At 45.7% G+C, this 144179-nt stretch overlaps 1 protein-coding gene and 1 long non-coding RNA gene across 33 annotated transcripts; one reads left to right on the top strand and one right to left on the bottom strand.

Annotated features, from left to right (window-relative positions):
- Positions 1 to 10436: 10436 nt before the first annotated feature.
- Positions 10437 to 80904, bottom strand: LOC140626990 (uncharacterized). Of its 31 annotated transcripts, none has more exons than XR_012025954.1 (18): positions 74175 to 74269; positions 69412 to 69531; positions 68576 to 69154; positions 67822 to 68217; positions 62737 to 62782; positions 57537 to 57684; positions 51712 to 51821; positions 51392 to 51541; positions 41770 to 42364; positions 41220 to 41437; positions 37713 to 37847; positions 31337 to 31546; positions 26468 to 26550; positions 25978 to 26073; positions 14350 to 19036; positions 13419 to 13910; positions 12603 to 12679; positions 10438 to 12476 (listed from the first exon to the last, which is right to left on the bottom strand). It is a non-coding gene; the product is annotated as an uncharacterized lncRNA (long non-coding RNA). The 31 variants fall into 31 exon arrangements; XR_012025946.1 differs by having other exon boundaries at positions 12603 to 12686; XR_012025952.1 differs by having other exon boundaries at positions 10438 to 12268; positions 12402 to 12476; positions 12603 to 13910.
- Positions 74301 to 95143, top strand: LRRC52 (leucine rich repeat containing 52). 2 transcript variants are annotated; one of them, XM_072814941.1, is made up of 3 exons: positions 74301 to 74601; positions 74829 to 75242; positions 94671 to 95143. In XM_072814941.1, the coding sequence occupies exons 2-3, from the start codon at positions 74831 to 74833 to the stop codon at positions 94994 to 94996; spliced, it is 738 nt and encodes a 245-aa protein (XP_072671042.1). In that variant the 5' UTR covers positions 74301 to 74601; positions 74829 to 74830; the 3' UTR covers positions 94997 to 95143. The 2 variants fall into 2 exon arrangements, with proteins under 2 accessions (XP_072671042.1, XP_072671040.1); XM_072814939.1 differs by having other exon boundaries at positions 74304 to 75242.
- Positions 95144 to 144179: the final 49036 nt, after the last annotated feature.

The following is a 144179-nucleotide window of genomic DNA, read 5'->3' on the forward strand; positions in this document are numbered from 1 at the left end:
AAAGGTCAGACATTTGACGTCTACTGCAACCTTTTCATAATGATCATTTGAAAGCATACTTCAGCCAAACAAACAGAAATCTGAGAGAGAAGAGAGCATGGGGCTCAGAAAGAGTAAAAGTAACCCAGAAGTGAAATGAATTGAAATCCTATTGTGACAGTTCTCTAGGGGACCTAGAAAATAAGCAAGTACATTAGGAAAGGAGGACAGAGCCCCTTGAGAAAAATATCTTCCAGAGTCGAGGGCCCTCCCTTAAAATTTATGGACCTGAAGGCAGATGCTATCAATACTTAAAAGAATAAATGCTCACAGGATCATTGGCACATATTGATTGTGGAAAGGGAGCTAAGAAATTCTTTCAGAGAAACAGCGGAACACAGCTAGGAGAGTGTGGATTTTGGAGTCAGGCCACCTGGCTTCAAGCCTTGCCTCTGCGACTCACCACCTTGAGAAATTGCTTAGTCTTACTAAATCTCAGCCCCTTGTGTCTGGAATTGCAATGATTACTGGCCCTAGCACATGGGGTTATTTTGGAGATGGACCAAGATAAGGTATATACAGCACTTAGAATGCTATGCTTAGCACTTCATATATGCTCAATAAAATGATAGCCATCATTGTCTTATGGAAGCCGATCCTGAGATGCAGAGAAACTAGGTGGTATGTGCAAACCAGATCCAGTTCCTTCTCCAGCAGGCCACGTGAGATTTCACGATTCTATGATTTGGGAAACCTGGAACAACTTTGGCTGGCTTCCTGGATGTCCTCACCTGTGCTAAGGGTGTTCTTAACTTTTGTGTTCAGTGATGTTTCAACTCAGGTCCAGTGCTGGAAAAAAAAATTTTTTTAAGTCAAGGACATTTCATATAACAAGAAATTAGAATGAGAAGCTGGATGATCTAAAAAAAAATAGTATTGTTTGTGAATGAGGAGAGGTAGTTAGGAATACCAGGAAAAATAAAATTAGCAGAGTTTTATTTTTAAAAAGTTGTAGTCTCAATATACAAAAATAAAAATGTATCACCATTCTGAGCATGGACAGAATGTATGAAAACTGAATCCACCTGACATTGATTCAGGGAGCATTTCACAACTTTGAATGGAAAAGTCTAGTGTTAAAAAGATAAAATGAGACACATTAATTTGAAGGGAGTAGAGAGATCATTCATGAACACAGGGTGGGGGTGGAGAGGGGGAGAGGGAGAGAATCCCAATCAGACTCTACACCCAGTGTGAAGCCCAACATGGGGCTCTATCTCATGACCCTAAGATCATGACCTGAGCCAAAATCAAGAGTCGGATGCCCAACCAACTGAGCCAGCCAGGTGCCCCATTACATTTTTGAAGAGTTTATTTGAGCAAATATCAGTTAGAATCTACTAGTGCCAAGCCAAAAGTGGTTAGGGGCACCTGGTGGGCAGGAAGTGGAGGAGAGACTTTTATAGAGCAAAAATATGAGCAAAGTGAGGAAGTTATTTCATTGACTAAAGTGAAGCAGTTGTCTTATTTAGAAAAGCCCAGTTGGCTGTTGTGATTGGTTGCTCTTAAATTTTGCTTTCTAAAAAAATAAAATTAAATAAAAAAATAAATAAGTAAATAAATAAATAAATAAATTTATTTTGCTTTCTTGGATACAAGTGCACTGATAGGAATTGACTCTGGCTTAGATTTTGGTTTGCTTAGGTAGGCTACCAAAACATTAGAGCCTCAGTTGAAAGGCCCCCATGTTTAATGCCTTCAATAAGAGAATTGCATCATTCTATGGGTCTAATGACAGTGCTCGGTTCTGGGGAGAATAATAATTAAATAATCATAAGATAAATACTCATTGATTTTTAATCTATAAAATCAGTGTATACACCAAACACAGAGGACCTAAGGATAGTGACGGAACAGAGCATAAGTATTTCAAGCAAGCAATGGAAAAGTAAGAGAACAACTGATACAGACGTCCAAACACAGACGGAGGCGAACTCCTTATTTTGCAGTACAAAACCAGAAAGTACCATCTGAGGTTGAAATATCAAGAAATATAATCTTTTGAAAGCATAAACTTAAATATATTATTTTAAATGGTACAGGTGAAGAGCAACAAAACAGCAAAATTAGAAGCAGGGTTACAGTTACTGAAAATGTGTTATATCCTTTCTCTCTCCTGGTGACAAACCTATAAACGCTATTTAAAATTGAAAAACCAAGAGGAAGGCATCAAAGCATTTAGATAGTTCAAGTCTACAAATAACCATCAGAAGAACTAGAGACTAGGCCCAGGTGTGGCAAGGGGAAGGGACATCTCTACTTTTCATTTTCTGTTGTCCTTTATCGCTCAAGTAGTTCTTATCTATGCTTAGGTTCCTTTAATTCATTAGTGATTGAAGAACATGCAAGGCTAATACACAGAACTTCTGGGTAAATGGAGTCACCACAGAGCTGTGAGGTGGAGGCATGTTAGAACCAAGCAGTCTTACGAGTAGCCAGTGACCTCTGGAGCCATCCTAGAGCTCTCCCCACCTGAACACTGCCCAGGTGTCTGAAATACAGGTGTCCTGCCAACCCGAGCTGATGGCTGGCATTACAGGAGAATAAGGCCACAGCTAAAGAGACACCTGCTGCTTAAAGTGGCTGTAAGCTAGAGATCCGAAAGCAGTGGTGAGCTGGGTGTAGACCATGATGTAGTGGTCAACACTGTAGGCTTTGGAAGAAACGGCCTTCTCTGGACTGTCACTTACTCGCTATGTGACTTCAGACAAGTGATGAAAATAATTAGACCATTCCCTAGGGTTTTGCGGGGCTTAAGTGAGCTCATTTGTGTTAAGATGTGCATTAGCTGTTATTATTATAAAAACATGCAGATTCCAGCCTCAGGGAGAACCTAATGTCAATGATGAATGTTTTGGAGATTTTGCCAGGTGATGATCTCCTATAGTTTTTCTCTCCCCTAGAGAGACAACCTGATTTTAGCCTGGGGAAAGAGAATACCAATTTGGGGAATGAGAAACTATCAAGACTAATGCTACTAATAAAAGTTAACATCTGGGGTGCTCAGTTCAGTTAAATGTCCAACTCTTGGTCTCAGCTCAGATCTTGATCTTAGGGTTGTGAATTCAAGTGCCACGTGGGACTCTGTGCTAGGAACCTACTTCAAAAAAAAAAAAAAAGTTAGCATTTATCGAGCTGAGTGTTTGCCCTGCACCAGGAACTGTGCAGTTACACATACCATCTGAGTCCATCTTCACCGTGACGGGAGGCAGACTTTATTATCTCTAGTTTTTTCATAGTGGTAAAACACAACAAAACTAGCACCCTAACCATTTTTAAGTGCGGAGTCCAGTAGTGTTGAGTACTGTTAAAAACAAGATGGCAGGCTCAAAATGGAGTTGCTAATGCTAAACCCCATGTCCCCAAACCCAGTTAACTAGTTACAGTTTCTGCTCCACCAGAGGTGGAATTATAAACCAGCCAATCAGGGATCTCCTGACCAGCATTGGGTAGGTGATCTGCCTTATAAAACCCCTGCCATCCCCTAAAGAGAAAGTAACCTTCTAGTCACCCAATATAACCTTGTTCCTGCTCCCTTCCAACTATAGAAGTCTTTCATTTGGTACAGCTCCTCCGAGCCCCCCCTTCCCAACAGGGTGCCGCCTGATTCGTCAGTCCCTAAAATACCAAGAATATCTTTAAAATCTACTCAGTTAAAATTTCACATTGTACGTTCACATTGTTGAGCAACCAGTCTCCAGAACTCTTATCATCTTGCGAAACTGAAACCCTACACCCATTAAACAACCCTTTATGACCTCCATTTTGCAGAAAAGGAAGCTCAGAGGAGTTACCATGTCAAACCATGTGAAAAGGCTGTTATCCAATTATTTTTAACCTATGAACAAATGGCAATTTGGAATAGTTCCATCAAACAGCCCGAGCCAGTTAGAAGAGCCACGTGTCAAGGCTGACCGCCAAGTCCCGATGGAGCCCACGGAGATGAGACCACTCCTGCAGGAATGCCTGAGGTTGGCACCCAGGACCAAGGAGTGAAGTCCTGTGGGAGAAGAGAACCTATGGAAGACACATGGAAAGTGACCTGGACTTTCTCAGGTCCTAAGAAAGAGGCACTAAAATCATTCTAAATTATTCTAAGGCAGAGCTATAGGGTGAATCCAGGTTTGTATTCCTTGACACTGATTCAATTCGGGTGATCATTTTTTAAAAATACATAAAATGTACAACCAGAGTATTTTCCATTTCTTCTCTTCTTTTCTTTAGATTCATCTGTCCATATGACTTTATAGATCCTTAGTCTCCGGGAATGCCATCCTCAGAAACTGCAAGGCAGTAGCAGGTCTTGCAGGTGGATCTTCATGAGCATTAAATGCATTGGGAGGCAGGAGAGTAGGAGGGGGGGGTAGTGAGCTCCACACCTGTCACAGCGATCGGGGGCATTCGTGCATTACCCTGAGGCAGAGACGGGGGCAAAGTCATTGTACCCCAAGACCGCTGTCCCTTAGTGGCTCAGGCAATGGTCTCAGTGGGAATTCTATAGTTTCCACATGCACCTCTCTCTTAGGGTGCACACCCTCTGGAAGATCCCTTCACCCATCAGTGGGTTTGATCAGTGGTTTTTCCCCTAACTCCTTCTTACCTCCCTGGCCTCACGTTCTCTATGCCCCCCCACCTCTCTCATTGCCTCCTGGTACATCTCTGCCTCCTGAACACTTCAGCACAGACTCAGGCTTCCTCTTCTTATTACTTTCAGAAAATTCTGTAGGTGGAAAGAAATTTAATCGGTAATAATAAGGCTTTCTATTTTTAGAGCTCCTGCCTTCTGAGCAACCCGAAGAATGCCACAGTTATAACAGACTCAGTGAAAGGGTTGAAAGGGTCTTCCAAAGGTCTTCACGGAAAGTCCCCTGCCAAGAGGCAAACCTTCCAAAACTCACGTTGGACAGGCGCTAGCCTCCTTTACTCTGACACAGGATGTCAAACTCAGTTCTGCGCCTCGGAGTCTCAACCTCAGAACCCATCCCCACCCCTAGCCAAGAACCCTTCTTTCCAGAATAGTCGAAATAGACTCCAAATGTCCTCCCTAGCCCCTGCTGTCTTGTCCAGCCAACGTCTACACCACCTGATACAGTGATCTTTCTAAAATACAGCTCTGATTGTCTTTGGAGTGCGAGATCAGATGTGCAGTGTTATAGGAAGACAGGATTAGGTGAAGTGTCACAAGCTGGGCCTCAGAAGATTGTAGGAGGTCACCAAAAAGAGTGAGGGGAAAGAGAAGAGTCAGGCAAAGGACAACGCCAACGCAGAGGCTGAGAATCAGCAGGTGCATGGACATTTGAGGCACAGTGGGTGATGCAGAGTGGCCTGAGTGGGGAAGGAAGCAGAGACGAGCTACCAGATTGAGAGCCAGGACTTTTTCTAGACGGCAGTAGGTTACCGGGTGGTGGGCATTACGGCAAAGGCCTTGGGCAGAGTTGAGTTGAAAGGCCCTGATCCCAAGAAGAGAGGAGGAGACAAGTATCAGGGAAGATGGAGTTAAAGGAAAGCACATCCCAGCACCATCTCACCCCTCACCAGGGCTCCAAATTCCTTAAACCATCCATCCCAGCCCCCACCACACACACATGTATCAGCACACATCTTCCCTTCTGGAGTGCAAATAATCCTAGTGACCTGTTGTACAGAGGGTCTCAGATTTGGAGTCAAAGCCTGGTTTCACGTCTATCACCCAGTGTTGGCCCTCACCACACAGACTCACCTTTTGCACTAAAATGCAACAGACACACCTTCTCCCAGGAGTGGATGGGAAATAATGTATGTGGAATACTTAGGACACATGGACAATGCTCAGGCAATGCAGTTTTACTATACATTTTGCTGTTTTCTCTGTGATCCTCTCTATGTTCCCCCAAGAGCATCCGGGAGTTCTGTGTCCCCAGACATTAGGCAGGTGTGTGTAAGCTCTAGCTAATGGCACGTCTACCTGTCGGTGAGGGCTTTCCTGGATTCTCTGGCCGGAGTTAGACAAGGCCGACACTCTCAGAGCGGATGAATGGGGACCGTCGTGTGTGTGTGTGTGTGTGTGTGTGTGTGTGTGTGTGTGTGGACCTGGACTTCTGTGTGTGTCAGTTGTGCAGAGGGTAAAGGGGGGAGAGAGGAATCAAAAAACAAAACAAAAAAAAGACGAATGAATGCAAGAGGTAGAGCTAGGCCCAGCAAGAACGGGGTTAAAGCAGATGAGCAGATGAGCAGCAGAGGTCCAATGGGACCAAGGGGTCCAAGGGTCCCCTTGCTCAGTCCTCGCTGACAGTAGCGGTGGGTGCCTGGGTGGAGGGTGGGCACCGCAGACTGCTGTACCTCCTTGGCGCACGATCCCACTCAGGCCACTCAGGCCAGGGGGCAGTTCTCCCACTGACTGATGCGCTACCTCTGAGCTGGAGAGAGTCTCTGGGGTTGGGCTGGGGGTCAGAGGGCAGGGAATGGGTAACTCCACCAACAGTCTCCAGCGCTTCTTCTGAGGACAGGCTCTGTGACCGCATGTTTTTCCGTGACATCACTGTCCGTGACCTTTGGGGGCCAGCAGGGTGGAGTCCGAGGGGATGGGGACAGGCCATGATTCTTCGGTGGTCACAAAGGTTGGGATTGTGAGCCGCCTGGAGCTAGAGAGCGGCCTCAATGGGCACAATGTTTCTCACTGGACTGGGACTGGCTTCCCTGCCCTGGGATATTGCAAGACTATAGTGGACCTGTTGTCTTTGCTCCTTCTCTATATTAAAAAGCACATTGTTGAGCACAGAGGCTGTGTGTGTGTGTGCGTGTGTGCGCGCGGGCACACACGCACACACACACAGAAGTGTAAAGAGTCGCAGAAAATTGCATTTTGCTTTTAGAACAAATGATGATGATGTGAAGTGGAAAACTTGCAGCCCAGCCAGCAGAGAGAATTGTGTTTTTGCTTCTCGGAAGCCTCGGGAAGAAGAGGAGGAAGGAGGAGGATGGGCAGGGGAGGGCGGGGGAGACTTTGCTGATGTTTCCAGAACACCAAATAGCAGGGGAGAGATCAATCTGCCCAATGAGTCCAAAACTGATTACACCCAACACAGCTAACCGCCCTGTGTTCACTTAAAGTAATAGCCTTGAACACTCGACAGAGATAACTCAGCGACCCTATTGATTTGGGATTGCAGTCACCTCCCCCCAACATACTACACACATGAACACTATTACAGACCCGTACGTAGTATTTTTGGTTTGCTTTGCTGCTTTTCAAACACTAATGTAATTGGCATGACCTGCACCACCAGCTTGGAAAATAAAGCCATACCTGTATTTTACATGTGCATTAATCACTCAGCGACAACCCCCTCCCCCCCCTGCCCCGCACTCACCACCCAGATTGAAGGATGACCAGCGGCCTCTCTTCTGGGACCTCCTCTCCGCAAAACTCAAGCCTCAGGTGCTGGCTCAGCCCAATGTGTTAGTGTAAAGAAATAATTGAGTGATCCTATCAGCTCACCAACACCCCCCTCCCCACCCCCAGCGCCCTGCTGTTGTCACTTGTACCCACGCCACATGGTGCTGCTGTGCTGAAGTCACGTCTCCTCTTGCAGACTGATGTCACCGAGAGGTGCCTGGCTCACCCAGACCCTACTCGGGCAGCAGAGCCTCCTGAGGGCGGACAAATCTGTAGACACCCACTGTCCCAAAGCCACGTCCTCCAAAGCAGGATTGGAAAGAGGCTTCCAGGGAAGCCAGAAGCATGGCTGTGTGAAGATGTCCCCCTGGAGACCCCTGATCCTGTCTCCTGAGAACAGCCAGGGTCCTTAGACCCATCACAAGCAACCTCAACCGTTGACTCGCAACAGCTCAACAGGGGTTGGAAGCACCTCGGACATCATCCAACCCCCTTTGTTGAGGAATATGAGGCCTGGCAAGCTTAGGTGGCTTCGCAGCATCACTTGGCTGCCCAGGGAATGTATTTTTGTGGAGTTGCGCTTAGTTTCACTCCCTGGAAGGCCTCAGAAGGCATCTAACCCTGTCCCCTCAGTCACCTGTCCTCCCTCTCCACCAATGTCACACCTGTGCCAATGCCTGGCCGGCTGGGTCGGGCCAGGGGGCCCCACTGGGTGTCCGTGCAGAAGTCCCTTGTGTGCCTCTTCCCACCTCCTGGGAAGCCCCTCAGTCCTGAGCAAGCCGGGGAAGTGGGCCCCCCGGACTCTGCCCCATGATGGGCCCTTCCTTGCCCTGCATCCCTGCCTTCTCAAACTGTCCCTATCAATGGCCCCTTCCCACCCATTCAAACCTTTCTGAGATTAAGGGGAAAAAAGAAGTGCTTTGTTCCAACATTTCTCTCTCCACCCTCCTCACGCTCCCCCTCCGCTCCCCCTCTGCTTTTCCCTCTCTCTGTCCTTCATTTCTCTTCTCTCATCTCAAAAAAAAAAAAAAAAAAAAGTTTGAGTGAACACTCCCTCTCCCCAAGCACACATTCATGTCGATCTTCCTGGTGCACGTGTGAGGTGACAAAGTCACAGCCTCCACAGCGTCCTCGGCAGGCCCTGGCCGTGCACCAGCCACCTGGGAAATGCCTGGCAGTCCCCGGGAGGGAGGGGCAGGCACCGGGAGGATGGCAAAGCCAGGCTGCTATCCCCAGAAACACTGAGGCTCAGCAGCTCTCTGGGTGGTCGGGAGGGGAGCAGGCTAGACCTGTCTGTGGCCTGGAGGATTCTGGGCAGCAACTGCCCAGGCAGAGGACACTCCCAAAGCAGCTCAGCAGGTCACCATTCCCATTCAGTTTCATGGGGGAAAAATCGGAGAGGAAGACAAACCATGAGAGACTCTTACCTCTGGGAACAAACTGGAGGTCATTGGAGGGGACGGGGATGGGGATGGAGTCACTGGGGGATGGACAATAAGGAGGGCATGTGATGTGATGAGCACTGGGTGCTATACCATATGTTGGCAAATTGAAATTAAATTTAAAATGAAATAAAGTAAGATAAGATAAAATAAAAAAAATTAAAAGGCCACCAGTACTTGTCCTTCCCTGCCCCCCACTGGTCCATCTCCTCCTGAAGGAAAGGCTTTTGTGGTGACTGGGAGCCTCTTTGACGTGTGCAGGAGCTTCCCAACACTGAGAACACATGCCCTTTACTGGGGAAGAAAAAGAAAAAGGGAACTGAGACATCCCGACGCCCTCCTAAGGGCCAGGCGTTGTTCTAGGAGTTGGCCATACGACAGTGAGTAAGACTAACGTGTTCCCTGCCCTCGTGGGGCTCACATTCTCGACGGGAATCAACACCCATGTACACCAATATAATAATTCCAGATTGTAGGATGGGCCGGAAAGGATGGACAAGGTGCTACAGTCATGACAACGCCAGGGACTCCCTTAGGGTTGGGGGAATGTGTCTCTTGGAAGGTGACATCTAGGCCGAGACCTGAACCCGGGGCTGGCAGACAGGCCTGGAGATGGAGTTCGAAGCCATGCTCACTACGGCGCTGCACTGGCTGTGCTGCTGTCATCCACAGTTTCCACGCGGGGACGCTGAGGCCCCGAGAGATGGAGTAACATGCCCAGTGGCAGGGTGCAAACCGCTGTGACTGACTGACCCCAGAGCCACACTTTCCCTGTTTCGTCCCTTCCCTGAGGGGTACTTGTGCCTCCATTCCGAATCATAAAAAGCACCTGGGAAGCCTTGGAATCCGAGGCAGATTCTCCGTGATCCTTCGAGATCAAGGTCCTGTCCTGGTGACGTGTAAGGGCTGAGCACCTGTTACCTGCCCAAGGGAGGTCGGGACTGCTCTCTGCTCTCGAGGTTCTTGGAAGACAAGCCAGGGCTCAGCTCAGGGCCCAGGATGGAGAGGCCCGGCCAGGCACACAGGAGGGGGCTCGGGCACAAAGTCGCCTCTTCCGGAGGAGACCTAGCGGCTGCAGGAGGCTGCCTGGCAAAGTGCCAGGATCTCCATGACCTGCCACGACAGGAGAAAGCAGAAGCACGGATCCAAGACTCTGCCTCGGTCCCTAAGTTGACATTTCCTGAGTGTTTAACTCATGGGTCCTGAGTACCGGATGAGGCACTGTGAGGACATTCACGGAGCACAAACCCATGACCACAACCCCGCAGGACCCGAAAACCTCCCTGCAGGGAAGCACTCAAGTCCATGAAACACCTGGAGAGCACTTGCACCCAGCCACCGGGCAGCACATGGAAAGGCACGTGGCGCAGGCAGGTAAGGCTGCGAGGGGGGGCTCCCGGGAGGAGGCCGACCAGATGGATGTCAGATTTGTCTTGGTTTATTTTACATGAACAAACATTTATTTAGTAGAATGAACAATAGATGAAAATTATAAGATATTTTAGGACACATGAGCTAAATTTACTTGAAAGATCAAAGGTAATTTTTAATGGGAAAAGTTGCATTTAAGTTGGAACTAGAGAGATAAGGAAAAGGATGGCAAAACAAAGTGAACTTTCCCCTGACATGGATAGCATATGAATAGACACAACAATGAAAAGAAAATACAAGTAAAGTCTTCCTTTTGAGGATTACATAAATAATTGATGAATTACTTATGGTTTCACTAACAAATACTTTTAACCGTCCATCTGTTGTGATCTTATGATTCTGTAGATTCTCTAAAATAAATAAAGTCCCATTCCTTGTATTTCCCCGCTTTTTTGAAATGTATGCTTTTTCTGAAATCTAGTGTATTATATATTTTTACTTTTTAATATTCATGTTTATTATTATTATTTATAGCCACATATTCCTGACCTTAAAAATAAATGATACGTTTAAAAAGAAAAACATTTTTTCATTGATCCCAATTGACTAGAATCAGCAGTTCTATTTGCTAATTTTGTTATCAACAAGGTCATTACTGGCATTTTGGTTTGAAAGGGTGGGGCAGGAGGGGAGAGAGCCGTGCTGGCAGGGAGATGGTCATGGATGTGCCACTTGCCCAGAGGAAGGCCGAGTGGAGGACAGAGAGTGAGAGCGCAGGCCCGGAACCCGGGAGGCCGGGAGCCCTCAGGCCAGGGAAGAGTGACTCATGGAAGGTTCTTGAGCAAAGCCCTCATAGGACAGCAGCAATGCATCCGAAATTGTAATAGTCATTCGTCTCTTGCGTGCGACATTTTGCAATATTCAGATGGTTCCGTGTACATTATTTCATTCGATGCTCCCAACCACCCAGCGAGGGACAAAGTGATCACTGCCTTCTGCGGCTGAGGAAATGCACGAGAGACGTTTAAACGACTTGCCACTGGTCACACATCTAAGGGAAAGAGCTGAAACTGGAGCCCGTCCCCTGACCCGGGGAAGGCGGGGATGGGGGGCACAGTACCAAGGGAAGGGCTTGGCTTGTGAAACCAGACAGACCTGAATTCGATGCCAGTTCCGCCAATTACCAGTAAGCTGTGCAGCCTGGGACAGATGATCAACCTCCCTGAGCCTCAGTTTTCTCATTTTTTACAATAAGAATCATCACAGTGTAGACACAGATGTGCTGTGAGGTGGACAATAACCATGGCCCCTGGCACAGCACGGATGTCCCCACCCAGGTCCTGAACAAACAAAGTTAGTAACCCAACTGCCCTCTACCCTTCGGGGGGAACAGTGAAGCTCTGCAGGCAGGTGGGTCCACCCTCATGACCAAGCCACATGGGCCCCACTTTCCACAAGGCTGAGGCCCCAGATGAGCAGTACATGTGCATCTTGGTGGTGGGTGGAGGGGGTGGCTGGACCACAGATTTGAGAAGCCATATAGCACACTTCCCCTCTTTCTTGACTAGGGCAGGCCTGGATTTTTTTTTTTTAAAACAAACAGGATTTGAGATAACAGCCCACACAAATGACTTCTTAGAAATCTCACCCTTGACTTATCATTTGGAATAAAAGCAATTTTTCATTCTGGCAAAGCTCTTTATTCTTTTTGGAACATTTTCATATACATTATTTCACTTGATCCTCACAACACTGAAAGGGAGACAGGCAGGCTTTACTGTTCCCTCTGAACAGAGGAAAAATCCACCGCTTAGGGGTGGGGGCGGGGGGCCCAGAGCTCTCCACTCCCTGCCCGCCCTCCCCTCCCTTTGTGCGTGCACTCAAGAGTCCACATCCACCCATTGAGGAGCTCCGCTCTGACGCCTGAAATCCTCCCCCTCCCATTCAGCTCCTGAATCATCAGAGATGCTCACGTGAGGCTCTTACAACCGGGGGGCATGATGGAGCAGTTTTGAAAAGAGACAGCTGCCTTGGACACATCCTGCAAGGGCGCTAAACTGTACCCTGCAATGGGGAGTGGGGGTGGGGGGTGTCCCAAACCCACCACCCTGCCCAGGGGCCCTTCCTTACAGCTCCACCCAGAAAAGCAGAAGACTCATTTGGAGTCAGCTCACCTGAGGCTTGAGCCTTCAACTTCAGCTCGAGAATTTCCGTAGGCCAGTCTACTCCTGAAGCCTGACCTGGCAATCCTAAAGAGAAGCTAGGACTGCCACCCCAGGCTGCAGATTGGCTCCTGGGTACAGGAGACCTTCCCCCCACCCCACCCCCAGCAGCAGAGAGCGGCTAAGGATGAGAGCAACAGCACAAATACTTACCACCAACCACGGTGTGTTCTAGGCACATAGGATACCTCCAGAAACACAACCGACAAAGCCCCCTGCCTTCCTTTGACCTATATTCTAGTGAGGGGAGACGGAGAAGCAAAAATGAGCAAAATCAATCAATAAATGAAGAAGCAGGGGAGGTGCTATGTGGTAGGTGAGGGAAGAGTGTCACAGGGTAAAGCGGATGGAGCACGCTGGGGGAAAGACAGGGAGGCACGCAGGTTACTATTTTAAATAAGATTGTCATAAGCTTTGTTGAGAAGATGACATTCGAGCAAAGAGTCGAAGGAATATGGCTATCTGGAGAAAAGGCTTTCCAAGCAGAGGGGACGGCCAGAGCAAAGGCCCTTGGGAACAGGGAGGAGGCCAGCGTAGCTGGAGCAGAGGACATGAGGGGGAGAAGAGGAAGAGATGAAGTCAGAGAGGGAAGGGGGCCAGGTCCTATGGTCACAGAGGGTTTGACAGGACATTGTAAGGAATCTAACTTTTACTCTGAGTAAAATGGGGGCACTGGGAGGCTTTGAAGCAGAGGCCTGAAATGACCTAACTCTTAGCAGTATCACTCCAGCTGCTCTATTGGGGACGGAAGGTATGGGAGGGCGCAAGAGGGACAGCTGGAACACCACCTAGGAGGCCGCTGCAGAAATCCAGGTGAGAGATAATGGAGTTTCAAAACCAGGGGCAGCAGTGCAGATGGTAAGAAGTGGTCAGCACCTGCCATATGGGAAAGGTAGAGCCAACATGACTCGCCAAGAGGTTGGGTGGAGGGATAGAGCAGTGAGAAGAAGAGGAGGTGAGGCAACTCACGGGGTCTGGGCCTGAGCGGTGCCATCAACCAAGAGGGGCAGGACTGCAGAGGAGCAGGTGGGTGTGGGAGGCGAGGGGTTCTGGGTTGGATGCCCACTGGATGTCCAATGGAGATGTCAAGGTAGCATGAGATTCGAGGCAGCTGCTGTGTCCTTGCTGATGACTGCTTGGACCCAGGAGCAGCATAGACATCCACAGCCCAGCCCCCCGAGGAGGGCTTATCCACCAGGCCCACGCTGTCATCACTGGGTACCCAGCTTTCCAGGCCTTGCCCCGTGGACCACTCTCTATCCACGAGGCAGCTCTGAAGGCTCGAAGGCCCACGGCACAAAAAAGCATCTTCAGACCAAAGCTAATGGTGTCCGGGAAGTCAGCATGCTGTCCTTCTGTCCAGAACAGCTCTGTCAAATAGAACTTTCTGCAGGGATGGACACGTTCTGTAGCTTCCCGGTCCAGCGTGGTAACCACTTGCCAGGTGTGGCTTTTGAGCACCTGAAACGTGACCAGAACAACTGAGAAACTAAGTTTGTCATTTTGTTCAGTTTTAAGTAATTTTTTTAAAGATTTTATTTATTTATTCATGAGAGACACAGAGAGAAGCAGAGACACAGGCAGAGGGAGAAGCAGGCTCCATGCAGGGAGCCCAACCTGGGACTCCATCCTGGATCTCCAGGATCAGGCCCTGGGCTGAGGGCGGCACTAAACCGCTGAGCCACCTCGGCTGCCCCAATTTTAAGTAATTTAAATCCAAACAGCTCCTGTGGCTAATGGCTACTATATGGGACACCACAGCGCTAGGTGGCCCTTACCACTCCAATCCATCAAGCAGAACTGTGCTCATCCTTCAAGGCCTCATTCCAAGGTCTCTAACCTTCTTTCCGTTCATGCAAAGAGGGAGACCCCTCTTCCATCCTCCCACAGTGTTTCGTACCTATTTCTCGTATCTCAGCATACAGGAATGACTTGGTTGCATTCCTGCTCCCCCGGCAGGCCGTGAGCTTCTTGCAGGCAGGCATTGTGATGTTCTCGTCTCTGTAGCACCTGGTCCTGGCAAAACGTCTGGCTCAGTAGGTGCTGAACAAGTCACTGTTGAATGCGTAGATGGGTGAACAAGGACAAGGGCACGTCTCACGCTTGTGCCCAACCCTTGTTTCTTATTTCTACTAAATGGAGAGGAATGTAGGGAAGGTCAGGGATGGGAGATCAAAAGCTGTTCAGCTTTCTCAGTGCCCTCTGCTTCCTCCCATGGGGCAGTGAGGGGCAGAAATGAGATTAGGACCAGGTTCAGAGCCCACCGCCCCCATCTTATTAGAATAAGTACCTAGGACAGAATTTTTTTTAAGGTTTTATTTATCTATTCATGAGAGACAGAGAGAGAGGCGCAGAGACACAGGCAGAGGGAGAAGCAGGCCCCATGCAGAGAGCATGATGTGGGACTCGATCCTGGGTCCCCAGGATCACACCCTGGGCTGAAGGCGACGCTAAACCTCTGAGCCACCGGGGCTGCCCTAGGACAGAATTTCTAACTCGGAAGCCAAAAGAGGGGAAAATATTTCTTTAAATGGATGATCATGACAAAATTGCATTTTACCCAGACATTTATGTCTATGTAAACAAAATGATTTTCTGCTTTATAGATAGATAGATATATCTTATATATATTAATATATATTAATATATAATAAAGATTATATATATATATAAAAGATTTTCTTTATTTATTTGAGAGCCAGAGAGAGAGCACAAGCAGGGGGAGCAGCAGAGGGAGAGGGAGAAGCAGGCTCCCCGTGAAGTAGGGAACCCAACGTGGGGCTCGATCCCAGGACCCCGGGATCATGACCTGAGCTGAAGGCAGATGCTCAACCGATTGAGCCTCCCAGGGGGCCCTGTTTTATATTTTATTGTCAGGAGTCATATTTGTGGCTTGTTCTTTAAATAAGTGCCGTAGCTCTATCTATGGCTAAGCTCAGTGCATCACCGAGAGTAAGGAAGCCCCACGCCGGTAGCACACTGCAACCCCAGGTCTGGGTCACCGAGGGTGTTCCCTTAGAGCTAACTGCAGGCCTGAGCTTCTCAGAGGGTAGCCTTATTCTTGAAAGCGGCACTGCTTTCTTCAGTGTTTGGGTATTTTGTATGTGGGAGGCATTGCACTGAGGGCCCATCCTGTTCACGAGAAGCTAGTACTCTAGGTGAGCATTGCAAGAGAAGGGATCGTGCTTATAGAAGAAACATAGGGCTTGGCTATAATTGTTAGGTTGGTAAATACTTATGTTTTCATGGATCAGACCTTGACTGGCAAAGACCCAATGTCTCTAGGAAACCAAATTAAGCCTTGAGAGAGATAAGAATGGGAAGGGGGGACACAGAGGCACTTGGAAAATGAGCAATAAAATGGAGGTAGATTGGGGGGGGCTGGAGGGAGGGGGAGGGAGGGGGAGAGAAAAGGAAGGGGGAAGAGAAAGGGAGGGGGACCGAGAGGAGACAGAGGTGGAAGGGGATGGGGGAGGGAGGAAGGATTGTGAGTTTGGGCCCAAGATGCCTCTGGCTGTGGTTATTTCTTACGTTCCAAACAGCTGGCCGAGTGTCCGGCGTTTTGGATGAGGCACCATGTAGGAGGGGTGCTGAGGGAAGCAAAGGGGGAGGCACAGAAGATGGGAACCCCCTTCAGTCCCCTTGGGGTGTGGCTCTGGCATCCAGTCTCCTGGCTTCACACAGGCCAGCCAAGAGCACAGCCTTCAATGCTCAGAAGCCATTGTATGAGGTGGTTCTAAGAGGCCCCCCTGATTCCCAGGGGTTCACCCCAGAACCCAAGGACTTCAGAGTCCTTGCTTATAAACCTGAAGAACCACACATCGAGAATCTCCTCTTAAAAAGGAGTGGTGGGGATCCCTGGGTGGCGCAGCGGTTTGGCGCCTGCCTTTGACCCAGGGCGCAATCCTGGAGACTCGGGATTGAATCCCACGTCGGGCTCCTGGTGCATGGAGCCTGCTTCTCCCTCTGCCTATGTCTCTGCCTCTGTGTGTGTGTGTGTGTGTGTGTGTGTGTGTGTGTGTGTGTGTGTGTGACTATCATAAATAAATAAAAATTAAAAAAAATAAAAAGGAGTGGTGATCACTTGTCAAAATGGAAGTGTTAGCTGGAGTCTTCCTCCCAGAAGAGAAAGGAAGAGCGAGGGAGCAGGGAGGATGGGCCTTGAGCATAGACTCTCATGGGGGAGCAGGATTGCAAAGCCCTCCACGGCCCTGAGATCTCAGCTCCACAGACAGGCTCTGTGAGTGCTTGGCCTTGTGGCCTGAGCTCTGCCTCCCTGCAAATACCCATGTTGAAATCCTAACCCTAGTACCTCAGGATGGGACTGTGGAAATTCAACCTCTAAAGAGATGATGATGAGGCACCTGGGTGGCTCAGTGGGTGAAGCGTCTGCCTTTGGCTCAGGTCATGATCTTAGGGTCCTGGGATCGAGTCCCAAGTCATCAAGTTCCCTGCTTAGCAAGGTCTGCTTCTGCCTCTGCCCCACCATGCCTCACTTGTGCTTTCTCTCTAATAAATAAGTCAAAACATTAGAACAAAATAAAAATAAAAATAAAGAGATGATGATGTTGACATGACAATGTTAGAGTGGCCATGATCAAATCTGACCCTCAACCTTATTAAGAAGAGGAGAGCAGTACATGCAGAGAGACCCCTGAGTGCATGTGCACAGAGGGATGACCACAGGAGAGGGGTAGCCACAGGAGAGGGGTGGCCACAGGAGAGAGTTGGCCAGGTGAAGAGGCAGCAAGAGGTCAGCCATCTGCAAGCCCAGCAGAGAGTCCTCGAGGAAACCAACCCTGTCAGCACCTCACTCTCAGACTCCAGACTCCAGAGCTGAGAGAAAATAGATTCCTGCTGTTGGAGCCACCCAGGATATGTCATGGCAGCCCTAGCAAATCCATACAGTGGGGATAGGCGCTCATCACCCGGCCTGAGGGAGGTCCCAGGAGCATCTCAGCTGCAGCACACGTCCCTGAGCCACTGTGCTGTGGTCCCTCCAGCAGCCCTGACCCCAGACTGACCAGTCACTGCAAGAAATTAAAGTTTGAGTCTTTCCCACACGCTAGATATTTTGCTAGGTTGCCTTCTCATCTATCACCTCACATCATCATTAATATACACCCAAGGCTTTAAGGAGTGAATGGGTTTCCGTGAGGTCACCCAACTGGAACATGCTAGACCCAAGGTGGAAGCCCGGGCCCTCTGATTCTGGAGTCATCGTTCCTTCCACCATCCTTCCAAGGGGCCCCCTGAAGTTTATAAAGACCAGGGATGTTAGGGACTGCGTGCCACACTCTCTTTCCAAAGTCCCAGAACACAGTCACCCCTAACCCTTCACTGAAGAAAGGTCAAAGTTCTGTGACATAGGGAAAGGAAGTATTTATTGAGTCCTAATTCTATTTATACTGGACTTTCTAAGCCAAACCCTTCTCTGACCACCCTGCCCGACTTAGTAGCTAATTAAGAGTCATCTACAACCCCAAAGATATTACTGAGGAACAGTTCAAGAAAATATTACAGTTGACCCTTGTGCAGTATAGGGGTTAGGGGAGCTGACTCCCCACCCTCGATCTGCCCACACAGTTGAAAATCTACATATAAGTTCTGATTCCCCAGAAACATAACCACTAAGAGCCTACTATTGACTGGAAGCCTTACCAATCATATCAACAGTCAATTAATATGTATTTTGGATGTTACATGTATTCAACACTGTATTCTGACAATAAAGCCAGAAAAGAGAAAATGTAATTAAGAAAACCATAAGGGAAAATACAGTACTGGGCTATATTTCCCAAAACAAATCCCCATATTTAGTGGATGTACACAGTTCAAACCCATGTTGTTCAACAGTCAGCTGTATGACTTTCTGGACACTAGGCTACTTTTTTCTCCTCGGCCGAGCCTGCCAAGCCCAACTCTGTCTGGAGCTGCTCGTCAATATCTATTTTTAATGGGATATATTTATAATTGGATGTATTTATAACCTCTTCCTCACGGGCACTTGTTTTCCTTCTGGAATCACAGAGGCATTTTCACAGATTGGCTTTGACAGCAAAGAAGGGACTAGAAACAGGTCCCGAGTGCTCCAAGACACCTGCTGCACTTAGTGAAGAAAGGTGCTTCACCACTGGTGCCGGCACCTACTTCTACAAGAGACAGATGGCTCCTGGGAGGGACGGAGGGCTTCGGCTGAAAGGCTCAGTCAGTGCCGATAGAAACCGTCGGTGGCCATCCCTGGGGCTGAATCCTGCTTGCCAAATCCTCCTCGGGTCTCTGTTGCATGCTAAGCACAGATGCCCTGTTCAGATCCAGTGTTCTTAGCAAAATCACACAATTATCCAAATTGGGAGACATCTCAGAGGTGGTGCGATGGATTCCCTCACCTCAGGGAGGAGGGACGTGATGATGCCCGGACAGGGAAAGCGACTTGTCCAAGGTCAAGCAATGGGTCCTCGGCAGACAGAGGACCGGGCGGTTCCCGAGTCTGAGGCCAATGGCCCCGATGTCCTGGGTAGCCATCAGAACCTCAGAGAGTATCCTGTCCAAGCTGATGCACCACACTGGGAAAACCACACGCACATCTGGAAAGGATCCATAAAAAAAAAAAAAAAGTTAAATAAATAACCCAAATTGACGAGGGATGGAAAATCGATGTTTAAATTAAGTAGCAAAGATTCCAGCTGGACATAAGGAAGCACTTTTTAGCTGCCAGGGTGATAAAATATCAAAATGAGCAAATCAAAGGAAAACATGCTGAGAACTTCTCGAAAAGACAGGAGAGAAGCATCTGTCTTTGATCGCTGAAGGGTCACCTGCCCCCAGACGGGGAGCTGCAGCAAAGAATCTCTCCATCCCAGCCAGCTCTGTTAGAATCCACTTAGGTTTCCAAGTGCCTTCTGGAAGCCTCTGGCCAAGCAAGCTGCTGTTGCTGAGTTCTGCATCACTGATCCCATCATTTGTTTGAAATTTCCTCTGAAGACCACTTCTTCACCCTCTTGGGTTTTTTTTTTTTTTTTAATTTCAAAAAGCCTTCATATTAAACGTCTTTGTGAGGGGCCAGAGCAGAATCTGGAATGCCTGAATCTCAAGCTTTGGGATTTTTTTTTTTCCAGAAGTGACATGCTGAGGGATTAGAGTCTTGGCAATAACTACAGGTCCAGGCAAGCAAAAGGTCAAGTGCAGGGCGAAGTTGGTTGACAGACACCATAGATCTCGACAGGCAGGGTCCTGGAGATCAAAGCGACATTATCAAGCACAGCTGAACTCTGACCTTAGCGCAAAAAGGCCATTTGCTTTCTATCCTTTTTTTACATAATCTAAATATAGGTCACCTGAAGTTCAGGAGACACGTCAGAAGCAAATGAGGTCAGAGGCTTGACAACAGCAGGGTGGGAGATGCTAGGATGACCTCGCGAAGGGGCAGCCACCATTCCTGGCTCCTTGGGAGTCCCACTCCTGTGGGACCGCATCAACACCCCAAAGGACCCTGGGTACATGCAGAAAGAAAATTTGTGGCATTCAAGGGGCATCCACCCACAATGATGAGATACCCTTGTGTCTTCAGGAACTGAGAAGACCCCAAACTTCCAGGTTATAAAGGGGGTCCTTCCTTTTGTCTTTCCTCTCTCTTCAAAAGGTACCTCTGTGATGTCCCTAAATAGATCTCATCAACACATCCATCCTCTCCCATGCTCCTCCTTCTGGGACCCAGTTCAGTCTCGGGTTCTCACTGAGATCCCCCCACTGGTACACCTGTCTCCCTTGGTGCTGCTCCCCATTGGCAAACACTAGCACTGGCCAACCAGCCTGCAACTTGAAATGATAACCGTTGGTCTATTCTGGATGAATCTCCATAGCCATCAACCTTACGAGCGATAGACCCTCACATCTCAGCAAACGGTCACTTGCTCAAAGTTGGGACGGAAGGCACGTACATTATGACAAGGGACCCGGGAAGCACAATAACCTCACGGGCTTCCACGTGTTCTCAGACACGTGCCTCGTTCTGGGCTTTGGCTTTGCTTTTGGTGTTCAAAGATTTCGGCCAAAGTCCCACACACACCACCACCACCGCCAAAGATGTTGAGGGGCTCACAGGAAACAAGTCCCTGTTCTGAGGAATCATGAAGTGAAGCCATTTGACTGGACTCTAGGACTTGTCCTGAAATCCCAACATCCTGCCGATGTCACCTTGTTTTGAGTCCAAAGAGAGCAGATCGTGTAGATCTGATTTTTCTTACCGTTGCAGCCTGTGCTGAGTTGGGATCCTGCTTACGTTTGCACCAGAAAGACTTTAAGAAAAAAAACTACTGGTGCTCCCTCCTTCCCCCCCCCACCTCATCCCAGTAGAGAAGTCTTTCTAGATGAGGGTCGTGTGTACAGGCGAGCACATGTGTGCACACAGCACGCAAGTCACAAATATGCAGGCTAGTGTGGGGCAAGTGGTCAAATCCTTCTTTTGAAGATGACTGAGCCATTTTCAAGAGATTTCTCAGACAACCCCACAAAACTCCAGATAAACAATGTCGTGCTCACTTGAATCGCCATGAAGCCACGGGCTCCTTGAGGGCAAAGGTTCTATCGTGATCCGGGGGTCCCTGCCACCTAGCCCTGTAGTCCTCCAACAAATGTGTTTGTGAATGAATTCAAATCACTCCCTTCTTCTGGAAACCATCTCTAGCCACAAGGAAGGGCCTCCTTTCCTGAATTTCTCTAGCAGCATCTCTCACCCGTCCACCCCACCGCCAGTGCCCAAGTCACATCCTGACACCTAGGAAAACGACAGCAGAAATTTCCAGAGCTACAGTGGAGTGCTACATGGCCAGTCGTGTCAAAGCCGACTTCCTCTTCAGCACTGCCACTCCACACCAAGTTGCTTTCCCTTGTTGTGGTGTTACCATGAATTAAAAGCATAAAGCAAACTCTAAGTTTACAAAGCATCTTTAAGAAATGGATTTTATTTTAGAGGAAGTGGTGATCTAATCACCACCACATCCATGACCCTCTGACGGGTGTGAAGGTCTACTGTTTGGGGCCACCTGAGTCAAACATGGGCTCCTTTGGGGCTTCTCCATTGCTGCTCTAGCTCCTGTCGCAAGAAGCCACGCTCCGATATCCTAGAACAGGGCCTAGCAGTTGGTAGCCATTAACTATTTCTCCATTTCCAAGGAATGAGTAAATGTGTAGATGAATGAACGATGTGCTGACATTTTCTGTGCTGCTGCTAGAAGCTCCAGCCCTGGTGAGCTGGGGAGTCAGTGTCCCATGAGACGAGCCAGTGGTTCTGGAACTACTGGAATACCAGCTTTCCACGCCGGACGTAGGGCCTACCCGCCACCTCCTTTTTGTGTACCCAGTTTCGAGATGTAGACCCTGTCACTGTACCTCCTCAACCCCAGGCTCAGGTGTGAATGACTTAGTACTCTTGGCTGCATGAGACAGGAACTCAACTGGAATTTTCTTACACAGGAAGGGTCCCCGTGTGAAGCCATGTCCTTCTCAAGTTGCTCACGGCTTCTGTCACATGCCCTCCCGACACCGCTAGCCGGCCTGGCCCCTCCAGCCTGGGGATGCCCATGGCTCCCCCTGTTACTAGCCAGTCCTACGAGCTGGACCTTTCCTTGTCAGGTTCCCTAAATCCTACCTGTATCATGATAAATAGTCCCTGGTTTTTTTTTTTAAGATTTAATTTATTTATTCATGAGAGACACAGAGAGAGAGAGGCAGAGACACAGGCAGAGGGAGAAGCAGGCTCCATGCAGGGAGCCCGATGCAGGACTCAATCCCAGGACTCCAGGATCATGCCCTGGGCTGAAGGTAGGTACTAAACCGCTGAGCCACCCAGGTATCCCAACAGTCCCCAGTTATTAAATCCTACTCAGATATCCAGTGCGGGGTGCCATCTCTTTCCTGATGGGACCCAGACCCATATATCCACCCTGGTCTCCTTTCTGACCCAGAATAATCAAACAGAAAGTTCCCAGGAGGTCTTTCCTTGCATATAGTAGTTGTTCAATAAATATAAGATTAAAACATAAAATCATGTCAATAATATAACTAACCTCCATCTTTTCCAGTTACAAGTACCTAGATGATTTCCCCTAACCTCAAACGTTAGGGTTACACTATGCAAGATTTTAATAAATAAGACTCTCATTGCAAGTTGCTAAGTTATCTATTTCTTACTAGAACCATCGTTCTGCACCTTGGCTACATAACAGAAAAGCCTCATGCTTGAACACTTTTATACTAAGCCCTGGGCCCATCCCCCCAGTCCTGATTTAATTAGTCTGGAGTGGATCCCAGACACTGGCAATTTTTTAAAGCTTCCCAAGTGGTTCTAAAGGGCATCTAGGGTTGCAAATCACCTTTCTTGGCAGGACCCACCTTCTCCTTCCCACGGGTGATAAATCTCTGCTCTAGCCATAATGAGGTTGCAAAGGTGAAGAAAAAAACTACAGACAATTGGAGGAAAAGATACTAAGGGAAGTATTTCAAAAATATTTTTCCTCTTAAACATAAATTTATTGAATAAATAAAATGAATGAAATGGCTATAGCACTGAGGTCACAGTGAAAAACCCAGAGCTCAAAGCCTTGTTTTAGGATCAACCCAGGCTTCACACTTGAGTCAGTGAGGAGATTCAGAAGTGTTTGCACTCTTGTCCCACCCCAGACCAACTGTATCAGAATCTCTTAGGTGGGGTCCAGGTGAGAGGTTTTTTTTTTTAATCTCCCAGAAGAGTCTAATATGGCCCAACCTAAAGACCATTAGTCTAGATGAGGTGATTTCTTTAAATACCTTAAAAATTACATCATAGATTTTTCCTTTTTTAAAAAAGATTTTATTTCTTTAGAGAGAGAGAAGGTGCAAGCAGGGGGAAGGGCAGAGGAGGAGGGAGAGAGTGAATCTCGAGCAGACTCCACACTGAGCGTGGAGTCCAACATGGGGTTCCATCTCACAACACTAAGATCATGACCGGAGCCTAAATCAAGAGTCAGACACTCAACAGACTGAGCCACAGAGATGCCCTGATTTGTCCATTCTTTTAACACAAGAAGAAATACCAATTTTTTTCATAGAACATCTTGAAATCTTGTTTATAAGTGCTTAAGTGGTAAGTCTAGCTAAGAGTTTTAGTTGCACTGGGGCCAATACAGTGGGCTGAACATAAAACAGTAAGTTTACATGGCTGGCTGTCATTCAGTTGGTAACCAGATGTCTGTAGGTTAATGCTGGCACAGGTGTGTGGATGTGCCCTCAGCCAAAACACCATAGCTCTCCTGGACACATGGTCCCCAGATGAAGCAAGTTCTGTGAAACATTTCTCTGGGAGATATATGTATCACCAGCTAGAGGTTCACAGAGAGTGTTTCCCCAAAACAAGGTGAATCAAAGGAGTGTGCAAGGTTCCTGGAGGAGAAACAGACGGCCAGCCTGTCAGGCCAGCAATAGAGAAGCCACAAAGGAGCCCACGTTCAGCTCAGCTGACCCCAGACAATAAACTCACACCAGTCAGAGGCTCCTGAAGAAAAGCATTGGTGCAGTGGTGATTAAATCACTGGTTGCCTTAAAAGGAAATCCATTTCTTAAAGGTACTTGGTAAACCTACATTTTGAAGTGTGCTTTTAATTTATGGCAAAAGTACAAAAAAAAAAAAAAAAAGAAGCGATCTAATGTGGCACAAGGGGGCTAAATGAGAGTCTGGTCTGGACACCTAATTTCTTCATGTCAGATTCGACTAGTTTGGTGCTTCTCAACCCTGACTGCACAGCAGAATGCCTAGAAAGGGTGTTAAAACATGTGGATGGGTGGTGAGGGGGGCAGGCATTCTGATTTAATTTGCCTGGAATGCTGCCCAGGCATCCGTATTTCTATAATATCCCCAAGGGAGTCCAGTGTTAGGACCAAGTTGAGAAGCCCAGCAGCCGCTGTCCCTGGCATCCCCTTGGGCTTGAGAGGCCTACCTCCTGGGAGTGCAGGAGCAATTAGAGGAGGAAAGTAATCGATGATTGATACATCCCAGGATCCCACTCAAAGCTAACTACTTTGCCTCATAAGAAGGTTATTCTTTCTTTTCTTTTCTTTTCTTTCTTTCTTTCTTTCTTTCTTTCTTTCTTTCTTTCTTTCTTTCTTTCTCTTTTAAGGAATGTATCTATCAATCAAGCAAAAAAATCTAAAACAGGGGATCCCTGGGTGGCGCAGCGGTTTGGCGTCTGCCTTTGGCCCAGGGCGCGATCCTGGAGACCCGGGATCGAATCCCACATCGGGCTCCCGGTGCATGGAGCCTGCTTCTCCCTCTGCCTGTGTCTCTGCCTCTCTGTCTCTCTCTGTGACTATCATAAATAAATAAAAATTAAAAATCGAATCCCACATCGGGCTCCCGGTGCATGGAGCCTGCTTCTCCCTCTGCCTGTGTCTCTGCCTCTCTGTCTCTCTCTGTGACTATCATAAATAAAAAAAAAAAAAAAAAAAAAATCTAAAACATCTTCAAAATAGGTTCCTCATGCTGTGCCTCCGCCATTTTTTACTGATCTGAGACAATGTTCAGCGGCCCTTCCCATAACCCAACCTCAGTGCACATAAAGAACTGCCAGGTTGGATAAGTGGTGTTTTCAATGTGTCACTAAAAGTGTTCTTGATCCCACTTCAACCCTTCCCACTGTCCTTCAGACATTTGGGCTGCGTGCCCATGTACATTTTCACAGTTGGCCTTAGAGGACTCATTCTCACTTCAGTTTGGATTTGTTGCCTGGAGGCCCCACCCAAATCCCATTTCCCATGTGCTGGCTGAACCACTAGCATGGAAAAATATAAAATACCAGAGCTGGAGTCTCTCCAGCCCATGTTATGTCAAAAGAACGGAGTCCATGTGAGCCTCACGGGGCCCCTGTCCTCCCACAGCCAGGGAGCCATCCTGGAAGCCCACAGTGGATGGCTTCAGCACTTCACTTCACACTATCTAGTGTCTGATTCCAGCTGTGGAGAACCAAAAAAATAAAATAAAATAAAATACAAGGAAGCACTCATTCAAGGCCAGATTCCAAAAGCAGAAGTTCTGAATCAAACCAAACTTCTGGACACTGGTAAACCACAAAATTGAAACCGGGATAAACGCAGTGATGTCTAGACACCGGTCAGTAAATCTCCAGGTGTGTAGACCAAATTGTTCAGTTAGTTGCTTTAACCAACTCCCTCCTCGTGGCAACAGAGACTTAGCTTCTGTGTATTAAAACTTATAAACAATTGCTTCCCCACCTGGAAGCTGAAATGACCATTGGAAAACCACATCTTGGCAAAACGTTTGATCTTTGGCTCAAGAGATCAGATTGGTTTTCGTGGTGTAGACTCTATAGCCTGGAGAACTATTTTCAAGTCGTTCCAGCTCTGCAGAATTACAGTTTCCATCAAAATTTTCTCCGTGTGGGAAAGAATGAGGACGGCCACCCAGGTCTTTATTTGGGAGCTGCCTGGAGTTTCCACTTGCCCACGGACTCCCTATTTTCGAGATAAAAAATCCTACCTCATGGGGACATTTCTTGAGTTTTCGTCATTATTCATCATTAAATTTGTCCAGAACCTTCACACCAGAAGCAGAGACAAGATGGAGACAGAATGCCTGGGAAAAGGTCAGGGACAGATTTAAACACATCTCACTAAGCAAGTCAGCCCGAGTCCCTGCTATCAAGCTACTACGCCAGCTGTCACCCACTATATCCTTACCCTGGCCCCACCTGCCCTCTGCCTGGGGAAATGTCCAGAGGAACCTCCAACCCTACAGAACAATGAGCAAGCATTGCTTCCAGCATAGGCTGCCCAGGTAACTGGCGATGCAGAATGCCAGCTGGAGATTCTGAGGCCAGCAATGGGCACGAGGTCACACTCAGGGAACACAGGCTGGTGATGTCACACACTAGATTGGGATGTTGGGTGCCTGCAGACACTATGCTATCAGCACCATCCAACTCTGTAACACACAGGTGAAGACGGTAGGGGTTTGATGTAAGACTAACCTTGGTCCAGTTCCCAAGGCCTCTGTTCTGTCCAGGGAGACCTTGGGCAAGTCCTGCGACTTTCTGATACAAGACTTCTTCCTCTGTAAAATGAAGAAAGTCCACTTACTTTATAGGACGATCATGGGGATTAAGGCAGTGTGGATGTTGAAACACAAAAGGTGGTCAAGAAATTACAGTCATTTTTATTATCCTGTATAGGTGGCCAGAACAATCAAGCAGTAACCAAGCCTGTCCCCCTAACTGAAATGTTCTCGGAGCCTTAGCTTGTGTATTGACTTAATTTTTTTTCACTGAGTGATTTTTGCTCTTCAAATTATACACCAAAACGGGTGTGTGGCACAGACCAGGGGCACCAGCTCAAGCTAACATGGAAATTGCCTGGAAAACAAATGAGAGGCACAGCCTCAAATGGCACATAAGCCTGATTCATACCAGCAAGGGCAAGGTCAATGTGGCTCTACGAAGCATCCTCTCTAAGGATAGTTTAAAAGAAAACCAGTCTTATAACTTCCAGATACAAATTAAAAATGACATCAGGTTAAGGAAATGGCATATAACTGTTTTTCAGAGGTTGCCTTAGGAGTTACACTGAAATCTGGTTAGCACATCCATTCTTTTTTTAAATTATTTTTAAAGATTTTATTATTCATTTGAGAGAGAGAGAGAGCAGAAACAAGGAGGGGGCAAAGGGAGAGGGAGAAGCAGACTCCCGCTGAGCAGAGAGCCCATTGCCAGGTTGGCTCCCAGGACCCTGAGATCGTGACCTGAGCCAAAGGCAAACACTTAACAGACTGAGCCACTCAGGCAACCCCCCTCTTTTCTTTTTTTTTAAAGATTTTATTTATTATTTGAGAGAGAGAGAGAGAGAGAACATCAATTCTTAATACATGAAGGGTGGGGCACCTGGGTGGCTCGGTCGGTTAAGGACTGACTTTGGCTCAGGTCATGATCACAGGGGGCCTGGGATAGGGCTCTGCTTGGGCTCCCCACTCAGTGGGGAGCCTGATTCTCCCTCTCTTTCTCTCCCTCTCCCTTTGCTCCTTCCCTGTCATTCTTACTCTTTCTCTCAAATAAAATCTTAAAAAATAAAATCTAAAAAAAAGAGAAAAAATGGGGATAGTACCTCCGCCTTCCTTCAAGGACTGAAATGGGGCCTATAATGCACACAGGAAGTGCTCCCAGTCAAGGTTAACTGTTGCTGTCCAGGCTGCAGCTTTGTTGCCCCTTTCATCCTGTCATTCAATGCCTGAACCATACCTGTGCCAGACAGGGCCTTGAGAAGAATACTGCACAAGCCCAGTCCCTCAAAATACTCAAAGACTCCAGGGAAAGATGGACATGTAAATGTGCTCTCATACAAAGTGGCAACTTCTCTAACGGAGAGCTGGACGAAATGCTACAAGGAGCCCAGAGGAGAGCCAAGCAAGGCTTCACAGAGGACATAAGCTTTTATATGGGTTTTAAGAAATGAATAGGGATTGGTCTGGCAAAGGGAAAGGGTATGCAAGACAGAGCAAATGGCATGCATGGAAGCCTGAGTTAATCAACAGGTGTTATGCACTGAATTGTGTTCCCCCCACCAAATTCATATGTTGAAGTCCTATCTTCTGGGCACCTGGGTGGCTCCATTGTCTGTCTTCAGCTTAGGTCATGATCCTGGGGTCCTGGGATCGAGTCCCATGTAGGCTATTCCCTCTCCCTCTGCATCCCCCACCTTGTGTGTGCACACATTCTCTCCCTCTCTCTCTCTCTCTCTCTCTCCCAAATAAATATTTTTTTAAAAAGTGAAGCCCTATCTTCCATTTGATAGTATTTGGAGGCAGAACCTCCAGGAGACAATTAGGGTCAGATGAGGTCTGGATGCAGGTGGAGCCCTCATGATGGGCTTAGTGCCCTGTTAAGAAAGGAAGAGACACCAGGGTTCATCTCTCTACCACGTGAAGATGCAGCTAGAGAAGGCAGCTGTCATGGGCCAGAAAGAGAACCCTCGCCAGAAACCAAGCAGGCTGGCACCTTGATTTCAGACTTCCGGCCTCCAGAAGTATGAGAAATAAGTGTTGCTTAAACCACCCAGTCTATGGTATTTTGCTCCAGCAGCCTGAGCAGACTAATCCAAAAGGTCTGGTGGTCTTTGAGGAATGGTGGTGACCTCTGGATTATGAAAGCAGAAGTCACCCAAGGAGTATCAGAAGAAGGGTCTGGAGAGGGGTTTGACACTGGTGCTGTAGGAGGGCCAGGAAATGATGTGAATTGATTTCTATGAAAATACATCTGGTGCCAATAGGGGAAGATAGAGACCACAACTTAGAAACACGGGAGGAGAGGCCCCGGGAGTGGACCAGGGAAAGGCTGCTTGTTATTTGATGGGGAGGAGTACCCCCACCCACTTCACTACAAATAGTCTTCTATGCAATGGCTATGCGCAGAGCTTGTCAGGTGCCACCAGGACCCTGTGGCCACCTGCATCCATCTGGAGAGAAGTCCTGGGGGATGAGGAAGAGGACCTCAGTTTGCTCTTCAGTGCAGAGACTCAGCTGAAGAGAGCTATAGTGCGTAAGCACAAATCCAGGAAACAGAAGCCATTCTTCTCCCTAGTAAGAAACAGGCCTTCATCTGTGCCAGAAATTCCCAGAACATGGGCATTTTGAGGGATAAGAACAGAAGATGGCATGTGAGGCCTCACAGATCATGCTCCCAATGTGCTATGAAAGCCTATCACCTTGACTTATGCCTTCTGTTTCAGCCTCTGAAACATGCCTGGGGAATTATGTGTAGAAGCCAAGCTTTAGAAGAAGAGCTCAAGATACTCAAGATAAAGGACAGGATGACTAACTGCCCTGATTTGCCCAGGACTATCTTAGTTCTAGCAGAAAAAGTCCCCCATGTTGGAAAGCCCCTCAGCCCCAGGCAAGCCAGGACAGCTGGTCACCCTAAAGAACTATTATAAAATGCTACAAAAAGACTGTGATGCAATATTTATCAAGTTCATAGCAGAGATGATACTTGGTGAAAATGAGGTGATGATTTTTCCTCAATGTAATTTTAGAGTGCCATTCAAAAGAACTCATAATGCACATTTCCTCAAACAAAGCCCAACATGTTGACTAAGAAACCGAGGAAACAGGAAACTCATAACAGTGAGGGTGAACATACTGGGCACTCATCATATGCTAGGCTCTGTTTGGAAAGCTTTACATAAATTAAATCATTTAATCCTCAACAGCTGTATTATAATCATCTGCATTTTGTAGATGAAAAAAATGGAGACAGAGACATCACGTACACAAGAAATGTATACGATGGAACTAGAGTGTAAACAAGGCAGCCTGGGCCCAAAGTCCCTGCTTCCAAACAGCTCCTATGTATAATATTTAACAACTCATGTTTACTGAGCTCCTACTATAAGCCAATCGTTGTTCTAAATATGCTCTCCATAAAACATCTCCTACAACCCTCACAATAGTCTGTTTGGGTCTAGAGAGGTTGTCCACTCTTACAACTAATATCTGCTGAGCTGATGCTTGTTCAAGAATTGTAATATTATATTTTTACAGGTGAAGGACCAAAATAATAGCAGTGAACAGGGACACTGGAAATGAGAGGCAAAAAAAAAAAAAAAAAAAAAAGGAAATGAGAGGCAAGACTCAAGAAACATTTCTGAAGTGAAAACATCAGAACATGGGATTATTTGAACATGGGGAATGTGGAGAGAAAAGTCAAGGATGGCTCTGAGATTTTTTTACTCGAGGGACTAGGTGGATGGTAACCCATCCACCAAAAGCAAGACCAGAACAAGTTCTGCTTGAGGAGGAAGACAATGAGTTTAGATTGGAATGTGTTAAGTTTCAGCTACTAGAGGGCATGGCAAGTAGATGTGGCCAGAAAGTCCTGGAACCATGTCTGGAGCTTAGTCTCGACGGTTGGGAGCTACTGGCCTAGACCTGGTAATCAACATCACAGGTGTAAATAAGATTACCCGGAGAAGAGAACATGACAAATGACAGAGCCCTAAGAAATGTCTACATTTCAGGGGTGGGGAGGAATAGAGGAAAGCCTGCCAAGGAGGTCGTGAAGACTCAAGAGAGGTCAGGGAGAGAACCAGTTCACAAATGGTTGCCTGGAAACCAAGGGAAGGACCAGTGGACCCCATGGGGAAGGTGATGGCTAGAAGGGCCAGTGTTATAGAGGACACACAGGAGGAAGGCTAGAACAGATCATTAAGACCAGGGCCCAGCTTGGGACTGAAGACTGGGCCAGAATGTGATCAGAGAGCAGCAAGGGAAACTGATTCCAGCTCAGCCCGCTCCTAACCTTGGTCTCCTTAACATGCCTCAACCAGTAATAAAATCAAACTCAAAGCTCAGGGTTAAGCTCTAGGTGTGTCCCTGGGGAGTTGGGGGGCAAGGGGTAAGTTCCAGCTGCTGAGTCTGAAATCTAAAGGGGTGGAGGGGAAACTAGGCCAATAGGCTATTGCAGTTGACATATTTATTTATTCTCAGGTGCTTTTGCAGAAGATTAGCCCTAAAGAGCCACAAAAACAAGACCCAACACAAAAGCAAATAGTTTTTTTTTTTTTCTAAAATCCTTTCCTTCTGTAGCAAAAGAAGAGAAAAAGAGAAAATAGTTCTTCTCCTTTTTTTTTTATTTTTTTATTTTTTACTTCTTCAGTCTTTTTATTAGGTCAGTGAGAAAGTAATTCAGCCCAACACAACATTCCCTGGGCCAGGTTTATGGCCGCCTGACCCCTGACCCCTGACCCCCGGCTGAGAATGCCGGAGCCTTATTAATATCAGCAAAGTATGCGTGAAGACACAAGCTTTCCAAGGGTCTCGTTTCGTTGCCAAACCCAAGGCGCTCACCACTGACCTTGAGGCTATGCAAGATATTTCTCCCTTCAGGATGACAGAGAAAAGACAAGGCAAGCCAGGACAGGGTTCCGGATGGAAACCATCGCCTTCCCGCGAAGGAGCTCTGTTTTTAATCCACCCTGGGGATAAAAATCTGGAAGTGAAGAGCTGAGCTGAGGGGAGATGTGGATGCAAATCTGACACTCATTCAACTCTAGGCAATTCAGCTCTGGAAGAAAAAACATGTATGTGGAATCAGATGTTTGACCTTTTTATGGGAGTTGCCCATTATTTATGTCCGCACCCTCTAACTGGTGTTGCCTGGGTATTCCTTATGCTCTGGAGCCAGGCGCAGTACCTAAGCCTGTGTGATCATCCAAGCTTTACGAGGTCTCCCCACCAGCCCACCGCACTTCATTTTTCACGTAGCAAAGGGATCAAGCAAAGCATTCCAGCGGGGAGAGGCGCGGCCCAGGCCTACCCACGCTGTCTCCCCCCGGGCTGATAAACTCCCATCATAAATTCTGCTGCGACTCGAGGCTTCGACCTGTTGCTATCAGTACGCTTTTCTCTTGGCAAGACACCAGCCCTGTCCCATGAGAGAAATCCATTCTTTTCAGGGGCCTAGAGGCTTCCCGGGGGCAGGTGAGGGAGTAAGAGAAGCCTCTCCCCAGCGCAGGGTAAATCATCCCACGTTGCTGTTTGCAATCCTCAAGCTAACATCTCATTCTGGCTCTTTCCTGGGTCTCATCAGCGTTTCTGCCAGAGTGACGTGGTGCTTTCCAGACTTCCACTCCACCATCCCCCACCGCCCTTCCCAGCTGTTGTCAAAGCAACAGCCTAATTCACTGGGAAGTTCGAAGAGGAGGGATGAGCTAGGAGAAAAATGGACTGAGATAAGAAAAGCGCTCGGCCCTCGTAGCACACATCACCAGAATACTGAGCTATTCCTTCACTCTGGCTCTTGGACCTAGAAGTTTAGAATTCACTCCCTTTGGCTTCAACAGGCCGTCGGGTCTGGACCATGAGAGAAATGCTAGGATCTCGAGGACACTCGTTTGCACGTCATGGACCACCTGTGTGCTTTCGTCCAAAGACCTTGACCCAGCTTGACCTGTGGGGTCCTATTTAGTGACCCCACCGACATTAGACAAAGAGGCCACCAGAGCCCTTAGGCTGCTCTGGCAGAGCACGAAACCTCTGAGCTCCTGTGTTTAATCTCAGCTCTTTCCAATCCCAACCATTTTTCCCAAACAAATCACTTTTTCTGGTCATGTCAGCAACTACTTTTGCATGATTGAGTGGATCCGCCATATAGATGAGCCAGCTTGGCGGTGGGGGCTGCCAAAAGAAAAACCCCAATTGATCTGGTGTTTTTCATCTTATTGACAAGAACTTAATTCAGTCAAGCTGCACTTCATCTTGGCAAAGTTTCAAACCTCAGGAGAAGGGGAATCACGATGCCACCTATCGCAACGGGAAAAGTGGGTCTCGAGGCCACGTTGATGAGTGTGTCTGTAGCAACTTTCGAAAATAACCCACTTAAATGTGGCAACAGTGATCCTCAGTCTTTGGAGAGAGTTTATAACATCAAATAGCCATTTGGCTCTTTCTGGATGCCCTCCTCTCCACCACCACCCAGTGCATGGTTTTAGAAAATCTGGCGAAGCTAGAATTTCTTTTAAAATATTTAAAGTTAATTTTAGGTGATTTTACTTTCTGATTTTTTGGGTGAATTTTGCAATACATGTGTGTTCCCTCAGATACTTAGGGTTTCTCCCAAAAAAACAATCAAGGAATCCATTCTCTGTCCCACAGGTCAAAAACTGATCTTACCAATGCTGAAAGGGAAAGGGTTTTGTTGTTTTTTGTTTTTTGTTTTTTTTTTCATAATTCGGGGCTATCTCTAGGGCAACGTACATAAGCTGTGAAGACAGGGCTTTGAACCTGTCCTGTGTTCTGCTCTATCCCAGGAACTCCAGCCTCCAACTACTCCTCAGAGAAAGCTGCATGAGAGGACTTCACAGGTTCTCACGGAAAGAGGGGTTAGAGAGAGAAATTCTCCCATTCTTCTAGGACAGAATGTCTTCAGATAATACTGGCTAACATTATTGAGCAGCTATTATGTGCCAGGCACTACTCTAAGTATATTCACAAATTTAATCCTTAAAACAACTTTCTGAAGGTGGTACTATAATTCTCTCCAGATACTTACAGTTAGAAAAGCACAAAGAGATCAAGCAATTTTCCCAGTCACACAGCTAATAAGTGGTTGTACCAGGATTCCAGCAAAGGAAATAAAGAGTCCAGAGTTCATGCTCTTAACTTCTATCTCCCAACATCCCAACAGCTCTCAAACCTAAGAATCAACTGGAAGGCTTACTAAAATACAGATTTCTAGGCCACACACCCAGAGTTTCTGATTCAGTGGCTCTGGGTGAGGCCTGAAATCTTCATTTCCAGCACATTCCCCAGGAACGGTCATGATGCTGGACCACACATTGAGAATCACTGGTTATGCTTTTAACCCCTAGAGAAAACTCTTGGTAGAACTGTTTTCTTCCCCACGTACTGCTCCAATCCAGAAAACAACAACAAAAAAAAGTTGAAAAGTTCAATGAAAGCATTAGTTATACTGAGTAATTTCATGAGATCAATTGACCAGCCAGTGTTTTGGGTGGCCTTGATGATTTCTCAGACTGTATCATGCTAAGTCATACCTGGGGGGCTTCCAGAAGCAAAGCCACAGCCTTCTCTGTGGAGCTTCTCTGGGCCACTGACTGGACGTGCAGAAGATGACCAGAGAGCCTGAACCCGCTTCTCTCTTCTATCTCTACACACTCCTTTGTTGATAACACATTATTCCTAAGCCATGAGTATTACCAAACTGAAATGAATCTCACCTGTTTGTTAAAACTTCCTCCTGTAGAAACCCAGTAGGTTCTGAGTCTTATGGTTTTTGAGAAGGTCGCTCCATCATTAGGAAGGAATACAGCATCATGTGGCCCACCATGCACACCATGTTCTCCACAACAGCCCCACCCAAAATAGAACAATGTTTCACAGAGAATATATTAGAAATACCCTCAAAGGATATTTCAGGTTATAATAGTCCACAAACTATGGACCTCACACTCTCCCATGTTGAGGTAAATGCCTCATCCCCAGTAGGTTTGCAATAAATACTTGAAAATTAAGAACACTTTTAGCAGTTTGGCTCTTCACTTTCTATACTGAAGTATATACATGAAGAACTAAACTGCACTTCTTTCCAAATACCCAATAATTCTGATACTTTTGCCACTGCCCTTCTAACTTTTAGTTTTATATGTTTTAAGTAGGTTCCACACCCAACATAGGACTTGAACTCATGACCCTCAGGTTAAGAGTCTTATGCTGTACCGACTGAGCCAGCCAGGCACCCCTTGCCACTGCCCTTCTCTCCAACTTAATTAAGTCACATTTAATTTTCTAATGCTTGAAGACAATTTTCACATCATAATGGTGAAAGTCGTTGCACATTTTCTTTAAAAAAATGAAGTCCAGTTTTTCTTAAAATATCATTCTTAAAAGATTCATTAATCACTCCCATCAAATAATCCACTGATCTTAATCTATGACACTTTCTATTCTGACATTTTTCAGTACCATTTATAACATTATGAAAATCACTTAGACCAAATGTCAGAAGGCTGAAATTCTAATCCTGTCCCCGTAACTTAGTAGCTGTGTGGCTCACCTCCTCTCAACTTTGGTTTTCTCATGTGTTAAATGGGAGAAAAGAAAATTCACCATGTAAATACTCTCATGTATTAAGGAAGGAATAAAAAAGCCTTAAGGAACACTTGTTGGAATTTGAAGTGAATTACAATAAATTCATTTGATTGATTATAATTATGATCATGATCCTAACTAATAGTCATTGACTCATACTCCCTCAGAAGTACTGATGCATTTCTGTGGAATAACAGGTGTGTGCTCCCCACTTGTGGCCACTGGAGCCATATGGAAACAGGGACAGACTCATACCAAGGGCTAGTGAGAAGGGAAGAGTGCTTCAGCACAGCTCAGCCAAGGTTGCTCAGATCCAGAGAGTGAATTCAACGAACATGTCTACACCAGTCATTGCCCACCCCACCCCCCGAGACCTGGTGGATACCAGAGCCAGGGTACAAAGAAAACAGGGTTGGAGAATTAGAGGCATAAAGACAAAACCATTGAGTTGACGTGGGAAGACAGGAGATAGTCTGAAGACGCTCAGGCAGTGGCAAGTGCATGTCCACAACTCTGCTTTTAATACTGAGGGCAGCCAAGTCCGTTTAAATGGACAGGAGCCAGTCACACAAATACTCTTACTCAGCTTACCTTACAATCAGTGATGTATGCTTGCAAGCCTACCAAGAAATATGGAAGTACTAACAGGCCGGCCCACATTTCAGATTTGAACTCACCAAGCCAGTGTCCTTACCCAGGCCCTCAAATCTCAGGGTGAAGAAGAGATTGAAAGAGATTTGTTACTACGAATAGTTAATGCACTAATGTTTGAAAATGCCTTACTTATTTATACACATGCTTCTCTTATTTGTATAAATTAGAACAGGGTGGAGAGTTTACCCCTAGGATAACCCCTCTCTCTCATTCACTGGTATACTAATGTGTTTCTTGAATTAAAAAGAAAAAATGGGGTAACACTTAGTGTTCTGAGAAATGCATGTAATCTGAGGGTTGCCCATGAGAGTGTGCCATGTGACATTAGAGCACGTTCAATATAGGGAGAAATGGTTGAACCACCACTAGAACCAAGCCAGCTGAGTAGCCTTGTGGAGGTGACACCAAGAGCTGGCATGGAATCACTGTTGAAGACCTGTTATATATTTCAGAGACTCTGGGTAGAGTACCAGTACCCAAAGGCTCTATGCTTAGAATGGCAAAGAGCAGAATCTGGCTTATTATACATGATCTTCCATAACCCCGATCCATCTTGATGATCATAAAACTCTCATCCTGAAAGAGCTCAAATTCATAATTTGGGTTCACTCATTTGGAGTTTTTTTTTATAACAGTAGTAGTCAGATGCTGATTGCCAGAATATAAAAGCATTTAATCCAATTCTCTTTTTGAATGACTCATTTCCAATTTACGTGCTAATAACTTGTGATGGTCAGTCTCCAAGATGGCACCGAGTGATCCCCATCTCCTGCTATGCACACCCTTGTGCAGTCTTTCCACACTGCATCAGAGTTTCTTGGTGTGGTCAATAAAATATGGCATAAGTGATGATGTAGGACTATGCCAGGTCATGAAAGACATTGCTGTTTCTGCCTCGCTCTCTGGGAGAAGCTAGTTGTCATGTGGTGAGGATACTCAGTCTCATAGTAAGTTTCACTAGAAAGGGGACCAAGGCACCAGTTTTCCAGCCATGTGGGTGCGCGATCTTGGAAGCAGGTCGCCAGCCCCAGGCAAGCCCTCAGAGGACTGTAGACTCAGCTGACAGCTTGACTGCAGTCTTGTGACAGTCCCTGAGCCAGAACCACTTGGCTAATCCATTTCCAGAAACTACATAAAATAATAAATTTTTATTGTTATTACTTTAAGCCATTAAGTTTTGGGATAATTTGCTATGTAGCAATAGAAAACAAATACATAACTGATGTGCTAATAACAAATTACTTTTTATCATTCATTCAAATCAGATACTCAAGGATTTTTATTTTCCAAAACTTTCTTATAAAATTTAATAAAGATGTTGCTAATTCTCTATACATATGTAATGCAAATGATTTTCAGGTTTTATTGTACATATGTGAATCTGTTTCTTACTTTGACCAGTTGGTAATATTTATTTGGGATTAGGGTCTATTCTCTATTGGTGACCCCTCAGAAGTCATCTAAAATCTGGCCCGTTGTAGGTTTGTGTATATTTTATAACAATGTCCAGTGTGCTAGTTGGGACATGACTTAATAAGTTATTTGTGCTTGTTTAAAAAGCCACAAAGTCTTATCAAAAGAATTTTGTCGTGGCACCTGGGTGGCTCAGTGGTTGAGCATCTGCCTTCGGCTCAGGGAATGGTCCCAGGATCTGGGATAGAGTCCCACATCGGGCTTCCTGCATGGAGCCTGCTTCTCCCTCTGCCTGTGTCTCTGCCTCTCTCTCTGTGTCTCTCATGAGTAAATAAAATCTTTTTAAACATTTAAAAAAAGAATTTTGTCATATCAAAATAATTTCTTTGTCGCCCCTGAATTTGGCAATAAGGTTTTATGATACCAAGAAAGAATGGGAGCATGGGTGACCTCTGAGGATTTTTCCCACTCTAATATAGAGCAAAAGATTTCACAATTCTTCTTCTCTAGCAAAAATCAAGAGACAGAAAACCTAAAACCCAATTAATTCTCACCACAGGAAAGGTGTGAACCACAAGCATTGTCAAGAGAAAATTTTTCTGCTTAGTCCAATGCATCATCCTAAAGGACCTCAGACTCCATTTCCTAGGGCGTCATGTGTGTTCTGAGAACATCTGACACAGCAACATCTGGGAATCAACGAAAAAACATATTCCAAAGTCAATATAAGGCCTGTTTACATTGTTGCCATCCTGAATTATATGTTCCCCTTTAATTAGTGCAAATAATCAAAAGCTAGCAATATTTACAAAAGTCTTAGTTATGATTTATTTTCCTCAAGAATTATACCCACCCATTGCAGATTGGGAAATGAAAGAAATCAGACTCTAATCAAGATTGTAGCCTCAAGGCCAAAAACAAAACAAAAAAAAAGAAGGCCATCCAGAGGATATTTCCCAAACCTCCCAGCATGGGTTTTTCCCCCTCAAATACTTCTAGTGCGCCTTATTTTCTGATAAGAATTTCTTTACTTTTCATTCTTCTACCTCCAGAAAGCCATCCTGATACCTAGACTGTGAAGTTCCCCTCCTCTAAGCGCTCCCTCCATACAACAAACATTTTTAAAGGCTCTGTTCCTGTTTAACTAGTTTTAAGCCCCTAGTGCTTAGCAGAGCCTGACACATAGTAGGAGCAAATAATATGTATTGACTAAAGTGCATATTGAACCCATGATTTTTTTTAATATTTTATTTATTTTAAAAGGAGAGCACAAGTGTGTGTGCATGTGAGTGGGGGGAGGAGCAGAGGGAGAGGATCTTCAAGCAGACTCTGTGCTGAGCATAGACCTCCCTGAGGGGCTTCACCCCACAACCCATGAGATCATGACCCAAGCTGAGCCAAGAGTTGGATGCTCAACCAACTGAGCCACCCAGACACCCCATGGACCCATGATTTTCATATAACATTTTGCTCTTCCTCATATTGTTTATTAGACAATTTCTTTTTAGTCATTTTTTCTCTGCCAACCTTCCTTTATAGCTCTCATTCTGAAAGCCTACATTTTGCTAGGTTTCTATCAATTGAAGGCAAAAAATGAGACAAAAATCTCCACATGTTCACCTGGACTGTAAGACTATTATAATTAAAAAAAAAAAACTACCATGCAACTTTACATCCCCTATGATGGCTATAAGCAAAAACAGAAAATAGCAAAGGTTAGTAAAGATGCAGAGAAATTAGAACCCGGTGCACATATAAAATGGCTCAGCCAGTGTGGGAAATCAATTTGGTGATTCCTCAAAAAATTAAACACAAAAGTACATGACCCAACAAATCCACTCCTACTTACATACCCAAAAGCACCAAAAACATGTTGTTCAAACAAAACCTTGTACACAAGTGTTCATAGTAGCACTGTTCACAATAGCCAAAAGGTGGGAATAACCCAAATGTCCATTAACTAATGAATGAATTGATAACATGTGGTATCTCGATGCAATAGAATGTTATTTGGCCATAAAAAGGAATGAAGTTGTGATATATTCCATAGTGTGGAGAAGCCTTGAAAATGGTTTGCTAAGAGACAGAAGCCAGTAACAAAAGATCACATATCACATAATTTGATTTATATGAAATGTCTAGAACAGGCAAATCTATAGCAAAAGAAAGTAGATTAGTGGAGGGGTGCCTGGGTGGCTCAGTCAATTAAGCATCTGATTCATGATGTTGGTTAGGTCATGATTTTGGGGTCTTGAAATTGAGCCCTGCGTAGGGTTCCATGTTCAACACAGAGTCAACTTGTCCCTCTCCCTCTGCTCCTCACCCCCTCCCAAAATAAATAAATAAAATATTTGAAAAAGCAAATAAAGTAGACTAGTGGTTACTTAGGACTGGGCAAAGATAAAACGATAGATGGATGGCTAAAGGGTAAGGGGTTTCTCTTTGTGTCGATGAAAATGTTCTAAAATTGTCGGTAGTTGCACATTTTCTGTGAATATAGTAAAAACCATTAAATTGCACAATAAATAAGTGGATTGTATGGCATGTGATTATAATTCAATAAAGTTACTCATAAAAAAACCCTACCAGGTGGCATAAGGAAATTCACTGAGGTGTTGGAATTGTTCTATGTTCTGTTTGTGGTGGTAGCAAGACTGTGCATGTATTAAAGTCCATAGAGGGATCCCTGGGTGGCGCAACGGTTTAGCGCCTGCCTTTGGCCCAGGGCGCGATCCTGGAGACCCGGGATCGAATCCCATATCGGGCTCCCGGTGCATGGAGCCTGCTTCTCCCTCTGCCTATGTCTCCGCCTCTCTCTCTCTTTCTCTGTGACTATCATAAATAAATAAAAATTAAAAAAAAATAAATAAATAAAGTCCATAGAACTTTATACTCCAAAACGGTGAATTGAAACGCACTATAAATTTAAAGCCACCATAGGCTTAGTTGGAATTATGAGCTGGGATCCACGGTCAGCTTGAGTTGAGGCTGGTTTATCTAATTAAAAAGTCCTGTATGTATGCAGAGAACACTCAAAGAGCCAAGCCTGAACCTAGTTCGTGAGGCTACACTCTGCAGCTGAAATCCAGACCATACGAAATCACTTCAGAGAGATCATCACCCATGTAGTCTTGTCTACACTTCATGCTTCAGGTAGAGTTGTTGATTCAGTGGTCCAAGTTTTCCTGTCAGGTCCCAGAAGCCCCTAGTGATTCTTTGAATTCTCCATTTCACATGTACCAGGTAAAGAATTTGGTCCCAAAGTGGAGGAGGACAGGTGGTGAAGGAATGAAACCAGGTCACCGTTAAAATCCTATGACCCTCTCATGGGTACTAGAGAAGCCTGGTACCCTAACCATCGAAATACCTGCTAAGCCCTTGCAGTCAGTCCCCTTGCAGCTAGCTCCAGTCCTCAGAGATTGTGACTGAAGAGCGACACACTCTATGGTAGGGAACACGTGCATGCACCCGAATGTACCATGCTGCACAGCATCCACAGGCATGAAGCCCCTTGAGAAGGGACCACCTGTATCAGTTGGGATTAGATGCAACTGTATATAATGGAAAACCCCCAAATAGCTGAGGTTTAAACACCAAAAAAGTTACTCTGCCATATACAAGAGGTCTTTGGGGGAGGCAATCTATGATTGAAATGAAATCAAACAGGGAATGAAGGGTGAGTAGACGACCTGCGGGGTCAGCCAAGCCAGCCCTGTGTCTTCTGGGCTACCCTGCACTGGCCCTGGAAGGAGCCCATTAGATGTTGTTGATTTGATCTGATCAGCAGCAGCCAGGCAGTCTGATCTAGAAGCAACTTTGCTGTCTGCCTGCATAAGCAGGCAATTCTTTAGTCTGGCCCACGGCACAGGGGCTAAGCAAATAGGGCATGGTTTTTCCAGTCTTTGTGAATTAGGAATTGGTCAAAAACATTGATATTTTCTCTTGGAAACCACAGCTCTATGTGAAAATGAAAGGAAGTTATTCCAATTTTCTAAACCACCCAGGCTTCTCAGTTAGGTTAGAGATGAAAACTCACTGTGTTATTCTGTCCTCAAACTCACCCCGTGATTCTCCCACACACAGATCGATGGAAAGTAGTCACATCTGAAGGAGTATGGGGTCGAGGGCAGGTACCTGATGTCCTCTAGCGATGCCACTGAGAATGTGCCCATTCTCTTAATGCGGAGGCCCTGCATACACATCCATCCCCTCTAGAAAAGACAGACTCATAGACCAGCTCTTGTCCAATCCTTGGGCAAGATTTGTAAAAACCCCTTGCCTATTGGGAAGGGAAATGAGATGCAAAGTGAGTGCCTTGCCTAATCCTGAAGGCAGAGCTTTTTTTTTTTTTTTAATTTTTTATTGGTGTTCAATTTACTAACATACAGAATAACCCCCAGTGCCCGTCACCCATTCACTCCCACCCCCCGCCCTCCTCCCCTTCTACCACCCCTAGTTCGTTTCCCAGAGTTAGCAGTCTTTACGTTCTGTCTCCCTTTCTGATATTTCCCACACATTTCTTCTCCCTTTCCTTATATTCCCTTTCACTATTATTTATATTCCCCAAATGAATGAGAACATATAATGTTTGTCCTTCTCCGACTGACTTACTTCACTCAGCATAATACCCTCCAGTTCCATCCACGTTGAAGCAAATGGTGGGTATTTGTCATTTCTAATAGCTGAGTAATATTCCATTGTATACATAAACCACATCTTCTTTATCCATTCATCTTTCGTTGGACACCGAGGCTCCTTCCACAGTTTGGCTATCGTGGCCATTGCTGCTAGAAACATCGGGGTGCAGGTGTCCCGGCGTTTCACTGCATCTGTATCTTTGGGGTAAATCCCCAATAGTGCAATTGCTGGGTCGTAGGGCAGGTCTATTTTTAACTCTTTGAGGAACCTCCACACAGTTTTCCAGAGTGGCTGCACCAGTTCACATTCCCACCAACAGTGTAAGAGGGTTCCCTTTTCTCCGCATCCCCTCCAACATTTGTTGTTTCCTGCCTTGTTAATTTGCCCCATTCTCACCGGTGTGAGGTGGTATCTCATTGTGGTTTTGATTTGTATTTCCCTGATGGCAAGTGATGCAGAGCATTTTCTCATATGCATGTTGGCCATGTCTATGTCTTCCTCTGTGAGATTTCTCTTCATGTCTTTTGTGAAGGCAGAGCTTTTAATCTGGGTCCCAACGCTCAGTCCACTGCTCAAAACAACACAACCCAAACTATTATTGAAAAAGGGAAAAAAACAAACAACAAAAAACAACCTCTACTACTGAGAACCAAAGGTTTGAGATTCAGAAACGTTTTTACATTGATTTGGTTATCCAGATCAGAGTTTGATTCTTGATTTTTATCTTGCTTTGGTCTCTATGAAGTCATCAGTTTAATCCAATCATTATTCATTGAAAGCTTACCCAGGGATCAGCAATGTTATGAGGGGGGTACAGAAGGACCACAAGATATGACCTTATGTTACTGTACTGATAGGATATAGGACCATGAATTAATGAGATTAATTTTTTTTAAGATTTTATTTATTTTTTTGACAGAGAGTACGCACAAGCAGGGGGAGCAGCAGGCAGCAGGAGAGGGAGAAGCAGGCTCCCCACTGAACAAGGAGCCCAATGTGGGACTCAGTCTCAGGACCCTGGGATCATGACCTGAGCAGAAGGCAGATGCCCAACTAACTGAGCCACCCAGGCGCCCAAATGAGGTTAATTTTTAAACAAATGCACCAAAGACTATATACGTTCATGTGAGCAGTACCTCACATTAGGAAGGACACAGCCCAACAATGGTGTCAGTTGCTCAAAATATTTTTAGAATCCCTATTTAGGAATTCTTTTCAATAGATGAACCAAATTATACTTGGTCTTTTTGCTTTGAAAATGGAATTTATCTTTCAAGGCAAACCAAAGTCATTCAGAACCAGGTCTGGTAAAACAGGTGGGTGATCAGTTTAAGGTTCGTGGTGACATTCTATCAGCCCAGGGTGGTCCTCCCCCAGACCTCTTTTTCCATAATAGAATAATCTTTGTGTGTTTAGACCAGTGGTTCTCAAACTTCAACATACATCAGAATCACATGGAGATGGCTGGGTCCAATTTCTGATTCTTCAGGTATGAGTGATGCCAAAGAATCTGTATTTCTAATAAGCTCTCAAGCAATGCTTGAGATGGTGCTGGTCCAGGAACCACACTTTGAGAACCACTGCTTTAAGACAGGTATTTTATCTTTCTTTAAACATAGCTGCACTTAATTTTACTGGCTATAAATTATCATTGCTTTCAGAGAATTGCTTTACTACCTCTCATACTTAGCTCTGGACACTTCATGGCCTTGCACATTCCAGGTATGCAACTGGACACGTGCCCATGGTCCCTACAAAAAATGTATCACTTTTCACCCAGAGACACAGAGGACAGAGCTAACATCTATGATGGAAAGGGCTCATGGACATGTCAGTGATTAGAATTTGAGCCTTGCCTAGCACCCAGGCAAGTCACAGAGGGTTAGGGATGGAACGTCCCTGGAAGGGACATTGATCATCATCTAGTCTAACTATCCCCACTCTTATTTGACAGCTGAGGAAACCAGCTTACCCAGTAAGTTCACCCAACTGAACCCAAGTGCAAGGTCACCCAGTAAGTTACAGGACAGTTGCACAGGATCCGTGAGGAAGTCTCAGTGTCACCTTCTGTCTACAGAGAACGGGATCATGAGCTCACAAAATCAGTACCAAATGCAACATGGGGTAGGTCTAATATTGTATGTACATTCCCCGAAGAACAGACAGTGCAAATCAGACTGCATATTTCTTTTTTTTTTTTTTTCGGACTGCATATTTCTATCCCTTCCATCCTATAATAACTGTGATGGTGGGATCCCTGGGTGGCGCAGCGGTTTGGCGCCTGCCTTTGGCCCAGGGCGCAATCCTGGAGACCCGGGATCGAATCCCACATCGGGCTCCCGGTGCATGAAGCCTGCTTCTCCCTCTGCCTGTGTCTCTGCCTCTCTCTCTCTCTCTCTCTCTCTCTCTATCATAAATAAATAAAAATTAAAAAAATAATAATAACTGTGATGGGAAACATCACTATTTGCCCCCCCTCCCCATGTGGTGAAATATTCCTCATACTCAAGACATAACTGTTGGCTCCATCTCCAACAATAAGCCCTCATTTCTAGGAGATGACAGGGGGAGGTGAAGCGAAGGTCAGCTAGAAGGCACATCCTCCTAGAATGCACTTCTTTGGTGTAAACATTTGCTATTCATAGCGAATGTCCACATGCCAGCAGAGAAACGGTCAAGAAACCACAAAGAGTTGACTTGGCTGACCCCCAATGATGTTCTAAGCTTCAGCACAGTGTCAACATCTGGTCTCAACCTCTTTTCAATCTGGTACCAATTGATGGGATGGCACTGATGCTTTAGAAGCCACATGCGAGGAATAGGCCACTGGGGAGGGGGAGTGTGAGGAGGGGGGAGTCTTCACAGTGGGGAGAAAGGCTGGAAAGTTCAGGGAAGACAGAACCTGGGGAAGCCTGATTTCTGCTTTATTGTCTGCCCACTCTGGAACTGGCTGCTTATGATGATGGATCAGGCCCTCAAACCACAGCCATATGGCACCCAAAACCCCCATTGCATTTGCTCAGGCTCACAGTACCCACCCCGTCTGTGCCCCTGAAACAATACACAGCCCCTATGGAAGAACTACTAACATCCCCTCCCTTTTTCCGCCAAGAGTTTTGTCCCTTTCTGCCTCCCCGACCCTCACCTAAAACCTGCTGGAGCTTCACCTTCTCTAGAAAACCATCTCTGACTCACTTACCTACCTGCCTCCAGGAAACTTTTAGGTGTAATTCCTTACAGCAGATTGAGTGCATTCTCTAACGTGAGCATTTTATCTTGTTTTTAGTGATCAAAAGCAGGTGCTTTATTTCCTTGGCCAGCTTTTGCTCATGTTGTTCTCATCACTTCCCCAGTTCTTCTAACTCCTCCTCTTCCCTGTGGGGCACTAACTGTTTAAGGTACCAAGAAGACAGGTCAGTGCTCCTGAACTGGCCCCCACATGTTAGGGCTGAGCCACTCCCAGAGTGCTGCTAACAGTTTGGGAAAGCTTGAAAAGATAGGTCTGGGAAAGGTCTGGAGGTGCGTCTTCAAGAACCCACAAGGGCAGGTGTGCATGGTTGCTATGGTTACCAGGCCTTGACCCTCTAGCCACCTCCTCCCAACAAGACAACCCTCTGTGAAGCACAAAGACACTCAGGTGCTCAAATCCAATTCACCCCAAGAGCTGGAAGAGTGGTGACAGTCATATCAGCCAGCTTGTCACACCGTCCTGGCATAGTTAAAGGTCACCAGGGCTGTGAGGGGAACACATGTGGAAAGCCACCTGATGAATACCTGTTAAGATTAAAATGAAATTAAACAGCCAAGTCAAAGCCCAATGTTCCCTGCAGTCTCTGAGTTTCGTTCTGTTTTGCTTTGTCTCTGTTTTCTCTTGAACCAGAACTAGCATCACATCTGTCCGTGTGGCTCTTCTGTGCCTGGGCAGCCAAGGCCCTGGATGCAAAGAGGGTTGGGGGCAGCAGGGAAATGAGTGAGCTCAGACTCCCATCAAGACAGTCTCCTCTTTCTACCTGAGCCTCAAACTATGGTTTTCCAGGCTCCAGATGGTGATGATGATTGTTACAAAGCAAGCATTATCCCTGTTAATGAGGATAATAAAACGGAACAATTCATGACCACCAACATATGGAGCACCCAACAAAACACAGATTTACCCCGCATTACCAGGAAATGAAGTTTTCCACATCAGTGAATTTTCTGGAAAATTAGGGCTTACCTCTTTAGCTTCCATATTTTTTCTGAAGATGTTAACCATTTGGGATGGAAATATGTGTCAAATATGAAGTACCCTTTCCTCTCTTGCTACACATTTTTTTTTACATTTTTACATTTTTACATTTTTTTTCTGGACATCCCATTATGAACATGCAGTGATGCCTGGGGGGAGAGAGGTGTCTCCATGTGTAATGTATTCGGGTCTTTACTGGGACAGACCACTTGGCCTTGGCTTAAAATCAGCTGTATGCAGGACTTGCTGCCCTTGACAGAAGGCACCCTAAATGAGAACCAGGGCTTTCTATCCTTACCCGGGTGTCCCCTACAGCCCTGCCATACAAAAGGGGGGTTCCCAAAATAGCAAATCAGCACCCGGGTGGTTCTCAGAAATGCAGACTCTCTGGCCCCATCCCCGACCTGCTGAATTAGATTCTGAATTTTAATAAGATCTTCAGATGATTCACATGCACATTAAAAGTAGAGAATTATTATCCTCCAGCTGTGCTTGCCAGCTTGTCCTCGGCCAGTTACATCACCATCACCTGAGGATGCCTCTCAGCATCACAGGACTTGAGGCCCTGGTTAGACCCCAGAGCCAGAATTTCCCAGGGGTGAAACCCAGAAATCTATTTTTCTCATACTTAGGGATGATTCCGATGTGCACCAATACGGAGTACCCCTCTCTAGATTCTGCTCTCAGGAGGTGCTCAAATTGTTTTCCATTTTAACGCCAGTTCTTCATTTCAACATTTACTAACAAACCAAACCCACAAACTTTTGCAAAGCATGAGGACTTTCAACCAAACCTCCTGACAAAGGCATTTCTGCAGCTCCTCCACCATTTCTTGAGGCTTGGGGAACTTGAGTTTGCATGGGGGGCCGCTTCTCCAGCCCAGAGCTGTGCACCACTGCCCAGCTTCCCAGGGTGATAGACTTGGGGCTTCTGCAGACATGTCCGCGGGGACAAAATTCAAATGCCCGTAGCCTCCTCAGTGCCCCTGGGCTTCTCCTGCTGCTCCTGGTATCTGAAGCCTGCAGGAAATGCAGCCACCCACTGCCAGAACAGGCAGTGGACACCCCACCCTGCACTCCAGACCACAACCCAGATACCCTGCTCCCTGGGTGCTGAAACCACTCCCCCTGGCACACATGTGGTCTTTATTAGTCTTCATTAAATTGAATGGGATCTTTGTCTGTTTCCTGGGATCCTGTCTCTTCCTGCACCAGCAAGCTGCCAGGTGTTGGTCCTTTTTGTCTAAGCAGATACAATCCCATTTCTAATTTTCTGACACAGTGGTTAAGGTTTCTGACTTTACTGAGTGAAAGAAGCCAGGCACAAGAGGATCCCTGGGTGGCTCAGTGGTTTAGCGCCCGCCTTTGGGCCAGGGCGTGATCCTGGAGTCCCAGGATCAAGTCCTTCGTCCGGCTCCTGGCATGGAGCCTGCTTCTCCCTCTGTCTGTGCCTCTCATGAATATATAAATTAAAAAAAAAAAAAGAGAGACCAGACACAAAAGGCCACATAGTGTATGATTGCATTTGCATGAAATGCCCTGAAAAGACAAATCCATAGAGACAGTAAATTTGTGGTGGCCAGGAGCTGGAGGAATGGGGAATGAGGAGCCACTGCTAGCAGGTACCAAATTTCTCTTTGGGGGGTGATGAAAATAAAATATGGAATTAGATAGTGGTGATGATTTTATAATCTTTGTGATTATAATAAAAACCACTGTACCGTTTAAAACATGGAGATGTGAATTGTATCTCAATTTTTAGAAAGATCTTGGGCTTTAGAATTAGACTATTTGAGTTCAAATCTGGCCCCTGCCACAACCCAGCTGTGTTACCTTGGAAAAGCTAATTAACCTCTTTGGGCCCCAGCTGCATAGTCTATAAAGAGGATGACAAAAGTACTTCTATCATAGGTTTGCCATGAGATCTAAATAAGATAATCTTTGTGATATGCCTGGTATGTTATAACTGCCAATAAATCTTCATGGCTAACTTTGAATTCAACAATTCTCAAATTTCAAAATGCATGAGAATTACCTGAGGATCTTAGTAAGATGAATGCCCCTTAGATTTTCAGATTTATAAGCCTGGAGCTGGCTTCAGAATCAGCATTTTTAATAAGCTTTTCATTCTGATACAGATGGTCTGGAAATGATACTATAATAAATACTGTCCTACACTCTCGTAAAATGGAAAAATTGAAAAGCAAACGTTTTAAGAATTATGTGTTAGCTTCCCACTTAGGATGTAGATAACTGGAAGGAACATCACTCCTACCCTTACACCCAAAAAAGTTTGGACAATCTGCAAATTCACAACTTTTCTTGAAAAATTGTCCATCTTGAAGGACAACCAGCTACCCCCTAATCCAAGGAAACTATAGGCACCTTCAGAGGGAGATAAATACAAGCACTTAATTATCTGGGGCCAATGCCAGTGGACCCAGAGAAGAATAATTCACCTAAAAATTTTAACAAATTGCTAAAGGCTGAGCTTAGGCCAGCAAAAGACTATAGAACTCTTGGGGACATAGACAAAGGCAAATTCACACCCTCTTGTGGGGTTTCCTCCACAGATATCATTAAGTATACACCAAAAAGATTGGGAATAGGACACAAGTCTTCATGTAGCGTCCTATGGACTGGGAAAAAGAAGTAGCAGCCGCTCTGGGACATGCATCCAGGCGGGAAATTCCACCTGGATCTTATCCCCTATTAAATTTAGCCTTGAAATATTGGTGAAATGGCAACACCCTGTCACTCTTAGGACACTGGTGAAAAAGCTATTGTAGCTGGGGGAAAGGAGGTGGGAGTGGAGGGGCAAACTATAGCCTTGGGAAGGAGCAGGAATATGTTCTGGATCCAGAGCTACAGCTAGAGGTAAAGGACATTCCCAAGATCTAGAGATGCTAGAAAACTGAGGCTTAATCAGAACACCCGAGAATGCCTCCCAACCACCAGGCTAGCAAGCATCTAGCAACTAGTGATAGCACTCTACTGCTGAAAGAGGTGCAAAAGCATGGTGAGAGACCACCACAGAAGCACAGTGCAAAGAGAAGATGTACATCCAAGGATAGAGCAGACATTGGAGGAAAAATACATTCTAGCAAACCAGCCTAAACACCAGAGGAATTTAAAAACTGTGTTCTACTAAAAGTAACCATAGCAACAACAAGGCCTAAACTGGTCCACTCCTAAGTAGGTAGGCTCGATCCCCCACACTAAATGCTAAGAATTGGAAAGACATGCCCACTGCCAGGTGTAACAACCATTTAACTCAGTCTCTGAGAGCCTAAACAGATGTCTGATTTTCATCAAAAAATTACAAGGTATACAAGGAAACAAGAACAACAAAAACATTGTCAAGAGGCAAAGCAATCAACAGAACTAGACTCAGATATGATATAGATGTCAGAACTATCAAATAGGGAACTTTAAATAAATATGATAACTATGTTAAAAGGCTCTCATGGACAAGATGGGAAACATGCATGATGAGAGATAGGTAACTTCCATCAAGAGAGGAAAGTGTAAAAAAGAATCAAATGGAAATTCTAGAAATAAAAACCATGGTCACAGACATAAAGAATGCTTCCAGTACGCACATCGGTAGACTTGAAATAGTCAGGGAAAGAATAAATAAATTTAAAGATAGGTCTATAGAAATTACCCAAACTGAAATCCAAAGAAGAAAAGAGTTTAAAAAAATAAGAATAGGGTACACAAGAACTGTGGGACAATATTGAGCAGGCTAATACGCATGTATTTGGAATCCCAGGAGAAAACAAGGCAGAAAAATATTTTAAGAAATAACATATTTAAACTTATCCTCATTTGTTCCATTTTCAGTGCTTTTTATTTCTTTGTGTAGATCCAGGAGTCTGTCTGGTATCATTTTTATTTGCCTGAAGAACTTTAGCATTTCTTGTATTCCTTGGTCTGCTGGAAGTAAGTTCTTTCAGTTTTTGTTTGTATGATAAGATTTTTATTTCTCAGGGATCCCTGGGTGGCTCAGCAGTTTAGCACCTGCCTTCGGCCCAGGGCATGATCCTGGAGACCTGGGATTGAGTCCCACGTCGGGCCCCCTGCATGGAGCCTGCTTCTCCCTCTGCCTGTGTCTCTGCTTTTGTGTGTGCGTGTGTGTGTGTCTCATGAATGAATAAAATTTTAAAAATATATTTTTTTTATTTCTCTCTCATTTTCAAAAGATGTTTCTCCTGGGTATGTAATTCTGGGCTGACCTTTTTTTTTCTTTCAGCAATTTAAGAATGCTACTCCACTGGCTTCTTGCTTGTAGACTTTCTAACAAAAGGCTGTTGGAGCTGTTATCTAAATGCAGTGTGTCTTTTTTTTCTTAGCTGTAGTTTGAATGCTATGTTTGTGTTTTGGTATTTATCCTGTTTGATGTTCTCTGAGTTTCTTGGATCTGTGAAGACCAATATCTTAATCTTGGACCTATCTCTCATTAGGAGGGTGTGATTTTTAAGCTGAGGACTGACAAAGGAGTAAGTCTTAGCCAGAAAAAGAAAGATTGAGAAGTGAGTTTCAGAAAAGAAAATTCTGAACAGATGGGAGAAAAGGCATGATTAATGGTCTACAGATGAGAGATCCTCACATTTAAGGCAAGTAAAAACGACCATGGTAGTTAAGAAAATAAGGGCAGATGGGAACATGCAGTAGATAAGGTTGGACAGTTAGAGGATACATTTTGAGAGACTGTGTAACACACATTAACCCTTATTCTTAACATAGACATTGAAGGCTTTTAAGCAGAGGAGTGACATAATCAAATTTAAATTCTTAAATTCCTAATTCATAAGGGTCATCTTACTGACTGGAGAGTATAATTGTGCATAATGTCTTAGATTCAAGGGTCCACACATTTCCTTGGATAAAGTCTGAAGCTATGGTTCGTTTCTCTTTTCCATCTTTCTCTGCTATACCTCCCATCACCTACTACATACCTCTGAGCCTTCCTGCAAAACAAAGACTCCATTCCTTTGAATCTTGCTAAGTGTTTACAAATATCCTCTTTTCTCCAGACAGTTAAATTATATTGACTAGCCTTCTTTATTATTAGATGTGGCCACGTGCCCGAGTTCTGACCATTATGAGCAAGAAATAAACTTTTTTACCACATCACTAAGACTTAGGGGTACTTAGTTCCAACATTTCGCCTACTCTGACAAATATACAAAGCAACCAACTAGTTACAAATAAACTACTTCTTAGATAACTAGTAAATTCCTTGGATATATTATTTTATTAAAATATCATTTTATATAGAATGATAAGAATAGATAAGTAAAAGTTTGTGTATTCTCCAACTCATACAACATTGAGGGCCACACACTTTACTTGACCAACCTACCTCTAGGAAGTCTCTGACAAAACTCCTGGAATTCATGTTCTTCATTAAGCATAGTGTGGAACAATAAAAAGTGCCTTGATTTTATAACAGGAGAACCAATATTCCAGTTCCTCTGGTCCATGTTGAACTCTTTGGTGCCCATGTCTTAAGCTGTAAGAGCAGAAATAATACCAGTCTTCAAGGGTAAAGGATTACATTGTAAGGATTAAGTGAGGCAATATCTCTGTGGTAGGTTGCTATAATTTCACCGATATCTACAGCCTTTACCAGGTGACATTGCAACTGCTCGAACCAAAAGGAAGGGGCACATTTCCCCATACCTTGGCCCTGAGCTCATCCCTGTGACTTCCTCCAGCTGGTCTATGAGTATACGAGGACTTGCATGTTTCTGCTTGCTCTCTTGTGCCTCTTCTATCACCTCTTCTGCCACCTGAGGACATGTCTGGGTTAGTTTGTTCAAAGATAGGAGACATGGATCAAGGCTGAGTCACCCAAGTCACCTCAGCTCGAGGCCATCCTAGATCAACTGACAGCCAGCAGATGTCCAGCTATATGAGCAAGCCTAGAAGGCCCACAGAGCCACCGAGCAAACCTCCATACACATGAGCAATAAACACTCATTGTTGTGTGGCACTGAGATTGCATGGTTCTTTGTCACATGGCATCATTGTGGCCACAGATAACTAATAGAGTCTGTGAGATTAAGTCCCCACAAAGTGTAAAATACTACACAAATGTAAAACGTTAAAGCTCAAGAAAACTATACATATTATACAATTATGTTTAGATAATTATTTATGTATATACCTTAAATGTATATTTGTATATTCTATATATTAGTATAATATATAATTATATACATAATTTTCCTGAGCTTTAATAGTTATAATTTATAAATTTTATATATAAACCAAATATATTAATATGCTAATTATATATAATTATATAATTATAATTATATTGGCCTATGAGATATTAGAGTCTATGAAAAAAATCCTCTTTAAGTCCTTTTTCAGAGAGTCATGAAATCAAAGTTTGAGTTGGGCGAAAGATGAATGGATAAAGAAGATGTGGTTTATGTATACAATGGAATATTACTCAGCTATTAGAAATGACAAATACCCACCATTTGCTTCAACGTGGATGGAACTGGAGGGTATTATGCTGAGTGAAGTAAGTCAGTCGGAGAAGGACAAACATTATATGTTCTCATTCATTTGGGGAATATAAATAATAGTGAAAGGGAATATAAGGGAAGGGAGAAGAAATGTGTGGGAAATATCAGAAAGGGAGACAGAACGTAAAGACTGCTAACTCTGGGAAACGAACTAGGGGTGGTAGAAGGGGAGGAGGGCGGGGGGTGGGAGTGAATGGGTGACGGGCACTGGGTGTTATTCTGTATGTTAGTAAATTGAACACCAATAAAAAATAAATTAAAAAAAAAAAAAGTTTGAGTTGGGCAGAACCTTGGAGGAGAGCTAATCTACCCTTCTACCTGTGTGTGGAGCCTCTTTTTTTCTCAGCCACATTGATTCTCTCTCTCTCTCTCTCCTTTTTTTTTTTTTTTTTTTTTTTTTGTGCCAACAGACTTGTTTCCTCTAGCCCTTCTATGCTGAAACATCCTTACACCCTTCCTTCTCTCTAACAATACCTGTGTGGACAACCCAGAGGGTTTAGTTTCATCCTTCTCAGTTGGCCACTCCTCTGCCTTGACATCTGTTACTTATGCTTTGGTGGTGCTGCGATCCACAATTTTTCCAGATGCCTTCAACATGCAGCCACTTTACAAACTAAAAGTTGCTAATGCCGTATCATTTATCACATTTTCCTGCATATTGCATTAATCTTAAAGACCCGGCTTAATGCACACAAGGACACCCTCTCTGAATGTAGAAGGGCTGGTCTACAAAAGCTCATAAAATAAGCATCCTCCTGGATTTCCAAAGGAATGGAAAACCACAAGAATAAATTGGAAGAGAAATCAGGCAAGCTGTTTTTTATTTTCTAAAGGAAGGAAGAAATTATTTAGCCTGATTCAGGGCTCTTTCAGGCACCTCACACATTATTATCACTGAACAAATGCTTATTATTCTTCTTAGCAATGAGGTAACCCGAGATGGACCTTTTCTTCCCTAAAAGGAATCAGGAGTACTTCCAAGTCCCATTTCTGCATCCTAAATGGTATCTTCACCTCAGCAGCTGAAGGATCTTTTTTTCTCTAACCTAGAAGAAGGCAGGAGGCAGAGTGCCTGTCTAGAAAAATGACAAATCAGACATGACATACATACAGACCTATTACTTCTGTCATATTTCTCCTCTTAACTTTTCTCAGCAATTAAGGTTTCCATGAGCCTCCCACTCCTTTTCAAACCCTGCTCGTGAGGCAGTTGTAATTAAATTCCCTTGATTTCCCAATGCTGCTTCTTTGTAAAATAACTTTATCTTAGAAAAGTTCCCTTTCTACATTTCCCCACACACCCTTTCCTGACTTGGACTGTGATGGTGAACAAAATATTTTCCTCCCTCTCTTCCACTCCTAGATTTGGGTTAAGCAATGCATCCTCCAGAAAGTCCTCCCTGAGCACCTACCCCAACCTCATTTTGAAGCCCTCTCTCTAGGCTCCCATAACCCTCCCTATATACTCCTATCATATTTACCACACTGTCTTCCAGTCATCAATGTGTTCATTGTCTCCCACACTTGGCCTGCACACAAAGGGCTGGGTCATGCCTCCTTTGCTTTTCATCCATGAAGCCAGACTTGCCAGTAGAATTCAGAAGGAGGAACACTGCTGTGAGGGCTGCTTATGTACCCTCACAGCAACTATTTTGCTCCCCTTGACAGTAAACTCAGTGTGCTGAAGCTGAATCAAGGATTGCCTTTGTTCCTGCCATGTTAGCATCACAAAGAGAATTTACCTAGAGATGAGCATCATGGAATCTTCTGAAATCATCAAATTATCAAATAACTGTTGGGTACCTGGTCTGGGGCCAGATTGATCAAAGCACTATGGTGGTGGGGAGGTGAGGGAGGTAGTAAGGAAATATATAACTAGGTCTCAGACAATAAGAAACATCTAGTTGGAGATTTTGGAGCAGGGAGGAAAAGGGAGAGAGAGAATCTTAAGCAGGCTCCATGCCCAGTGCAGAGTCTGACATGGGATTCAATTTCACAACCTGAGATCATGACCTGAGCCGAAATCAAGAGTTGAACACTTGAGGCACCTGGGTGGCTCCTTTGGTTAGGTGTCTGACTCTTGATTTCAGCTCTCAGATCATGATCTCAGGGTCCTGGGTTAGATCCCTGTGTCAGGCTCTACACTCAGCAGGGAGTCTGCTTAAGAGTTCTCTCTCTTCCTCTCTTGTCTGCCCCTCCCCCCACCTGCACTCACTTGTGCTTGCTCTCTCTCTTTCTCTCTCTCTCTCTCAAATAAACAAATCTAAAAAAAAAAAAAAGTCAGACGCTTAACCAACTGAGCCACCCAGGCACCTCTATCTAAATGGGCATTTGAATATATTCATATAAAACACTAACTTTACATCAGAGTATATGAGTGTGAATAAATTACAAACACAGTAACAGTGAGAGAAGGAATCCAGACAGGGGGAAAGGGGAGAGTGCAGAGGAAGGAAGAAAGTTGGAAGGGTTTCAAGGCAGCTTTAGAAAAGAAGCTCTATTTGGGTCTTGGAGGAGAGTAGGATCTCAGGAGAGGGGAGAGGAGAGTGTGAAGCCTTTGCAAGGAGCAGCATACACAAAGGTATGGAGGTAGAATCTGAGGAGTCTACTTAGATTTGGGGAATGCATCTAGGAAGAAGGCCCCATGATGAGGAATGATGGGAAGTTAGGTTCCACAGCCAGACCAAATTATCTGGATTTGCCCCCCAATAAAAAGAACCACCTAAGTCACCTACTTCGAAAAGGCCCCATCAAATCCACGTCCTGCACAGGAAATGTGCACTTAGCAAGGAATGTGCAGCATTACCATAACTCAGCCACCACCGATTACTCTTCAAGAGCACCATGTTAACTCTTGGTTAACCAAAGGGTATTTCTCTAGTCTGTGCCCTCCCTAACTCAACCAACCGGTACATTTTGCACCCCCACTGTGCCCTGCCCTCTGTACTGAACTCCCTAAATCAAAAATGAAGGAGACAGAATTCCTAAAGAATGTATTTCATCTTAATTTCCATCTTCCATACTTCTCTCTTCTACCATTTCTTAGGCACAGTATACTTCTACGGGTTCCATCAGGCTCCAGACCTCCTGTAGCCCCCCCTTGTTAAACACATTTTAAACATGCTTGTAGATTTAAAGAGAGGAAAGAAGAAAAACAAGTCAGTAAATAATTGGAGGTGAAATGGTTAAATCTTGAGAGCCTTCCTTGTAATGTTAGATCTTCAGCTATTCTCTCCTCGGTGGTTATGAGTTGGCTCTATCTGCCAGCAAACCGTCTTTGCATCTCCCTCTAAAGAGAAATAAGACATCTCTCTTCTTGACTAAAGGAAGAGTTGAAATCATGGCCATGCCACAACAGCACAGTCCAACTCACCCTTCTGAGCCTGACTTCAACCAGCCCCTGAGCCAGCTCCAAAACAACAGCATGCCTGGTAAACTCTCCCTCTTACCATGCCAGGCCATGTGTCTCTCATCATTCCTCAAATCCCACCCTTTCTGTTGTCCTTTAGGACTCAGAGACAAATAATTAAGTGTTTCCCCTCATCAGATACTGTCTACTCATGAAAGGCTTTGGCCACTTTCCCTGATGGATCACCACCCCCACCCCATTTAGAGATTCTAAATTCTCCTTCACTCCTCACCCATAAACATATGCACCTTTGAACTGTACTTGCTATGAACAGCTTATATTTGAACTCCTCTGTGGCATCCTAAAACCTCTCTGTGTGTCTGATAGCCTTTGGTTTGTGGGGATCTGAGGGGCCAGCCCTGTTGGGGTTGTCCTCATAAGTGGATTGGGACAAGACTACACCAAACAAGGATTCACACCTGATTTTCTCACTTAAGAACAACAGCAAAAACTAACATTTCTAGAGCATTTATAAAATGCTTTCATATTCATCACCTCTTTTTTCTTCAACCTAGCCCTGTGAAGTAGGATTTCCTTCATCCTCTCTGAGTAACGAAATGGACATTAAAGCAGGTGACCAAAGCTTGCCTTTGGTCAAGCAATACGTGGTGCTAGGAAAACTATTTAAGAAGAGATCTATCTAGATCCTTCACCTGGCACTGTAAAACAAAATAAATTTTGGACAGATTAAAGACTTAAAAAATAAAACTATTAATAAAAGGAGAAAATGTAGTTAAAAGATTTGCCTGGTCTCTGGACAATGAAAGATTTTTTTCAGGCATAAAAGCACTGGGAGAAGTCAAAAAAGGAAAAAATTATTCCATCAGTCTACATAAAAACGTAGAACTTTCATATGTCCCAAAGCAAATAAAAAGCTAACAGCCATCTGAGGAGAAACTGCCTGAAAAACAGCCAGGCAGTTGTGGCACAGCCTTGCTTAGGCACCAGCTGGAGCCAGCTCTAGAAAACTAGGACTTTGGCTCAAATGCCGAGGCAAGTTCCAAAGGACCTCACCAGCTCTCTAGTGAAGGGACATTCGAGCAGCCCATGGCCAAACCTGCATAGAAAAAAGACTGAAAGCTCATCCAAAAGTGAATAGTGGTAATGGAATTATGCATTCCTTTTACTTTCTTCTTCATACTTTTCTGTATTTTCTATGTTTTTGCCAAAAGCATCATAATCAGGGAAAAAAAGTTTTCATACTCAGAATAAACAGGGGTTTTATTTTAAAATAAAGACTGAGGTGTCTGGGCGGCTCAGTTGGTTAAGTGTCCAACTCTTGGTTTGGGCTCAGGTCATGATCTCAGGGGTCGTGGGATCAAGCCCTACTCGGCAGGGAGTCTGCTTGAGATTTTCTCCCCTGCCCCTTCTCTCTATCTATCTATCTATCTATCTATCTATCTATCTATCTATCTCTATCTCTATCTCTCTCAAATAAATAAATAAACCTTTCAAAAAATAAGATGATCAAAGGATTTCTGTTTTCCTTAATTGTTCTCAGTCTTATTACCACATATCTTCCCAGAGTGATGGGTCTAATATATTCATGATTTACTTACAGACATTTGAGGTAGGACGTTACTTTCAGAACAGAACTTTAAACTACACACATCCCCACAGAATACTGCTTTTGGTTTGCTTTCTGAGCTCTTTGCTTCCTTCAAGGTTTAGGAGGAACTTTCCAAGTTGCTTCTCATAACAACGGCACTGGAAGGAAGAAGAAGCAGGTTGGGGGTAAGGGAGTTCTCACTTCCTGTCTGCACCACACAGGGTGGGGCAGGGGGCCTACACCACCACATCAGCTGTGATAGGTGATATCGCCACTCGACAAAGACCAATGTTCAGAGTCAAGGACCCTGATACACATCTCGTAAAAGCTGGAAACAGGATTCAGTCCAGGTTGGTTTGGCCCCAAATCTTTGCTAACTCATCTACACCTCACTGCCTTCAATCAAGCTATATTGACATCCTGCATCCCAGCCAATTTGAGGGAATTGAGGGAGTTGATCAATTTGAGGGAGTTGAAATGCCTTCGCATGCAACAGGCAATTCTGCCAAACGTGGACTGAGAGAGTCAAGAGTTTGTGTCCTAACATCAGCCGCGTCAAAGAGCCAGATGTGGGAAATATCAGAAAGGGAGACAGAACGTAAAGACTGCTAACTCTGGGAAACGAACTAGGGGTGGTGGAAGGGGAGGAGGGCGGGGGGTGGGAGTGAATGGGTGACGGGCACTGGGGGTTATTCTGTATGTTAGTAAATTGAACACCAATAAAAAATAAATTAAAAAAAAAAAAAGAGCCAGATGACTTTGAACAAGTTTGGTTTTTCTTCCCATAGAAGCAGTGGCTAGGACTAGTGGTTTCAAAAGGTCTTTCCTACTCTTAAACTCTGACTCCCTAATATTCATTTACATGTGTGAAAATGGTGCTCTCCACAAGCCAGTGCTAGTCATTCTGCCTCAAGGCCAGAGGACTTTAACCAGTTCCCTATGATTGCCTTCCCCAGAACTACTGATGAAGTCCAGCTCATTTACTATGACATTGTTTACTCGCAGAAGACTAAGACCAGCTAAATGCCACTGGAGAAAGAACTAGTTAAATAAGCTAAGACCCAGCCGTACAATGGAATGCAGTACCGACACGAAAAAAAATGGGAGATTTAGCCAAAACTTTCAATGCTTGCTCAGTTTCCAGGATCACACATTCTTATGTTTTTCTCCTTCCTCCCTGGCTGTCCCCCCTCAGTCTCTTTTGCTGATCCTTCCTCCTCTTTCCAACGTCTAAATGTTAGAGGAACCCTGGAATTGGTCCTGGCCTTCTCCCTACATTCTTTGTCTGCATTCAATCTCTGATGCTTCTCAGGGCCCAGGGGTTAAAATATCACCTGATGACACCCAAATTCCTTATCTCCAGTGCTAATATAAGCCATGCCTTCCAGATTCATATATCCTATTGCCTTCTAAATGTTGGCATTGGGGCATAAAATAGGCATCCTGAGCTTAACACATCTGAGCCAGAAAATGGCAATCACCACATTAGCCCCTCCATCTCTATGGCTCCTCATTTGAGTAAATACAAAACATTCACCCATTCAGATCAAGAATCTCAGAATTATTTTGTTTCCTTTCTCTCACACCCCACATTCAGTAGGTTCTATTCCCAGAATATAAATCTGTTAGATCAAGCCACTGTCACCTGCCTCCTGAGTAATACCACATCCACCTGGTCACCCTCAATTCCACTCCTGCCCCTTGACAGTGTTCACCTCACAGCAGCCAGGAGTATCTTTATTTAAAAAATTCATTAGCTATGACCCTCCTGCCCAAACCACCAATAGCTTCATGTGTCACTTAGAATAAAAGCCAAATTCCTTACCACAGTCTTAGGGTCTATGTGCTGTGTCCCCTGCCTGCTTCTGTGACTTCCTCTCCAACTACACCTCATTTTTCCCCAGCCACACCTTCCTGTTCCTCTAACAGGCCAGATACACCTCCCACCCTGTGATCTTTGTCCATGCTCCCACCCTTGTGTGAGGTCACTCTTCTTCTTGTTTAAGGAGGTAAAAGACCTATACTCTGAAAACTATAAAACAATGATGAAAGAAATTGGAGATGACACAAAGAAATGGAAAGATACCCATGCTCATGGATTGGAAGAACAAATATTATTAAAATGTCCCTACTATCTAAAGCAATCTATAGATTAACTGCAATCCCTATCAAAATACCAACAGCATTTTTCACAAAACTAGAACAAATGATCCTAAAATTTGTATAAAACCACAAAAGACCCCCAATAGTTAAAGCAATCTTGAAAAACAAAACTGAAAGCATCACCATCCCAGATTTCAAGTTATACTACAAAGCTGTAGTAATCAAACCAGTATGGTTCTGGTTCAAAACTGACATTGACACATAGATCAATGAAACAAAATAGAGAACCCAGAAATAAATCCATGAGTACATGGTCAATTAATCTTCAACAAAACAGGCAAAAATATGCAAAGGGAAAAGGATGGTCTCTTCAATAAATGCTGTTGGGGAAACTGGTCAGTTACATGCAAAAGAATGAAGCTGAACCACTTTCTTACACCACACACAAAAAGAAATTCAAAATGGATTAAAGACCTAAATCTAAGTCCTGAAACCATGAAAATCCGAGAAGAGAACACAGGTAATAATCTCTCGGACTTCAGCCATAGCAATTTTTTTCTAGATCTGTCTCCTGAGGCAAGGGAAATAAAAACAAACTATTGAGACTATATCAAAATAAAAAGCTTCTGCACAGCAAAGACAACCTATGGAATGGGAGGAGATATTTGCAAATGACATATCTGATAAAGGATTAGTAGCCAGAATATAGGAAGAATTTACACAAATTAAACCAAAAAAACAAATAATCCAATTAAAAAATGGACAGAAGACATGAACAGATATTTTCCCAAAGAAAACAAACAGATGGCCAACAGACCATGACTGAAAAGATGCTCAACATCACTCATCATCAGGAAAATGCAAATCAAAGCTACAAGATGCCACCTTACACCAGTCAGAATGGCTAAAATCAAAAACACAAGAAACAACAAATGTTGGTGAGGATGTGGAGAAAAATGAACACTCATGCAGTGTTGGTGGGAAGGAAAACTGGTGCAGCCATTATGGAAAACTGTATGGATTTTCCTCAAAAAATTAAAAATAGAAATACCCTACAATCCAGTGATGGCACTAGTAGGTATTTACCAAAGAATACAAAAACACTGATTCAAAAGGACACATGCACCCTTATGTTTATAGCAGCACCATCTACAATAGCCAAATTATGGAAGTAGCCCAAGTGCCCATTGATTGATGAATGGATAAGACATGGTGTGTGTGTGTGTGTGTGTGTGTGTGTGTGTAGGAATATTATTTGGTCATTAGAAAAAGAATGAAACCTTACCATTTGCAACACATGAATGAAGCTAGGGAGTATAATGCTAAGTGAAATAAGAGAAAGACTACTCATATACAGAATTTAAGAAACAAAACAAGTGAACAAAGGCGGGGGGGGAAGAGACAAACCAAGAAAATGGAGAAACAGACTCTTAATTATAGAGAATCTGCTAGTTACCAGAAGGAAGGTGGATGAGAGGATGGGAGAAATAGGTGACGGGGATTAAAGATTACTCTTATCATGATGAGCACTGAGTAATGCATGGAAGCGTTGAGTCACTATATTGGAAACCTGAAACTAATATGACACTATATGTTAACTATACTGGAATTAAAATTAAAAACGTAATAAAAAATAAATAAGCATTACATCTAAAACCGTTAAAAAATAAACATACTGGAATTAAAAATATAAATAAAGGTATTAAATAAAGTATTAAATCAAAGCATCCATACTTTTAAAATTTTTCTTCACAACAGTTATCACTACCTAACATTATATTACATAATTTTCATTTACTTGTTTATTTTCTGGTCATGTCCCTAGAATGTTGGGGAGTGAGATCTTGCTTTTCTACTGCTGTACTCTCAGAGCCTGAACAGTAGGAACTGGCCCTTGGTTGGCACTCAAATATTTAAGTTGAAATAATTGATGAATCTACATGCTGTTATAAGACAATCTTCAAGTATATTGTTACATATAAAAGCAACATGCAGATGACATCCAGAATACCTTTGGAAGGACACACAAATTGTAAAAGGTGGGTTGTAAAATGGGGACCAAAGAGTGAGAGTAGGAGAGAAATGTACTCTTTGGTGATCATTTTTTGAACTGTTTGAGTTATTCTCCAGGGGCATGAACTAATTTCAATTAAAAAACAAATCCTTTGTCCTGTCACTTGTGTTGTTCTAATTTGGACCTGTTTTGCTTAGTGATAAAATTCCTCAACTTACCCTCTTGCTCCACCAGGGTCCTCATATTTGTCCAGTTCACTTGATTTCTCTAAATAAAGGTCACCACATCCTCTAAATATTGTTTTGGTTTGGTTTGGTTTTATGGGGTGGGGAGGGATTCCTTATCACCAAGACCAAAGACCAAAGTTTGAGTTCATACAAATATACTATTCCAGCGTGCTCCCAGGCTGGTGGCTCCCTGTGGAAGGGCACCTCTCCACTCCCCTCCCAGGGAAGTTCAGAGCCCTGCTGTCTCCAGGTTAAATCTCACCTTTGCTCCTGGTGACTCCTGGCTGTCCCAGACCGCCAGGCTGCCAGTTCCAGATTGCACCAGTCTCATAATCATGCATCATTGGCTTGCACAAGGTGTTCGTAAAGGACAGCTGAAATGCGCCCTTTGGGAGGAGATGAAGGGGCTGTTTCCTGTCCCACTGCTTGTCCCTGGCCTAGTTTCACAGAACCCAAGATCCAAAGACACAGCTGCCTTGGTTCACAGACGGTAAAACAGAAGCCTAGAGAGTGAAATGCTTGTCCAAGGTTGCACAATGAGTTTAAGAAAGCACCAGGACTAAACTTCAGGCCCAAATCTCTGGTTCCAGACTCTTTCCAGCTAGATCTCCATTCCAGCACCCCTGAGTTAGCCTGTCCCTCAGCTCCACACGTGGTTTTCAGAGGAGTTGAAGCAAAAGGAAGGAGGAAGAGAATGAGTTCACAGCCAGAGAAGTTTCTGGAGGTTCAGAAGGGGCTCTGGTCTCTCGTGGCTTTTACGAGGGCTCAGGGCCAGCCCATGGGCACTCTTGGAAGCTCCAGAAAACACCTTAGCAATCCCAGACCTCAGCCTCTTTCACAGACTCCCACACACATCCTTTCCTTACCACGCTTCACAACCAGGTGTACTTTGACTGCAGGAACCTCTTTCCTCTAAAAAAGAAAAAGAAAGCAAAGCATGGTAAAAGCAGAGCACATTAAATAAGCAACTCTTTGCTTCAGTAATGTATTATCAAAGGGAGGAATGTTCAAGAAAATACCAAGGACACGCGAGTCAATTTTTAATAAATGTATTCATCAGAGGTGACGTGCTCACACTCTTATGGTCAAAATGCATGAGAAGCTTTGGGACGGGTGTGACCGGGACAGAATCAAGAGGCAGCCACCACTGTAGCCTTCATGCAAAGCCTCGAGAAAGTTCATCATCTTCGGGGCTTTCCCAGGCAGGACAGGAGGCGATGGTCTCATGCAATCCGGCATTAGGGGCAGAGAGATTGCCTGCATGGCACACATTTTGTGTGGCCATGCTGGAGGTCTGAATTCACGCAGCTGTGTCCCAGCCTTATCAAACACATCCTTGGACTGTTCAGTCCGGGAACCTCATCCGCTGGTCTTGCTGTCCTTAGGGATCTGAGCAGCTTCCCTCTGAGGACCTTAGTTATGTAGTTCTTTTGGAAATCTTCTGAGACTGGCTCTAACCCCTGACAGTACTCAAACAGCTATTAATAATAAACCATATTCTAACTTGCCAGCAAATCAGTAATTATTACTGCAGTTGCTATTTCTTCGGGGAAACTTTCATGAGTGTACCATTTTGTATTCCTGTTATACATTCTATTAGTAGCTCAGAACCATTACAAAATCGCAGGAAAATAATAGTTGCTACCTTTTGTTAAATACTTTCCTGGATGCTGGGTGCCCGTGTGTGTGGCCTGAATATTTCCTTTATGCTCAAACCCAGTTCAGGAATATAATGTGATTACCTACATTTTACACCTAACAAAAATGAAGACAAAGTCAAGAAGTTGCCAAACAGCTGAGAGTCGTGTACACCTCACTCCATATTTTATCTTTTTTTTTTTTTTAGATTTTATTTATTTATTCATAAGAGACACAGAGAGAGAAAGAGGCAGAGACACAGGCAGAGGGAGAAGCAGGCTCCATGCAGGGACTCCAATGCAGGACTCAATCCCGGGTCTCCAGGATCACGCCCTGGGCCAAAGGCAGGTGCTAAACCTCTGAGCCACCCAAGGACCCGTATTTTATCTTTTTTTATTAAAGATTTTTATGTATTTGACAGAGAGGGAGAGAGAGAGCACAAGCAGGGGGAGCAGTGGGCAGATGGAGAGGGAGAAGAAGGCTTCCTGTCAAGCTGGGAGCCCAACGAGGGGCCCCTGGGATCAAGACCTGAGCCAAAGGCAGATGTTTAACTGAATGAGCCACCCAGGTGCCCCTGGAGCTCACACTTTAACCACCAAATTATAATGCCTCTCATCATTGAGTGTCTAGATGTCCATGGGATACTAATTGGCATCATGAAAGAAGTGATTCTTCTGTGGCCTCTACATCTGCCCTTTCTACTACTTAACCAAAGGGGTGGCAGTAAGCTCTAGATTAGCTTCACGCGACTGCAGCCAGGCATGCAAAGACAACCCCCCTTCAACAAAGCACTGCAGAGCTTTTATATGGAACACCACAGAAAACAGTAGGTCAGATCATTCATTCCCTGAAAAAAACCTTTATGACATCACACTTTATAACACATACTATTAACTGGCAATGTAATGCCATTCACTTAATTTCCCCTAACAAGAGTGATTCAGGCCTACTATGAGCTAGATATCATGTGAATAGGTCTATATTCATATAAGGAATTATACATATTCATATAATGAGTTGGTCCCTGGGTCCCAAGACACTCTCAGTCTAGTGAGAAAAATGTATAATTGTACATTATAAGGAGAATTGTCATAAAAGTACAAAGCCCAAGAAAGCCTAGGATAATTCTGTCTGGAAGAATCTGAAGAGGCCCAGTCTTCACACTGGGTGTGCAATTTAAACTGGGTCCTGAGGAGTGAGCAGGAGCTCACAAAGCCGCGAGAGGATGAGAAAGAGAATCCAAAGGGTAAATAATGTAGAGAGGCCTGGCACACTGCAAGTGCCAGCAGGTGCCAGCGAGCACCTATGTGGCTAGGAGGTAGCAAATGAGCTGGGGAAGGGAGGTTGGGTCAGGTCCTGAGGGTCTGGGACACGATCTGTACACAGGACAACGGTGAGCCATTAAAAGTTTGTGAGCAGGGGAGCAGAGCAATTAGAAGGCTTTCCTGACAAAGAAAGATCACTCTGGAGGCTATGTGGACAGCAGATTAATAGGTATCTGGGTCTGGGTAGATTTTGTGGCCTTGAATATTTAACTAAATGAATTTCCTAAACATGGAAAATATGATACATTTTAATGCCTTTCTGTCTCTCTCTCTCTATGGCAACTAATCTTAATTATCTCAGAATTCTGAGTTCAAGAAGATACCTCACCTGTTTACCTTCAAAGGGAACAAGTCAAGGGTTTACTCTGAGTATTAAATGTGCATTTTTATAGGTCTAAGTCTTAATTAAATAGCGGCCAAACCCAGATGCAGGTTACTGAAAGTGTCAATACCTGGAATGATAAGGGGAAAAATATTTTAGAAGTCTCCGCGTTATTATTAAAAGAACAGAAAATTCCTGTTAAAAGCCAACTTATTGTACCCTGCTGTCTATTCAGGCTGCCGTAACAAAATGCTGCAGCCCGGGTGTCTTATAAACAACAGATATTTACTTCTCACAGTTCTGGGAGCTGGAATCCCCATTTAAGGTGCTGGTATGGTTGGGTGAGGAATTTGAACTGGGTCCTGAAGAGTGAGGGTCTCTTTTTTGGGGTCTCGAACTTCTCGTATCCTCACAGGGCAGAGGGGATGGGGAGCTCTCTGGGGCCTCCGTGATGAGGCATTAATCCCATTCATGAGGCTTCACCCTCATGACCTAATCACCTCCCAATGTCCTCACCTCCTGATACCATCACATTGACCTTTAAGGTTCAACCATAACATGGGTTCCACTTACTACATGTAAATTCATGCCCCTCCTGTTCTCAGAGCACCTTTCCCTGTTACAAGGAAAGTCTGTGGAGGAAATACGATCCAGTCTATCCCCTTGTCCCTCTGCACCTGCCACCTCCCACCACCTCCCCATCCCCCACCACATATATGGGCAGACACCCAACACCCAGCACCGGTGCTGTAACCCAATTCTGCCATTAGGGTTTAGCCGACACCAAAAGTTTAAACAGAGTCATCCCCAAAGCACAAAACCCGGGGTAACCAACCAGGACAGCAGGACAAGTGGAAAAGGAAGCAATCTCAGTAGGATCCAACCAAAGGGGTGGACCCAGCACCATATATAGATTAGCCTTTGCAGCCGGTGGGTCATGTTTTCATTCAGAGATCTGGCCCGGGCTCTGGGAATGTTGAGAAATCAGAGGCTGCGCCTCTCCTCAAGAAACATCTATCTCTTTCGATGCTTCCTGCGATTCTATAACTGCTTGAGTTGTTCCGACGGGGAAACTGAGGTTCAGAGATGCTAATGCGCTTTCAAGACCAATGACACACGTGGGAGGAGATTGGGAATGAGACCATCCGAGCAGGGTAGAGGTGAGCATGGAGCCACCAACCCTGAGCACGAGCTCAGGAGAGCACATGTCATAAAAGATGTCCCCAAGTCTCGGGGCCAAGTTTACACGCAGGGAGCCCAGATGAGGGGGCTGCCCACTGCCTTGGCAGGAAGCAGTGCAAACCATCATGTTCCCCCAAAGACCGTCTTGGCACTGAAAGCGCATATGTGTGACACACACACACACACACACACACACAGATTGACTTCCTAACTACAATCAAGATTTTTAAGAAGCAGTGTACACAGTGGTAAGAAAGTGTGCAACCTCTTGAGACCCCAAGACCTGGGTTCAAATCTCAGCTCTGCTGCTGCTTAACAACTGGGCAAGCCGCTCAGCCTTGCCATGTGTTAATAATCCTCGTCTCAGGGGGCTGCTGTGGGAATTATGTAAGAGAGAATGTATGGAATGTGCCAGCATAGGGCCTGGCACTCCGTGACAATCAGTACAAGTGAGCTGTGACAACTCAAACTCCATAAGCTCCAAAATAAAAACATCATCTGTTGTCACAAGCAGATTCTTCTGCACCTGGATTCTTTATCTGTGCAATTTCCACCCACTTGCCCAAATCAAGTGCCGCTCTTGGCTCCATTTCTCACGGGGCCACCCTTCTGCCTCTCCCAGCCACCTTCACCAGCACAGCTAACGCTGCCGGCCCGATTCCATGTGCGCAGATACGAGGCTAAGCACCTAGAAGACCTTTAATTGGGCAGAGAAACCCTTAGGAGGAAGCTACCATTATTGTCATTATTTTGCATTTGAAGAAATTGAGATTTGGGTGAAGACACCTGCACCAGGGGCACCTCGCGGGGTACAGTGGGTTAAGCCTCCGACTCTGGCTCGGGTCACTATCTCAGGGTCTTGAGATCCAGCCCTGCCTGGCTCCCGGCTCTGCTGGGGAGTGGGTTTCTTCTCCCTCTCCGGCTCCCTCTGCTCCTCCCCCTGCTCATGCACTGTCTCTCTCTCAAATAAATAAATAAATCTTAAAAAAAAAAAAACTTGCCCAAGGTCATACAGCTATTTAGTGAGAGAGCTCAAATTCTATAGACAGTCTCATTCCAAAGCCCAGATGCTGAAACCTTCCGCAGTACTTATTGCCTCTCAGCCAACCAGGCACTACCTAAGTCCTGTGGATTCTCTGCTCTTGTTTCTCTAGAATCTACTCCCTGTCGCTGGCCTGCAAGCACAGGGGCTCTGCTGAAGTGCAGGGAGCACTGTAGGCTTCAGGAAGGTGGTAGGGGGCCACGATGTTGGGGCGGGGGTGGGGGGAGTGCTCTGAATGCCAGGCCGATGGGGCACTTGACCAACACAGTCTCTGGGCCTGAGAAAGGGTGTTGCTCAGCTGGGAGCTGCCCCAGCGGGCAGGGTGGGCAGGAGGCATCGAGGCCAGGGAGGAGCTGAGTCCATCAGTCTAGGTGTGAGATACAGAGGGCCTGAAGCGAGGGGGTGGGGTGGGAATGGAAAGGCTGCATGCGACAGACATTACCTCACCAGGCACAAATACTCCCGAGGCTGGAACTTGGTTTAATAATTCTGTTACTAGGGCAACAGCAAAAGAATCTCTCTCAGAGAGAACCCAGCGTGGCCCGTTTTTGCACAGAAGAGTGGCAGCTGTAGGCTGAGAGAGAAGGGGCGAAGGCGAGTGGCCAGATGACGCAGCAGGACGCACGCACCAGGATTTTCTCAGAGGCATTTTTCTGACCTTTCATCCTCTCTGGCTTGGGGAGTGGAAAGCCGTTTGTCTGAAGCAAGCTCTCCAGGAAGGTAGATAGCACGCTCCGTGAAACAGGGGCTATTTACACCCCATGACAGGTTAGTGATCCTGCCCCTGACCCTCGGATACTCGGGGTCTCTTCGAGCAGGGCTCAGACTGAGAGTCAGCCTGGTGATGGGGGCAAAAGCATTTATCATAAAGTCAACCGGTCCCTCAACTATCTGCTTTCCCCCAACTTGGTATCAATGGGACCATAGACAGGCCGGAGAGGTAACTTCTTCAATCTGTCCAGGAAGTAAGGCTCTAGGAAGACCCTGCCATGGGAGCAGGTTTGTGGGCAAAACCCATAGTAGAGTAAGCTTTCTTCCCGGGAGCTCCCCAGGCCTCCCCCCATTTGTCCTGGGAATATCACCATGACGCACCCATATCACTCCATGTACCTCTGACAGCCGGCCCTTCCAAAACACTAAGAGCCTTTCAAAGACACCAGAAACACTGTGTGAGACTCAGAAACCTTCTCACCCACCTTTCTCAGGATTAATGGTCTCCCTTCTGATCTCCACACCAGATGCCAAGAGGGCCCCTCTCCATGGCATCCAGTGCGGGAACTCTGACGTTGCCCTAGGCACTTGTGCTCCAAGTTTCTACCTCCCACATGACATATTGTCTTGAAAATCTGTCCACTAGGAATGCTGAAGGAGAGAAGGACTCAACTCCCTTCTGTCCTCCCCCTAACTTCCCAGAGCCTCTGTGAGGTACGGATTGCTCTTGAGACACCACAAAAGGCCAACACTGCTTTAGAATTTCAGTGTCCAAGGTTGCTCTGAAGGGCAGGCCGGGGGGCAGGGTCACCATGCTGGATTACAGAGACATTTCCACTAGAGTGGTTCGGCACCATCTGGGGCTTTGGCAAGTATGAAATGCCCATCGGCCTGTTCAATGGATAGAGCATGTTCCAGATTGTCTTGGAAGGAACTCCTCCTTACATAGTGGCTACCCAGGAACCGGAGTCACCTCAGGCATCGACAAGTCAACTGTTGCTTGGCTGTGCCACTCACTCGTTCAGTGAGGTTAGGAAAGTTGTTTTTCCTTTTAGCTTCCTTGCCTGCAAAAGGAAAATTATACAAAACAATCTCAAAGGTTGACGTAAGACATTACAGTTAAAAAGTGGGACGCCTGAGTGGCTCAGTGGTTGAGCGTCTGCCTTTGACTCAGGGCGTGATCCCTGGGTCCTGGGATGGAGTCCCGCATCGGGCTCCCCGCAGGGAGCCTGCTTCTCCCTCTGCCTGTGTCTCTGACTCTCTCTGTGTGTCTCTCATGAATAAATAAGTAAAATCTTTAAAATAAAATAAAGTTACCTACCGTTGTCTTTTAAAAGATGAGGAACCCCCAGTGTAAATAGATCACATATCAGTGGTTTGACCTGGCCTGAAGTTCATGTACCCTTTAGCACCTAGGAGGGGACAATTTACTCCTTGGAGCCTGTAAAAAACAATAAGGAACATTTTGGAGCATTTGCATATATGGTGGTACAGCTCAGTAACTAAGAACGTGCCCTCAGAAGTGAAGCTTTCGCCAAATCCTGCCTTCATCACCCACCCATCAGCTCTGTAACAACCTTGGACAGATGGCACCTCTTAGAGCATCTTTTTCTTCACTTATAAGATGGGGTCATGCCACAGGACTCACTGCGTTGCTGGGAGGATCACATGTCTGGCAGGGTGAATATAAATGGTAGATATTGTGCTGTATTAAATCACATTCAATCTTTATAACAACCCTGAAGAAGCAATTACTTGGCATCCCTATTTTATCAAAAAGGAAACATGCCCCCTAAAGCTTAAGTGCTTGCCCAGAGTCACTCAGTGAGAGTCACTCTGAAGCTCATACGACACCACCGCTGTCCCTCCCGTGCTGAAAGAGAGCCCAGTGTTCTCCTCCCAAATCAATGGGCTTGGGCAGTCACAATGCGAGTTTCGGGCATAATGACCACTGCACGAGCCTAGCCATGGGCAACAGTATATAGAAGTTTGTTAGAAGCTGAGAATGTGATCCAATCCCCCCAAAATGGTATGAAATTTCAAGGCTTCCCTTGGATTCCTTGGGGTAATGAATGCTACCGAAATGTATAATGTGGAAGCAGCCTGAAAACATGGGCATCCCTGGGAAAGAGGGGGACTGGAGCGATTTCCTCCAGCCTGCACTGTGTAAGGGTCCATCTCCTGAGCAGGACTCGGGTGGCCTGAAGGGAAAAGGCAAAAATCGTTCATTCTAGCTGGTACCAAACAGACTCAAGGCTCATGGATAGATGATAGATAGATGATAGATGATAGATAGATAATAGATGATAGATAGATAGATGATAAATAATAGATGATAGATGATAGATAAGATGATAGATAGATGATAGATGGTAAATAGATGATAGATGACAGATGATGATGATGATAGATATATGATAGATAAAGATGATGATAGATAGATAGATAGATAGATAGATAGATAGATAGATGATAGATAGATAGATAGATAGATAGATAGATAGATAGATGATAGATAGATAGATAGATAGATAGATAGAAAGGTGATAGACAGATATATTTGGCCCTTAGGCCCCAGGCTTCCTGACATATTTTAGGACTTCTTTTCCCTTCCAGGCCACCCTTCCTGTTCCTTTATATCTGCTTCCCGTGGGACTTGCCCCAAACCCCATACCCACTGAGACAGCCCTGCTGAAAGCAACACAAACAGTGTCTGGAGTGAACTGGGTGTCATAAGCAGCTCCTACATCAAAGTCCTTGAAATTCTAACATTCCTTAGACCAGCACCCACTAAATTCCTGGCCCGGGAAGCAGATCGAGGTTCTGAGTCACGTGCTCCCAGGTTGCTAACCCCACTTAGGGTCCTGAGCTGAACACATGAGCAGTTTTAACTTAATAAAATGGCACAGGGGTTTCCTTCTAGGTCTCTCCCAAGCAGAACTCTATTCCCCCTGGCCTGTGCGTATGCATCTGGGAGGAATATCTATGCTACGTGTATGGACTGCTCACACTGTTCCAGGCACTGTGTAGTTGCTTGAATCTCTGTCCCTAGGGATTGGGTCTTAAGGCTTAAGCCTCTATCCTCCCCTGCACAGATGGGTCTTGACAGATCTGGGGTGGGCCGTGGGGTGGCCTTCAGGGAACATCCTGCTTTGTTTTCTAGAAAGGATATCCAGGCCCTGGGAGGGACAGAAACCGAGTGCCTCGGTCGCATCCACTTCGCCCCACCTCACCCTGCCCTTTCCTCTTATAACATCGGGGACTTTCGGATCACGAGAGGCCGAGGGGAGGCACGCTGGCACTGACAAGGGATCGTTAAGCAGGGAAGGCAGTGACTCCATCAGATACACCTAAAAATAGAAGCCAGCCCAGGACCGGCCCAGGACCAGCCCCAGCCAGTGGCTTGGTACTGACACCAGGGTCCGCAGCATGCGCGCTTGATCCGCACCTGTGCTATGGGAGGACGGTCACTCCAGCCACCTCGGGGGCAGAGGTGGGCCTATGAAGCAGCTGTAAACACTAAGGTGTTCAGCTGCTGCTGAAGCTGCACCAGTGGCTCACCGGGGAGAGCAATTCTGTTTCTGCAGCCACCTGACCAAGTGGGGCCACACGGTGTAGTCAGATGGAATAGGAAGGCGCTCCTTTCCACCCGCCCCTAGTGGCTCACAGTGGTGTCTGGAACCTTCCCATCTCTGTAGGAGTTTGGAAACCTGGAGGAGAGCTGGAAATTCTCTAGTTCACCTCTCTTAATATATAGATGAGAAAACTAAAACCCAGAGATGTTAAGCAACTCCGCCAAGGGCAAACAGCCTCCTCCAGAACTGCCCAAAGCAGGATCCCTGAAATAAGAGACCTGTAGATGTTCCTTGAAGATAAATTCTTTTAAAGGCTCTGAGATCATGGGCAGCCCGGGTGGCTCAGCGGTTTAGGGCCGCCTTCAGCCCAGGGCCTGATCCTGGAGACCCGGGATCGAGTCCCGCGTCGGGCTCCTGCATGGAGCCTGCTTCTCCCTCTACCTGTGTCTCTGCCTCTCTCTCTCTCTGTGTCTCTCATGAATAAATAAATGAAATCTTTAAAAAAAATAAAAATAAAGGCTCTGAGATCAAGTAGTCAGGAAAGGCTACATTCTCTCTTCTCCTTTGTCTAGTCCAGTCATTTTCTATTCAGCAAATAACATACTCAGGTCTCAAAATGAGGAATGCATTTTAGAGATCTGGTCTACCCTGGCAAAGCTGAAGCCAGCCTGTGGGGTCTACAGGCCTCAGGACCACAAAACACGCAGCTACCTCAGGCCAAAGGACTGTTCCTCGACGTTAACCATTTGCTAAATGGTTTGCTAAAAATGCCAATGCTCCAAGAAAGAGACAGAGCTGACTGGTATCACCAATAACTTTGGTGTTTTTCATGTGTCTGAGGCTTTTCTAAGTGAGAGCACTTGCCATCCTAAGGCCAAGCAGCTAAGCTTGAGCCAGAGGCTGCTGTCTTGGGAAAATTCCTCCCCGCCAGGAAGCTAGAAACTAAATGGGTAAACAGGGAAACATGGGCTCCCCTGGAAGAGTCAGAAAGAGGGAGAGAGAGCTATAAAAGAAAAGGTGAAAAGTCAGGAAAAAATCACCCCATAAGCTTTGGCAAACCAGTGAGCGATCAGATCTCACCAGAAGGAAACAGAGAGCAAGCCCAGCCCACTGGGAATGCAGCGTCCCCACCACATCCCCTGCCCTCTCCCCTCCAGGCCACACCCTCCACTTCTACTTGCTGGGGACCAGATGGGGGGATGGGGGAGGTGGAGAGGAGGGGTCCCGCATCACTCTGGAAATTAATTCTTCCCCATAGCCTTCATGGGCCAAACCCTTCTCCAGGCAATCCTGTAAGATCTAGCAAGGACCTTTTTTTCTTTTTTTTTTTAATTATAAGGAAAGGGTGGCTCCTCTATCAATAAAGTCCTGTTTCAATTAGTACAACTATCCTTTGGGTCATTATTTTAAGTGTTTGAAATTTCTACTTAACTAAGGTCACTTTCAATTTGGTAAACACCCCTAAGTCATCATCTTAATTCACGGCCAGTCACCCTAGGAATGCTGAGTAAGTAAACATAATCAAGCATTAGCTAACCAGCCACAAATCCACTTGAGTTTATTAATTTCTCTCTTGGCAGAGAAGCAAGAAAGGGAACAAACCACCAGAGACATTCACGCATCATTCATTCAATAAATATTTATTACATACCAGGTGCCAGGCACTGTGCTGAGCTAAATATAGGTTGCGTTCTTTTATTAACATTCACAGCTAGGTTATATATGAAATCCTATTTTCCCCCAAGTGTAAATCTTAATTCCTGAAGTGTTTTTCTTCATTTCTGCCCAGGGTCCCTTCCTCCATGGAGTAGATGATACATCCTAACTCCCAAGCTTCCAGGCTCTCTCTCCTTCCCTCCAAAAAACTCCCCGCCTCTCATCATCCCTCAAACAGTTAATGAATATAAACTCCCACTAGAAGCTCTAGAGAGGCACCCACTATTTTAAAAGTCAAGGAGAATAGTAATGGTAAGAAATAGTTCATATCATTGCATTCAGATAGTTAATACATTCAGGTTTTGTGTTAAGGGGAGTACCTTACACCTGCTCTAAAGGTTTTTTTTTTAAATACTAGCACACATATATATTCCAAATTCAGACAGGGCTGTACGCACACTAGGAACGCAATCTGAAGAGCACTACCTTATTAGAGGAATTCCCTTTCCTACTTTCAGAGGAGGTCCCCTCTCCCATCCTCTCCCAACGCCACCAAAAACTGGCACCCACTCGAATTCACTTCCCGAGGAAAAGACCCACTCTGAGAACTGAACTTAGGCAAGGCACTTTGCTTATCAGTAAAGAAGGGGAGTTGTGCTAGAGACTTCCAAGGTTCCCCTATAGCCTGTGGATTAGGGGATCCAAGCTAATCTAATTCTCCACTACACCTCCTCGGGAAGCTGGTATACACACACACACACACACACACACACACACACACACACCGGAACCGGTGCACAGCCCCCCACCACCACACTGTAGGCCTTGATTCCCCCAGGGACACCCCGCTTACCGAGAAACACACACCCCCACACCACACCAACCCAGAAGGAGAGAGAGGCAGGACTCTCCCTCCCTCAGCCAGGCAGTCTCCTGAGGCTGCTGACATCACAAAGGTGTCAACTGGCAACCTCATTGTCATGTGGCTCTCCCCTGGCTCCCCTTCACTCGCAAACGCAGGGAAAGGGTGAGACCTTTCAGAGCAGCCAAGCGGGCAAGCTTCCAGCGGCAGTCTGGGAGTGAGCAGTCGGCAGAGCCACCAAGCCGGGCGGCGGGGCATTGGGCCTCGCGTTTCAACTTCTGTTCAGTTCTCCTGTAATGGAAAATTGCTTTGCACAAAGCTAGGGTGTTACAGTTCTTTCCAGCGCCCCTCCCCCCCACCCCGCCCCTCGGCAGCCTTCTGAACAGAGGGACAGCGCCCGCAGGAAGGTGGAAGGAGGGTAGTTGCGGCTTCTTACTATGTCCCTTGCTTCAGGCCCTGGGCCCGGGTGGTTACTCTTTTCCTTTGGAATGGGACTGGTATCGGGGTCAAAGTGTCCAAATAATTGTCAGTGTCAAGCCCAGGAAGTGATCTGCACAGGGATCCAGTTAGCCGAATACCCCCCTGATGTACCCCTGAACACCCGGAGGCTGTACCTGAATGATAACCGCATCACCTTTTTGCCAGCGATGAATCTAGGACTCCTCAGTGACCTTGTTTACTTGGACTGTCGGAATAACCTGATTCGCGAGGTGATGGATTATACCTTCATCGGGGTCTTCAGACTCATCTACCTCGATCTCAGCTCCAACAACCTAACCTTGATCTCCCCATACAGTTTCTCCATGCTCAGCAACCTGGTGCAGCTGAACATCTCCAACAACCCTCACTTGTTCTCCCTGAACAAGTATACCTTTGCCAACACCAGCTCTCTGAGATACCTGGACCTCAGAAACACCGGCTTGCAGACCTTGGACAATGCTGCCTTCCAAAACCTCCTAACTCTACAAACCCTGTATCTGAGTGAAAACCCGTGGAAGTGCAACTGCTCCTTCCTGGACTTCACCATCTACTTAATAGTGTCCCATCTGAACCATCCAGGTGAGGGTTTGACTGGGTGTGGGGACAAGAATGTGACGGAGGAGGAGGAATTAATTCCAGAAAAGGTAAAGTCAAAAGATGGTCAGGATGGGAGAAAACTCTGAGGTAAGCTGATTGAAAGCATTCTTATTGCTCTGCAGGATCCATCCTTGGGTTGACTCAGGAGGCAATGAGTCTGTAACTGCAAAGTAAGAAATTCAGGGTCACCGTAGTCCATGGGTGGACTATTTCAATCTGTTGGATTCAGTGACTGAATTTTTCCAGGATCCAAAAGTAAATTCAGTCATGAGTAGGCCATAGAGGATCCAACAGTATGATGTACAGAAGAGAAAGTTCCATAGAGGTAGGGGGAGGGCCACAGGAGCTCCCTAGACAGTGAGAGTGCCCCCCAGTAAGGGTGAGCATGCATCCGTCAACAGCTCACCAGCGCCCACTATGTCCAGCAGGAGGTTTCAATCTCACTGGCAGATTCTCAAGTCTTACCTGGTAGATTTCCAAGCCAGTGCTGCCAGGCTCTCCACTGTCCCCACCCCTCTGCCGTGGTCCCTGGGGCACTCCAGTGTCTCAAACCCCTCTTCTTTTCAGTGACTTTACTGTCCCATCCTTTATCCTCCCATTATCCCACTTTATCAGTATCTCCTTCACTCAGGACCTCAAGGAAATGTGAATCATTCCTCATAGAAAGCCCAGAGCCACTGATGTAATCTGGCAAAATTGGACTTTGGGCTCAAAGCCTGTCCAAACCATGTCTTCTCTCCCTTCCCTGAGTGTCTGTTCTTGAAGATATTTTCATGCATCGGCACCTTCTGAAACTTCCACCATGATATCTTGCCCAGGTTGGCAAAGGCCCAGAAAGATTCCTAGCCAAAAATGATAAGCTTTAAGGGGATCTGGGGGAGAGGGCATTGAATGGTGGCAGCAAGTGAAAATGTGCCCTTCTGGCCCTCCTTCCAATGGTCGGGTCTTAACATGTCTTCCAGGCAGGGCCTGGACTATGGTAAGGCAAGCGAGCCTCCTGGGATGCAAGATTCAGGGAGATAGTAAGAGCGGGTGGCTTTCTCACATTTGGCGCCCTGGGCACCTGGCCCTCAAGCTGAGCTAGAATAAATCAAAAGGAAAGAACTTCATCAGACGTATCTTCTTAAGAATACTGATCATGAAAGAACAGAGGAACAGTTATCTTGGCTAGGTTGCCTTACCTCTCCAGAGAGAATGTCTTCTACTTTTCTCAATGACTGGTGCATTCAATGTGATTCTCCTGTCAATGTTCATGTAACTAGCCCATGGAGAGCTTCATCTTCTCCTGTCCCCTGCCCACCATAAGTATATATTTTCCTTGAGCAGAGCCCACCAAGTAGTCAGAAGGACCTCCTACCCTAGCTGAAAAGGGCGACATGGCTTGGCTTCTCCCGTAGTCCCTAAGCCTACCACTTTACCGGCCATCAAATCTCCCTCAATCAAAATTCTGCTTACAGAGTCGTGTCTTCTCAGAATGCTCAGCTCAGGCTGACTGCTTTGGACTCCTTGACTCATTTCATTCCGGGATTGAATAGGATTATAAACCAGATCTGTTTCACTGTGCGTTTTAAAAAACATCAGAAGCGGGTATCTATCTTGTCAAGCCCATGAGTTCCTCATGAATGAAGAGTCTGTCTTTTGAGATAGACAAATCTTTTAGTCGCTGGCCAGTGTGAGCCCCCTCCCTCAACACGCACCCACAACAACTGGTCTGCTCATCTCTCTCTGTTGTTTGGTGGCCTAGCGGAACCCGCCCAGGCCACTTCATGCAGAACTATGGTCTCATTGCCCTGGCTAACAATTGTTATCTCTTAAAAACACTAATGAGCCCAAGGTTAGTCATAGAACAATTTATCTTTGTAGAGAGCTTTGCAGCTGCTAGAGTTTTCTCACACATACTGTCTCATTTTCTTTACTTTGAGTGTAATACCAACCCTTAAATTTTGTTCCCTGGGCCTGTGGAAGAGGCTAGGATTGGTATTTTTAACCCTATCACGTGGATGAGAAAATAGACTGACCCAAAATCACATGGCTAGTAAATAGCAAAAAAAAAAAAAAAATTTTTTTTAATCTTCTGATTCTGATTCGTCTTTTTTCATGAGACTACTAGATCTTAAATCCCCAAATTACATGATAACTGTGATCCTATAAGTCAGCTTAGTTATAAATATAAGTCATGTTAGAAGCATATGGCCACGGCATCTAAATTACAGCTTTATTTCCTATCTGACTACACATGGAGCTCACCCAAGATCATTTCCGTTGGCTAATGAGCTCTAGCCAATGTAAACTCATCACAGGCCTGCACTCCTCCTATAAGTCCAAGTTCACCCCGACCCACCCAAACTCCCAGAGAAGGAGCCCAACCTTTGCATCTCAGTCAGTCTGGTTGTCCGTTCCCACACATACATACACATACAACATCACAAACATATGCATAAACACAAGGGCAAACACACATACATATTCCCATATACATACAAGCACGAAGATGTGCCCCCACACACACATACTGTATATGTGTACACATATACACAGCTACTCACACACAATCACCCACATATTACACATACATAATGCACATACACACATTCAACGTGTAGATACATACCCGTACATGAAGGGGCACACATATACACATAAAATTGAACGCATACACAGTAGAATTCATTAGGTGCTTTTCTTGCCCTTTAGCCCTCAACATAATGGAAGATTTATTTTGTATGACTCTCACATGATTCATGCCCCTGATAAGTGGAAATATCTTTGCTACGGACAAACACTAAAGCACAGGCTCACCTATTAGACCACACCTGCTATAGAAAGGTGATCTTTGGCATGTTCTAGAATGGAGAGTACATATCTCGCCATGTACCACACTGCAAGATATAAGAAGAATCTCTCTGAAATGAGCTGAGTACATGGTTATTTATAAAGAAGAATCCAAATTAAAGATGGCTTTCCCTTTAGATCCAGGAAGATACTGAACATTAGCATTGGGAGATTTTCCCTGTGGTCCAGTATTAAGGTGAGCAAGATAATAGAGGGGCAGGATATAGATCCCTTGAATAGCAAGGCAGTGAAGTAAGGAATTTCCATGCTACCACTTAGTTCATCTGTTCATCCATTTAAATATTTATTGAGTCCTATTATGCGCCAAACAAGTGCTCATGGAGGGAACCTTGAACTGTGTGTGGAGACTCACATGACTATGATCATTTGCACCATATATGTCTCCTGGTCCAGTAAGGTACAGCAGAACTAACCCCACTGGACAGAGCAGGACAAAAGAGGCCTCCATATGCCTTTTGGGTAGAGGAGGCACTTGGGAGAGCTTCAGTTGCAGGTGGGGAATGGCAACCACCCTGCAGGGAGGGGAGCCCAGTGTTAAAGAGCTCAGGTTGGAGTGAAACAGACCTGAATTATAACCCTAGCCCTGCTGCCTGCTATTTGTAGGATATCTGAGAAGTTACTTAGCCTCTCTGAACCTCAACTTCCTCATCTTTCAGACAGGTATAATAATAGAGCCAACCTGCCTAGGCTGCTGAGATGAGAACGCTTACAAACTTCCATTAGTATTGAGTCTTGCACACCAAAAAGCATTCAATAAACAAATGGTTGGCAGATGTGGGAAAGATACACGGTACTTAAGAGAATAGCAGACATCAGTCAGGTGATCCCTGGGATAAGCAGTAGACTTCAGGAAGTTTCAGCACACAAGGAACAAGAGGACAGTGTGCCCTGTCTGGTAAACATGACTATAGGGATGCATGGTGGGGGGAGGCGGGGGGAGGGAGGGATATAGATAGGATGTTGAAAAGTGATCAGCAGGTCCCAGGGCTCTAAATCCTGGGAAAATGGGACAGAGGGAGTCTTAGAGGGAGCTGGGTATTAGGCAAGTTATGAACACAAGAGTTCAGACTGGGGAACAAAACCAGAAGGCCAAATCAAGGCTTGATCTCAGCCTAGATCATAAGACTCAGGGCTTTGCCAGTAGTAGTAGCAAAGTGATTCTGAATCACCTGAATTTGGAACTGAAGTTCTACCTAAAGACAAACCCCACTTCCAGCAACAGGTGTAGACATGCAGACAGCTATCAAGGGATAAAGGCAAGGAGGTCCAACTGTGGTATAAGAAGTCACCTACATGGTGTGATTTTGTTATTTGAAGAGGACTTTCCCCCATCCACTGTCTACCACTGAGCTAAAATTAGCCATTAGAGGTTTATCCCTTTGAGTCCCAAAAAGTGCTCAAATTTGGAAGAGGACCCTACAAAATATATGAACCCTGGGGCTGAATAATACCAGTGTCCCCAAGCCTTTCTCAGCTCTCATATCAGAGGCAGAAGTGAATTCTTGAGAAATACAGTTAGCTAAAATTAATTCGGCAACAGAGGGGAACCTTGAAGGAAGCCAAGGTCCAGGAAAGAAATGGGGAGATCTTAAAACAAAAGATATGAAGGCAGTAATATGTGCCTCCCCCATGTCACATGTTGACTCAGTTCACCCCCATAAAGGGCCTGTGGGGAAGGCTAAACTGTTTTATTCACCTTTTTTCATCATAAAGCTATACTGAATAGGAATATCAAAATTTTCCCACACTAGCAAGAAATTTGGTGCTATTATCAAAGGTCTTCATCAAAAAAAAAAAAAAAAAAACAACCCTCTGATGGTATACTCACCAGATGCACTGAAAACTGTTCCATCTTCAAAAAGTTCACATACTCACTTTGCAAACATGAAAATCACAGCAGAAACAGGGGTGAGTAATAAAGTGCTGGTCACCAGGACGCTCTAATCAATGCAGAGTTAAAAACAGACCCACAGATTCCATTTTCTTTATGGCTTGGTCAGCAGATAGGAGGACTAATTCCTGGCTGGGACTGTAATTTCCCAGGCATTAATGCTCTTTGAAGGTGAGAGTGGCAATTGAACTCTTCCCAGGATAGAACTGCCTAGTAGGACAGGGTTGAGCGCCTCCAAAGATGCTCTCAAAAATGCACAATTCTAAGCTCCTGGACATAAGGATCCTGGACTCCATCCTCTCTTCTCCCACAGTCTCGTCTAGTGCTATCCAACAAAAGTCTCTGCTGCAGTAGAAATGGCCTATATCTGTGCTGTTCAATATGGTAGTCACTAGCCTCACGTGGGTATGGAGTTCTTGAAATTAGGCTAGAGCAACTGAGGAACTGAATTTTTAATTTTTATGTTGTTTTAAATTATGTGAGTAGCCCCATGAATGGCCACTGGCCACCATATTAGGGTAGCCTTTTTTTAAAGATTTTATTTATTCATGAAAAACACAGAGAGAGAAAGGCAGAGACACAGGCAGAGGGAGAAGCAGGCTCCATGCAGGCAGCCCAATGTGGGACTCAATCCTGAGACCGCAGATCACGCCTTGAGCCAGGGGAAGGTGCTCAACCGCTGAGCCATCCAGGTATTCCTTGGGTAGCCTTTTAATATAAGATGCTTGAGATGGAACTTTAAAATCCTGCCTCCTAAAAAAAAAATCTCACCTCCTCACAAGTAAGTGGCTATAGAGCCAAGCCCAACACGGAGATCTCCTGACATCCAGATTCAGTGTTTTCCCCTCATGCCATGACTCTTCTTACTCTAGATACATCCCCGTCCATTTGACTCTGAAATATTTGTTGTATGATCATTATATGCCCAACATTTTGGGCATAATGCTGGGGTGCTTTCATCACAAAGACGTCATAATTCCCATCTTTCATAAGACAATCTTGGGATACAAGAGAGAGAAAATGCAATTGAAAGCCAAGAAGTCCTGGAGCGCATGGGTGGCTCAGTCAGTTAAGCATCTGCCTTTGGCTCAGGTCATGATCCTGGGGTCCTGGGATCAAGCCCCACGTCGGCGGGTGGCGGGGTTCCCTGCTCAGCAGGGAGTCTGCTTCTCCCTTTCCCTCTGTCCCTCCTCCCACTCGTGCTCTCTCTCTCTCACTTGCTCTCTCTCTCTCAAGTAGATGAATGGAATATGAAAGAAGAAAGAAAGAGAAAGAAAGAAAGAAAAAAAGAAAGAAAGGAAAGAAAGAAAGAAAGAAGAAAGAAAGAAAGAAAGAAAGAAAGAAAGAAAGAAAGAAAGAAAAGAAAGAAAGAAAGAAGAAAAGAAAGGGAGGAAAGAAAGAAAGACAGGCAGCCAAGAGGTCCTGTCCTGGTCCCCGCAATGCACTGTGTGATGTGGGGCAAGTCACTTTCCCTCTGAGACTCACTTGTCTTTGAAATAAAAAGGTAGTAGGATTAGATACTCTCTAAAGCCCATCTAGCTGGTAGTCTATGGACATAAATAGAAAGACAAGGTGCACCTAACTGTGGGAGAAGAGCAGGGATCAGCAGACGGGGTCCCAAATGGGCAGTGCAATGATCGATGCTGAGGCGGAGGCACTCCTGGAGAAGCAGTCCACAGTCACATAATTAGGACACGCACATAATTCGGAAGTAGGCAGTCTGGAACCCCTGCACTGTCCTACCTCCTGTCTACTTGACTAGAACAGTGCGTCCATCCCCAGGAGACTCGATGCCCTAGACTGTCCTCCCAGACCTGGCCTCCTCAGCCAGTGGTTTTCAAATTCCAATGAGCACAGGAGCCTCAGGCCCCATATCCAGAGATTCTGGTTTTGGACTGTGCAGATCATTAGACCATATTTTGAGAAACCCTATGACAATGACTTCTGTTCTAGATCTATAGTGGCTGCTCCCACTGGTGAATAAACTGATTTGCACTGAGATGTTAGTGGCTAATAATGTTTTGACATGTCTCCCTCAAGGAGCATTTGCAGAAACAGAGTTCAGAAAGTGACAGACTACCAGGGGTAGAAGCGGGAGTAGTTTGGGGACAGAGTGTCCCTCTGTCAGCTCTTAAATTATAGTCCTTAAACAATCCTGGGTGACCCGATGGGGGGGTGCCCACGAATCAAAGAGGAATCTGGGCAGGAGTGCTACAGAGGCAGCGGACAAAGCCACTCGGGGACATCTGCGGGGAGCAGATGGGTTGGGTCATATGCTGTTTCAGGTCCACGTCATCTTGAGGGCATTTTGAGCAGAGAACATCTTCGTTTCATTCCAGCGCTACTTCATCCTGTATTCAAGGCTGCTGTAATAGGATAATGGCCCCATTTCAACCCACCAAGTACAAAGTCATCTACAACTGTGCCAAGACTTAGATTTCCGGAATGAATTCAGGTCCTCACACTCTTCCACTATTAATGCTAACCCATCTTCTCCACCAGAGAAATTGCTGCAGGGACCAGACACCCAGAAAGGGAACAGCTGGGCAGCAGACATTTCCAAGGCCGTCAGCTGCTCTGCCAGCTTGTCTCTCCCTCCTTCTCACAAACACCCTGCTGAGAGCCAGAGGAGCAGCCTCATGAGGGCAATAAGGGGGCTAAGAGGAGTGCAAGTGGGTCAGTGATCCCTAAACTACCCAGAAAAGCCAAGGAGGGATGGGGTGGCAAGCACGTGCAGCTTAGGAAGGATCCTGAGTAATTCTCACACACTCTTGAGCTCAACCCACTTGAAATCCCTGAAAGTAGGTGACCCAAAGTCCCTTCAAGTTCAAAAATGCCAGACCTCTGTGCATGGCCTCTCTGGTCACCCAGCACCACTCAGGCTTCTGGAAGGCAGCTGTGCAAGGCTGGCCAAAGCAGCCAACTTCAGTTTCCTTATCTCTAGAAGTGAAGAGCTCTCCAGCCTGGAGATAATCCAGCAGAGTGTGGATGTGGCTAGAAAGAGAAACAGGGATCCAGCCATGAAGGGCCTTTGAAGGATTTTCTGGGGAACATGCAGTACATCCTGAAAAGTTCTGGGAGGCAGGTGAGCCTGGATGCAGGGCTAGGAGGCTCCTGTGGGCATCCAGGTAAGGGAGGAAGATGGTCTATGGCAGCAGATGAAGAAGTCTAGACAGGTCAGAAGGAACCATTTCAAAGGTAGAAGGAATAGGACTCGGGACTGAACCAGACCCTCCCAAGTTCCCAGTCCTCCTTTCATGACTTCTGGCAAGTTCTAAGTAATTAATAGATATGTATATTTAACATTTATCTTCCCTGATAGTAAGGTCTATGAGAGCAAAGAACATGTCTGAAGCTTCAGAAACTAGTTCAGGGCCTGACACAGGAAAAAGGCTCAATAAATATTTATTGAGAAAAATCAATGAGCAAATGAGATGTGGAAAATAACAGAAAAGAATTGGCTTCAATGGCTCTGGAGGCTTCCCTGAGATAGACACTCTTGGAGGAAGGGTAGTGAGGAGCTTAGGGGAGAACATGTCCCATCTTGAGCGTGTTGAGTGGGAGGGGCCCCGTGAACCAGGAGGCCTTTGAACATTCTGGCCTGAAATCCAGAAGAATAGAATACATATTTCAGAATCATCAGCTCACTGGTGATCATTGAAATCAAACAAAGGATGAGATAAGCCAGCAAAGGAGTTTAGAACAGGGGCAGGGGGTGGGTAACAGGGCAAGGACAGAAGCTTTGGGGAATGCCAACATACAGAAGGGCCAAGAAGAGCCACGCACAAGGTGTCCTGGGCAGAAGCAGCCAGGCAAGAGAAACGAAATCAGAGAAAGGTGGACTCACAGAAGCCAAGAAAAGAGTTTCAAAGAGTGGAAGCAGGTCAAGTAAGGATTGAAAAGTGTCCATCAGATTTAGCTACCAAGAGGTCCCTGATGTCTTGGATGATTCCCATGGCATGGAGGGAGTGGACACCAGAGCGCAGTGAGCTACACAATGAATAGCAAGGAAGAAAAGAGGTGCAGAAAAAAATGTAAACTTGGGGCACCTGGCTGGCTCAGTTGGTGGAACATGCAACTCATGATCTCAGGGTCGTGGGTTCGAGCCCCACATTGGGCATAGAGATTACTTGAAAAAAATGTAAACTCTTCTAGGGAGTTTGGCTGTGGACCGAGGAGCTAGGGCGATAGATGGAGGGGAACTGTACAAAGCGGGTACTTATTTTCTTAGGAGCAAAGAGGTCCATGGAGGTGTTTATCTGCTGCTGAGAAGAGTCGATGCAGGGCAAAGACACAGGACAAGGAGAGTAACTGATGGGGTAAAGCCCCTGGGGAGGCGGGAGTGAGTGGACTCCAGAATGAAATGGAGGGTCAGCCTCAAACAGGAAAAGGTCCCTCCTCTGGGGCTGTGGAGAAGGAAGCGAGGGCAAGCGCACATGGCATAACTGTGAGGACATGGGGCAAAGGAATCGAGGGGCCTGCCCGAGAGTCCCTATTCTACTTTCAGTGAGATAAAAGACAAAGGATGACTTTATATCTAGAAGAGTACACAAGTTTCACACGCTGTTCTCTATGATGCTTTGGTAGCACCAGCCCAAGTAGGTGATCCTAAAATATCCCTTTGTTCTCAAGAGGATCATACTCCCCGTTGAACAGGCAAAACCAAGATGGGCTCTGGATTCAAACTACCTGGTTTTCCATCCTGCCTCCATCACTTACCAGCTGGGCCGCAATCTACACAAGAACCAAGCTCCTCGTCTATAAAACGGCGATAGGTTCGTGCCTATTTCTCGGGTTGTTGTGCTGATTAAATGAAACGACCCAGATGAAAGTTTTAGAAATGCACGTAGTAATGTTCAGCTAATGTTAGCTACTGTCATTGCCGTGACAATTCCTGGTGGTGACTGCGAAAGCCACACGGGGTGCAGAGAAGGGGGACAGCCATGTGGGTTGACCGAGACAGACAGGGTAAGTCCTGCTGTGGTGCTGCCCTCCGTGTGCTTGCGTGCACTGTCCGCAGAGAGTCCAATTTCGGCGGGGGTGAGGGGGAGCTAGAGCTTTTGGGGTGGGAGTGGGTGTTTTAAAACCTTCAAAATGACAGCATTATATTTTTAAAAATGAAATGCGATGCTTAGCCCATACACGGTGATTTTTTTTTTCTTATCAGAACAGTGATAGATTTGTCCTTCCCCTCAACCCAAATAAAAGAACAGCTAATTATGTCTGATACATCCGATTAAAATGTAGTGAGGACTAGGATGAGTCATGTTAACAAACCCTCACAATTTTCAATATCTTCTTCCAACAGCTACGATGCTTGGGCCACAGCATGTGGCTGAGGTGAGGCACAGGCCTTGTTGACTGATCTGACATCCGCACGGGGTGGGGAGGAGCTGGGCCTGGCCCCTGAGTTCTCCTGTTCCACTAACAGTTACTGAGCATCTACCAGGTGCCAAGGCCCGAGCATACAGCTGAGAACAGAAACAGATGTGCCGTCACAGAGCTTCCACTCTAGTGGGAAGGGAATAAATAAGCAATTAAGCATAGGACTTGATGTCAAGGGACAATAAGAGGAAAATATGGGAAGAGAAAGGAGAGAGTGTGTCTGGGATGGAGGACAAGGCAGATTGTTTCTGTTGGGTGGTGCCGAGGAGGTGACATTTGAGCAGAGAACTGAGTAAGGTAAGGAGACAAGCTGTGGAAATAAGATGTGGGGGAAGGGAACTTTCTAGACAGAGGGAAGAGCAAATGCAAAGGCCCTGGGGTCGAATGAGCATGCTTATCTTAGAGGGTGAGCAGAAGGGAGACAGATGAAGGAAGGAGACAGAAAATTAGCAAGAGGCCAGGTCAGTTAGGACCTCTAGGCCAATGAGAGGCTTTCAATTTTGTTCCTGAGTGTGACAGGAAATCACGAAAGGGTTTTGAGCAGGGAAGGGGCATGACCTAGGACCTGCAGAGGGCTCCCAATGCTGGGTGGGGAGAGACTGAGGGCAGAGCAGGGACACAGATGAGGAGGGCTGTCACAGCTCAGGTGAGGGAGGATAGTGGCCTGGACCAGGGTAACGGTCCAGATGATGGGAAAATATAAGAATTGGGATGTGTTTGGAAGGTAAGACTAACAGGAATGGCTCGTGGTTTGAGACACGGCTCGTGATATGAGAGAGGAAGCAAGGAGAGCTCCCAAAGTCTGTGTGGGTGACCGGTGATCGGTGGTGCCCTGCTGCTACTGAGCTTTTCTAAGTTGCCTGTTATCCATGAGGACCACTGTTCTACTACCTTCCCTACCTGGGATTTTCCAAGCAGATGGGTAGTTATCTATCTATCTATCTATCTATCTATCTATCTATCTGTCATCTATCTATCATCTATCTATCTAAGAGTGAGTTAGGGCCCCTGGGTGGCTCAGCGATTGAGTGTCTGCCTTCAGCTCAGGGCATGATCCTGGGGTCCTGGGATCCAGTTTCGGACTGGGCTCCCCATAGGGAGCCTGATTCTCCCTCTGCCTGTGTCTGCCTCTCTCTGTGTGTCTCTCATGAATAAATAAATAAAATCTTTAAAAAAAAAAAAAAGGAAAGAGTTAGAGAGAGAGAGCACAAGCCAGAAGAGAGGCAGAGAGAGAAAGAGAAGCAGACTCCCCACTGAGCAAGGAGCCCCAAAGCTAGGCTCAATCCCAGGACCCCAGGCACCATGACTTGACCATGACTGCTTAGCCAACAGAGTCCCCCAGGCGACCCCAGATGGATAGTTACTAAGCAGGCCCAGCTTTAGACCCAACTGAGCAGAAACTAGCATTTGCCTTTAGCTTCCAAGAACCACCTGGCTCCATCCCCCAGCCCAGCCATGGAGCTGGCTCCCTGCCCCATCAAAACCTTCCTCAAGGAAGATGACAGCATGGGTTCCCCCCGGGGAAGGGGCTTCTGTTGTTAGCTTTTTTTTCACAAGACCATACTCTTTAAGCCTTATTTGGTTGGCAGGATGGAAGGTCTATCTCCTGCTGGCAGCATTCTGGGTACATAAGACAAGTGCGTAAGGAGGTATTATGAGGGAAAGGGGTCTTTGCACCTGCACATCATGCCCATATACAACCATTTGTCCAAAAGGCCAGTCCTGTAGCCTCGAGCACCTCTAAAGCACAGGAACAATCGGGTTGAACTTGCTGGATTTGAAGGGCTTTCCTGTAATGTTCCAAGAGGCTATGAATCAGTTTTAACCTTTACCAAAATATAGACTCTTTAACCAAGGGGGGAAAATGTATTAGAGAAGAATTGTAGTGCCTAAGCCCAAATCATCCAAACCTTTAAGTTTTCATGCCAGGGCTGGTTTAGACCAGGAATCAGCACTGCTTTCTATAAAAAGCCAGATAGCAAATATTTTAGGCTTTGTGGATCTCTGTTGCAACTCCTCGATTTTGCCATCTGTAACCTGAAAGCAGTCATAGAAAATACATAAATAGGGGCGCCTGGGTGGCTCAGTCAGCGAAGCATCTGCCTTCAGCTCAGGGCATGATCTCAAGGTCCTGGGGTCACATCACGCTCCCTGCTCAGCTGGGAGTCCGCTGCTTCCTCCACCCTTCTGTCCCTACTTCTGCTCGCTCTCTCTCTCTCTCTCTCTCTCTCTCGTGTGTGCCTCTCTCCCAAATAAATACCTAAAAAATGAAATATGTAAGTAAATGGGCATGGCTGTGTTCCAATAAAAACGTATTTGGAAAAACAGGCTGCAGGCTGGATCTGGCCCATGGAGTTTGTGGAACCTGGGCTCACGCCATCCAGAGGAGACAGACAGGTGATGAGCTCTAGATAGGAAAGGTAGAAGCCAATGCTCAGAGGACCCCGCATGCGGGTCTGAGAAGGGGGCCTTTCTGGCTGGTTGACTTTGGTGGTGTTGGGCTGCTGTGTGGTCCAATCTAGGTTCCCCCCCAGAGAGTCATTTCCTCCGGGCCACCCAGAATGTAGACAAACATAACAGTGGTCCCTTCAAATTCCAGTCGGGAACTGGTCCTAAACCACGAGGCCAAAGACACAAGGGTTTAAGAACTGCTTGTGTGAGATCAGATCAATGAACCTACCCATTCTCCCCTGTATGCATTCAACAGACATTTATTGAGTATCTACTGTGTGCCAGGCACTAGGCATACGAAGCCAAACAAAGAGGGCCTCTGCTCTCAAACAGTTCTCTAGTACGAATTGGGGACTAGTACTGGGGACCTTTGATGCCATGCCTGCAACACCTGCATCCTCACTTGTCCCCGTCCACATTCACCCTCCCTTCTCTCTCTGCAGCATCAGAGGACAGAGGAGTCTCTCCTTCCAGTTCAAGGCTGTCTTTCCTCCATTTGGTCCTGGGGACCACCTCTTCCTGACTCCTCCAGGACTTCACACCCCGTGGCTCACTGAATCCTCACGAGGGATGAGGGATTAATACTTATCTGGCATAAATGAGTCCAAGGAGGCAAGGGATTAGCTGACCTGCCTTTGGCCTTCTATCTCCCCAGGTTCACTAGCCTCTAGCCGAGCATGATATCAATGACATTGACCCCAAGGGGTATTAACAACAAGTAACATTTCATTCATTCAACAAACATGCTTTGAGCTCTAGTATGGGTGAAGTGCTGTTCTAGGTGTTGAGGGTACAACAGTGAACCACGCAGACAAAACCCCGTGTCTCATGGAGCTCTTAATCTAGTGGGAAGAGGCAGACAAAGGAGTAGGTCAATCCACTTCCTTGACAAATACACAATGAGCTGGAGAAAAAAAAATGAGACAAAGTACTCTGCATCTAGTACTCTACATCCAAGCAAGCTAGAGTCTACTAAGGAGAAATGGGGGAATCAGGTCTTTCTTGGGGTTCAAGGGGGAAGTCTTAGGACAAAGTGGGTAAGCTGCTAGAAACCAGTGCTGCGCTCTCGGGGGCAGGGACAGCTTAGTGGTGAAGGGAGCCTCCAAACTCCATCCTTCACTGTACGTTGTCACCACAGGGAGGCTCAACCATCCACTCAGCATGGGGGGCTCAGAGCCTGCACTCGACTCCTTGGGAACCTACAGGAGACCACAAGCTGGTTTGTCTTATAATAACTGGGTTCAAACCAGTTTTCTGAATGGGAGACTTCTTGGGCTCCTGCAAAACATGTGATTCTGAGCCACAGAAACCCTTGCTCCTCCAGACACGTGAGTCTGGCAAACAGGTTTCCTGCCTGTGAGTAGCATGCTATGTGTGGAAATAAACAAAGTGGGGAGTCTATGTTTCCTTAGGAACTATTTGCAGGAAGAATTTAAACATTAATGACACCTGTAATCGTACCTGGGAGTTTGAACTGGGACAAGTGCCCTGGGCCCAGGGAATGGGGCTGAGAGACAAGGGGGCCAGTCATCTGTTCCTAATATGAATGAAGGCCCTGGAGTTGTGCAGTTCACAGCAGTACAACAGAACTTGGTAGCCTTTTGTCAGAGGAAAGGAAATCAAGAAAGCCAGAGAGGGAGTACTGATAAACCATTTATTCATTTGGTAGTAGCATGGGAGTAATAACTAAAACTGCCCGGTGGGGTGATCAAGAGTAGAGTTTAATTTTGAAAAGCACCTTCTCTGATGCCCAGCACGCACTCCAAGATCAGTAGATGGGTCTATAGTCTCTAATGTCATCAGGACAGAATAGGAAAAGAATGTTTGATTAACAAACTAATGAAAAGGAAATGAAATCATAAAATAAAAGGCAACAAAGTAGAGAGAAAGAGACATAAAATAAATGGGACAGGTTGAAAACATGTCAGTCTAATGTTAAATTTTTTTTCAAGATTTTATTTATCCATTCATGAGAGACACACAGAGAGAGGCAGAGACACAGGCAGAGGGAGAAGCAGGCTCCATGCAGGGAGCCCGATGCAGGACTCGATCCCAGGACACCAGGGTCATGCCCCGAGCTGAAGGTAGACACTCAACCGCTGAGCCACCCAGGCGTCCCTAACATTAAATGTTAATGGAATAATTACAATACAAACTTTGCTAGATTGGATGGAAAACAAAACCCAGCTACATGCTGCTTATAGAAAACATATGTTAAATATGGGAACATAGAAAGATTAAAAGTAAAAGGATGGCAAAAGATAAACGATGCAAATACTAACCAAAAGATATTTGATGGAGCCTTACTAATGTCAAAGGCAGTAGACTCTAAGGCAGGAAGCATTACTGGAAATAACGAGATGTTGCTCAGTGGAAAGAGGGCAAATCTGCCAGGAGCAGGTAACAGGAGGAACTTTCTACACGTCTAATAACATATCTTCGATATATGTAAAGCAAAACATGACAGAAATATATGAAGTACGTAAATGCACAATCAAAACGGGTGACTTAAAAAAAAAAAAAAAACGGGTGACTTAAACATCCTTCTCCCAGTAGCCAATAGACAATTAATAGACTAGTAGTAACCAAGAAATAATAGTTTTTATAGATTAAAAAGAAAAGTCAGTAAAGATATTAATAAAAAAGTCAAGGGGCGTCTGGGTGGCTCAGTCAGTTGGGCGTCTCCCTTCAGCTCAGGTCATGATCTCAGGGTCCCGGGATCAAGCCCCATGTCGGGCTCCCTGCTCAGTGAGGAGTCTGCTTCTCCCTCCCCCTGCTCTCTCTCTGTCTCTCTCCCTCTGAAATAAATAAATAAAATCTTAAAAAAAAAAAGTCAATAAAGATACAGAAGACCTGTATAAAATCACAACCTAATTGGCATCCACAGAATGACAGAGTCAGCAAAAACAGAATACACACTTTCCAGGGGGGCGGGGCGGGGGGAGGCACATGCAAAATTTACTAAAAATGACTTTATGCTCAACCATAAAGCAAATTCTCAATAATTTTTTAAATATTTTATTTATTTGAGAGAGAGAGAGAGCACACAAGCAGGGGGAAGGGGCAGAGGGAGAGGGAGAAGCAGACTCCCCATGGGGCAGGGAGCCCGATGCAGGGCTCAATCCCAGGACCCTAAGACCATGACCTGGGCCAAAGGCAGGTGCTTAATCGACTGAGCCACCCAGGTGCCCGGCGCCCCCTCAAAACATTTCAAAGGACTGAAATCATGGAGAGGATGTCTCTGGCCATTGTAGAACGATAGAATTCAACAATAAAAATATTACCAGAAAACCCCCCTCAAATTAAGTATTCCTTCAATGAAGGATACGTCTTATTAACAGGAACAAGAATGATCAGACACGGATTTAGGTCTTCAAGAGTTTTGTCTGTCTGCTTGAGAAGAAAAGATATGCTCCTCCTCTGGCAAGCAGCCCCCGAGCGAGGGAGAAGGGAGATTGTCAGAGAGACAGGAAGGGTGCCAGGGCGGGCTCAGGAGGGGCGATCACAGGTGGTCTGAGCTCTGAGGATGAGAGGCCAGCGGGAGTGCTCCTGGGAGCACCACAGTCACACAGACTTTGAAGGACAGGAAGCTCTTGATCCGGGCAAACACTGAAGGAAGAGGTTTTCGACACAGAAAGAGCAGTGTAGCAACGGGCAAGACGGGCAAGACGCAATCAAGGAATTAATAGTTTAATTTGAGCGCAGCCAAGGGTGAGTCACAGACGCGCTAAGAAGCGGGGAGGGTGGTGGAGACATGGAAGGGGGCAGACGCTGGGGGCTCTGAACGCCAGGCCAGGCCGTCTGCATGTCACTCGCAGGCCTACAGGGGAGGCGGAGGAGGGTTTCCAGCCAGAGTCAGCCCCACGGAGAGCTGGGCTTCGGGAAATCTGGCTTGTGTGTGTGAAATAGTCTGGAGCTGGGAAACGGGGGGAGTGGGGTTAGGGGGACCTGCCAGGAGACAAGCGGTCCCCCACCTTGGCAGTGACTGGGAAAAGAAGGCAGCGGTAGGAAAACCCAGGCCTCCCTCCCCGCAGAGCCACCCACATGCCCGCACTTAAGAGCAACCTAACAAAGCCTTAAAATCACTGCTAATTGCCCCTTTCAAGGTAATGCTCCCAAACGGGACGCCGTGTTTCATGTTTAGTCTGACGCTCAAGCCCTGGGCTGAAAGCTGAATCTTCTTAAAATAGAACGAGATAAGCCCTAGGCCCACAGAATCCCACACTTGCCTGTCCCCAACACACCTGTGTATAGTCCCATGTCCCGTCTCTGGAGTCTGGGGAGCTGACCCAAGCCCCGACACCCTCTAGCCAGGCTGAGCGGAGAGAGAGGACCACAGGTGCAATCGTGTGCCTGCCCCCTCCCCCCGACAGAGTGTAATGGAGCCCCCACCCCGTTTCCTGTCCTGAGAGCTCCCCCCTGGGGCAGGGCCCCCCAAGAGGACCGCTTCCTCTCCTCCCCTCTGTAATCTGTGTGCACAGTGGAGGAGACCACTGTGCGTGGCCTTCCAGTCCCGTGTCTACAGCCTCTGCCACCAGCCAGGTCTCCCAGGCATCGCGGCCTTCGGCCGTCTTCCTGAGAGCCACGGCTTCACTGCAGGTGCCCCAGCACAGACGTGAGGCACGGGAACGTTCTCCGGCTTGCAGGGGCCCTGGACGGCGCTCGGCCTGGTCAGCTCCTTCCAGCCACCCAGGCCCAACTGCCTCTCCCTGACCCCGCTCACTTCTGCACGCCTTTCACTAATTCCCCTGCTGCCAGCTCCAGTCCAAACCCGACTTCCCCAACCTCCTTGGTCACCGAGGAGAGGAATGCCTTTGCGTAGCCTGGAGTATCTCCCCGAAAGTTTAGGGGAAGCGTCTGTCCACGCTAGCTTCTTTGTGTCTCCCGCCTCCGCTCGTCTGTGTTTCCTGTACCTCGTCTCCCGCCTAGCTCCTTCAGGTCGTCTAGAAACTCTGGGAGGTTCAGTTTCCTTCTGTGCAAAACAAGGACAGTATCGTGCAGGCCCAAGTCGTGAGAAGAATGAAACAAGACGTTTCGTATATGGCTTAGCATGTAGTCGGGGCGGGGAAAATATTAGCTGCTGTCACAATTTTTAAGCACGATTATCTCAAGCCCTGGTCTCCACTCTGCATTGGAGCTCATTTATGTAATGCCTGCTGGATGTATTTCCCCTGGCACCACACACACACACACACACACACACACACACACACACACACAGGCATTTCTGCATCAGCGCTGCGGAGCATATGGAGCTAGGAACACGCAGGGCTGAGGGCAGAGTTTTGAGTTGTGTGTGCAACACGGAGCAGCGGGCACAGTGGCTTTGCCTCCTCGCCTGTGCCCATGAGGTCCTCTCAATCACCCTGCAAGCAGGTAACGTTCTTTGCATGTGTAAGATGAGAAAATGGGATTCAGAGAGGGAAATAGATATCCTGCCGAGATTCACACAATTAGTAAGTGACAGTCTGTATTTGAGCCCTGGTGTGTCTGGCTCCGGAGCCCACTTTGCTTTCTGTTACACACTCAAGTCCATAGCATTTGACAGAGGGAGGGGCTCAGAGAAGAAGCCAGGCGGCTGAGTCAGCTGCTAAAAAGGACTGAAGACTCAACGTAGATCGTGTGATGAGCCAGTGATGCCAACCTCCCCCCACTGGGAAGCAGAACGGCCTCCCCTACTGCTTATCCCTTCCCCTGAGCTCCCCACACCCCAACTTCTTGAGCGGAGACCACACGGGAGGCACTTCCAGGGAATCTTGTCCCCGCCGAGAGCTGGGCCAGGTGTGATGCCCTCGTGGTCCCTGGCTGGACTGAGGCCTGGGTGAAGGGGAAGGGACAAGGTGCAGGGGAGAGGTGGGAGCCAAGAAGGGAGAGCAGAGAGGGAGGTGACAGGTGTGGGTGGGGGTCTGTGGAGTGTCAACACTCCATGGAGCGCTTGCTTGTTTCCAACCTCCCTGCCCCTGCTATGGTTTCTTGTTCCTTGAGGATCCATAAGGAGCCAAGCACAGGGCTGCTGCGGCGGGGGGGGGGGGGGGGGGCGGGGGGGGGCTCAGTCCGTAAGCCCCCAACTCTTGATTTCGGCTCACGTCATGATCTCATGGGGTCGAGAGACTGAGCTCTGCTAGGGCTCCATGCTCAGCAGGGAGTTGGCGGGAGATTCTCTCTCTCTCCCTCTCCCCCGGCCCCTCTCCACCCTCTCACTCAGATAAATAAATCTTAAAAAAAAAAAAAAAAAAAGAAAAGAAAACAAGAGAAGTCCATTTTCAGGAGGCAACCTGAATGCAGCTACGTCAGAAGGGGGGCGCGGGGGCGAGAAGCAGTGTGGGTGCAGGTGCAGTACTTCTCCACCTTCCTATGCCCACATATCACCTCGTTGACACACAGATTCTGATTCAGGAGCTGGGGGGGGCGGGGGGGCTTGAGATCCTGCATTCATTTATTTATTTATTTTTACAAATTGAATCTTTTAAAGTTTACATTTATTTAGTAGAGCAGAGCAAGAGAGAGGGAGAGCACAAGTGGGGGTGGGGAGGGAAGGGGCAGAGGGAGAGGGAATAGCAGCCCCCCGATGAGCAGGGCTCAGCCCCAGGTGGTGCTGGATCCCAGGACCCCAAGATCACGACCTGAGCCAAAGGCAGATGCTTCACCCACTGAGCCACCCAGGTGCCCCGAGATGCTGCGCATTTCCAATGAGGGCCAGGTACTTGCAGGGTCCACAGACCGCGCCCCGAGTAGCCAGGGTCCAAATGGCCTCTCCGGGTCCCCTTCGGGCCGAGGACCCTGGAGGGGCCTCTCTTTCAGCGCTCTGCCTGCTGTGTTTTTCCTCGTAGATGAGCAAAACGCCACGTGCGTGGAGCCCGCCGAGCTGGCGGGGTGGCCCATCACGCAGGTGGGGAACCCGCTCCGGTACATGTGCATCACGCACCTGGACCGCCAGGACTACATCTTCCTGCTGCTCATCGGCTTCTGCATCTTCTCCGCGGGCACCGTGGCCGCCTGGCTCACGGGCATGTGTGCTGTGCTTTACCAGAACGCCCGGCGCAAGGCGAGCGAGGACGAGGCCGAGGACGAGCACGGCCAGAGGGGGGATGACAGCGGGCGCATCTTCCAAAACAGGGCGGACTCGGGCCAGGACGGGTTCCCTCAGCTGATTTAGCTGCCAGAGACTGCTATCTGACAGGCCTTCCCCGGGCTCCCTCCCTGCCTTCCCTCCCGCCCTCCTCCTCCGCTCCCCCCCGACCCCAGCTGTCTTAGACACCAAAGCCTATTAGTAAGATAAATAAAATATGTGGTGGCCATTTCACAAGTTGGTCCTTTCCTGCTCGACCAGCCCCAGGACACTTCCCTGAGCTCAGCGGGATGGCGTGGAAAAGCCTAGAAAGCTGGTGTATGCATCTAAATGCTCAGGAAGCCCACCCCAAAAGCAGGCCAACTCATGAATATAATGAGCACCTACTATGCCTCTAACTGAAGTGCTGGCAGAGGGATGCGAGAAGCATAAGATTGAGAGGACTTGTCCTCAAAGAGCAAACAACTTGGGATGAGTGGAGATTAATATGAATGAATGAAATGGAGAAAAACACAAGACACAATGACAAGAACTGCCATCAAGAGAACTTGACCAAACATGTCCCCCGGCCAACCTCACGCCCCATCTCAAGATCGTCACTACAGTTCTCTAATACTGACATTAGTTTACAGTGGGACATCGAAGCCCAGGAGAAACAAGGGACTGAGGTCACCCAGCTGGTCAGTAGCACAGCCCACCACCCCAAAGTCCACACACTCTACTTCCCATGAAGCCGCCTCCCCAGGAAATGTTTCCTGACACAGCCCAGGGCTCATCATGCAAGCCGCGGACAAAATGAACTGGGTCATCCCCTACGACAACGTGGAGGGGTCACATGGTCCTTGTTACCCTTGTTTCCCTGAAGCTCAGAGAGGCCAAGTAACCAGCTCAGGATCAAAGAGTTGAAAAGAAGCCGAACGACTGCTGAACCCCAGGCTGCCTGACCCCAAAGCCTGCGCCCTGTGCACTACAAGCTGCTGTCTTTTCTGAGATGTATACCAGTGTGATCCCCAGCCCCACCCCGACTGGTCAGAGGAAGGGAAAGGGAGCAGAAGACAGGGGTGGCCCAACCCAAAGATGCATTCAAGACTCCCACCAAAGGCCCTGCCCATGAAGCCAGCTGTCCCGAAACCACAGGAACCCCACGGGACTCCTGGATCTGTTCAGTGTAGTGGTTAGGAGTCTGAACTCCTGAATCTGGGGCTAGGTTCCTATTCCCGATTCTATCCTTATCCCTGCATGAACCTGGGCTTCCTGCTTGTAATGAGCATGACGACAGAGACCGCCTGGGACTCTCTGTTGATACGGCGCATACGGGGGTGCCTCACACAAAGTAGGGGCTCAGGGACTGTTCATTATCACCTTCTATTGAAACCCCAGCCCACCAATCATTCCTCATCCATTACGTGGACTGTGAGGGGTGACCATGGGCAAGCTATTTCACCTCCCTGTGCCTCAGTTTCTTCAGCTGTAAATGGCCATCATCGCAGTGCCTACTTCATACAGGGATATTGCAGGAATAAAATGAGTATCATAATACTGTTCCATCCCGGCAGAATTTGGAGCTTATAGAAAAGTCACAAAGATGGCACAGAGAGTTTCCACCCAGTTTCCCCTAAAGTTATCTCCCACTACAGTGGTTCAGCTCCCAAAAGGAAGCAATTCCAAAACTGGAGTACTATTACTTAACTTCAGACTTCATGTGGATGTCACTAGTTTTCCCCCGTTTTCTGTTGCAGGATATAATCCCACATTTGCATTTAGGACATTCTTTTTTTTTTTTTTTTTTTTAAGAGGGCTTCTGGTTTTTGCAACTGGTAATTTCTGAAGTTTTATTGGTTTTCCACAATTTATAGGTTGTTTCCATCTTCTCCTGAGAGCAGGGTGTTTTTTTGGTTTTTTTTTTTAAGTTTATCTACTTATTTAAGTAATCTCTACATCCCATGTGGGGCTTGAACTTGCAACCCTGAGATCAAAAGTTGCATGATCTTCTGACTGAGCCAGCCAGGTGCCCCTTATTTAGGATATTCTTAATATTTTTAACATTTATTGGGCAAGCATTGTCCTAAGTGCATATATATATATATATATATGTATATATATATATATATACATTTCATTGCCACAATGACCCTGTGAGGTGGTACTATTATTATTATTCTTCCCCTTAGATAATGAAATTGAGGCTTCAGAGATTAAGTAACTTGCTCAACATTATACAGCCAGTAAGACCAGAGTCAGACCTGCTGTGTTTGACTATAGACTATTTCCCCCAATGACCACCCAATACAGTCTCTCGGGAATTTAAGTTACCAAGAAAGTCTTAGCAAAAGAAATCTGAATTGCAGTTTTGCACAATGACTTTTCCTCTAAGATCCGCTGGAACTTCCTACCAAAACAAAACAAAACAAAAAACAGACTGAGCACCTACCCTGACTAGCCCTAAGGACACCACAGAGAATGGGCAGGGTGTGTACAGGGATGCTCAGGTTTGGCAGAGACAAAAGTCAACTGGCAACTTTGGGATGGGGTGGAAAGTGAAGGGTAGGCTTGGGGTGCTGAGGAACACAGAGGAGGCGCACCTCACCCAGGAGGCAGTGGGGAATCTTACAAGCTCCTCAGAGAAAGAGACATGTAAATTAAGGCTTGAAGGTTGAGTCGGGATCAGCCAGGCAATGGGTGGCAAAGAGGGGCTGAGTAACAGGGAGATATTCTAAGCAATCACTTTGCATGTGCAAAGCCTGGGAGCAGGTAAGAGCCTGGCATGTCGTCACTGGAATACAGAGTCCGAGGAAAGGAGAAGAGAAATCACATCAGAGGGAAAAGGCAGGCCAGACACCAAAGGGCCTCATATGTACCTTGTGCTACTCCAGGTCATGACAGAACTATGCACCATCATATGCGACAGTGACAGACAGCCCCAAAGCTCCGTTGGCTTAGCACAACAGAGACTTATTTCTCACTCAGGCGAAGTCTGATGGGGATAGGGCAGCTCTCCTCCATCCTGGGATGGCAGCTTCTAGAACATGGGCCTGGGAAGCCCCCTGCAGAAGAGACAAGAGGTATCCTGGGCATGGAGCTCTTAACTTCCCAGGCCTGGACATGACATGGTCCCTTGCCCTCACAATTCAACGTGGCCCCAACCTGAATGGCAAGCAGTTGTAGTCTGTGTGCCAGGAAGACACTGCACTATGGTAAACTAAGTTCTCAGTCCACCCCACCGCCCTCCCCGTGCTCAAGAATTTGAAATTTCCCCCATGGACCCTGAAGTGCACTCAAAGTTTCAAGCACGAGAATCACATGGTCTAATCTTGCTTTAGGAGGCTCAGTCTGGCTGTAAGGTAAAGAAGAAAGCAGAGGGAGGGATGACAGGAAGCCAGGAGACCAGCATAATTGCAGTATTCTGAGAGAGACATGAGGGTGACAGAGCAGGGACTGTGGCAATGGGAACAGAAGGAAGTGAATGAGTTTAAGAGTTTTGTCAGAGACAGAGTAGACAGAGAAAGAGGAAAGGAATCAAGGAAGGAGCCCAAATTTCTGACCTGGATAACCAGGTGGCCTGTAGCCCCCCAGCACCAAGGCAGGGCAAGCCACGTGGCATACTGCATTTTGTAAAAAGTGGGCGAGCAATAGAATATGGGGGTCCGGCATGTGTGGAAGGCACAGGGGAAGGACGGGAGGTTAAATCCTTATTCTCTGCAATGGGAAGTCAATAGACAGTCTGAAACCAAAAAAAATCAAAATAGGATCAACAGAACCATATTCTTTAGTGATATCAAAAAAAAAAAAAAATCAGCCAAAAGAGTTTCAAGTGTCTGCCTCTAGGGAGGAAAAAAACACAGGGAAGATGGATGGAAGCCTGCCATTTTCCATAACAAATTTTATAGAACTAAAACTCTTTAAATAAACTATGTGTATATATATTTGACAAAAATGACTGTTTCTTTAAAAAGAAAAGACTGGCTGGTGCTGGGTGTTGCTACCTTCAAGAGGTATCTTTGACCCCTTTATACAGAGGGGTGTCCACCAGGATTTTGAAGGGCATCATGCGGGGGAGGGTGCTGTTCCCGATCCCTGCCATATGTCCTCATTCATACTGTGCCCCTGAACTTGATTCCCAGAAAAATCAGAGAGGGCTTTCTAAGGAAGACTGTGTTTGGCCTCGTTCTTGAAAAGTCTTAGGATTTCCCAAAGGAAGGAATGCTTCAGATGGGTGGGAAGGGTGAAGGCCTGGAGGTGTGACAGAGAGATATGTGTTCCAGAATGACTATAGCTCTGTTTGGCGGCTCAGGAGACAAACGCATGACCCCAGGATGGAGACAGGAGACCAATCGGGTGGCTAAGGGAACTGTTTGGTGCAGGGTATTCACAAGATGAGGTCCCTGGGCCACCTGCATCAGGTCCTAAGGATCACCCAACACTTCCCTGTCCTCAGGAGGGGGAATCAATCCGCATTATGGTATGTTCTCCTGGTGAATCTTGCACACAGTAAAATTTGAGAAACATTTGTCAAGCACAGGGAGATAAATGTCATAAAGTAATAATGGTATGAATGGAAAGAAAGAAATGGTCAGCAGGGCCGTGTAGACGGCAAGGGTCCCTTGGATCCAGAGCTGGCCCCGCCAACAGTCAGGGTAAGTGACTCTGCTTGCAAAGAAGTGCAGATGATGAGGGGAACCAGCAACACCCAGCACTTCCCGCCCACCCCCTCTCATCATTGCTGTCTCCTAAAGGGACCTCCATTCCACACAACATAGGGTAAAAAGTACTGACTTTTCGTCTCGGCTTTGCCACGTTGTGTGTGATTTTCAAAAGTCATGTCATTGCTTGGGTCTCAGTTTCCCCAGCCATAACATGGGGTTAGACTAGATTACCAAAGGCACCTCAAATCCAACCCCTGGAAAACAACTGTGGATCTGTGGATGACATCCAGAATCTAAGAACTCTTGCACATTAAAAACAAAAACGAAAAACAAAAAAGAACCCCAGTAGAAAAATTAGCCAAGAATATGAACAGGTAATTTATAAAAGAAGAAACCCATGTGACATCTGAGTGACTCAGAAGTTGAGCGTCTGCCTTTGGCTCAGGTGGTGATGCCAGGGACCTGGGATCAAGTCCCGCATCAGGCTCCCCACAGGGAGTCTGCTTCTCCCTCCTCCTATGTCTGTGTCTCTCATGAGTGAATAAATAAAATCGTAAAAAAAAAAAAAAAAAAAAAAGCAAAAAAAAAAAAAAAAGCCAGAAGAAGAAACCCCAAATAACTAACAAGCATATAAAGAGGTGCTCAATAGTAATCAAAGAAATGCAAATTAAAACAATAGATGTCACTTTATCCTTATTACTAGATTGGCAAAAAAAAAAAATGGAAAGCTGTCTCGTCTGGCAGGCATGTGGGGCTGTGGGGACCCTGGTGTGCTGCTGAAGGAGCATACATGGGTACAGCCAGCCTAGAGAGCAATCTGGAACCACTTAAGTCAAATTAAGTGTGTGCCTCCCTATGACCTAGCAAGTCGGCTCAGGCCCATGTGTGTCTCCCACAGAAAGGATCACACAGGTCCATAATGGAACCCACATGAGGATAACCAGCGCAGCAGGCTGGTTGAGTGAGGTAAAATTTATAGAGTGCTACAGAATGGTTACAAGCAAGTGACTGGATGTACATATGGCAACACGGATGGATCTTAAAAATGATGCTGAGTGAAAGCAAAAAAAAGGAGAGGAGAATCCTCTATAATTCTCAAAACCCTAAGAGCACACAAGTCCTTATGGTGTCCCACAAGGCCCTAGATGATCTCCCTCTTTCCCCCCACACTCCTTTTACTCCCTGACATCATCTTCTATCCCTGTCCCCAGTGCTCACTCTGGCCCAGGCTCACCACCACCCCCACACCCCCACCCCACTGTTACTAATACATGCAGGGCAGTGACACTGCAGCAGGACCTTTGCACTGGCTGCTGCTCCCTCCGCCTGGAATCACAAGCCCTCAAAATCTCCCTACCCAACCCCCAACGCACACACACTCAGCCCCCCTTACTCCACTCTATTTCTACCTTAGACGATAATCACACATAACAAGTGAAAAGTAGTAAGTACCATCTGCCCACTCCTACCTTCACCAGGAGAATGTGGGCATGAATTTTTGCCTGTTTTGTTCACTGATACCTCCCAAGGCCTAGAACAGAGCTGACCATAAAATAGGCACTTAATAAATTTTTTGTGTTGACTGAGTGATTATAACACCATGCCACTTACACACATGTCAAATGCACTTTTATTTTATTTTTTTAATAAAATAATTTTTATTGGTGTTCAATTTACCAACATACAGAATAACACCCAGTGCTCATCCCGTCAAGTTCAAATGCACTTTTAAACACAGTTGACGAATGTCATCCACACTGAACAGAGAGTGAGCATGAGCATTTAAAATTTTAAATTTTCGGGACACCTGCACCCCGATGTTTCTAGCAGCAATGTCCACAATAGCCAAACTGTGGAAGGAGCCTCGGTGTCCATCGGAAGATGAGTGGATAAAGAAGATGTGGTCTATGTATATGATGGAATATTCCTCAGCCGTTAGAAACGACAAATACCCACCATTTGCTTCGACATGGATGGAACTGGAGGGTATTATGCTGAGTGAAGTAAGTCAATCGGAGAAGGACGAACATTATATGTTCTCATTCATTTGGGGAATATAAATAATAGTGAAAGGGAATATAAGGGAAGGGAGAAGAAATGTGTGGGAAATATCAGAAAGGGAGACAGAACGTGAGAGACTCCTAACTCTGGGAAACGAACTAGGGGTGGTGGAAGGGGAAGAGGGCGGGGGGTGGGGGTGAATGGGTGACGGGCACTGAGGGGGGCACTTGACGGGATGAGCACTGGGTGTTATTCTGTATGTTGGCAAATGAACACCAATAAAAAATAAATTTATTTTTTAAAAAAAGTAAAAATAAATAAAATTTTAAATTTTAAAAGGGAGTGAGCACGAGGGTGAAGGGTATTAAATTTTATTTTTTTTTATTTTTTGGGGGGGTATTAAATTTTAAAAGGTATTATCGTTTTCTTATCGGGAAAACAATAAGAAAGTGCCATTTATTGAGGAGTATGCATCAGTGAGGCTTGTGCACCTGAGATTAACACAGGGAGGTGACAGGAAAGCAGTGTCTGGTCCCCCTCCCCTCTGCCCATCAGCACATCTGTTGGGGGCTCCTCCTCCCCCCCTGAATAACCAAACAAAGCCCTGGCTCTGGGAAGGACCCTCTGCCCCGTCTACACAGCTGCCATCTCTGAGATTTCAAGGTGGCAAAAGAGCTAAGGATTACTGCGTGGGTAACACCACGCACAACTTTGTAGGGAAACCAAGAAAATTAATCTTTCCAGACTTGATTTTGCACGATTCTGCTGTCAGCTAAACAGCAGCTATTCCTGTTGCTAACTGCTCTTCGTCTCTAAGGTTCAAATTCAAACCTGTGGACTCCATACAGGCTGTCTAAAAGCTACTGTTAGAAAATAAGGCCAAACAAATCATCTATTACTATTAAGACTTTAAAAGGATTATCTGTTCTTTGCAAGCAGCCAGACGGTGGAGACAGCGCACTGGCAACCTGCTCTGGCAATTGTGGTTCTGATCTAGCTGAGGGGTGAGGGGGGACCCAGTGGGAACGTGGGGCGATCTGAAGGCAACGCCGGGTGTTTGTCAAGGATCAGATTAGGAAAGGGTGCAGGCTGACTGGGTTCTTAAGCAGACCAATTGTTTAGGCCAAGAGATTAACACTTAGGAACGACGCAGTCTGGTATAGGACTTGGACTTGACCAGGCTGCAGTCCCTGTGGTCATGACTGTGGGCTCACTCCCAGGCAGCGCAGTGGATCAGAACAGGCCTGATCCTTTGATCTGGTCTCCATCAGAAGTAGTCTCTGGCTTCTAGTTCTTCTTCACCTCACTGAACTGGGCCCAGTGGGGGCTCCACACAGTGGGGGCTCCGTAAACCTCTCTGATCTGCAGCCTTGCTAACGCTCAGATGGTAACAACTTTATGGGGAAGCCCCGACACCTTCCAAGTCTCCTACTAGGAAGCTTCTTTCCCAGTGAACACCCACGCAGGCTGATCTCATCTCAGGCCCTCACCTCGACTCAACAAACAAGTAAGAAGAAATCACCATAATGGTCATCTAACGTTACCTACGCAGATGCTGCTCGGACCTTGAACACACTGTAATCTCTGTCACTCTCATTTCCCCTCCAGTTAAAATCGGGATTAAACTCAGTGTGTAGGGCAGCCCGGGTGGCTCAGTGGTTTAGCACTGCCTTCATCCCAGGGCCTGATCACAGGTCCCGGGATCGAGTCCCATGTCAGGCTCCTGCATGGAGCCTGCTTCTCTCTCTATCTGTGTCTCTGCTTCTCTCTCTCTCTCTCTCATAAATAAATAAATAAATAAAATCTTTAAAAAAAAAGAAACTCAATGTGTAGTCCTGAAATTTAGAAATTAGAACCTAATACTATCCCTGGAACAAAGCAGGCCTTTGAAACATGGTAACTTCAGGGAAGAATGAGCCCTTCCAGCATTCAGACAGGATTCGGACCACTAGTGGTACCTGATACCCACCAGCTGCCTGACCTTACATGAGTCATTTCATCCCTCTAAGCTTCAGTTTTGTTGTTAATAAAAATAAAGGCCATGGACAAGAGCTATCCCTTCCATCTCCAGATTTTATTGTTTGTAATTATGAGTCTTAGTACAAAAGAGCCCGATGAGCAGTCAGTTTTAGTTTCTCTAGATCTTTTGAAGGACTTTTGCACAGTTTTTTTTTAAGCTCAAAAAAAAAAAAAACTGTTTGGAGACTGAGACAGATCTCTGCCCTCGGAACTTGAAATCCAGGTGGAGAGTCACCTAAGCAAATAATAACATTACAAGATATGTTCTATGCACATAAAGATACATAAACTGTAGCTCAGAGAAGAGAAATCAAATCTCTCAGCCTGGAGATGCTTGGGGGTGTTTCAGCAATGAAGAAACACCTGAGCTGGGGATTTCAAGGATGAAGGTCAGTAAGAATGTTTCAAACAGAGGGAAGCATGTGCAAAGTCCCCAAGAGATGTGGGGGCATGACACATGGAAGGATTTACAAGGGGTGACCATTGTAGCTACAGTATAGACAGGAGAAGCGTGTTACAAAATAAAATGCAATGCTGGAGACAGAAAGGAGCCAGATCATGTAGGACCCTGAGGGCTACAGAGTTTTTGTATTTATCCCATAAGTTTGAGAAAGTCACTGAAGAGCTTTAAGCCAAAGGGAAATATGATCAAGTATGAATCTTTTAAAAAATGACTCCAATAGGGGCACCTGGGTGGCTCAGTCAGTTAAGCATCCAGCTCGTGATTTCGGCTCAGGTCACGATCTCAGGGTGATGAGACTGAGCCCTCATTGGGCTCCATATTGGGTGTGGAGCCTGCTTAAGATTCTCTCCTTCTTCCTCTGACCCTCATCTCTCCCCATCCCCCTCACACTCTGTTTCCCTAAAAAAAAAAAAAAAAAAAAAAAAAATGCTGAGCGAAGTAAGTCAGTCGGAGAAGGACAAACATTATATGTTCTCATTCATGTGGGGAATATAAATAATAGTGAAAGGGAATATAAGGGAAGGGAGAAGAAATGTGTGGGAAATATCAGAAAGGGAGACAGAACGTAAAGACTCCTAACTCTGGGAAACGAACTAGGGGTGGTAGAAGGGGAGGAGGGCGGGGGGTGGGAGTGATTGGGTGACGGGCACTGGGGGTTATTCTGTATGTTGGTAAATTGAACACCAATAAAAAAAAATAAAAAATAAAAAATAAAGACTCTGGCTACCACTGTGCAAAAAACAAATTAGAAGGGGGAACACAAGGGGGAATCCCTGGGTAACTCAGTGGTTTGGCACCTGCCTTTGGCCCGGGGCGTGATCTTAGAGACCCAAGATCCAGTCCCACATCAGGCTCCCTGCATGGAGCCTGCTTCTCCCTCTGCCTGTGTCTCTGCCTCTCTCTCTCTCTCTCTCTCTCTCTCTCTCTGTATCTTTAATGAATAAATAAATAAAATCTTTAAAAAAAAAAAAGAAGGGGAACACAAGGATATAGGGAGACAGCTGGGGGATATTGCAAGAGACCAGGGGACAGAGGATCATGGTTTGGTGGTAGTGGCAGCGGGAATGAGAGAAGTGGCTGATCAGAGAGGCCCTTAGGAAGTAAAGGCAAGGGAACTTGCAAAGCACTGGATAAGAGAGGGAGAGAGGGAGGGAGGGAGGGAGGGAGGGAGGGAGAGAGGGAGAGAGAGAGGGACAGAGGGAGGGAGGGAGCAAGGATGATTTCTAGGGCTTTTGGACACAACTGGTTCGATGGTCTGGTCCTAGAGGGTACGCTTAGAGTGACCAGAGGGGGGTTTTATTATATTGGGATTTATATGGCATCATAGTAGAGATGCCAGGTGGGCCACTGGTGATATGGGTGTGCAGCTCCAAGGCATCTTGAGTCATGAATGTTGAGGTAGGATTCCTCAGGGGGTAGTCAGCTGGAGCCACAGTTATGTACAAGATCACCTGGAGAAAAGAGTATACAAGGAAAACAGAGGCCTAAGCAAGCCAGCATTTATTTTTTTTAAAAGATCTTTTATTTATTTGAGAGAGAGAGAGAGAGAAAAAATACATGAGTGGGAGGAAGGGCAGGCCCTGCTGAGGCTCCATCCCAGGACCCCAGGATCATGACCTGAGCTGAAGGCAAACGCTTAACCGACTGAGCCACCCAGGCGCCCCGCAAGCCAACATTTCAATGAGTTCAAAAAGAAAGGATGAATCAGCAAGTGGCTGAGAAGAATAAGGAGGAAGAAAAACAGGAAAATCTCTTCTTAGACTCTGACAAACTGTCTTTCATTAGCTCTGCTTTTAAAATGAAAACCTGAAAAAGCAAACAAATTGCCACAGCCAAGGGAACGATTAAAAACGAAGAAGCTCAAATACTCCATGTACATAATGATTGATTATTCCTTGGATCGCCAAGAACTGCCTCCATCCAAATTCTTAGGTGTTAAGGTGGATGGTATATCCATTCATAAAGCCCACACCACACTTCCCTTTAGGTAGACCATACTTCCCCACCACCTGACTTTGGGCTTGGCCTTGTGACAATGGATGTGGGCAGATGTGATATATGCAATGTCCAAGCAGAAACTTTATGCCTTACCAACTGGCTCCAGCTCTCCTGAGTTTCTGTCCTCCACTGTGGGAACAGCATGTTTCTTCGATTGGGATCCTGAAAAGAGGGAGTACAAAGAGCAGAACCCAACCCAATGAAGCCCAACAAAGGCACGGGTAATTCAGCCCTCCGATAACATGAGCCAGAAATAAATGTGTGTGAATAGTCAGGGGGCTATTTTTGAGCGCAGCAAAAGATGACTAACCCACTTGTCCACAGTGAGAACTCTTTAAAACTAAATCTAATTATTTTTAACTCCAGTAGAAAGAAGCAAAGCTACTCTCTTTGTCTAGAACATATTACATACCTGGCACTAATAACCAATGTATGGACATTGTCTCATTTTAATCCTCATGACAATTATTCACATGATTTTACATGAACAAACTGTGGCTTGGATAAATTAAGTACATTCCCCACGATCATAAAACTAGCAAATCATGGAGATGGAACAAAAATTCATCTGATTCCAAAAGCCAATGCATTCTCCATATTGCCACATGAAAGAGTTTGTGAGAAATCAGACCCAGATCACCTGCATGGGAAGCATGGAAAGCAAGGAAAAAGCGTCTGAGCCATCAGTGAAGGCTCAGCTCTACTCACATCGGTGGGTTGGGTCACTGTGCTGCTGTTGAGTAAGCCCAGGGGAAGCAGCAGGAGGACCTCTGCAGCCCTGCATCTGGAATCTCGCGCTGCCACAAGCTCCATCTCTCTCCCCGCCATGCTACCGCAGCTCAGAACATGGAAGCTGTAAGGTGCAACTCAGTGATCAAGTTGGATCACACTAAAAATTGGGAACAAAAGTTGCCTTTCATCTCCGTCTCTTTAGCCATGTAATCCCAATGACTTTTTTTTTAAGTTCACTATGATCAACCCTCATAAATTCAGCTTCGTTTTCTCATCTAATCCTTGGTGATGGAAATCACATCTACCTTCCTGAACCTTGAGACAAAATGAAACCTTTAACAAACTAGATACAAAATATAAGCAAAATCTATTAATCACTTATCAGTGTCCATTTGTCCTTTGAGGAGTTCTGTGCTCTGCCCAGAATGTATCATGGCCTTGTCGATGCCCCGGTGGGAGCTGGTGGAGGTAGTAAAGGTGGTGATGCATAGCGGAAAAGCAGAAGATTTGGAGTTAGACGAGTCTGGCTTTAAATCCTGCTCTGCCTCTTATTAGCCCAATGACACTGGAACCTTGACTTCATCCCTCTGAACATCAGTTTCCTTGGTGCAAAATGTGGATGAGAAAAGCTAATTCAATGAGTCGTCTAGAGATCAAATGAGATGGAATGTTCACTTCTTCGCTCGGGATCACTGGCCACTGCCTCGAGCTGCAAAGAGACTCAGGGGCCAGGAAGAGAGCCCTAAGAGCAGCACCTTCCCTCAGTGCTTCTTCTCCCCTGTAATGACGCACACAACACTGCATCATCACCACCACCACCACCATCATCATTATCACAGGCACCAACAGCATCTGGCACCAAACAGTGGATACCCCCTACATTTTTCTAAGCTCCTTCCCATGTTACCTGTACTCTACAATCTTGAAGCAAAATGAATTACATTATGCTCATTTTAGAGATCAGCAAACTAAAAAAAATTTTTTAATTAATTAGTTAATTAATTAATTGATTAATTAAAAAATAGAGATCAGCAAACTGAAAGGTGAAGTGGCTTGAGGCAAATCAGAGTTGGTCCCACCTCCTGCTCCTGACTGCTGTGTGTCTCTCTCCCTGGTTTTCAATGAGACCTCTGCAAAAAAAGAAGAAAGAAAGGAAAAGAAAAAAAAAACACACCAGATTTTCCTAACAGGATCACAAAACTCTCAAAAAAAGTATTGATTGAAAGGCTTGAAACTACAAAATCATTGCTGAGAGAAATTAAAGGGGATCTAAATAAATGGAGAAACGTTCTGTATTCAATAGTTGGAAAGCTCGATGTTACTGAGGTAGTCATTGACATGCAAATTGATCTATAAGTTCAACAACACAAAAAAAAGATCCCTGTGGGCTTTTTTGCAGACATTGACAAGCTGATCCTAATATTTGCATAGAAATGCCAAGAACCTAGAGCAGCCAAAACAATTTGGAACACAGTTGGAGGACTTAAACTTCCTAATTGCAAAACTTATCATAAAGCTACATAAGTAATCAAGACAGTGTGGAACTGACCATAAAGATAAACATATACAACAATGCAATAAAATTGAGAGTCCAGAAATAATCCCTTATATTTATGGTTAATCGGTCAATTGGTTTTCAACAAATGCACCAAGGCAACTCAAAGTGGAAAGGATAATCTTTTTAAAATGTGATGCTGGAACAACTGGATATCCACATGCAAAAAAAATTAATTTGTATCCCTACTCACACCACACCTAAAAATTAACTCAAAATTAATAAAAGCCTAGATGTAAGAGCTCAAAATATAAAGGAATCAGGAGAAAATCTAAAATATCCTAAAATCTAGAGGAAAATCTTTGTGACCTTAAACAGGCAAAGATTTCTTAGATAAGACACCAAAGCATGATTCAAAAAAGAAAAAAAAATCAACAGTGAACTTAAATTAAAGCCATATCACACCCCTAGAGTCAAAAAGACGGGTAATAACAAATGGTGAGAAGGTGGATAAACTAAAACCTTCATAAATTTCTGATGGAAATGTACAATGGTACAGCCCTTTTGGAAAATGATTTGGCATTTTTCTTAAAAAGCTAAACATAAATTTACCATACAACCCAAGAAGTCCACTCCAAGCTATTTCCTCAAGAGCAATGACAACATATGTCCACACAAAAGCTTGTACATGAGTGCTCACAGCACCATTATTTACAATAGCCCCAAAGTAGAAGCAATCCAAAGGTCAGTCAACTGACATATGGACAAATAAAAAGTAGCATGTGCAAACAGTGCAACACCATTTAGCGATAAAAAGGAACAAAATACCCACACCGGCTACGAGTTGGACGAACCTCAGAAATGTTATGCTAAGTGAAAAAAAGCCAGACACTAACGAGCACACGTTATATGACTCCATTCCTATGAAATGTCCAGAAAAGGCAAAACTAGAATCCAGCTTTGCGGTTGCCTGGATCTGAGCCGGAACAGGAACTGACTGCACACAGGCACACAAGATCTTCTTGGGGTGATGGAAATATTCTAAAACGGGATTGTGGTAATGGTTGCACAGCCCTGGAAATTTACTAAAACTCATCGCATTGTACACTGAAAATAGATGAAGTTTATGGTAAATAAATGATACTTCCCCAAAAAATCTATTTTTAAGAGGTCTTTAATTCCTGTGCAAAAGATCTCAGACAAGGTGGAAGAGGAAGCCTGGGTGGTCTGCTAGCCCAGCCTCCCCCCCCCCTTTCTGTTCTCTGGCAAGGACACCTGAGCCCCTCTCTCAGCGCCAAGAGCTATTTCCCCAGGAGCCTGCAGCAGCTGTGTCCAACTCCTCCACCTTTAGTGACTCTTAATGGCCCCAATTCAGGCCTCTGGCAGCAAAGCTCACCTTGCGGAAATACTGTAAGAGTTATAAATACTTTAGGTCCTTGGGGAGCCCTGTCAGTTCTCTGCTGTGGCACCAGTGACCTAGGGCAAGGAAAATTCTATTCCTAGGCACACTGAACGTCCCGAGCAGCCCGGTCACAAGGCATTCTCAGAGTACCCACACTCTCTTTCGTGGCATGGTTTGGACCCTTAAGACATCCACACTCTCCTAAAGGCGAATTCCTACAAGCTAATTGTAGCCAATATCCCTGAAAAACTGGTGAATGCATATAATTAAAACTGAAGCCTGTTCACCAGGTGGAGGAGCTGGGGGACCGGATTTTAGAGCGATTCCACCCTTCTCGACCTGGGGCAGCATCATAAAGTCACCTGGTAAGCTTTTTAAAAAATATTATACCTGGGCACCACCACCACCCACCCCTGCCACCCTCACCCCAGGCACGCACACACACACATTTGGATTTAACTGGTCCAGAATGTGGCCTGAGCATCAGCATTTTTTTTAAGTTCTGCAGTGATTCTACTGTGCATCCAGGGCTGAGAACCACCAGTTTTAGAAGGAAATGGTGTCAAAACAAGGTTTTCCACCACTAATGCTCAAGCCTTAACATGCATTGTTCCCTGAACAAGGGCCTTCTCTTTATCTAGCAAGAGAAGCAGCTGCACAAAGGCAGGTGATGACGGATCCCAGGATGTTGTCATGTGCTGTATAGATGCTGCCAATTTATCTCAGTTTATCCCAAATGAGTTCATGTTAAGTGTATTGATCTGTATATCCTTAATCCTGACATCGGAAGAAGAGCTAATGGTACTAACAACTGGTAGTGGAGAGGCTAAAAGAAAAAGATAATCTGCATTACCAGTATTCAAGAACTTCCCTCTATACCAGGGACCAAGAATAAAGCCAATCAGGCCCTAGCACAACAGTAACACAATATTAAATATTTAAGGCAATCAAGCATTAATCTTAGACATGAGTGATCACGAGAGTTCCCTGCTGACCTGAGTGCACAAAAAAGCTTTGTGGATGAGATAGACTTCCAGCTGCGCCTTGCAAGATTGATAGAATTTTAATTGGGGAAATGAAGGGACAATTTAAAAAAATCATCATCAATAACAATCATTGCAATAGTGCTTACCACAAAGCAGGTGCTCCCAAGCATCACTGGACTTAAACCTCACAACCACCTCATTTTACAGATGAGGACATGGGGGTCTTGAAGAGGTTTTGAAAGGTGCCCATACTCCCAGTCCACAACCAAGGTTTGAACCCTTGGAACCTGACCCCAGGATCCGGCCACCCAGGCCAAAGCAGAGAGACAGACAGGAACCCATCACTTGTGTGATACCGTACACAGAATCTGCTATGCTGGGAATGCTGGGCCCTTGTCCCCAGGGCCCAGAGGAGAAAACTGCCCAAATGAAACAAGGTCAGACCATCCATGTGACTCTGGTGTGCCATGAGCAGAAAGGGGGGGGCACCTCAGATTTTAAGCCAGCTGCAACAAAGAGCTGAATCAAAAGCCAACTCAAATGGGATTTTTTTTTTTTTTTCAAAATGCAAGACAAGAGAAGTCCCGGAGGAGGTGAACATCACTAGGGAAGCACAGGTCTGGAGATTCTCAAGAAGTGAGGTGTTGCCAGAGGCCACAGGAAATGCTGGGAGCTGGGACTGGAGGGGAATCACTAAGCCTGAGTCCTGCTCTTCTCATCAGAGCCCCTCCGGGACTGTGATCAGGGGCCACTCAAAAAGTGAGGGCAAATAGCTGATGAGCGCCTGTTCCTTGACTGAACTACGTGTTTCAAAATGCCTCGTTGTCAAGTAACGCACTGTTATGAGGTGCCCCGTGTATGTTTTAGCCCTGGGAGCGCACCGTGTAGGTGTGTGTGAAAGGCACACCGGATGCGTGATCCCTGCCTGCAAGGAACAAACGATGGTTAGATAGAGAGGGAATACACACGTAGAAAGGGAGAGTGAGTGATCTCACATTGTTGGATCCCAATTAACAGAAGCCTCCGAAGAAAGGGGGAAAAAGGAAGGAAGCAAGCAAGGAAAGGAGGGAGGAAAGGGGAGGGGGAGAGGGAGGGAGGGAGGAAGGAAGAAAAGGGGAGAGGGATAGAGAGGGAAGGAGGGAGGGGGAGAGAATGGAAGAAAAGAAAGAAGGGAGGGAGAGAGAAACCCAACTTCACATATTTCATTCCCCCAGGATGATGGTCACCCAAGTGTGAACCCCGTACTGTGAGCCCCCTGCACCTGCTGCTCCATCTCCAGCTACACACTGATCAGGACAATCTGATGTTCAGATTGGTGGGCCATAGGTGAAGTCTTGAGGCTTCAGATAAAGATGAAATTACATTTACAGGAAAGCAGAGTCTCTGGAGTGAGGTAGATCCCAACTCAGCTCCCACTTCCACATCTTCCCAACCACGATATTTTAGGCAAATTACTTAAACCCACTAAGCGTCAGGTGTCTCATCTGTAAAATCCCCAAGAGACTGTTGACCCTGATCATCAGACAGGACTCACTTGTGCCTCACAGCTGCCTTTCATTTGCTGACTTTGAAGACTGGACACCTTAGAAGGATTCTTTGAGTTCTAACCCTAGTTAGACATCAAAAATGCAATGCCCTTAAGCATTTCATCTGTTTGATCTTACTCGTTCCTCAGAACATTCTCCGGACACCATGTCCTCCAAGCCTTCCCACATGCATTTCTATCAGATGCATTTCTATCAGAAATACACACACCCACACACACATACACATACACGCACACACACCTCTACATCCTCTTTATTCTTGTAGGCTCATATGCATCCTCCAACATCCTGCTCAAGCATTGCCTCTACTTTAAAATTCTCCCAGACCCCGCACCCCTGCCCCACCTCAACCGTCCTGACCACCTATGACTGCTCACAGACCCTGAACTTGAATGAGCTCCACAGGTCTGATCTCACCCCATCGTGATGACTGATCTGTTGTCTCTCTCCACCCGATGATGGATTCCCCAAGGAGAAATACTGATCTCTGTAACCCCAGCACTTAATATCATACCTATGTACAAGCACTCCCTAATTTGTTGAGTTAATATATTCCATATCAAAATATGAAACTTATTTTTTAAATTTTTTTATTTATTTATGATAGTCACAGAGAGAGAGAGAGAGAGAGGCAGAGACATAGGCAGAGGGAGAAGCAGGCTCCATGCACCGGGAGCCCAATGTGAGACTCGATCCTGGGTCTCCAGGATCGCACCCTGGGCCAAAGGCAGGCGCCAAACCGCTGCGCCACCCAGGGATCCCTGAAACTTATTTTTTAAAGTGTTACAACTTACTACTCATACCATTGTTTTCAAAAGCCAGTTCAAGTCAGAGAAACAACTAATCACACTAGTTTGTTGGGGTTTAAAAGAAGTCTGAATCACAATTACTCCGCTTGATCCCCCTACCTTATTCATTAGATCTGACTCTTGAGTTATAGAGTCTGCTCTGAGAAAAGGAAGATTTTTCCACCATCAAAAATATTAACAAGACTGTCTCTGACTCTGAAGGCAATTCAAATCAATGCAACACACACCAATCAAGGATAGACACTGTAACTTGTAATTCTACAAAAAGAATACTTCCAAAATCATAGATGGAAGGTGCTGACTGCCTGGATGGCTGACAGGCCCTTCCCCAGACCACCTCTTGGTGTCTGCCTTTTTTTTTTTTATCATAGTTCTGATACGAGGAGGAAGAGCCACATTCCTGTACCTGGGCACTACTCAAGCGTACCTTGCTGTCCAAATCCAAATTGCCCCCCTTATAAATCACTGTCCATGACCTTTCCCTCCCATCTCCTATGCCTGAGCTTACCTTTTCCATTCAAACGATTAGTAGTCACTTTCAAAATTCTACTCGAATAATAGCTACCATTTTCTGAGTGGATCTATATGCCAAGCAACCTATTAGAGGTTTTATGGACACGTTATCACTTTAAATCCCAACAACACTATGATCTAGGCACTATAAGTACACAAGTAACTTAATAAGTGATAGAGCCAGATGTGATTCCAAACCCCATGCTCCAAAATGAGCTCATTAAATATTCATATACTACCCTGTAGATATTATTCCATTTTACAGATGAGGAAACCAAGGTGCCAGTGGATGAATTCCAAATTATTTAAGACACTCCAGTGGCTTAGCCCCCTCAGCTCTGTGCTGGCAGCTGTGTTGCCAACAGGCACAAAACTGTGACCAGCCAGGAGGAGTGCAGAGCTGAGAGGAGAGGTGGCTGGACACGGGCCTTTGAGATATAGTCAAGCCTCACTAATATATCTGTGGTCTTTTCAGTTCCGGGAGGCGTCAAACTTTTATTTTTGCTTTAGTTAGTTTGACTTATCTTTTTGATTGCCGTCTGCAACTCAAACAGTCCATCTGATACAAAAACAAATAGCACAGGGGAGTCCATAAAGTAACGTGGTTGGCTTTTTAAAAACTCACATACCAAAGTTTATTCATCCCAACAAGAACAATTCCTTTCAAAAGAGTCATCTCAGGGGAAAGGAAGCTGCCAGCAACCAAAGGGGAGGAGATTTACGTATTTTCAAATTACAAAGATTTATAATTACAGTATTAATCAAGAGCTAGACAGTATTTTGGAACGAGCAACGTACGTCATTCTGCAAGCATGGTTGCTTCATGGTGCAGAAGGAAGTAGCTCAAGGGATAGGAAAGAAAAGTATTTGCTCCTACTGCCATTCACACTAAGGCTCCTGCTCTCTGTGTGCACGTGGGCAGCCCATTCTGGGTCTTAGCGAGTGATCAACTTCCTACCCGGGAACAAACAGCCTTGAAACCAGCAGATAAAATGCCAATTCTCAGCAAAATTAGGCCCCAAGTCCCCAGACAAGTCATATGCCAGAGTCTGCTTCTGGCCTCAGATTTTCCTATTCCCAGCTGTGACCAAGCTGAGACGCACTAGACCCTCTCCTGGGACGAGGTCAGCACTTCAGCTAAGGCAGCACTTTTCCATACCCAGTTCCCGACCCGTGGCCAGCACTGCCGCCCAGACTATTACACCAGTGGAAGTGAGTCATAAGACCACGCTTACTCACCACAGGCTATGAAATGGGAGGAAATTGCAAAAAAAAAAAAAAAAAAAAACTCCCTTTAGAGCTTTGCTATTTCTCCTCCTGTGAACAAAATGATATTTGTGATCATTATGTAACCATGGAAGGATCACATTAGCATCAAGGAGAACTACCTGGGTTTAAGAAGAAAACGGGGCATCTGGGTGACTCAGTGGGTTAAGCATCTGACTCTTGATACCATCTCAGGTCATGATTTCAGGGTCATGGGATTGAGCCCCACATCGGGCTCTGCATTCAGCATGGAGTCTGATTGGGATTCTCTCTCTCTCTCTCTGCTCCTCCCCCTAAACAAATAAATAAATCTAATCTCTTTACAAATAAAATCTTTAAAATCTAAACAAATAAAATCTTTAGAAGACGAAGAGGAAGACGAAGAAGACAAAGAAGAAGAAGAAAATAGGGACTTCCCAAGTAAAGATCCTCAGAATTCAAATCTGAGGGTCTTTGCCTCAAGCCAATCTGTGACCTCCACCAACCAAGATGAGGTGATGAGAGGAAATTTTCCCTCTGCCATTTCTCAAAGAGTTCTGGTTGAGGTTGGACTAAACACCTCGTTGACCCCTCTTCCTCTGTACATGAGAGAGTGAACACACAGATTAACACCTTGGGCTTTTAGCTCAAATAACACACATAAAGCTGTAGAGAGGCCCTGAATCCAAAGAAAGAATAAGCTGGCCTTCGAAGAAATCTGAAAAGCAATTAAAATCTTTGCTGGAATTTCTTTAAAGGGCACCCAGAGAGCATTCCATTCATAATAATAATACAGTTCCTCCAGCCTGCCATTCCCCATCCCCTGTCTACTCTCTCTTAGAACACAGACACGCTACCCAGGTCGTGGCCCCCACTCCCCACCTGCCCAAACATGCTCTCTCAAACCTCAGCCTGCAATGGCTGTCATCCGCCTTCCTGCTTCTCTTCCTCCTTCCCCTCCAGGATTTCTCTGCCCTTCCCAGAGAGTTCATCACTCAGTTCCTCTCCCTTCTCAGGATATGATTCTATACATCATGAAAACAAAAAGCATCCACCCATCCAAGAAGCCTTCTTCCTTTTAGAAGGTAGGATGAAAGGAAAGCTTCTGAATGTGAATATGTTGACTTTTTTTTTTTTGGTCTTTATCTCATTTGCTCACCAAAATATAGACTGAAATGTATGGAAGGAGGCTGATATCTAAAGTCAGGTGACCTGAATTGTCTTAGTTACTGTGTGTGACTTTGGGACAATTTACCTAAACTTTCTAGCCTATCTATAAAATAAGGTAATTGTAATGCCTTCATCATAAGGACATGGTGATGATTACATGAGAAAATATGCTTCGTCATAAGAAATGACAACCAAACTATGAACTGCTCCATGAAAATGATTCTCAGTCCTGCTGGCTTTAAATCTTTACATTGGTTTGGATATTATATATGCATCATTCTCAATCGTTATAGAAGGTTTAAGAAGATACTTAGAGATACAAAATGGTCTGTTTTCCAAATTGTTCACTTTGTTTGACATAGATTTTTTGGTTATTTGCTTTTTATTATTGAAGATCAGTTGGCATACAATGTTATATTAGTCTCAGGTGTATAATACAGTGATTTGACAATTCTGTACATTACTTCAGTGCTCACCACAATATATGTAGTCACCATCTGCCAAGTTGGCCACTCTTGACAATGTCGGCTAGAATATTAAAGATTAGTCACCTTTGTCTGTGTAATGAGTCACCTGACTCTACCAATCTGTTCTGCTGAACTCCATAAAGTGGAATCCAGAATCTTCAGACCATTAATTCTAAATCTGAATTTCCAATTCTCAGACTCAAGCTCCACATAAAATTTCCAGACCTTAGCGATCCATAGCATGAAAGGTATTTCTGGTCTGATTCCCCTTTAAAAAGAGATTCCCATTCATTTTGAATGGTAGAAATAAAAATTCCCATATCCCCAGGTTTCTAATGAACAGCAGGCAAAGGCATCAGGCACAGACTATAAGAGGGCTAAATTAGAAGGGACAAGAGTATAAGATCCCAGGACCAAAGGAACAAGTCACTAGAGTTCTTAAACAAAAATATCAAATCTATCCCTTCTAAAATAGGTGAAAAAAATTGTGAGCATATGTAGATCCAATGCCCTCCAGTGAAAGAGACTCCAGAGTAATCCCTTCAGATTCTACAATGTGAATAAGTCAGAGATTAGGTAACAGGGGACCTAAAGAAAGGAAGGGTATGGTCACAACGGGACACGCAAGCTGACAGAGGGCAGCACCTAGGATCTCCTTTATTTTTGAGCTTCCCATTTGGGATTTGGTACCTATGGTCCAGGTGGAAGAAGAACCAGACAGCTCCGTAGCAGCTGCTCAAGAAAGGCAGCTGGCAGTGGGCATCTTTTCCCACCCCCCGACCCCTGGATTGGATGAGCATTGCCTTTTAATGGAGATGTGGCATTTACCTTGGTTCGCAACTGCCTATTGGCTAGCTCATCGCTGGACTGAGAGAAGATAATGGATGAGAAAGATGAGCAGAAGCAGCTGGGAAGAGATTTTTAATAAGACTATTGAATTGCTCTCTTTGCCGGATTCCATACCAGGCAGATAATCAGCAATAAATGTAATTTCCCTCAGTCTTCTCTAGTGAAGATATACATAAGTGGATTGTGTAGAGAGTTCACAAATTCTGGATAACCCCAGGATTTCCTTATGTGAGAGTTTTTCCTTAGGTTATCCACACTATTATCAACAACGGGAGCTAAAAAGGAAATTTTAAAACCTGAATTTCATTCCCAAGGAGGTATTCAGTTCTTCCCAAACTGGTAAGAAACTAAGAGCCTCCAAATAATCCTGGGCTCAAATTATAAGACTTATACTTGACAATGAAACCCAAATAAAGATAACACCATAAGACATTTTCCATGGATCCCTCGAGTTCCAATGCATTTTGTCTAACATGAAGCTCATCTATGTGTGGCTAGAAAAAAAAAATACCCTCAAAGGCAGAGAAAGCTAAAGAGACCTGTCCACGAGATAATAGGCTCAGCCATGGAAACTCCACACTCCAGATTGAATTTCACAAGCAGGACAGACAGGCACCACCAAACTGGGTCCAGCGTCATGGCTATGGCTTCTACTTCTCTAATCTGGTTCCATCTATGAGTCAAGGGAAAACCTGGAAATGTTATACAGTCACCAAACATGAAGGTATTTCCAAGAGACTCAAGATGCCATCCCCAAATAAGTACCCTTCCCTTTTCCCTTAATATCTACCCACTTTCAAAGAGTGATCACATTTAATATCTCAAGAAGAAGCTGACAGCATGTTAAGATGCTCCAGAGAAAAGTCCAGTAGATTTTTCCCCAAATTGGGAAACTCAGTTCTTTAGAGCATATCTCAAGAATCATACATTTACTTAAGCTTTTTACTGCAGACATTGACATTAAGAAATAAAATATACAAAAAAAAAGAAATAAAATATACAGAGATTGTATATTTTATCTTGACAGTAATGTCAGCGATCCCATCCATCCATTCAGTAAAAATTCAACTAAACCAAACATCTACATATAAAACACTCATGTGACAAGCAAAATGAGGAACAGAAAAGTAGTTTATAGACTTTGCGTTCAAAAACTAAGTCAAGGGCAGCCCAGGTGGCTCAGTGGTTTAGCACCTGCCTTCGGCCCAGGGCATGATCCTGGAGACCCGGAACCAAGTCCCATGTCGGGCTCCCTGCATGGAGCCTGCTTCTCCCTCTGCCTGTGTCTCTGCCTCTCTCTCTCTGTCTCTCTCTGTCTCTCTCTCTGTCTCTCATGAATAAATAAATAAAATCTTAAAAAAAAAAAAAAAAAAAAACTAAGTCAAGGGGCCCCTGCGTGGCTTAGTTGGTTAAGTGTCTGCCTTTGGCTCAGGTCATAATCCCGGGGTCCTGGGATAGAGCCCTGTGGGGAGCTCCCTGCTCAGAGGCAAAGCTGTTTATCTCTCTCCCTCTGCCCCTCCTCCCCCCCCCCCCCCCCCCCCCCCCCGCTCATGCACTCTCTTGCTCTCCCAGATATAAAATCTTTAAAAAAGTCAAGACACATACATAAGAACAAACACAAAATCAAAACCAAGAAACCATAATATAAAGTAGAAAACATCAACTGCTCTGTGAGGAGTACATATAAAGTGCCATACTCATGTGAGTTCAAAAGAAACCTGAAATTATTCCTGGTGGAAGGGGTCAAGAAAAGCTTCACAGAGAAAAGAGCATTTCGGGTGACCTTTGAAGGATGGGTAAGATTTCAACCTGAAAGATGAAAGAAAAGTCATCCAGCTGGAAAGATTGGCCTAACCAGTGGAACTGAGGAAGCAAACCCAGAAAACAAGACATTTTTCAGTCTGGCTGGAAAATAGGCTGCAAGGCATATAACTCAGAGGGGGAAAAGTTGGAAAAATAAGCTATCACTATTTCATAGATGGCCTTCAATAAGAATTTGGAATTTATGTTGTAAATAATGAAAAGCCACCGAAGGTTTCTGAGCTCAGGAGTGGCATGGTGAGACTTCAGAAGGTAGGTTAGAAGAAAATGCAACCAGAGGCAAGAAGACAAGTGAGGACAGAAATAGGACGGCGTAGGTAAAAAATAAAAATAAAAATAAAAATAAAATAAAATAAAAAGATCTAGGGTTTCAGAGACAGAATGAAGAGGAAGGGGTAGATAAATATTGCTGAGTTATGGTCCACGGGGTTTGGTCACTGATGGTTAAGGACATCGAAGATCATCCTGAAGCATGCATTCTGGGTGTCTGAGAAGACAGTTGTACGATCAACAGAAACAGAGCTTAGGGGTGACAAAGCCTGTGGAAGCCCTAAATGCTTATGTCTGGCTGCCAGCTGGCCAAGTGGGGCTGGTGCCAAGAAGACACAAAGGGGAAAAACTAAAGGTCTCATGCTGTCCTATTACTTCGTCCTATGATATTTGCCTCTCCCCTTGAAATTCTCCCCTTGGATTTCTGGGTAATACTCCTTCCTTGTTTTCTTCCTTCCTCTATGGCAAATCCAACCAAGCTCCATGAGCTCTTCTGTGGCTACTTGTCCCACAACCATCTTCCACAGAGCTCCAGCCTTAGTCCTTTTCTTACTCGACATCCTGTCCCTGAAAGGTCTGTCTGTTGCTTAACTTCACCTCCACGCAGATGGCTCCTGTGGAAGGCAGTGGTTGGGGCTGCAAGCTCTGAAATCACCCTGGGCTCAGAGCCCAGCTCTACCCCCTTGCTGGACACGTCATTTTGGACAAATCACATATCTTGATCTTCCTCACATGTAAAATGTGAGGGTTGGGAAGAGGGTTAACACGGAATCTGGCACATTTATTATTTAGTAAGTCCTCAGTAAATGGTAATTATTATTAACCAAAATTTATTACTGGAAATCTAGTCTCTCTCCTGATGGCCAGGTCCGTATAGTCAGTTGTTACCTGGGCAGGATTCCCTGAAGTTCCAAAGCGAATTCATCGTTTTCTCACTCCCCACAACCCTTTGTTATGGGGGATGAACCCAAACATTCATCCAGTCATTCAAATTAGGAGCCTAATGGGACTCATCCCATACCGCTCCCATTCCTCTACCCCCCACAGCCATTGCTTTTCCTATAAAATTCCAAGTGATTCAACAAGGCATAAAACATCCACTTATCTCACCCCCACTTCCCTGTCAACGCTCACTTCCCACCACTCCCTCTTCTGCCCAGTTACACTCACAGGTTCTGCTGCAGCTTCTTACAAAGGTACTTGCCATTGGTCACAAACATCAGGTAACCTAATATTCACGTCTTTACACATTTCCTTCCTCTGCCTGGAATGTCCTTCCAAACTCCTGTGCCCAATCTGGGTAATTCCTATTTGCCTTTAAAAACTCAGCTTGAAATCATAAGAGACTCTTAACTCTAGGAAACAAACTGAGGGTCGCTGGAGGGGAGGAAGGGTGTCGGGATGGGGCCACTGGGGAATGGGCATGAAGGAGGGCACATGATGGGATGCGTGCTGGGTGTTATATGCAACTGATGAATCCCTGACCTCTCCTCTGAAGCTAATAATACACTACATGATAATTAATTGAATTTAAATACATTAAAAAAAAAACTTCTAAGGATGTTAACATTAGGAGAAGCTAAGTGACAAGTACACAGGATCTTTCTGCACTATTTTTAAACTTTTCTGTAACATTTCAAAACAAAATGTTTTTATTTTTTTTAATTTTTTTATGATAATCACACATACACGGGGGGGGGGGGGGGGCGGCAGAGACACAGGCAGAGGGAGAAGCAGGCTCCATGCACCGGGAGCCTGATGTGGGATTCGATCCCCGGTCTCCAGGATCGCGCCCTGGGCCAAAGGCAGGCGCCAAACCACTGCACCACCCAGGGATCCCACAAAATGTTTTTAAAAACAAAACAAAAAAGACTTAGCTCGTGTCACCTCCCTGTGAAGCCTCCCCTGGCTTCCTAATGCGATGCCTTTCTCTCTGCTTCTATAAGGAAGCGTGAACCCCTATTGTGGTACTGACCACATTGGGATTTTGACTTGCTTGTCTCCCTTCTCTAGTAAATTGCAAGGAGCTTACCGGCAAAAACTGTGTCTTACTCATTGTTCAACTTCCTCCTCCCTGATCTAGCACAGTAGGAGGTCCTTAGCACATAGAAGGTCCTTAAATGATTTCATATATAAGTGAATCACAAAATCATCTGGCAAAACAAGATAATCCAAGATGCTTCATGGTTCCCCCTCTCTTTGGCCGCATGATTAATCATAAAGTTCATGTAGCTTGCCTTCAATTCACAAGTTTTTCTGGTTGAGTCCATGCCTCTGTAACAACAACCAATAGTTTTCTGTCCTCTTATCCAAGATACATATCTTTCAAAGCTAGCGGATGGTTTTTATTTTCTTCTTGGTGATTTTCCACATTTTCCAAATATTGTCGATCTCTTGATCTATACCACATCAGACACCTGACAAAAATTAGGAAGTTTAAAGGAAAGCCTGAAACAAGTTCAAGTCTGCAAATATGATTAGACTCCCCTTAATTCAAATAGTTGAGTAAGGGGATCCCTGGGTGGCGCAGCGGTTTGGCGCCTGCCTTTGGCCCAGGGCGCGATCCTGGAGACCCGGGATCGAATCCCACGTCGGGCTCCCGGTGCATGGAGCCTGCTTCTCCCTCTGCCTGTGTCTCTGCCCCTCTCTCTCTCTCTGTGTGTGACTATCATAAATAAATAAAAATTTAAAAAAAAAAAAAAAAACAAATAGTTGAGTAATGTGGTGCCTAAAGATTAGCATTCAGAATTCCAAATTGCCATTGTACTGGGTGTGGTGGTGTGGGGTATATATAATAAATTTCAGGTTACAAGATATTAAAAGAAAAAAAACTCAATATTTTTAAGGCACATTCTCCTAAGTCAAAGACAACAGGTCCTACTAACAAGGGAATGAAAACAAGAAAGTCATTTCCCAGTAATCACATTGAACCTTTAAGATCAGTAGTGGATGCCCATCAGCAGTGTCTGTTTGTAGAGGCTCTTGCTGTTTTTCTGCAGCCTCCTGGGGTCAGCCTCTCTACCCTGCCCATGACTTGACCTCCTGGAATCACCTGCTGGAAAGCATTTTAATCCTGCCATCACTCACCTTCCAGAGTTCCTGCCCTGGACCCTCCCCAAAAGTCTCCCCCAATGTCTGAATGGACAGCCCCTCTGTATGCTGGGCTTCCTTTAGCACTCTGGAGGCTGACAGTGTGCTCCAGAGTCCTAGGCTTCTGGATGAAAAGTTCTCTTCCAGGTTGAGAGAATGAATCACAGAAAAGGAAACCCCTGAAGAACCAGCGCTCAAAGATCAGTGACTTAGACAATGCTGCCACCCATCGGCCAAAAAATAAAAGTACTGCTGGTCTTTTCACGGGGTTTGGAGTGATTTAATGGGACATTTCATGTGGCTTTGGAATGGGCAGTAGCTGCATTGTTATTACCATTATTACTGGTGCTTCAACAAGTTTCTGATATTTATAACATGATCACAATTACAGCAGGCCTAGGAGTCAGAGCTGCAGCAGAAATTGAGGTTCTGGGAATGTTGAACAGGAAATCAGTTCAGACTTTAAAAGAGGGAGTGAAAGGGGAGAAAGGTCTGACAAATGCCCTGAGGAGAAAAATAGATGGAGAAAGAAGCACACAACACCTAGGCTTCCACACACCACACCCTGAGTGAAGGACGTTCACATGAGGAATCTAACTTAATCCCCAATTCTGCAGGACTAGCATTTTTGTGCCTGTTATTAAAGCAGGTAAGGGCCAAAGCAGCTATGGATTTGCATAATCTCACAGGGCAGACGGAGCAGAGCTGGCTTGAACTCAGTTCTAGCTGTTCGGTTCCCAGAGTCCCTTCTGATTGCATCAGACCAAAACCGCCTGTTCTCACTTCCAAATTGTTTAGGGCAGACACTGAGTCTACAAGAGTGTTTTCTTGTTTTAATCACAGTCTCCTGCTGGGGTGTTAAATAAAGTCAATGTTTTCAGTTTAAAGGTTAAATGTCCAACAGAGGAACGTACACTCTGGGAAATCTGGTGCCCTGGATTCTCTGTATCCAGAGGGGCTTCCCCCCACCCTTTCCTGTCTCATTTCTCTCTTCCCTGTGAAATCCCCTCTCCACCTAACTACGGATACAATAACAAGATTTTTTTTAAAAAGATTTTGTTTATTTATTCATGAGAGACACAGAGAGGCAGAGACACAGGTAGAGGGAAAAGCAGATTCCCTGTGGGGACCCTGATGCGGAACTCGATCCTAGGACCCTGGGATCACGACCTGAGCCAAAGGTAGATGCTCAACCACTGAGTCATCCCGGTGCCCCTACAATAACAGTTTAAAGCTGTGCTGTCCAGTGCAATAGCCACTAGCTACATGTGGCAACGGCATTTGAAATGTGGCTGGTCCAAATTGATTTGTATTGTAGATGTAAAATACACACTGGATTTCTAAGACTTCATACAAAAATAAAAACATAAAATACCTCACTGATCTTTATATTGATTGCATGGTAACACGAAAATATTTTTGATAGATTAGGTTAGTTATTGCTAAAATTAATTTCACCTGGTTTTTTATTTTTTACTTTTTGATGAGACTACTAGAAAATTTTAAGTTACGTATGTGGAAAGCCCTATGTTTCCCTTGGCTAGAACCCGTTTAAAGATAGGCAAACACGCTTTTGTAAATAAAGACATCCCCCCCTCCAATAAAAGACATTTCATACATTAATTAGTACAAGATAAGGGCATGAAACCAAAATCTGTTTCTTCCTCGGCTGATAGATAGAAAATTGCCACCTGATGTTCAATTAAGACAGCTATAATTATTAACCAGGAGTTTCACATTGTGAAGAAACTAATGAAGTCTGATTTTTTTTCTGATTGTGTCTTATGGATGACTGACTTGTTCACTAATTATCCCAAAGTTTTCATCCTGCAGATTACATTAATAATACTGTAATTTATATGCTAGAAGCATGTGGCCCATCAGGCCCCACAAAGAACTTCACATTTCTCACATTAAGGAAAGTAAAGTCTATTATTGCTGCACTCAGAGCTGTGTTCCTAAAGCAATGGAAGCTTCTCATCCTTATTTTTTTTAATATTTTATTTATTCATGAGAGACACAGAGAGAGCCAGAGACATAGGCAGAGGGAGAAGCGGGCTCCCTGCAGGGAGCTTGATGTGGACTCCATCCCAGGACCCCGGGATCACTCCCTGAGCCAAAGGCAAACTCTCAACTACTGAGCCACCCAGGCATTCTGCGTCTCATCTTTATTGAGTTCAACACCTTTAAAGTAGAGGGAAATATCTTGAGCAAAACTGTCATTTTCTAAGATCAAAGCAATTCAGCTTCCATGGCTCCTTCCGGGCTAACCGGGGTTTCTTGGCAGGTTTTTCTTATCTCATCAAACACAACTCTGGAAAAATGGCCTTGAAGAAGTCTAGAAGCCAATGAACTCCTAAAAATAAGATATATTCAAAGCTCCTAAGCAGGGATTTATAGGACTGGTTTAGTCAATGGCTCCCCAGGGTGACAAACCACTGGTCCAAACCACTAGGAGTTACCTCCACCACAGGGCTTCAGCACAGCGGTGACTTTGGACTAGAATGCATCAACAAGGGTGAAGGCCAACAGGAATGCCCCCTGCCTGCCCAGGAATTTTGACGAGGCTCCTCTGGCCTTGGATCCAGGCTCTATGTCCATAGGGATGCTGAGTTTCTAGACAGGAGGAGGCCAGACGAATTGACTTCTCAAGTTCACCTTCAAAACCAGACTCTGATCCTCCACTCTTCGCACAGAAAGGAATACACCCAACAAGTTAAATTGAAGCAAAAAATAACCTTGGTCTGAGGTCTCCTAGGCGCCCATTTGAACATGCACAATGCAAGCTCAACAGATATCTCCTGCCAGCTCTTCTCAATTTTCTCTGCTATGTGTGATATTTTCCATGGATGAGACCAGAGATGTTGGTTGTAAATGATAGTCAGATGTTTAAACAATTCTGTTGCTGACACATGATAATTTCCAGAAGCCCCTTTTCCATAACTCGGTATCTTTTGGTAAGACCCACCACAAAGAAAATGAGTTGTACAAGGAAAATGGCAGAAGATCTGGAAATTAACCAGGAAACTGGACCATCACATGCCTCAAACAAAACAACAAAAAAAAATCATTAATAGGAAACAGGCCAGTTGTTAAGGGTCATGGAAAGAATATACACGGGGTTCTCAGCAACTGGCTATGTTTCAAAGTCAGTAACCTCCAACTTGTCAGGGAGGATTGTGGTTAATGCTGCGAAAGACATGTGCTGAAAGGTTTCTAGTTGCCCTTAAATTCCTGAATTTCTACTCAGGATATCATACCACACGTGTGCAAAACAGAAAAGTCTGGTAAGTTTTAAATGGATCCTTCTGCAAGTAAACCCAACATAGAAAATCTTAACTTATAAAAATCAATACGTTAGGAGGTAATCACTTACATCAAAAAAAAAAAGATAAACTTCAAATTATTTTTAAGTAATTTTTTTCCTATTCAGACACGAGTCTGAATCACACAAAACTGTCAAATTTGGACTTTTTAAAAATATATTATTTATTTATTTATTTATTCATAAGAGAAACAGAGAGAGAGGGGGGCAGAGACACAGGCGGAGGGAGAAGCAGGCTCCATGCAGGGAGCCTGACGTGGGACTCGATCCCGGGTCTCCAGGATCACGCCCTGGCCGAAGGCACGCGCCAAACCACTGAAACATCCAGGGATCCCGAATTTGGGCTGTTTTGACCAAATAAAGCCAAAATCCTCGCTATCTCAGGTGGTTCAATGTATACATTTCATTAACAACATAGATACTAGAAAAAAATAGAGAAAGAGCTAGGAACCCCTTTTAATATCAAGCAACAGAAACAGCTTTTTTAAAGCAGTTCCTATGTAACAATCCAAAGTCAACAGCAAACTATTTTGTTGAACAGTTTCGATTTCAGTCTACATAATTTTTCAGCAACATACCTATAGCCTGTTTTAATCTGAGTATTACAGGAGGTAATCGGTGATCACTAAGAACTTTGGTAATAAATTTAGCAATGCCTACAATAATAGTAATAAACTCCACATTTATATATTTTCACATTTACATATTTCCAAATTTCATTTTTTTTTTACAGATTTTATTTATTTATTCATGAGAGACACAGAGTGAGGTAGAGACAGGCCGAGGGAGAAGCAGGATCCCTGGGAGGAGCCTGATGTGGGACTCCATCCCAGACCCAGGATCACGCCCTGAGCTGAAGGCAGATGCTCAACAGCTGAGTCACCCAGGCATCCCTATTTCCACATTTCAAACTAGCTTTGAGATTAGTCTATTAAGCCATGTCCTTAAATCCTTTGTGAAAATGAAACAAAGATGGAAAAGAGAGAGAGAGAAAGATGGACAAATCTTGATTATCAGAATTTACACAACCAAATGAGGATTGCTTTCAAAGGCTTCCCCACGGGAAGCTATATACCTGCTTCCAGGTGGCACTACCAATGTTTATGGAATCACTCTTGGAACTACATAAGAAAACCAGTATATTACTTAATAGTCCTATTTCTCCTTCTCCCTTTTAAATTCCAAACTATTCCCCTATTAATAGATCCAAATGCTTTGGGGTGGTTTGCTAAAGACATGCATAATTTGTCCAAACCCATAGAGCATACGCCACCAAGAGCGAACCCTAATGTAAATTCAGAATTCGGATGATGCCACTCCAGGTTTACCACCCCGGTGAAGAATGTTGCTAGTGGGGGAGGCTATGCGTGTGTGAAGGCAAGGGGCATATGGGAAATCTCTGCACCTCAATTTTGCTGTGAACCTAAAGCTACCCCAAAAGTAATAATAATAATAAAATCTTAATTCAAAAAAAAAATTACAGGGCAGCCCGGGGGGCGCAGCGGTTTAGCGCCGCCTTCAGCCCAGGGCCTGATCCTGGAGACCCGGGATCGAGTCCCACGTCGGGCTCCCTGCATGGAGCCTGCTTCTCCCTCTGCCTGTGTCTCTGCCTCTCTCTCTCCCTGTGTCTCTCATGAACAAATAAATGAGATCTTTAAAAAATAATAAAAATAAACTTTAAAAATTACATAAAAATAAAATTAAAAACCACTCTTGGGAGAGGGACATTTGTCTACATGGAGGATATGCAAGAAGGCCCGGCACTTGCTTCCCCTTCCTTCCCCTTCGTGTCACTGTATCCCTCCTCTTGTCCATCATCAGTGCCCTCCAGCCTCTGAGAAGAGAAACCAGGTGTGTTATCTCCAAACCGAGGCGATTAGGGGAGGACACAGACTGAGAGAGAGAAGCAGAGACACAGGCAGAGGGAGAAGCAGGCTCCTCGCAGGGAGCCCGATGCGGGACTTGATCCCAGATCCTGGGATCACGACCTGAGCCCAAGGCAGATGCTCAGGCACTGATACCCCAGGCGTCCCTCCTAGCATTGTTTAAGTAAACTCTGGAAGCGCTGGCGGCCGGCCCTCTCCCCACGGCTTTACCTTTTCCGTGAGCGGAACGCGATCGCGGCTGGTTCCTCTCGGGCTCGTGGGGCATCGCGGTTCTTCTCCCGTGGAGAGGCCGCCTTGCGAGTCCCGGCCATGCTCCCCACCGCCAGAGGCAGCAGCAGACGCGGAGGGAGTAAAGGGACCCGCCGGGGTCACTGGGGGTGGGGGTGGGGGTGGGGGTGGGGAGCTGGCCGCCCTCTGGGGCCTTCCCGGAGGCTCCTCCCTAATCGATAACACACCTGGTTTCTCTTCTCAGAGGCTGGAGGGCACTGATGATGGACAAGAGGAGGGATACAGTGACACGAAGGGGAAGGAAGGGGAAGCATGTGCCGGGCCTTCTTGCATATCCTCCATGTAGACAAATGTCCCTCTCCCAAGAGTGGTTTTTAATTTTATTTTTATGTAATTTTTAAAGTTTATTTTTATTATATTTTAAAGATCTCATTTATTTGTTCATGAGAGACACAGGGAGAGAGAGAGGCAGAGACACAGGCAGAGGGAGAAGCAGGCTCCATGCAGGGAGCCCGACGTGGGACTCGATCCAGGGACTCCAGGATCACGCCATGGGCTGAAGGCGGCGCTAAACCGCTGCGCCACCCCGGCTGCCCTGTAATTTTTTTTTTTAATTAAGATTTTATTATTATTATTACTTATGGAGTAGTTTTAGGCTCACAGCAAAATTGAGGTGCAGAGATTTCCCATATGCCCCCCTGCCTTCACACATGCATAGCCTCCCCCACTAGCAACGGACCCCTCAGTTGCTAGTAGGTCTCAGGCCCGCGTCCAGGCAGGTGGATGCTCGGCTTACGATGACCAGGAGGACGTAGCTTCAGGACCAAGGCTGGGAGCAGAGCTCCCCTCGCGCATCGAAAAGGTGGTGGAGGTCACCGCCGCCTCCCGCCTGGAGGGCGTGAAGGGCTCGGGGACCGGGGCTCAGGGCGCCCCCCGCGAACCCCCGTCCCCTCCGGGGCGCTCACCTGCGCGGCCGCCCCAGCCCTTTTATACACGCGCCGAGAGGCCGTCCAATGAGCTCAGCCCTCTCTGGCGCGCTCTCCGTGCTCCACCAATCAGACGCTGCGACGCAAAAAGCCGGAAGCTGAGTGGTCAGACTTCAGGAGGCGTGGCTAGGGGCGTGGTTATGGGCGTGGCTTGGGGAAACAGGAGCTGGAGCCAGGTGGGGGCGCTTTGCTCTCACCTGGTCAAAGGAGGCTTCGCGATGGAAGCCCGAGGTTCCAGTTGGGGGAGGGGCGCTCAGTCAGGGGTTCGTGTGCGGCGAGGGGAGCGGTTTCAGGCGAGCCCAGGGACGTGAGCGCCCCCACACCCCACCCCGGACGGCTGCTGGGAGGTGGGAAGGGCCCGCGGAGCCCACACCTGGCTGAGATCGCGTAGCGCCAGCATTTAGGGAGCCGAGAGCTGGAGGTGACCGGATCAGCGAGTCTAGGGCTGGCTTGCTCCCGGAGAGGGGAAAACAGGACAACCCCACAATTAATTAATATTTATAATAACAGTTGTCCCTGGGAGGGGACAGTTGCAGCAGGTCAAATGACAGTCTGTAATTGTGCGGAGAAAATGTGGGCATGCAGGTGAAGTAAGGGTCTGAGTTGAAGACGCTTGTTTGTTTTTCAAAGGAAGAAAATACTGTCAGAAAAGAAAAAAAAAAATGCAGTGAAGTGATTGGTGTTGTGCAGACCCGTGAGACCTCGTAAAAGGAACTAGGGTTTCCGGCAAAAACGTTGGACAAAGATCGTGGGGGAGAACGAAGGGGAAAGAAGAGGGAAAATATTTGAAAGGTCTGGAAGAAGAAAGGCAACAGCTGAGACAGTGGGAAAAAAATAGGAAAAAAATGAAGATCCTCTAAGTCTCAGCTCTGTGGGTAGAATGACAATGTTTTCTGACCCACCTCCAGCGTACATGAAAAAATTAAAAATAATAAAAAGCTGCTTACTTGTGGAGAAATTGAGGCTGATTTACATTAGTCCTGCCCCTGAAAATCCAGGATATATGTTTGTCAGGCTTAGGGTTGATTGGACTCAGGTCCAGGGGCTCAACTCGGTAGAGGAAGGATGGGCAAGGACGTCTGAACGCTTAGGGATGCATTTTCATCCATCAACGCTCAGAGTGTGTAAGATCCTGTCCTCAAGAAGCTTCTGTAGGACAATCTCAGGATATGGTCAACCCTTTATCAGAACTACTTTATTTTATTTTAAGATATTATTTATTCATGAGACAGAGAGAGAGAGAGAGAGAGGCAGAGACACAGGCAGAGGGAGAAGCAGGCTCCATGCAGGGAGCCTGACATGGGACTCGATCCCGGGTCTCCAGGATCAGGCCCTGGGCTGAAGGTGACACTAAACCGCTGAGCCACCCAAGCTGCCCTATCGGAACTTATTTTAGATTTGCTCAGTTTCTTTCCTCAAATGCACCAGATACGTGGCATTGTACTTCTAAACCGTGAAGACCATGTCCTTTTTCTGAAAGCATCCAGTTCTGAGAGGAATAATAATAATATAATATAAAGTGCTTAAAATAGGACCTGGCACTGAAAGTGCTATCTGTGTATGTACAAAGTATCACTATTATAAAGCCATGATCCCAAGCCCACCGCAGTGTGGCGCCCTGGACGTGAGCATCTCTCACAGAATCCTTCTTTGGGTATGGACGACTTCTGCCTATACTCCTGCCTTTTGTCAACACCAAATGAACAAACCTCTTAAAATCTCTAAAAGTAAGAAAAAGTTTCATTTGAGCCCAAGTTAGGACATCTGCCCAAGGAAACAAGCTCTTCACAGGAAGGTGCCCTGGAGACTGAAGAGTTTTGGAAGGGTTGTGAATACTTTTTACATCTTGTAAAAGCCCAAAAGATTACTGATTAGCATGTAGGCAGGAATCACGAGTTTTATCGTAAAGGAATGCAGGAAATAGGAACACGGATCAATATCTCAAGGACAAGATGGTTTTCCCATAGGCTCCTATTCACGAAGCAGACGTACAAGGTGCACATAGCGGGCCAGGAATCAGGCTTTGGGTTTGAGCAGGGTTTGCATACAGTCATGTTGACCGAGAAAGAAACCTAAAGTGGCTTCCTGTGTATATGCCAGGCCTTGAGAGGGTTTCTCTCTCATCACTTTCTTGCTGTGGGATATACTTGGTGTCCAGCAAGCTTTTGCTTAAACTTCAGGGAAAGCATCAGAATCCGTTTTTGTTTCTACGACAGCACAAGGGTAGGTATGAATCGTCATCACTGATGCTGGAAATTCCGCACAGGAGTTCCTCTGTGACCCTGTTAGCAGCGGCGGAGGAAGAGATGTGCAAGCTCCCACCTGTCCCCCAGCTCTCTCCCCAACAGCTGTCAGTGTTCCACCATCAGGCCCTTCGGTGCTGCCAAGGACACGGTGGGGGCAAAGAAACCAGCGCCCTGAGACCCACCGCTGAAATCCGCTGTTGCTCGTGGGTGGTGGGTGCGAGTCAAGCGACTTTCAAAGGTGCCTGGTAACAGGAAACATCAAGGGAGTGCGAAGGTGGTGCTTCTGATGGGAGATGATAAAGTGGCCACAAGATGGCATAGGATGCCAAGCGACTCTGTGTTGCTTCAGGGCCCTGACTTCCAAAGCTCTCTTTGCAAACACTCAGGTCTTCCTCCACATTCCACACACCGTCTGTGGTCTTTTTTCTCTCCCTGGTCCCCTCTTTCCTTTCTGGAGGTTTCAGTTCTCCTTGTTACAGGGATGGTTTCCTTTCCTCCCGGTTGACCCTGATTTGCTGGCCTGAACTTGGCAAGCCCCTGCTTCGGAAAAGGGCTCCTATGGTGAGCCTGGCAGTCCTATGTTCCCGGGACTGAGCAGGGCAGGGGTTCCACGGGTTTCAGCATCTCACCAGTCTGGCAGCCCCATGATGAAAGGCTGCTGGCTTGCCTTATGTCTCCTTCCCTCATTTCCTGAGTGGCGTCGCTCTGAGTTTTTCAGATGATGTGATCTTCTACAGAGGACAGAGATTGGGGCATTGAAATTGGAGCACAGTCAGACCACAAGGGGCCTTCCCTTCGAAGCCCCAGGTACCGGGCCCCCCTCTAAGAAGAGACACCTTGTACAGTCTGCCCTGTGTCCCAGCATGGCACCCCAGACTCTGCCTTGGTTGTCCTCCTCATATCTGGGAGGATGAGGAGCCCCACAGGAGGATCAGACATCTCGAATACAGACTTCTCTTCTTCCCCTGTCTTCCTCAAAAAGAAACCCAATTGTAAAAAGTCCTTAGTAGCTCCAGGAGTTTGTCAGCCACCACACCTTTGCTGGCTGCCCCTCTTCCAGCATCAGTTTGTTTTAGGGCTTATCTTAAATATAGATTTATTTTTTTAATGCAGCTCATTGGCTTGTAACTGAAAATACATAAACATGCTCTAAAGTAAAATCTAAAGACATCTCCCACTCTTTGTCCTGCATCAGGCAAAAGTATCCTCTCTCCCTCAAAGAGGGGAAAGAAGATTGGCTAAATATGAATTAAACTTGGAGGCGAAGTGGGGTGAGGAAGGGCATGTTTCATTTTCTCCTTGGCAGACAGGAGCACACCCTAGGAATAGAACGCAGATGCCTCCATGTCGGGGTAGCTGGGGTGGGGTGGGGGGGTAGTTCCTGAGGCCCTGCACATTGATGTGGGGCCCACACGGTCATCAGGACTTAGTGAGATGCCATGTCTGTGGCTGTTTGGAAATACCTACAGCGTAATGCTGACTGTAACTATAATCAAATGTCTCCTGCTCGAGAGTGTCACCTATATAATAGAACATTTCCATAGCGTGTATTTGGGAAGAAGTTTTGTCTCATTTCCTATGCCACCCAATCCCAAGACCAATAATCTCCATCCCTTCATGGGCTGTCGAAGCCTTGCCACCAGCCACTTCTATAGTTCCAAACCACTTCCCAGGGTCCCAGGATGCTGCCAACATACTGGCCTCTGGGAGGTAGGAAAATCTGTTTCTAAGCTTTTCCTTCTGTGCTACAGGCATGAGTAATTAAGGCTCCCTTAATTCCATACAGCACCTTTGAGATCAGGTGGAAATATTTAACAGAACTTGACTGACAGTGAGACTCTAAGGTATGAAGTATATGAAAGACAAATGAGTGATTATGTCATGTGTCTATTACCCCCGCCATTCTTGAGCACCAGGGTTCTTGGTGACAAAGAAAAGTGACACAAACATAAGCTAAAATCCGGTGATGCTGAGTTTTGAAACAGAGACATATAAGTATTAACATATGAGCTATTTTTCCTAAAATAGTCCCTTGCTCTGTCCACCGAGAAGGCCAAGGGAAAATGGCCAAATCAGTGAACACATCTAGTGCCAATATTGTGGTCCTGAAATATATTTACCAGTGAAAGAAACCATGTGGGACACCTGGGTGGCTCAGCGGTTGAGTGTCTGCTTTGGTTCAGGGCATGATCCCGGGGTCCTGGGATCGTGTCCCACATCAGGGTCCGTGCATGGAGCCTGCTTCTCCTTCCGCCTCTGTCTTTGCCTCTCTCTCTGTGTGTCTCTCATGAATAAATGAATAAAATCTTTTTTGAAATTAAAAAAAAATAAAAGAAATCCTGTCTGGGGCACCTCAGTGGCTCAGTTGATTAAGTGTCTGACTCTTGATCTCAGCACAGGTCTTGATCTCAGAGTCATGAGTTCAAGCCCTGCATTGGGCTCCACACCCAGTTTTTTTGATTAAAAAAACAACAACCTTATTTGATCACCTTTGGTAGATGATAAAAGAACACATTATTGAGAAATGGTAAATAAAGGGAAAGTGCCAGACATTTGTTCGGACTTTCCTGTATGAACTGAATCATTAGGGAACCAAAGAGTAGAAGGACGTTTCTTTCAATAGACATACTCAAACTAATAAAGTGAAGAAGGAGTGATTGCATTAGAATATCATTATTTTGTGACTCCTGATGCATTAGTAGACATGGGCATTGAGTTATCAGTGGCTGCTAACCTCACACACACACACACCTACACATGCACACACATGCACGCACACACCTACATGTGCAAACACACGTGCACGAACATACACAAATGCACACACACAGTAGACATTTCATGCACTGCATGAGAGAAGAACACAATATCATCTACAAAGTGCTCTTGACGATCCTGGAGACCCTGGATCGAGTCCCACGTCGGGCTCCCGGTGCATGGGGCCTGCTTCTCCCTCTGCCTGTGTCTCTGCCTCATTCTCTCTCTCTCTCTGTGACTATCACAAATAAATAAAAATTAAAAAAAAAAAATCAAAGTGCTCTTGCCAAAAAAAATCCAACCTGAGTCTGATCAAAACTCTAAATCCAACTACCAATGTACAGGAAATACAGATGACAGAGAGCATGCTAACGTATACCATGGCACGTAAGTGGCAAAATCTATACGATGAGAATCTCTATTAGCTGAGCAATCCAATTTATTCAATAAGTAAAATGAAGTGGGAGGAAAGTTATAGATTAAAAGAGATTTAAAAGACATCGGATTTTAAACTGAAACAACTAAACTCTGGTGTCCCAGGGATGCACACTTAGGTGATAAAACTTTTCTAAAAAAGCAAAAAACAATAACCATAAAACTCAGGATGAAACATTTTTCTAATGTACTCTTAATCACTAAAGGACTGGAAGAGTCTGGGTTTTCATTGTATAATATTTCTAAGACTGAGCCCCTTGAATACAAACAAACAAACAAATGGAAGATGACTTAGTGACGTGACCTAAAATAAAATACATCTCTTATATCATGAATCAGTATACATGGACCTGTTCCAGCTCAAGATTTTCCAAACTATGGACTATAAGTCAATTTAGGGGTTTGTTACCATCATTTAAAAATATCAAATAGAGGGGAACCTGGGTGGCTCAGCTGGTTAAGCATCTGTCTTTGGCTCAGGTCATGACCCCAGGGTCCTGGGATGGAGCCTCACGCCGGCTCCCTGCTCAGTGAGGAAGTCTGCTTCTCCCTCTGCCCCTCCTCCCACTCATGTGTTCTCTCAAATAAATAAATAAAATATTTAAAAATATAAATCAGAGGCACCTAAATCAGGGGTGCCTGAGTGGCTCAGTCAGTTAGGTGGCCAACTCTTGATTTCAGCTCAGGTCATGATCTCAGGGTCCTGGGATTGAGCCCACATCAGGCTCTGAGTGCACCATGGAGTCTGCTAGTCCCTCTTCCTCTGGTCCTCCCGCTGCTTCCTCTCTCTTTCTGTCTCAAATAAATAAAATCTTCTTAAAAATAAAAAATATATATATCAAATAGAAAAGAATAGAACAGAAAATTTAGTTCATCTCACATAATTAAATGAAGTATAATTTTATGAACATGTATTTCATATCTATCTGTGTGTGTGTGTGTGTGTGTGAACATGCATAATGGGTTGCAATGTAAATTCTATTTCTTACCATGAGAGATTGGTCCACAAAGATTGGAAATACACTAGCCTTTCTCACAGATTGGGTTTCATCAGTCTTGATCATGTCTATGATTACTAAGTTGAGATCGGGAGTGGATACCAGAGTCCGGATTGCCCTCAGAGCAGTGTGGATCTGCAGCACAGCAGACACCTGTCTTGGGAAACAGCCAATCATCCCCTTCCCAACCTGTCTGCTTTGGAAAAGGTGCCTGCACACGCAGGTCTCCCCTGATAATCTTGCACGGCACCCGGCCCCTGAGTCTGTTCATTTAGCTCCTCCTTTTTGCAACGCTGCCTCCCCTTTTGAGGTCTCCGATCCAACACTTTGAAAAGTGTTTGTGGTCATTCTTGGCTGTATTTTTAAGTACATTTACACCTCTGGGTAAGTAATAGAGGTTTGAAATTCAAAACGTTCCCGGGTGGAAGGCCTCTGCTTCGACCCCTGCCTTCCAGCCACCACTTCCTCCCAGAGGCAATAAATGTTATTGGTTTTTTCCCTGAGTACCAACCACTCCCACATATTGAAGCTGGCCTGGAAAGGAGGTTCCTGAAAACTGGTTTTGCAACCTTTGGGCTTTTACCACCTGAGGGATGACACAGTGGGCAGAGGGAGCTGCTGGGGTGCTTTGAATCTGCACTCAGCAGAGAGAGCTGCTAGGGTGCTTTGAGTCTGCATTTGCAAAGCATCCTTCCAGAGCATTTAATACCTGTGTTGTCATTACTTATTTACGAGTCTCTCTTTCTTCCTGAACTGCGACTCCCTTGGAGGCCCCGTGGGCCCACCTTGGCCCTGTGACAGCATCATCTTCTTCTGATCCTCTCATACCCCTGGGAATGGATCCCCATGGCCTTTAGAGCAGGCATGCTGGCCCCCAGAAGGGAGGTGTACCCTGGGAGCTCCCCTGGGAAACCGCACCTGCCGCCCCTCCCACGGCAAACTACTACACACTACCCCCACGACCCCACACCACGTCCGCCCCTCTGAGGGGCTGCAGCTTAGTGTGACCCATCAAGTATTTGCCCAGGAGGCTGTTTTCTCACAGCAATCCACCTCCCTCCCTTCCATAGGTGTTTCCACACGATTGATGGACAGTCCAGTGTCACCAAGGCCGTGCGGGGTGCTGCTTGTCACACCTCACACACCTGAGCATGATGCTACATGAGCAGAGCAGACTCCCTCTGAGCTGAGCTTGCTCCCCGGGGTACTGAGCACCGGAAGGGCCTGCACACATTCAAAACGGATCTTAAGGCCGAACACAGAACCTTGGGGACAAAGGTTAGAGCCTGAGCTGCTGTGGAAAGAGAATCACCGATGAAGTAAGGGCACCGGCAAAGAGGAGGAGAGAGAAGTAGGAGCCATCAGGCCCCAGTGCCACAGAGCATCAGCAGGGTGGGGGCGAGGCACACAGGACTGACTTTCCAGGAATGCCCTGGGACCAGCAGGGCTAAGCCCTAGGGAGGAATGTCATGGAAAGCCAGGATTCTGAAGAGCAGCATGACAAGGAAGGGCCCAAAGGGTCCCAGCAAAGAGGTGGGAGCACACAGCACACAGGCAATCGTGGAAGAAGCAGGAGGATATTTAACCGGGCAGGGTAGAGGGGCGTGGGGTACAGGGTGATGAAAGTCAACTGTCACAGCACTCAGGCAAGAAGCAATGTCTAAAGTTGATGTATTGGGATGCCTGGCTGGCTCAGCGGTTTAGCACCTGCCTTCGGCCCAGGGTGAGCCTGGAGTCCTGGGATCGAGTCCTGCATCAGGTTCCCTGCATGGAGCCTGCTTCTCCCTCTTCATGCATCTCTGCCTCTCTGTGTGTGTCTCTCATGAATAAATAAAATCTTAAGAAAAAAATAATGTAGATATATCAAGAAGCGGCACACATAATATACAGAGGTAAGGAAGCAACCATCAGAGAAATCAAATAGAGAAAGAGTCCAAGAGTGGTTGCTCCAGGAAAGGACAGGATTAAGTGCCACTGGGAGCTGTGGCTTGCCTGTACTACCTGATTTTATTTAACAACTGTGCCTCCAGTAATGAAAAGTTTAGAAATAAGAGAGGGATGGTTGTCGTGCATTTGAGAGAGCTAGCCATGCAAAATAGTAAAAGTATATTGGGGTATTTAAAGGACTTGTTCTTGGCCGCCTGGGTGGCTCAGTGGGTTAAGTGTCTGCCTTCAGCTCAGGTCATGATCCCAGAGTCCTGGGATCAAGCCCCATGTTGGGCTCCCTGCTCAGCGGGGAGTCTACTTCTCCCTCTCCATCTGCCCCCACCCTCCCGCCCAGCCCCGCTCATGTGCCCCCACGTTGGCTCTCTGTCTCTCAAATAAATAAAACCCTAAAAATAATAATAATAATAAAGAACCTGTTCTTTCCAGAAAACAGAGCCATTTTTTGAGGGTGTAAGATTGCCCAAGTTTCACTACATCAGTTCCCATTTCTGTGAAGTAGGTCACTAGTCACCTCCTTTTTTTTTTTTTTTTTAAAGATTTTATCTATTTATTCATGAGAGACACAGAGAGAAAGAGAGGCAGAGACACGGGCAGAGGGAGAAGCAGGCCCCATGCAGGATCCTGATGCGGGACTCGATCCCGGGTCCCCAGGATCACGCCCTGGGCTGAAGGCGGCGCTAAACCACTGAACCCCCCGGGGCTGCCCTAGTCACCTCCTTCTGACGGCCATGGGAAACCAGATGCCTGCAGCTTGGCTGCACTATTACCTACGTAAATAAAGAATAACTAGGGATGCCTGGATGGCTCAGGGCATGATCCAGGGGTCCCGGGATAAAGTCCCACATCGAGCTTCCTGCAGGGAGCCTGCTTCTCCCTCTGCCTGTGTCTCTGCCTCTCTCTGTGTGACTCTCATGGATAAATAAATACAAATCTTTTAAAAAATAAAATAAAATAAATAGTAACTAACCAACCAGTCGCTAGGTATACTACTATTTCAAATGAAATCAGACTTTGCCCCAAGATACTAGACCTAATATCTAACTTGTGGTTCTCTTCCCAATCCAGGATCTATAAGAACTTTATACTTTTGTACCCCTGGCACCTACACCCCACTATCCTCTGTGCCAATGGCCACACATTAACCTTTCTCCCGCATAACCTTGGTCAGATACGCTCCTAGCCGCTGAATGCTTCATGCCTACTTTTAGCTTTGACTTTTTGGTTACGTAAAAATAATATTTTTGCTCAGTAAAACCCAGACAGTGAGCACAATTTAAAACTGTTTCGGGATCCCTGGGTGGCGCAGCGGTTTAGCGCCTGCCTTTGGCCCAGGGTGCGATCCTGGAGACCCAGGATCGAATCCCATGTCGGGCTCCCGGTGCATGGAGCCTGCTTCTCCCTCTGCCTGTGTCTCTGCCTCTCTCTCTGTGTGTGTGACTATCATAAATAAATAAAAATTAAAAAAAAAAGAAAAAAAAGAAAACTGTTTCAAATAAATAAATAAATAAATAAATAAAAATAAAGCTGTTTCAATACTGGGAGAAAAAAATAGACATCAGTGAAACAAAATAGAGAATCCAAAAATAGACCCAAATACATATGGCATTTTATTTTCTGGTAAAGGTGACATTTTACACGAGGAGGAGAAACATGGATCCACTGACAAATTGTTAGCAAGGAAAAGCTAGATTCTAGCTGCATTCCTGTCCTTTTGATGCCTCAAAGATTTACACCCAAATTATCAAATATTTACGATGTATCAAGGAATTAAACATAAAATAAACCACAAAATTTCAAAAAGAAACGTGTGTGCAGGTTGAAAAAGGTCTTCCTAAGAAAGATATAAAAACCAAAAGGTTGGAAACAATTGGTAAATTTAAATACACAATTTTTAATGGAATAAAAGTAGCTTGAACAAAGTCCAAAGACTGGTGTTAAATGAAAAAAAGACAATATATGGCAACAAAGAGCTAATTTCCTCAACTGATAAAAAGTTTATTAGTTAATCAGAAAAAAATGATAATCCAGTAGGAAAATGAGTAGAAGATAAGAACTGGCAGGTTTTAATGTTTTTTTTTGTTCAATTTGCCAACATATAGCATAACACCCAGTGCTCATCCCACCAAGTGCCCCCCTCAGTGCCTGTCATCCAGTCACCCCAACCCCCTGCCCACCTCCCCTTCCACTACCCCTTGTTCGTCTTCCAGAGTTAGGTGTCTCTCATGTTTTGTTACCTCACTGATGTTTTCACTCATTTTCTCTCCTTTCCCTTTTATTCCTTTTCACTAATTTTTATATTCCCCAAATGAACGAGACCATATAATGTTTGCCCTTTTCCGATTGACTTATTTCACTCAGCATAATACCCTCCAAGGAACTGGCAGTTTTAAAAAATATATATTTTATTTATTCATTCATGAGAGACACAGAGAGAGAGAGAGAGAGGGAGAGAGAGAGAGAGAGGCAGAGACACAGGCAGAGGGAGCAGCAGGCTCCATGCAGGGAGCCCAACGTGAGACTCGATCCCAGGACCTCAGGCTCATGCCCTGGGCCGAAGGCGGGTACTAAACCGCTGAGCCACCCAGGGATCCCCAGAACTGGCAGTTTTTAAAGAAAAAGTTTTCAGCTATTAAATCCAAGTGAATAAATATGAAAACTTACCAATAACTAGATAAATGCAAATCAAAACAAAAAGACCCATACTTAGAGCACCTGGGTGGCTCAGTGGTTCAGCATCTTCCTTTGGCTCTGGGCATGATCCTGGAATCCCAGGAATGAGTCCCACATCAGGCTCCCTGCATGGAGCCTGCTCCTCCCTCTGCCTGTGTCTTTGCCTCTGTGTGTGTGTGTCTCATGAACAAATAAATAAAATATTTAAAAAAAGAAAGATACAAAGAAAGATACAAATGTAATAAATAATAGATTATAAATATAGATATAGAGGTACAATTATAGAGAAGTAGCTAAATCCACAGATGATAGTTAGGATTCATGTGTATATGTGGTTTTTAAAAAAGACTTTTTATTTATTCATGAGAGACACACAGAGAGAGGCAGAGACACAGGCAGAGGGAGAAGCAGGCTCCATGCAGGGAGCCCGATGCAGGACTTGATCCCGGGACCCCAGGATCACGCCCTGGGCCGAAGGCAGGCACTCAACCACTGAGCCACCCAGGTGTCCCTCATGTGTATAGATTTTGTTTTATTTTAGGAGGGAATTAGAAGAAAATTAACAGTGGTTGCCTCCATACGATGTTACAACGTACATCCATAAAATATGATGAAGCAGGACCTGTGAATATATGCCATTGATATATTAATATAATGTCATTTTCACATATATTTTCTTATACATATATTTTCTTCTCTGTGCATAAAAAGGGGAACAGTGGGGTAGCCCTGGTGGCGCAGCGGTTTAGTGCCGCCTGCGGCCCGGGGTGTGATTCTGGAGACCCGGGATCGAGTCCCACGTCGGGCTTCCTGCATGGAACTTGCTTCTCCCTCTGCCTGTGTCTCTGTCTCTCTCTCGCTCTCTCTGAATGAATAAATAAATAAATCTTTAAAAAAAAAGGGGGGGGGAACAGTGTAAACTACACATTAAAATAATAATGTCTGGGGTGCCTGGGTGGTGCAGTCAGTAAGTGTCCTACTCTGGCTTGTCAGATCAGGTTGTGATCTCAAGGTTGTGATCTCAGGTTTGTGAGATCAAGCTGCGTTGGGCTCAGCATGGAGTCTTCTGCAGACTCTCTCTTTCCCTCTCTCTCGGCCCGTCCCTGCTATTCTGTCTCTCTCTCTCTCTCTCAAATAAATAAATCTTTAAAATAATAACAATGTCTGAACAACAGAACTGTTGTGAATCTTATTCTGTTGTGCCCCTCCTTTAGACTTCCCAAAACAGCAACAATATCAATTTTTTAAAGAGATTTTATTTATTTATTCATGAGAGACACAGAGAGAGAGAGAGAGACAGAGAGACAGAGAGAGACAGAGAGAGACAGAGGGAGAAGCAGGCTCCATGCAGGGAGCCGGATGTGGGACTCCAACCCCGGGTCTCCAGAATCATGCCCTGGACTGAAGGTGGCGCTAAACTGCTGAGCCCTCCGGGCTGCCCAACAATATCAATTTTTGATTCAAAAATACATCTGTCTCACACTAGAATATAAATAAGACACAGACATTCTTGACTAAAAAAAAGAAAAGAAAAAAGGACACAGCCAGTCATTACCCTCTTTTCATTTACAAAGTTTTCACTTGAGCCTTTAAATAGGGAGGCATGACTTCAGCCAAGGTCCTAGCCAGCTTTTTCCCTGAAAACCTGTGTGAAATGGGTGGCCTGGCCTTTCTCTTCCCCTGCACAGGTGTCTTTTGCTCCAGGGCCAAGGAATGTGATAGGGGAGACTGTGTCAGAGAATGGGCAGGCTCAGAGCTGGGGAAGGGAGAGCCTGCCTTGAAGGAGGGCTAGGACTCCACTCACTTAGCGACCTGAAGCCAAATCAAACAGTTTGGCAAATCACAACAGCATCGCCCAGATAGTCCTTCATTGACTCACTAGACAAATATTTATTGGACACCTACTAAATGCTGAAGTGGCCCTAGGTCCTGGGAACATAAAGATGAAATGTCTTCCTGTAGGGCTATGATGTTATCATGGATCAGAGAGACAGTAAGCGGGTATATATAACAAAAGGTTAGATATTAAGTGCCTCGAGGAGAAATAAAACAAGCACAGGAGAGAGTAAACAGAGATTTGCCCTTTTTAGATGGGCTGTTCAAGAAGGACCTCCTTGAAATGGTAACTTTTGCACAGAGACTCAATGATGGGGGGCAAGGAGGAGCATGTCAGGTGGCGGGGAAAGCAAGTGCAAAGGCCCTGAGGTCAGCACAAGCCCAATGTGCTTGAGGAAACGGCTGAGGTCTACGTGGCTTGAGTAACATAATGGAAGATGAAATCACAGAGATCAGCAGGGGCCAAGTCAAGAAGGGTCTTTCTTGAGCTTTAGACTTCATTCTCTGTGTGCCATTGGAGTGACATCCAAACTCTTCTATGACTGATCATGTTGAGAGCTGTCATAACCTTGCTGGGTTTTCCAGGGGTCTGACCCAAATGCATTCTCTCCTGAAGTGTTTTGGGAGGTTTTTCTAAGACAAGCACACAGCACAGCTTCCCCCCCAGGACAGGAGATATCTCCGCTGCGGCTCCCGTGGAGCAAGTCAGGACTTAACAAGGGCTTCCTTACTCCGTGGCTTCTGCAGCCCCTCCAGCCTCTTATGCTGAGCTCACTCTTCTCCCCATGCAGCAGTCCTGCTCGGCTATTACAGTCCTTATCTGGTTGTACAAGAATCCCTGACACACCCTTTTATCAAACACACGGGGGCACCCCCTGCTTGGCAACCTCCCCTCCCCTCTCGGCCCCGAGCATGGTGGGCCAGCCTCAGCCTCCATGCACGGACCCAGGAACATTTCCCTGTGTCCACAACTGTAAGAGACATCTCAGCACTCCTCAGGTGGTCCCAGAGAAGCCCCTCTCCTGGGGCCTGTGTTCTTCAAGCTCATGAGATGTCAAGAGGCATCTGAGGCCATGGATTTGGTGCTCCTGGTAGGGACTGTACTGTGCAGGGCAGGATGGTTAGCAGCATCTCTCCAATAGATGCCTGTAGCGTCTCCACAGTCACAACTCCAAATGTCTGCAGATACTGCCCCTGTCCTCCTGTAGGGAATCCTCCTCCATCTGAGAACTACCTTCAGGCTGAGGCTGAGGGAAAAGCATGCTTCCCTGCGGGAACAAGTGTGACTTCAAAGTCCGAGGCAAAAGCTCTTAATCTATCTTGACTCCACCTTGGCCTTTCCGGATTCTTTTATAGCCTAAGTGGTGAAGGTTCAAGGCTTGGAAAACCAGTTTTCAGTACTGCAAAGGCCTCCTGCCATCTCCCTGAGAAACAAGGAGTATTTGGAACCAGAGTCTTGAAACTTTAGTCAAAATGGAGACAGAAATGGCTCCATTCTCATTTGACCATCGTCAGATCATTTGGTGAAAAACAAAGGAGGGGAGGGGTACGTACCTAAGCATCACATCATATTTACTAGCAGAGTCTCTGCCTGGAGTATCTCTGGGTGGATTCACAGCAGGCTTGCAAGATAATGCTTGGTTTTTGTTTTTGTTTTTTCCGAGGAAGAGAAGGAGATGACTGGGCGAGCAGAGACAGAAGGCCTTTCGCTCTGTAACTTCTGAATTCCAAACCATAATATTGTCTATAACGTTACTTTTCAAAGGAAAAAGAGATCCAAGAAGTCAACAGCAACTTTAGAACCTCAGAAAGAGAAGCAGAAGTGCACAGGACAAAACGCAGGGGAAGAGCCTGAATTCTGGAAGGCAAGATGGCCCAGCTGTTCTGTGGTCCAAGCAGGTCCTTGGGTAAAAAAACGAAGGAAAAAGGGGCCCTGGGTGGCTCAGTTGGTTAAGTGTATGCCTTCAGCTCCGGTCATGATCTCAGGGTCCTGGGATGGAGCCTTGAGTCAGGCTCAGGCTCCCTGCCCTGTAGGGAGTCTGCTTCTCCCTCTCCCTGACACTCTGCCTATGTGTGTGCACTCAATGCACTCACACTCTCTCTCTCTGTCAAATAAGCAGAAAATCTTTTTTAAAAATGAGGGAGGGATCCCTGGGTGGCGCAGCGGTTTGGCGCCTGCCTTTGGCCCAGGGCACGATCCTGGAGACCTGGGATCGAATCCCACGTCGGGCTCCCGGTGCATGGAGACTGCTTCTCCCTCTGCCTGTGTCTCTGCCTCTCTCTCTCTCTCTGTGTGACTATCATAAATAAATAAAAATTTAAAAAAAATAAAAATGAGGGAAATGCAAGCAACTTGTGTTATTTTTATATAAATATTGCAAGTTCACAGGAGTTTTCCTCTAAAGGATGGATTTTAAAAGCTTGGCTATTTCTACC

This window comes from Canis lupus, chromosome 38 (genome assembly GCF_048164855.1).
Source record: "Canis lupus baileyi chromosome 38, mCanLup2.hap1, whole genome shotgun sequence".
NCBI lineage: Eukaryota > Metazoa > Chordata > Mammalia > Carnivora > Canidae > Canis > Canis lupus.

Excerpts from the sequence above, each read along its gene's own strand:
- LRRC52 (XM_072814939.1), top strand. The coding sequence starts at position 74,621 with ATGTCCCTTGCTTCAGGCCCTGGGCCCGGGTGGTTACTCTTTTCCTTT. Across the intron at positions 75,243-94,670 it reads GTCCCATCTGAACCATCCAG|ATGAGCAAAACGCCACGTGC; the intron begins GTGAGGGTTTGA and ends TTTTCCTCGTAG.